A 144,179-nucleotide genomic window follows, 5' to 3' on the forward strand; every position below is an offset into this window, starting at 1 on the left:
TAATAAAAACTCATACTAATAAAGGGACCATACTAATAAAATCATGCTTGCACAACACATAAGTTGTGAAAGTATTCACTTTTCTTTCATAGACATCAATATGTCAAGCACATAGGCATGAGAACAATTTCCTAGTACTGAGATTACTAATATGGAAGGTCTGCACTGTCGTAATGTGGAATGCGATTGTTTTCCCCCTCCTCTCCCCAGGAATAAGGAAAGAGACATGTAACAATAATTTCTGACTTGCAAGAACACCTGAGATGCAGTAAAGACCAGTCAGCCACTAAATAATTGTTTTAAACTTATATCTGGGTTTTGGGAGTGATTCATTTATTTAATTTAAAGAGAGAGATGCTGGGAGGTCAGGATAAGGTAAAGTATACTGAGAATAGAGAGATCCTAAGTGCAGAGTGGGATTATGCAATTGTGTCTTCTGGGACAGGTGATAAGATATAAAGGAACACACAATTTCCAAAGAGAAGTCTTTGTGCATCATAGCAATGTAACAGTTTAACCAATGATTAACCAACAGCATGGAAAGTTTTTTATCCTACTAACCTGAACCTTTTCTGTTTTTAAACAGATTTCCAATAGCTGATCATTAAACTAGGGTTATATAAACCTTGCAAACACAGAAGTGCACTGCTCTGAATTCTTCCACTGCTTCAGAGAAACAAACAAACAAAACATGTCAGCTGTCAAAGGAGAAAAAGGTGGCATCTCTACCTGTCAGCTGCTTACCAAAAAAGAAGTAAGACCTTAACAAGGTCACATTTAAAAGAAATAAGAGGCAGAATGGGCGCAGCGTGTTTTCATGATATCCAGCTTTGAAAACAGGATCTTCACTTTACCAAGTAACAGTATCTGTTTGAAGATCCTGAAGGAGTAGCAGATTTGATATAACTTCAAGGTTAACCCACTGTCAAGCAAAGATTTGGACTAGATGATCTCCTGACATCACAGAATCATAGAGTATCTAAAATTAGAAGGGACCCATAAGGATCATCAAGTCCAACTCCCTGCTCCTCACACGACTACCTAAAACTAAACCATATGACTAAGAGCATTGTTCAGATGCTCCTTGAACTCGGTGTTGTGACCATTTCCCTGGGGAGCCTGTTCCAGAGACCAATCACACTCTCAGTTAAGAACCTTTTCCTATGTCCAATTGGTCCTTTCTAACCTCAGAAGTATGATCCTACAAAACCAGCAGTGCTATGAATATACTGATAGGACACACCACGCAAAGCCAGGATGAAAACAGTTGCCTAGGACAAAGAAGAAACTACAGGAGGGCACTTGCTAGAGGTGACTTCCTTGTATCTACACTCTCAAAGAAACTCTTCAACAAAGGTGACTGGAACAAGAGAAATCAATGTATATTGAATGTACAGTGCCTTTTCAAACATGTAAGTATCAACAAAACAGATTTTTGGAAAATCCTCAAATTTTCCACTCCAGTGGGAGAAAATCTGCATCCACACACCTACTCTAATTCTTGTACACATATGCTTATCTAAAGGAATATGTTCTTTGATTTAACAAGGACCGAAAATATTTTACTCAGAATCTTGTTGGCATAATTTTATTGTATTTTGTAGCATTCTTTTTATGACATGCCTAATACACTTGTCACCACTACTAGAAGGATTGTATGAGGGCATTCACTGAACTTACAGCCAAATTTGATGACCAATAAGCAAACAGGCAGCTACAGTTCTTACTGTCTTTTTTTTTTTTTAAGTGAAAATTTAAGGTCCAAAATAGCAGCCCAGGATCAGAACAATTTTACTGTCCTTAACATTATTATGTTCTAGTTAAATATGAACATACTCTAAATGAAAGATGGCCAAGTCAAAGTCCACAAGCGACTTCATGGAACATTCATACATGCCTAACCAGTGCACATTTTTGTAGAAACACTTGTCCTAGCTTAATATGGATATAGTTGTGCTTATAGTTGCTGTAGTTTCGTAGTTTATATGTGAAGCATATAACCCAGAAAACTGAGACTTGTGGGATTTTTCTGAAGTGTATGCCAAGAGTCTTGTAAGGTTCTGGGGCCAGCTTTACCTTTTCCTTGATTTCTGTAGGTCAAATGCAAGTGTTAGCCCTAGAACCGGAATAAGGTATCTGACAGCATGACAGCCATTTTAGTGTGGGCTTTTCCCAGCAGGTATTCAAAACCTTCTTTGAATGCAAGTCCAGTAACGCTAGATTACCAAATTACACATCCTGAGTCATTTTGACTTCGTACAAAGAAAATCATCTCCACCTCTCCCTCCCAAACCCAAACAAATACCAGACGCAGATTAAATTTGCTGAACTTCTACAGATAACTGGCAATACTGGGACACTGGTGTTTGCTATGCTTTTGAATGACTGAACTCGCATAGCTGTTTCTTGTGTTTTTCCCCTATTCGTGTATTTGTTTGCTGTATCTGACTGGATGAGGACTAAAAGAAATAAAACCTTGTGCATTATATTTGAAAAAAAAAACTACACATACAATCTTAGATACGAAGAAATTTCCATATAATTTCTCTTCTGACACTCAAAACTTCTATTGTCATAGTGCCTCATCTTATAAAAAGTTACACTTCTTTTTCTGAGACAAAATACACCAGGACTGAGATAGGAGAACAGAAGAGTGGAAAAGATTTGCTGTTTACTAGTCTGGCATGTCTATTTCAGAGCTGGCCCTCTCAATGAGAGGGTCACTACAAGGTAGTTTAGCCATCTGAATGTGCTTTGCAAATTCAAAACAAAATCCAGTTTATAACTGTTGAGAAATATGAGAAGATACTTAAAACATAGTAAAAAGTAAACATTTACTGGATTATTTTAAAGTATATTACTAGAACCAACAAGACATTACTTTAAACACGTATAAAGTATTATACATAAAAATGCATAGATGTACAGTAAATATGTTCATTTATATGTAGACAGAGTAATATGTACACATTGAGTCTGTTGTGCTTCTGTAAGTCTAAGCAGTAATTCCCACGTTATGTTGTCTTAAAGCAGTTTTATTATACAACTGTTTCAATGTAGCAGGTGCTGAGAACAGTGTACATTAACACTAAGTAGGTAAGTCATATCTATTTACTCTTGAAACGTTCAAATATAGGAAACAAGAGCCATAAATGCAATAGTACCTACACCTTCAAGACTTCCTTCTTTTTTTATTTAAATATGCACAAGTCCGCCTAATGGTGATACATAGATTTCTTTCCTGCTTCTGTTCCATGTCAACATGTTGACAAGGAACCCAGGACAAAATCTCTGATGCCCTTCAGCACCACTTCCACTGACTGAACTCAGTTAGCTCCTGACCTTGAAGTCTTCAGGACAAAAATGACAAGAAAAAATAAAATAAAAAAATATATAAATAAAACAAAGAAGCTTGTGGACTTTTTTTACTTTTTCACAAGGTATTTGCCACCAACACTGTCAAAGCAGCTGAATCATAGTGCATCCATGGGCAGGAGCATATAGCAGCTTTTGTGCACTTTGCAAAAAAAAAAAAAAATATTAAAGGAAATCAAGTCTTTACTGGCTTGTTTTATCTGTTGCTAAAAAGATGCTGTGCTGCTTCTGAGCTCTTTCCATTAAGTTCTTTTTCTTCTTTTTCTTGTCCTTTGTTTTTGTTGGCCTTCTCCCTAAAAAAAGGAAAAGCAAATAGTATCAATGAGACAACTAAGTAAAGAATACAGAAGTGACATTAGGCTGTAGCTGAAAAACTCAGTGGCATAGATATTATCGATGGAGACTGTAAAGGTAATCCTGGCTAATGAGCTTTGATCATCTGTGAAAACAGAAGTTTTCAATGTGATACAAGAGGAAGCAGGATCCCCAACTGTCATCACTTTTCTACAGGCACATTTCACTGGTATGAGTAACCATGTTGATGTAGGTCTCACTTTCGGCAGAGTAACTCACGCAAGCAACGTTATGCAAGTGCCTCGGGCCCACAGCCAAGCAAGTACATAGACTCCTAACTCACTGAAAGCTGGATACATGCCTTAGACCCTTGCGTAAGCTTGCTTGAGTGAGTAATCCTATTTAAGTCAAGTCCAATACATCTATGATTTCAATGAGAAATCAAGCATTACAGACCACGTATTTGGTTGGATGTCATCCTACATGCTTTGGCTGAAACAGTGCTGCCTTTGTGAATAACTGTTGTTACTGCTTCTTAGTGCGTTCTGCCTAATTCTCACAGCATATTACTGTGCAGAAACAAAAATTTCCTTGCACACTTCTTACTATCGGAAGTTCACTGAAAAATAACCAAAATCGGGAAATCAGCATCAATGCATCGAAAAAAATTCTCAGGCTCCTGGGATGGAAAATGTTTTCTTTCTGTTCAGTTTGAACAATAAATCTTCATCTTTTGCAAGTCTCAGCAAAGATATCATGGACTGAAGAAATGTTAAGTACAAAGGCCCTTATTCAGTAATGCAAGACCTTTTAAGTACATGCTTAAATACTAGCAAGTCTTGTAGGATTTAAAGAGATGACTGAATGCTGTCTGGAGTGAGAACAGCATGCGTTTTCTTGGCAGTATCATATACTGAAATATGTGATCAATGGTAAAAAAATAAGATTATTAATCTCTAAAGCTGCTAACTTCATAAGCTTTCAGGAGAACTAAATGAACATAAGAAGACAGTGAAAGGAAATTGAAGCAGCAGACATAAAAATGTGAAAAAGAATTTTTCATCTACATTTTCAGTACATTATTAATTGGGGGAAATGTTTGCCAGATTGGCTTCTCTTACTTCCATATTGCTCTTTAATTAAAAAGCCCAAACCAGCATGAAGCATTTATCTCTATTTGATAATAGTACTGAATAAACCAGATTCTAAAAGTATCGAAAATTATCATTAATTAAAAATGTCGGGTAATATATTTCAGATTATATATCTGTAATATGCCATTCAGAGTACAATTTGCTAGGAATTAATGGAATACTTGTATATAGAATAGGACAGGACATTAAGGTAAAGAGCACGAGTTTAGTTCGTATTAAAATCATAAGGGTCCTTGGAGTTTACTTCTGCTTCTCATTAAAGTCTGGAATTAACGCTACTATGGCATTTTGCCATTTTTAAATCTAGTTAATCCTACACAGTAAAACCTCAGTCTAACCAATCATTAATCAAAGCAGCTTTTAAGTTAAAACTCTTTAGTAACACTGTATCTAATGACTAGGCACAGGTAATGAGGTCAGAAGGAAGGAATACTTGACACAAAATAGCTTTACAACAAGATGGTTTGAATTATAGAGATTTCCATTATTTTCTCTCTTTTTTTTTTTTTTTTTCTTACATGATTCTACTATTTGGGACATTGTAAGGCAGAGAACTGGGATGAATGCATAATTCAACGCTAAATTCTAACTTGCACTTTAAAGATCCTATTTTTTAAACCAAAACTTCAAAATACTTACTGAGAAAGGAGTAGATGAGGAGAAACAATTTGAAATGAGTGACCAATGCTGTTGGTCAATTGATTGTCAGAAGACCAGCAGAATCAGTCAGAGCTTTACTGGAGGTTTGCTCAAAGATCTTACTTTCCGAGGTTTTTCACTGTACAAACTCCACTCACTGCCCCATTTAGTTTTCTCTACAACCTCCTCCAGACAACTATAGTAAAGAGTAACTTCTTTACTGTAAGTTTGAGGTAGTGAAAGACCCTATTATTTTTCCTTAAAAACTTTGAGATGCACAAATAAAATGGCCCACAACCCACTTGGTATCTTTGTCCAGGCTTTACAAAACAGCTTCTGTAACACAAGCATCAAATCAAACAGCCAAAACCCCCATACAGTATCTTTAAAATAGACATGAACTGGACTCAGAGATTTGACATGCCATTGTGCTATGAACACATTATGGTGCTTCTGCTGCTCTACAGCAATTGTCCCTGTACCTGCTTTTGCCCCAAGGCACACCAAAGACAAATACCTTCTTTTACACATGCCATGGAGTAGTAACCTGAGGCAGCACCACCAAGCTGTTAATATCTGGTAATTTGTTCTCTTGTGAGTATTTTGGCTGCTCACTATACTTCCAAGTCCCCTGTTGTATAGAAAAAGTTTCATTATTTTCAGGACAATGCTAAATCACACAGAGAAAATCCAGATGGCTGGCAATGCTGAGTCCTAAATTCCAACTGTTATTTTAACCAGAAAACTGAATATAAAAGGTATTCTTGGCTAACCATTGGTTCCTATATTGTTACTAGAATGCATCAGAGATTAGAGATTAGCAAGAAAAAAGTGACTGTAAAGATTAGAGAGTTCAAAGTATGCTCCTGAAGTACACACTCCTGAGAATTTTAATTAAATACATATTTCAATTACAGTGCTTATTTTTTCATCAGAAGCACAGTGAACAGAAGTAACTTCTGAATATCTTGCTACAGATGTCATTTGAAGAACAAGATGTTTATGACACAGAAAGTAGATCCTCAGAGAGGATCTGGGAGCCAAACTCTTCCAGTTCCCCAGCTGGAGGACAGTGGGGTGAGAATAGGCAATGGAGGAGATGCTGCCCTGGCGATGAGATGGCAGCGGCTTCCTCTGCTCTGTGACATGGGCTGGATGTGGAGAACCTCATCTGCAGAGAGCCTTGCATGGCCTCCCCCATACCTCAACACGTGCAATGCTCCAGAGAGCAAGAGCCCTAACCCCAAGCCCTTCTCTCCCTAGGAAGCACCAGGACTCTGACACGCTATAAAGTTGTGTTCATACATTGTAATGTATAAGGCCTAAGAAAGACCGGAAACTTAGCTGGGTTCAGTGTTCAATTATCCAGCAGATAAAAACCTTAAAAGCTTATTTATCATTCTGTACCTCATATTTTTGCACAGGCTACTTTACATAAGCAAGACTGGCAAAGCCATTCATTTGAACCCTTTATTGCAATATTATAAAATTCAGTTTTCCTATTTGTTTCAAAAATTACCAATGAGTTAGTCCTAATTTTCTAAGTAACTTATCACAATTTTTGGTATCCTTACAGTGTTATTCATTAAACTTTTGTTTGGATCACCTGGTTCTGATAGATGGGTGGGCAAGTAATACAGTATGCTATGAAATCTTCTCATTATTGAACAATGTACCACAACTTCTGAGGGTATGATTACATATAAGTAATGGTATGGTATCATATAGGTAATAAAGCAGTTTCAACATGAACTCCTGAAGAAACATCATGATAATATACACAGCAATTGTCTGTAGACAAGAGTGACAGCTACAGAAATAATTATTTAACTTGGCTCTTGCTGGATCTTTTTTCTTGTTTTTGTACCATTTGACCAGTGTTGCTCCTATAGCTGCTGTGTGCTGGTATATTAGACACTTGGGCTCAGTTTGATGGTTGTCTCGTACCCTGAGTATGAATGTGTTTGTAAATACTGCATGCTCCTTCTGGGTGGATCCACGTGGTCCCTTCAGGATATGTACTACCTGGTTCAGAAGGAGCCTTCATCATGTTCGGTCAGATGCAAAGGCAGCTTTCTCCAGACAGAATTTGGGCAGCAGATTCCTAACACCCAAGACCCTCCTGGTTATCCAGAACTAAAATGCAGCAAATGTATTCACAGGGACTCCCAGCTACATTGCTTGAGAACGTTGGCTCAGACTGAGAGCATCAGTTCAGAATCTGAAATGTCCTTCACCTGCTGTATAAACACTGCTGTATGTACTGCTCTTCTAACAAAATCTATCCATTGCAAATTTCAGCAGATGGAGAAAACACAGTATACATCCACACGAGGGCAGCAAGGATTTAAACTTAAAACATTTCATTCAGGAAAAAAAGGCAAAAACTATTTGCATCCTTATTTCATAGTGCAATCACCTCAGAAATTTTAGGTGTTCTTACACACAAATTATTACCTTAGAGACATCAGAATGTTTAATACCCCCTTCTTTATTTAAAGCATTTTTCTCTTCTAGTGATGATTACTGAATAATGGGGTTTAGATGTCCTGCCCCTTCTGTGGATTTTCACATGCAGAACTTTCACTGCATGCAGTGAAGGCACCATGGTTCCTTCTTAAATACACCTTTTAATATTTTCTTCCCTTTCATTTGTCCTTTTAGGAGCTAAGTGTTGTACACTTGTACATCAGTCTGTGGCTGCAGTTCTACCATAGGCCCCACGTGTGGCAGAATCCCATCTGCATGTAAAATAAAAAGGTTATTACACTCAAGTCACATCACTGAAGGATGGGAGACACCAGGGAACTAATGACAGCACTAGAAAGATGACAGAGATACTCAATGATTAACTAGCTACATCAACTCAGGCGAAAGATAGCAGATGTAAGCTGCTGTAGGTGCCCTCTCTGGCAGGACAGCTTCTATACTACTCAGACCCACGAATGCCTCATCATTCACTCCTCATTTACACCACACATCAAACTACACATAAACAGTGACCGCAAAAAATTCCAACAACCAACCAAACAAAAGATTCAGTCCAGAAATTACTCCCCAGAGGTAATTTGTTTCCTGGGGCTTTCAGTCAGGTTTAAAATTTTGGATACTGAAACTTCCAGAGAAATGTACAAATTGCTCAGAAATCTTAGGAACACACACTCAATGAAAGAAAAAGTTCCCCAGTTCTACAAAGTCAACTTCTTCCTAAAGCATGATTTATGAACCAGCACTGACAAGTGGCCCACAGGAAGAGGATGCAAAGAGCTTTAATAACTTAGAAAATATCATGCTGTGGGTATCTCTACCAATGTTACCACAGCTTTCCTGAGTTAGTTTGCATGGAATTTTTTAACACCATTAAATTAAGGCTGAAATTGGCTATGCTCAATGTTAGCTACAGGAAGAATGTGACTTGGGGGAAATTGGCCATAGTAAAAGAACATTTTGGAGGACAGAAAGACATTGGGACTTGGATGGTGATGCTGGCAAAGTAATAAGGTTGAGGAGATGTGACAGAAAGGGCCAAGTGTCAGAAACCATTTCCTTGTTTTCCTGGGTAAATTTCTGATGTCATTTGAAGAAGTTCTGCAAACACATTTTTGCCTCTGAAGACAGCAGAAGTGATGGCATAATCACACAGAGTACATCAGCTGCCCGCAGTACCATTTCAACTTACAAAATACCAGAAGTTGTAAAGGTGGGTCAATTAATGTTTGCAAAGCACTGAAACACAGTAACAGCAGAGATCATAGAAAAGTAATGAATTATTTTATCATTCCATCTTCATTTGCAAAGGTTGAATAATGTTGAGCAAATGAGGTCTTAGAACAATTACTGAATAAAAACAAGGAAAAAAACGTGCCATAATTATAGACTTTCTCACAACTGATACGAAGAAGAAGCAAATGAAAGCACTTCTTCAGCTTTGAAGTGCTGGAGTTTGCAAGTTTTCTGGTCTTCTTTTGTACTTTTTGGTGCAATACTAACAGCTAATGGTATAAATTATATGTATTCTCAGCCTACTGAAATTAATAATAGAAAATGAGTTCCCTTATGTAAATGCATCTGATGTTTTTCACACATTCTTGTCTATTTGATGTCAGCTTTCCTGATGAAAATCAGGGAGATTTCTGTCTTGAGTAAAACTTTCTAATTTCTATACAGGTCATTGCAAAGGAACTGGTAGTGCAAAACTAACCTGCATGATACCATATTCAGTTCCTGAGGCCCAGAATCCTGATACTTTATTTTCAACTTAATAATTTCACATTTCTGAGTAAATTATATGTCAAACAACCAGTAACACTGTGTTTTCTTGGTGTTTTTATACACCAGACAACAGCTACTGAGATGAAAGCTGAGTTAAAAGAATCAAAGAATGCTCCCTCAACTAACAGAAATATCAAATCATCTCAAGTTTCTGAATCTTAATGCCACTGGCTTTTTTTGCTTTGACATATCCACTCAGAAATAAAAGGCTTTACTATTTGGGGCAAGAATAAGCAAAGTGAGGTACTCTTTTTCTCTCAAAGTACACACCTACTTTTCACCTGGCCTGAATACAAACTAACTAAGCAATACTAAAATCTGATATTCTTTCCTTCTGGAAAATATGAAGTATCATCAGACACTGTAATTTGTTTAAGAAATTCTGATTACTCCACCAAGAATAGAATTTACATGTCATAGCCTACTGAGAGTTCAGTGGATTTTTTCATCAACTTCAGGGCAAATTCACTGGGAAAAGTCATCTTACATTGCTGAAATGCAATGCATTTCCCACAGTGCAGTTTTCCAACGTATACAGTAGGTGGCAGTGAGATATTAACTCAAAACTGGTTTCCATTTCCATCATTTCAAAGAATATGTAGTACCCATTATTCTGCTAGAACATAAGCTATTCTATTAATTCATGAATACAATAAGTACAAAAAATAGTCATACATATGAATGCAGAGAAGAAAGAGGGAGAAAGGACACTAAAAGAAGAAAACTAGCAAATTCAAGTTGACATGGAAACACTCAGAAAACTCTGATAGAAGACCTACCTAGAATCAGAATAGTTAGGGTTGGAAAGGACCTTAAGATCATCTAGTTCCAAACGGACACCTCACACTAAACCATATCATCCAAGGCTTCGTCCAGCCTGGCCTTGAACACTGCCAGGGATGGAGCATTCACAACCTCCCTGGGCAACCTATGCCAGTGCCTCACCACCCTAACAGGAAAGAATTTCCTCCTTATAGCCAATCTAAACTTCCCCTGCTTAAGTTTTAACCCGTTACCCTTGTCCTGTCACCACCTACATTTACCTGTATAGTATAGATTTTAAAATGTGGGGTCCCATTATACTTTCAGTCATAGTGGTGTAAAAACAGGTGGGTCTCCATTGCAGTCAAAATGTTTATCATCTAATGTAGATCTAGCTCAGAATTCAAAAGATGTGAATATCAGTTGCATGCAGGATACTCACCCTTCTTAATCAACACCGTGTCAGATCAGATGCTTTGCAAGCAGAGCCAAACAAAATATTTCCAATGAAAAGTCTGGGTTTGTTTATTTTCCTCTTTCACAGTGCAATGTAAAGCAAATTTCAAAAAAACACAAAATTATTTATAGCCAAAAGCTCACATACACATGTAAATGCATTTTAACTTCATGGGCAACAATAACAGCTAAAAACTAATTGGCTTTGAACTTCTTTAGGTTTGACTGGCCATTAATCTGACTTAAAACTCCCTCTGTCCAGTTTTCAAACCGTATTCTTTATTTTTCTTTCATTTCTCCTTTTTCTAACCAATTTAATTAATTTTATTTTTATCTCATCGTATAGGGAATAGAAAATAAATTCTATTGAGACAGTATTTACCTGTAGCACCCGCAAGGTTTAATTTCATGCTAGAAATTGCATTTTGTTCACGGGTGTTTTACAGAGAGAGACGTATTACTCTGTAGTTTATTTATTTATTGAGATTTTTTTCTTCTGTAAAACACTATTTATTCCTGTTATAAAGGATTTTTCTTTTTAAATTCCCCTTATGGATTCTGGTTAAGAATGGAGGAACAATTTTGTTCTAGGCCCTTCTTCTTTTTTCTTTTTTTCCTTTTAACTGAAATAGCTTAAAATGCAGTTTCAGTTATCACTTCTGCCTCTCTTCAAGTGTTGCATAGGTAATGTTACTGAAGTTCAGTATGAAAAGAGGCAAAAGTGAACACCTGACAAAGTAATAAAGTACAATCGAGCAGGAACACTCCTACTGAATAACAACTGAAAGGGAAGATGAATGTATTATTTCTAATAATATGATGTAAGTTGATTACCCTCAGCATGTGCATCAGGAATGGTGCAGCAGAATAACAGCTGCACCTGCGTTACTCACTGTTATTCATTTGGTTTATACCCAAGAAGGTGCTGAAACAGAAGGTATTCACACTGCCTACCTAAATTTGGTCAGGTTAGTCTCTGTTTATTCATAACTACATTGGTGTATACTGTGTACACTTTTCCCTTCTCCTCCAACATTTTTCTCATACAGTGTGATGCATGCACACTTGTTCTCTTCACCAAACCCGCAATCAGAACTGCACTCTATCCATTATAGCTTCTATTATCTGTTCTTTGGTCATGACGGAATTACTGTCTTGGGTCTTCTAGTTAGGATATTATCTTTTCTGACATTTCCCCTCTGCTGATGGATTGCAGCACAGTCTTTATACCTAATGATCTAAACTTAGCTTTCCGGACTTCCCTCTACCTGTACATCCCACCTACACACTATGGCCACAGACTTCTCCAGGGTCCCTGCATTACTAAATTAAACAGTATTAAAGAATATCCCTCAATCATCGGTCATATTTTCACCTGGGGCAACCCCTGCCTTTTGAGGGAAACACAACAGGCCATTGCTGCTCCTGCAGGTATGTCCCTGGCATGGGAGCTCCGAGGAGAGCAATTAACAGTGCCAGACGTTTAGTTAGCAGCTATGAAGACAGTCACTGTCTTTGTGCTGTGGCCAGTCAGGATTTAAAAGATGTCCCGAGTTACATGGCTTTATCCATAAATGTATTACAGTAGCTTTCTTGCTCGCTTAAAGAGAACCACTTTCCCAAGACTGCCTATGAGGACCTAATATTTATATGCATGCCAGGCTGTAACCACTCAGTGCCACTTCATATAGTAGCTACAGGAAGCTTATTCACTGTCAGAAGCTGGAGAGAGGGCATTTCGCATACTAAATCTTATTTGTTTCCTAATAGTCACACAACAGTTTTTCACTGATATTAATACCGCACAGCCATTCATGAAAAATGGAGACATACAGTACCCAATATGGCACTTTACCTTGCTAAAGCTTCTGTTTGTGCACTAGTATCATCAAACCACTGTCAAAACTGTAGAAACACCTTTATGGCCCATGGAACTTTTTTGGAAGTCTGTTGTTTATACTGTCTACTTTAAGATGAAATAAGGAACATAAAACCACCCAACTGGCTTCTGCTAACTCTGATCTAGACCAGCTTTTGAAGCTCTGCTGTTATCTTTGGAAAAGGAGTGCACAAGGAGTTCTGCAAGGAAGCTAAAAGATATCAGGATGATGGTCCTCCTGCTGCACCTGAGCCTGCCCACTGCCTCTGCAGGAACTGACAGCACAGCTCTCCCAGGATGTTAAAGCTGTTTTTTCTCCACTGCAAACATGCCATGGAGAGAGCAGCAGAAAGGAACAGCTGGACTAAAAGGTGAGTTTCTACTCTTCAGGGGAAAACACAATACCCTCCCTACCCCAAAGCTGGTATTCAAACAGGTACACAACTACCATGTGTTCATCAGCACAGCGTGTAACTTTGGTTTTAAAGGAGACCTATTCAGACTAAAATATCAGATACCAACTGTTTCATGCTGCCTGTCAGACTTGGCCTGGAACATGACAGAAAAGCAAGTTGTATGACCATCAGCTCTTTGTAGTTTTGTCTATTTTATTTCAAAAAGAAGTACCATTAACCCTATTTTCATTTTCATGTACCATGCACCTAGAGCTTTGCTGTACTCTAACTCCAAGCCTGGCCGTGATTCTGGCACACACACATCTTGAACTCTGGACCATGACACTGTAAAACCAGTCACCATTAATTTAAAACTACCAAATGAATTTTCTTCAGACTTCATCATGGACTTTTTTTCTGAGCGTTTTAGCAATGTTTCATTCAACTCTCTGCATAATGCTTGACACAGGAAAAACTTTGCACCCCCATCTCCACAACACCCCTTAGAGGCAGCTCCTTAAATGTCCCGGTGTTGCTCTGAAGTGTTGACTAAACTTTTCTGACCAACAGGCAATTAAGGCTTAAACATGAGCTGGTGGAGGACAGGAGGAAATATCAATAAATTGGGATCAAGGACCTAAGATAAACTGAGTTTAAAGTATTATTTTTTGGCTTTCTCCAAAGCAACTCATAACTAGACCATGGGGCCACCTAACTTCCCCCCTCACTCTTGCCCTCAGTGACTAAATGGGTGCATACCACTCATCATTTTCTTGTTCCATGGAAAAATTATTTTGCTTTAAAAATATGACAGTTCACAGGTTTCAGTGAATGTGTTGCAAAATGCTTAATTTATTTGCTTTTGGTATTTCAGATATTGAGTTATTGATTGGCAAATTTTTCTTTAATATTAATCAGAATATAGCCTTTAACAGCCAAAAGCAGAAAATTCAGCCTGGCACGCTTGGAGATTTTCAAAGTAAAAAAAGTCACATTTGAAGACAACAAATGAGGTGGTTTCAAAGTTATGATTATTTAAAATGGAAATTCATGTAGAAACAAGCAATTTACGCTGTACTTTCTTTAGGTTACGCTCTACAATGTTTCCTAATAAATTCAAGTCTGCATCAGATATAATGTATCCTATATTAAATTTTGCTGCAGATGCACATGGGATCATAGTAATGACAAACCAGAAGGCAAACAATCTGATTTCTCAAAGCTTATTATTAGACTTAATAACATAAAGTGTCTTGTTTGCCTTGAAGCCAGCTGAAGCAGTTATACAAAATTAACTATATCAAGATTTTCTCAAACTGGTATTCTTTTTCAAAGTTTATGGATTAAATAATAAATCCAAGATAGTAAAATTAGATAATGCATGTCTCTAAGAATATTTACACTTTATATTAATAGCATTGAAATATGTTTTATTCCTTAAAATTGAAGATGATACAGTGATTACAAGTGAGAAGTGGGTGTCAATAGAACCTCCAGTGAGATCTCTTACATACATATCAGAAATAAAACATTATTCTCTGTTGCTGAGGCTACTAGCTTGCTGCAGAAACAAATCTGGTCTAGATCTGAAGGCAGGAGGAGATAGAGGATCCACCACTTCCTCTGGTAATTTTCCCAGCAGTTAATCATTCCACCACCAGAAATCTCTGCCCAATTCCTAACTTATATTTTAATACCCCGTTAGTACTTCTCATTGAGCCTTTCTGTCCTAAATCAGACAATTCTCTTCATGCATTGTAGATAAATCTTTGCTTGTCCATCTTTCTGAGAAATTAAACATATGGAACTCTTTGTGTAGTCTTCAAATATAGTTTTTGACTCTTATCTGCAGTTTCCATCTGAACTGTCTGATCCAATATCTTCTATAAAATACAGGTCTCAGACTGGATAGATGCCAGAGTTCTTCTCATACATAGGATAACGTTGATTTATTGTGCTTTTTGCTTATTACCAAAGTTATATAGCCAATAATTACATTTGAAAATTTTCTTTCTACATTGTAGTGGACTCGTGTGACTTGCTCTGAGAAATTCTGATTTTTAGATGCCATTCCTCATCCTGCAGGTACACATTCCCTGTTCTGTAACTCTTCGATCCTCCAGGATAACTTTACATTTAATGAAAATTAATTGGTTTTGAGTGGGATCACTTTACAAAGCAGCCTGAATTTTTCTTTTGGTCTAGAATATTGTTTACCTTTATCCTCAGATTATTTATTTGGAAAAAAAATTAAAAAAAAATATATGTATAATTGGCTGAAACAAACAACAATGCTTACAGGACTACACTAAGACCATCACCACTTTTTCCTAGACATTCAGCCCCTTTGTGCTTTGAATTTATATATGGTGAAGATAAAACTTTATAGATCTGTAAAAGTCCCAAGTCTGAACATTTTTGAGTCTGATAGTTAGTCCTCGCTATGACTTCGGTGACGGTTCTTTTAGCTTCATCTCTACAGCTGTAAATACTAATCCAAAAGGAAATGACTTTTTCACATATGACCTGAAGAACAACAACAAACATATTTTTTCCCCTCCCAGAGGTGACACTGATTTGCTAGGGAATGAATGCTCTGCAGCATCTCTCTTATACCAGCCTGTTCCTGCAGATGGTCTTAGCCCATGAGGGCTGTCCTTCCCCCTCATCTATGCAGCAGCTGGAAACAGCCTTGGCATCACATAATGTAAGAAGCAGTATAACATGATATCTAATAATACATGCGTAGTGGACAAATTAGGTTGTCTTCTTATCCTGATACACATCTGCAAGAAAGAAATCACTAAAATCTCCACCATCAGTTTAAACAATCAGTATAAATTATCTTGAAAACTGAAGTTTCTTCCTGCATAAAAGTTTTAAAGTATGCATTCACTGATAAAGTTCAAGAAAAATGTGTGGGTGCTTTCATAAAGAGAAAAGGAAAAAGAATATGCAAAACAAACACAGCATGTAGCTTAAAGACTACTTGCCATAAAAGGCTTTTCCTGACTGGAAGTTACAGTTGTACTTAAAAAACAGATGTACATCAAAGACTGTTGATTAGAAGCACAGAGAGAAGTAATTATCAGGTTTTTTGTTGGGTTGGGTTTTTTTCTTTCAAAAAAGAAATTCTTTATTCTAATACCAATAAAAGCTTAGTATGTACAGAATGATTCTATGGGTTTAATTAACCATATGAAAAATATAAATGTATGTGCTATTCCTGCTCCACATCATCACATTCTTATGGCTACTTTGGGTGAGCTTCTGATGGGTATGAGATCTTGTCTTTGTTATTTTGTAATAGTATTAAAGTCATTGCATAACTGAAATTGTTCGAGATCTATTTATTTTTTTTGCTTAGAAGTGCCTGATGTTAACAATTCTTTGTGGAACAGAGGTATTTCCACCAGTAGATACAGAGGCTGGCAGTCATAGTCCGTCCGACTGTATGCCACTGTGGGTACAGTAGCACAGACCACAGACCTTGCTAAACTGGTGGTCAGCTGCAAGGGCAGCTTCTCATTAATAAAATACAAGAGCCAGAGCACAGGTTTGAATAGTACCTTGAAACACTAGCAGGATTCCTGGCATACTTCTGACTTGTGCCAACTATTACTTCTCCCAGAATGGCACACTCCTGTCTGCACATTCTTTGCAGAAGATGAAAAGATGATAAAAGACCCAGACCCTTTGGACCTCACTGATTTCAAATTAGCAGCTGTTTTTCAAACTGAATATTTTTTACAATCCTAATTTTAGATATTTATGTGATAAGCCCCTGGGCTGGAATAGATGGTCCTAAAACTCATTCAAGTTGCTGTGGTTTCACTTGGTAGGCAGCTGAACACCACACAGCCCTGGCTTGCTCCTAAGGGATGGGGGAGAGAAGTGGGGAAAAAAAGGTAAAACTCATGGACACAAATGTATAAACCTTGGCAACATACTTGAACTGGCTGATACTTTTTTGAATGTTGAAAGGAACTATTTATTTGAACCAAGCTAAGCTAAGTGATTATCAGCTTCTCACGTTGAAGTATAGTTGATCTCTACTGAATGTTAATTATTTCATTATGTTAGCAAGTACTCATTTCTTGGCCAGTGCCTTCATCACAATCTATTCCATGTGTTGATTTAAACTGTCCTTTAAGATTAATAGGGGGTGACAACTGGATCATTTAGGGTGTGACATACTGGTCAAATTAGTTACCAGTATCCACTCAATCGTTTATTTTCTCTACTGAGACAATTAATCCACTATTACAGCCACTTCGCTTCTAACTCAGATTGGAAGGTAGCATTTTCTTCTTGACATTTTATGGCTTTAACAGATTCCTTTCAAAATCCTTTTTGAATTTATTCTCCTTCCAGTTATGCTTAACATCTTCGTTTCCTTCTGTGTACCCAAATAATTACTTTCTCCCTAACACTATCCAGTTACTCTTCTTTAACCTTCTTTCCATGCATACAGGCTTTGAATGTGTGATTTCTGTTATTTTCTGTGTAAATAAACTTCAAGTAATAGTTCTTTTCCCAAACCTGATTCCAAAAAGAAACACAAATTACTAATATGCAGTCAAGAATAAATGTTTGTAATACAGAATAAACCTTTCTCCTTTGTTTACCTTATTTTAATTAATAATACATTATTATATTAATTAATAATAATATTAATTATGCAGATAATTAAAATCTGCACAATTACATAGATTATTTGTTAGAACTCAACAGTGTTATAGTTTGTCTCTATCACAACTACGGAAACGTCCTAGGTAAGAGCCACAAAATATATAAACTCATTTCTCTGTGATGAACATTCACAATGTGCATTAATAGTTATTTATTCTTCATTAACTAAATGGAAAAATACCGCCAACTATAAAATATGGGGAAAAAAAAAGTTTTAAAATGTACATAGAATGTAATATTGATATCATAAGTTAGAGTTTATAGAGTTAAATTTTCATTGAATTTTCATTGATACACAGCTTTTCAAAGAAAAACAGCTTAGCTATTTGAATATTTGTAGAACACCAAAAATAATGTGACCAGTTTAAACTACTGTAGTTTCAGCATGGATCTACCCAACAGGAAAAACACACAGAAGCATTTAGAGTGATTTGTGAGGTAACAGCAATAAAGCAATTATTCATTGTCAGGAAATGTGTCTATTTAGATTAAGTGATCATAATATTATTTGTTTCCAACAAATACAATTCTACGATCTTGAAACAATACATTATCTTGAAATACCTCCAACTTAATAAATTAGATGACTGATTTATTTTTGAAAATATGGATAAATATACGAGTGAAATCATTGTGAATCAAGACTTCCCATGCCAAGTCTCAACTGTGAGGGATTTTTTAATGCTTAAGTATGAATTCCTGGAAAACACGGTTTATCACAGAAAAACTGGCAAAACTTTCACAGCATTTGCTCTAACAGGCACCACTGTAATGGGCTGCACATGTGTGAATAGGCCAAGAACAGAAGCTAAAGCTAACGCTGAACAATACAGTATGTTACAAACTGGGAAGATAGTTTTTTTTCTTGTCTGAATTATAATAGATGGGATTGATTTCAATCCATAACTTACACAGTGAAGAACTTCACTGGCCCAATCTCATAATTTCTCAAATCACTGTTCAGAAATATCATTTGGAAATGAAAATATGGTCATCTTTGAAGATATGATTTATTCCCTTCTTACATGCAAGAATTAATGCTTGGGAACATAACAGAGCTTTCAAACAACAGATCAGATATAAGTTACTATTGCTAGTAGAATTTTGTTCATTCCACGCTGGCTGTAAGTCGTGCACAACACGCCGACCATCAAATTTCACAGATCCTTAAAAGCCTATGTGCATAATGTTACAGGCTGAGATAGTCAGCTGGTAGCATGAGAATACAGAAACATGAAAGTGGCTGCTCTGGGTCAACCAAGGATCCACCAACACCACTACTGTAACTGTAACCCAAAATTAACATGCCTGTAACGGTTCAAGAGTAGGACAAAACTCTATGCTTCCCGTAGCAAGAAACTTCACCACCACACATCAGCCCTGGCATGTACATGGCCATAAGGAGGCACTGAATGTGGTGGAAGGCCTTGCAAAGAAGGTTTTTGCTGGGGAATGTATTTTCTGGTAGAAGCAAAATCCCCACTGCCCTCCTGCCACTCAGTAACTTCTTCACCACCTTATGTTCCTAACCACAGAATCGTAGAATGGTTTGGTTTAAATTTAAACCCATTACCGTTGTCCTATCACTACAATCCCTGATGAAGAGTCCCTAGGTTTACTACTATAGAAAAAGTGATGAGTATTTCTGCACATAGCTTCAAATTATTCAGTTTCAAAAGACTGGTCCAGAATGGTAGTTACAAAAGATGTGGAGAAACTAATTTCTGATAAAATCACTGATTAAAACTCCCTCTCTCTTATAACTACATCAGACAACACTCTAAAGTAAAAGATATATCATCTTTGGGAAACGAAACAGAAAATTGTTTTCCTGTGCTTATATGGGGCCAGGAAAGAGAAAGGTGCCTGTTAATAAACTGTGTTGAAGAAAGCTTGTTCAGCCAACTATTGCCTTAATGCAAATCCTAATAGCTGCAGATTTGTAGCTGAATATAATGCAGCCAAATCATCTGACTTTTTGAAGTCAGAAACTACACACAGAAGATGGTGTTGAGTTCAATAAGCATTTGAAAGAATACTTTAAGCACGATGCCTTCCTGTCAATGCTCCCGCGTCAACCACCAAAACTGCAAACTTTCAGTTGTTAATTTTATTTTGAGAAGGTTAAGATGCAGGGTGACTCAGAAATGAAAGAACAAGTGGCTAATGGATTTCAGACTTTAATATTGACATTTCAAGGCAGAAGGAAACTTTTTAGTTTCTACAGTCACATATATTGACGATTATTATTAGTGTAGGAGAGACCGATCAAAATAGTGACGGGAGATTAGGGGAGGTATTTTACAATAGTACAAGAGACAAAAATGGTGCTAGTAGTGTCTCAGCTTTAAGGAAAGAACATGTACAGTGAAACAAAGAATTATGTTCTACCTTCAAATACATCAAATAAGCTGCAGATATTTTGCTGGCATTACTATATCTTAGGTAAGTTGTCATTCATTTTTTATTTCCATAGCACTCCAAGGGTTCAGAAATTTTCTCCACAATCACCCTCAGTGTTCCGGTGAGGTGTACAGTTTCCCATCATTCATCTATCCACAGAAATTGCCCTTCCCAGTATGGCAATGCCCATACCTGGACTAAAACATATGGTGTTGTAAGGTACATAGCACAAAGGCACATGCTGCTGGCATCATTCTTGCTTTTAAAGATAAATAGTATAATTATTTATGGTTACTTCAAATCCCATTCTGAAATCAAACTATGCATATCGGAGAATGATTGAAGTTGGAAAGAACCTCTGGAGGTCATCTGGTTTAAGCTCTCCTGCTTGAGCAGGACCATGTAGACTATGTCCCAGGGGCTTTTGACTATGTCACCAAGGCAGGAGGCTCCATAGCCTCTCTGGGCAAGATGTGCCAATGTTTGGTGTGATTTTCAATATACACAATGTAAGCACATGTACAAGAGTGGATCTACTTCTGTACAAACATCCCTAGTGCAGTCACTCCACCAAAGAAGAATATCAAATCTCATCTCAATACAGGACTGACAAGCATAAGATTTGAATGGAACATTGTCATGGTTTAAGCCCAGCCAGCAACCCAGAACCACACAAACGTTTGCTCACTCGCCCTTGTTCCTCCCCCCACTCCCGGAGGGATGGGAAGGAGAATCAAAAGAATGTAACTCCAACACGTTGAAATAAGAACAGTCCAGGTATAACACAAACCACTTCTGCTGCCACCAATAATAATAATGATAAGGGAAATAACAAGGGAAGAGAATACAACCGCTCACCACCCGCTGACTGATACCCAGCCTGACCTGAGCCCTTTTGGGTAATTGTCCCCAATTTATACACCGGGAATGACATGCTGTGGTATGGAATACTTCTTTGGCTAGTTTGGGTCAGGTATCCCGTCTCTGCTTCCTCCCAGCTTCCCCTCCTCCCTGGCAGAGCATGAGACTCAGAAAGTCCTTGGTCAGGGTAAACATTACTGAGCAACAACTAAAAACATCAGTGTTACCAGCACTGTTCCCAGGCTGAAGGTCAAAACCACAGCACTGCACCAGCTACTAAGAAGGAGAAAAACGACTGCTATTGCTGAAACCAGGACAAATATGAAATATTACCAGACTCCTTTTATTCCCCAAGTGACTTAAAAAAAGAAAAAAAAAATCTTTTTTGGATCTATGTTAGAGAACAAAAAACAAAAAAAAAAAAAACAGAAGTAGAAATGTCACAACAAAAAATGCAGTGTGTGCATCAACTATGTCTCCTCACCAAACCCCATTACATCATTGAAAATCATTTAATGTATTATGCAGTAAGCATGAAAAGGAGTTTTAAGTTTATTTACTAGCCACAATTTGACATTTAGAAAAAGAAATGTATATCAAGTAACACAATTATACACAGTACAATAGCAATATAATCATACAAAACAAAACACAATCCATTAATCACAATTTGAATGTTTTCATATGCTTCTGCAATTCCTACTTTTAGCCAGTACTGGAAACAACAAAATCTGTTCCTATGGCATGGTTTCAAGAAGAGATTTTAAATTCCTTTTTAAGGGTAAAATAAATTAAATAAAGGTCAAGAATTTCTGCAATGATATAGAAAGCTAAATATTCTTGAGGTCATGGGTAGGATTCTAGGGATGAGGGTTAGTATCCAGACTGTATTCAAAGACACACTGTGCTACCATTATTCCAAACTAATAATTAATTCACAGGTAGCTACATTGAAGAAATCCCTGACCCTCATTCTTTATTTCATTATTGCACCCCTTGATTTAGATCTTGTAAACATAAAGTTTTAAATACTTGAAAATAAATTTAGTATATTTTTATTGATGCCAGACAATTCCAAGAATAGTGCAAAATATTTAAAAAAAAATTTAGAAAAAAGTTTTATGGCTAAAGTGTTTCAAACTCAATTTCTAAACCGAAGTTGGGGGTAGGGTGTCCCTGAGGAGTGTTCAGCAAATATGACCACTAGATTATTTTGTCCCATTTGGGATGAGATGTGTAACTGCAACGTAGCCAAATATTTCATAGATTAGGTCACTGCTTCTGACCATTTATAATCTAGCATTTTACAGTCTTCAATTTTAGTATAGAGAAATATAAGATGACGAAAAACCTATAGCATGCTCTATTACTTTGGGCAGAAAAGACTAACTTTATGATGGACATTTTCACGATGAGGGATCCACACTAGCAAGTGCAGCTACAAGTCAGTAAGGCATTTTGAAAAAAGATGAAAGAATCTCTTGAAACACATTCATCATTCTGAAAGAACACTTCAGCAAATGTTCAAAAGTGCTCAGTACTCAGCAGGACCTGCAATTCTCATTGAACAAAGTTTTGAAAAAACTAGTAATTACATTTGTGTATTAAAAGAAGTACCAATAACTAAAGACCCAAATTATGCTAGATGCAAGTATCTTCTGCATTTAGCAAATACTAGTGAGTCTGGAAGCCTACAAGCAATTTATTTCTATGTGTATATGCAAACATGTTAATATCTGTATTATATATAAACAAACAACTATTATCCCAATCTCTCTAATGTGGAGCATTAGCTTTTTGGGATAACATGGTAACCTTTAGGCATAAATGAAAGGCATGAGAGATGTCAAGCCTATTTGGAAAAAAATAAAGCACATGCAAAACCTAGGTTGAGAGTTATAAAAATCAAAACAGAATAATAAATGCTGGCTCTTGAGCTACAGTAACTCAAAAATGTTTCCAAATTTTAGCATAATATACATGATTAAATACATAATTTCCTCCTATTTTTCCACTGAAATAAAGCTAGGCTGTAGTAAACACTGTATGAAGCTTCAGGTAAGGAAGATTTTGACCTAGTTATTAATTTTTTTTTTAAGTTTTGCAAAAAAACAATCCAAAACTTACAAATTAGAAAAGTACCTCTTACACTTAACCTTCAGAACTGTAAGAACACCATAGTACATTTTAGCTCCTTTTTATTTGGAAAATATGTTTGTTAGCAAAAATGATATTATGGAACTTGTTTAGTATTAACTTCAGCTAAGCATAAACAATTTTTTCTCTGAGTTCTCTGAGCCATGTGGCTAATGGCAGTAACTATTAGCACTTCATTTAATATAAAATGGCTTAGGCTTGAAATCTCCCATACTTTCCCAGTGCAACTCCTCTGGACTGTTAAACAATCAGAAAACGCTTGCTTTCAAAATTTAATGCATGTGGTAGCATGGTGGCATCACTATCAGTCAATGGCCTTTCAAAATGTGCTTTTTTACTTTAAATTGGGCTCAGCTAAACACCATATTCACATGAACATTAATGTAAATAGGAAACCTTCAGTCAACTCAACTTTGAGGATCACAAGTGACACATTTTCAAAAGAAAGCTACTTTTTACCAGCAGAATGTAAATAAAACCAAAGTATTTTTATCTGCAGCAGGAAACTGCTGAGCTTAAAAAAGGATTTGGAATGTCTGCCTATACCATAACCGGGTTTAGTGCAATCTCTTTGAGGACACACAATTATACCTATTCAACACAAATGAAACTGATGACAGGAACCAAGGAAGTAAATTACAAGCAATTATTTTGCTAGGTCACAATGCTTTGCATTAGTTCATTTTTCAGAGCCTAAACTAGAATATTATTTCTATCTTCTCAAATTAGCATGTTAGATCATTGCATTGAAATGCTCCTTCACTAATAATACTTGATTTTTTGCTGCTGACTAGGTTTTATGCAAATGCTATGAAAGTAAGCTTTTTGGAAATACAGCAAATGTATAGCCCTACACAACAACATTCTCTTCTTCAGAAGTTATATGCCAAATGTTTTCATACTAAAATACATCAGTTTTCACATGAATAACTGAGACACAGCATTTCAGCAAACACTGAAAACTAAATCAGAACCTTTAAATATGTTCCTTTTGGGGTTGGATGCTGGGTACAAGTTTGACAACCAAGTTAATCATGAGCCAGTCACAAGTAAAATTCGAAACCACTAGATTTTAAAGCAATAATTAAATTCCAGTGCTTTTTATTTAATTTATGGTGTTGAATCATTCAGGGTGTACATGTTTTCAAATTCTTGCCTGCAGCTAACAAAGTCTTGAAAAACAGCTAAAACATGAAAACTGGTATGTGGTGGTTCCAGCAGCTTAGCTTTAAGAAATCAGAAAACTAGTGACAAAAATCTTGTGAGAAAACAATACAAGGATCTCTCAGTGCCCTAATTACAACACTACTCTCTTCACTGAATCATTTTAGTAAGTAATAGGTAAAGCCCTTTTGTAAGAGTTCCTGCAAGTGACACATAGTAACTTCACAGTTAAAGGAGTTCTGCTGAAGGAGGAACCTGAACATTTTCCAAGTGTCCACAGGAGATGAATACTCTTACAGATTTCAGGTATCTGTACCTTTCCTTCTTTTTGCAGATAAAGCACTGCCATGCTGAAAGTATCAGAGTGTCACTTCCTGAAAATGTGTCTTTCCAAAATGTGCCATTTTTGATTCAGAAAGAAGCCCAAAGTTTCCACATCACTCTCTTCTCAGTAGAAAGACCTTTCCCTGTTCTCTTCTTTACTATTGTCTTAAAATAAAACCAGTACAAAAATTAGTGTAAGTGGCAAAAAGATAGACAAAAAAATCAATTGCTAGTGATCTGACATGATGTCTTAACCACATTCTGAACAGTTAAAAAGAGTTTACACAGTTGACTGTGTAATTAGATTACATTTTGGTTCACAGAGAAAAATAAATCATACCCCTATCAATAGATCCACACCCTATTTTAATAGCCCTGAAAGATGGTATGGAGATCTTGGACAACTTGTTAAAAAATAAATAAATAAATAAAAAATAAGTGGTTCTTTTGCAACATGCACCTCCCAGCTTTGAAGTGTATGCACTGATGCAACCAGTTACAACCCCAAGTCCAGCAACACCACTTGAATTCTCATTCTACACTCAGCTGGTTGGGGAAAGAGCATCTTTCTCCCCAACACCACTCCACCTCCCCCCCTTTTTTTTTTTCCTCTTTTTAACCATTTCTTTTTCTTTTTTTTTTTTTTTCATTGGGACAACCTTCCCTCAATTAGAGAGAGGTTCCAACACTGTCCCATGAAGTGAGCAGGACTGTAGTTATATTCTGGCTCCTATTTTCAGTTCACTTTAAAGTTCTGAAATCCTAATATTTTGTGGAATAAGTAACAACTACAAAAGAGTCAGATTTGCTTCTCATTTAAACCAATGAATCAATGAAACTTTACTGGCTTCGGCAGCAATTCTGACTTTCGGCAATAACCATCAAGAAGCTCATGCTCATCAATGCTATAAAAGACCAATAGGAACAAATCTATAGAACACTGACCTACTCCAGATAAGTATCACACCCAAAGAACTTGGATGCAAATGCTTTATAAGCTTGAGTCACAGTCTGAGATACCGTAAGACTATGACACTTTAATAAAAAGGGGCATGAGGAGAAGTTCCCCTCCCAAAAAATGGAATTTTTTTTAACATCCTGAACAAATAATTCAGATGATTGGAAGAAAAGTAAGAGAAAGTCTTTCACAACATACTCCACCCAGAAAACATTATTCTGGAAAAGACATATGAATCAATTTTTTTTAAAGCCTGAAACTTTAAGGACGATTACTTCTTTAATAAAAACACTCCAGTTGAAAGAAATATTCAGCATGTTATAAAACTTCTTACGAAACCCTTTACTGGTTTTTGGGCCACCTCTATTACTGAGTTCTGCAGAAATGATAAATCCCTCTTTTTTTTCCTTGCCACAGCTGCAAGAATAAAATTAACTTTATCTCCCAGGATGTTTCCATTTCTGTGTTTAGGACTCATGTTCCACTGGCTTCCTCTGCTCTCAAGAGGTATTACTGCAGCCTACGCTCAAGCTGGCATTGGGCTGCAGAGCCAATTAAGAAAGTCTGGTGGCAGAATAATCACGTACTGAGTGCTGTGAATTACAGCTGATAGCATATATACATAAGTCCTGCAGAGAATGTATGTTTAATCACCTTCAATGATTATGAAAAATTGATTCTGACCATTACATCAGAATGTCAGTATTACAGCTTATAAAACTGACAGAGTCTGAAATGATCTTAAACCCAACTTTCTTTTTCTTCCAGACTTATCTCCCTGTGTTCTGTTACGGTACTTTCTTTAAGCTAGAAATCTTCCATCAGCTATTCTAGTTTCCTAACCAGAGTAATGATTTGAAGCCTGCCACAGGACTTGCTCAGTAGATATTTTTTATCTGTGGAGCTTTTACAGTCCAGAAATTTCTTCAGCCATCAGTTATCAAATACAATCTCTTTTCTTCTGTTGTAAATATACCCAAATAATCCAACTCGTATATTACTCCTAGTGCTATCTAGCAGAGTTGTGCACTGATTTTTAGTGCATCTCTCCTGTACAATCTTTTGCAATGCTTAAAATTTATTCTCTACATTCAGCCAAATTGTGGGTTTTCTTTACTAGGCCTCACAAAAGTTGTTTCTTCTAGTTTAGATGTTATAAGGAACAGACAGTAAATCAGGAGGTAACAAAGTAATCTGGTCCATAAATTCAGAGCAAAAGCACAAAGCTGGAGTTTAACCATCTTTGTAGTAGCTTTTACCTATCTTCGTTTTAGGAATCATTTAGGCATTTGTCATTTCAACTAGCAGATAAATGTGGCACTTTTTTCAGTATTGAAGATACTGTAGCATTAAAGCTAAATGCAATCTAGCTTCAAGACAGCTACGATCCATCTGATCAAAGCTGCTTCGCACTTGCATTTAGTCAACATCTAAGGTTTCACTGTGCAACTTTAAAAGTAATGAATTGAGAAAAAACATTTGACAGTTTTTACAGTACTCTTTCTACTATGCTGAACTCTTTGTATAGGAAGAGTTGGCAATCCATTGGTATCTGACAGAGAAACAGCATGATTTAACAGCTGGCTATCATTTTCACCAGGAGCTCACTCTAATCTGTGCCATGGTGTCATGATGGGATATTAATGCCATTCAAAATACCTGTGATTTTTACGAAACATTACAGTGCAATTCAAACATGGGTGCTTGAAAGCCATGCCCCTTTTTTGAACTTCCTAAACAAAGTTCTTAACAAATCTGACAGGCTGTAAAGCACCTGCTGTCATTGGTGTCCTACTGCAGTGGCTCTTTGCAACTAGGTATCTGCATGATTCCCTGCTCTCCAGCAGTTTGACTTGGTACGAGGTTCACAGAAATCATCAGACTTAAGTGTCTGATTAGCTAAGAATGCCAAGGAATGCTCATGGGAAACCAATAAATCAGAATTTGAGTAAAAAGGCTTAAAAGGCACAAATATATGAACAGCCAAGCTAATTAGGTTCTACAAGAAATATCTCAAAAGAAGCGCCTTAAAAGATGAGCTAACAATTTGCTACTGTGCCTGCAGTATTTATATGCACTAAATAGATGTGCATGACAAGATTAAAGTGTCAAACTTGGAGGTAATATGCAAAGCTGTATAAACTCAGCCTTTATTTGAACTCAAATAGCTTTCTTCCTTATTGACACTCTATGAAGAAACATAAACTGATAAACTCAGTGGCAAAGACGATAGAGGATTCTAATTCAGTGGAAGACACTTAGATTTTTGGGGCCTCTTTAGAATTATGCTGTGCCAATTTAGAAACACAAAATAAATACTCTTAAGGATGAAGGTCTATTGCATAAAAGGAGCCTATTTGGGAACCAAACATTAGTGCAGTACTGTGTCTATCCTAATTAATACTGCTTTTATCTTGATCATTTGGTGCAGAATGTCATACTGACACAGGTACTTGATTATGGTATTGCATTGCTATTTTACATGTTACTACTCATTTTAGGCTAATTCATTCTTAAGACAGTGCCCAGAAAATTATCAAATCTACCCATTTTTAATGTGAGGCAATAACACCATATAAAAATCAGTGCACAGAAAGACTGCCCTGTTCAACATGAGCAGTTCTTGCTTTCTATTGGTCTTATTCTCTGCTCATGTTCTCACTCCTTTTCCAAACATTATCTGCAGTCATGTCTGAATTTCTTCAAAATGAACTTGAGATTCAAACTGTTCAAGAGTAAGTACCTTTCATTAACCTCTGAGGTGCAAAGCAAAAAAGAACAATGGGAATCAGACCAAGCTTTCCAATCTGAGGTAAAATTATCTCAAATTATTTCAGAAAGCTCTAATAAAATACCACACAAACAATCAAAACCAAGCAACAATAACAAAAAGAAGCAGATCTTCTCCCCCATTTCTCTCTTTCTGTGCTGCTTATGACATGTAAAGGTACAGACATGTTGAGAAACTCTCTATGAAGGATTTCCACAGCACATCCTTAAAAACAGTGCAGTTGACTCCAGCCTAGTTCTAACACTGGCAGCAACTCGAAGTGAGAGCAGCTGGGGGGATTGCTCCTTCACCTACTCCCTGTTGGCATCCCCCCTTGACTCCTGTAGCCATCTGGTGAAAGCTAATTAAATTAAATCTGGTCTACGGCAGAGTACTGGAAACTGTGGCATTTATGAATTGAGCAGTGTCCCTGACAGAATTTCTTTGAGCCTTGTGGTAGTTATTTCACAGGAATAAACCCCACAAGAGAATAAGTCCCTCAAGTTAGCACTCATGAGCTATGCATCCATACAGCAAACCACAGTTCTTTATCACAAACATAGTACCTCATGGCCTGCACAGGACTGAGCCAGATCTAATAAATCCTGTCTCTCAGCAGGGGTAACTAACTTGTGCACAACATTATGCTGACAGTGAGCTACCTTGAGCAGCACCAGCTTGGGAACCTCTCACTGCATCACTGCTGACATGTCTGTTGGGTGTCAGATTTTAAAAGGCACTAGAAACCAGTCAGTGAAGCAGCTTTACCTTCTGCAGTCTGCTAACAAAGCCATTAATTGGGCCAAATATCCCTATATAGGTTTCTTCTGTCTAAAGAGCCGAACAACAGGAAGAAGCCATAATTGTCTATTTTTCAGATTCTTTCCTCTCTCCTCCTCTTCACTGGATTCTTTACTCTCCAGATTTGCACCCTCTGGCTGTGGGATAGAGGCAAACTATTTCTGCTGAATTCAGCCCAAAGCCATGAGGCTCCTTTCTTAGGCTACCCTTAGGTTGCCAGTACATATCTAGCAAGCAGGCTGCAAAGCATTCGAAATGATGCTCCAGCAGAAAGCTATTATAGAGGGTTTGGACAGTTCATCACAATCAATCAAGTTACAGCAGTCTAATGAGTTCCTAGCTTAACAACTAAGCAGCTGTATTTAAAGGGTGATGCAGACTTAGATAATTTACTTTCATTGGTACTGTGCAAGGAGTATGCACCCAGATATGTCTGAAAAACTTTATCTACTTAAACTGATAATTTAACTGTTGGCAATCACATGTGCATCCAAAGAATCTAATTTCTGTCATGGTTGGTTAGAAATCACCAAGGCAGTCTGGCAGAGCAAGGCCCAACATTCAGTGTCATACACGTTTTCAGTATCCTTAAGGGTGATGAGGGGGACAGAATCTAAGTATTGCATACAAATATTGCATATTTTGTCATATTACAGCACGGTGAAGTCTTTCTACTTCAGTCACAGTCGCCATTATTTATAGAGTAACTTCCAAAATCCAAACACTGCCATTGTTGGTTCATGTTCTGCTGGAAACATGAACAGTACAAAAGCTGAGGAGTATCAGAAGAGCCCAATGAAAAATTCTTCTGGGAGTATGTCAGGATGTGGCCCTTGTATTAACGTTGTAGAAACAAATAATGTCTGTATAGACTAATAGGTTTATTACTTTAAAAAGAGATTTCTGTGCAAAGAAAGCCGCAGTGAATCCTTAAAAATGAGCAAGGATGATTTCTTTCTAGTCATGCCATACCTGCAGCAGATAGGACTCCAGACCTGCCATCACTTAGGCCTGTGGTATGGGAGAGGATATCTGTAGGAATGTGCCTTACTGATTGATCTTCAGGGAAGAAAACATAATCTCAGGTAGGAAAGTGTTTGCTGGTTTCTCTGCTGTGACTGAAATGGCTGACTATAATGTAGCAAAAATAACTCTCCAGCTGAGAAGTAGAAATGAGTAAATATGTGGCTTTTCCTCTTTCAGGTGAATTGTAGTTACAGAATGAACAAAAGACAAAAACCAATAGGAGTCACTTCATAAAGGTATCACAATAAAATTTGTCAAGCACCTTTTATGGACAAATTCAATTTATGCACTTGGATCAGCTACAGCACTCTCCGGTATTTGTATGTCCTTGTGGATTGCAGCTGGCTCTCCTTCAGCATTTTTAAACAACCCTGAACTGTATAATTGCCATGGGATGGTTATAATTCACACTAGTCATTTATGAGGATTTACATGCTGGTACACTTGGTTATTCATTAAAAAAGATTACTCCCATAGGAGATACTGCCTCACATGATACTCATGCTACTTCTCAAATACAATATACTTAAGAAAAAACACATGTTGAAAGTACTTATCTGGTCTAAGATATAATAATGGCAATAAATATATTGTGCATACAACCCTTTAATGCTTGGAAAAACTGTGTGAAAGACTTCCCAAGAAAATATTTCCTATTACTTTAACTAAAAAGGAGCATTGAAGGATAATTTATATTCAGAAGGAAGGGAAAAACGTGCTTCAGCTGGCTCTTTTGCACTGCAGCAATTCCCTGATAATATTTTTAAATAAGTTGAAAATGTATCATGCTACAATATGATAAAACAATACATAAAATTCTACAGACTAAATTGTCCTGATAAGATAGGCAGTGCTAAACCCTTGCACTCGGGAATATATAGTCCATGACAAGATGTGCTTTGGGCAGTTGTCCTGAAGAAGGAAAACTAAGACAAATCAGATGACAACAACTCTTTTCCACTAAAGTATTTTGCTCATGTCATAAAAGGTACATTCTAAAGGTCATTTTAGAGAGATTTTATTTCTAGTTTTAAAAAGAACATGCATTTTCAAATTCTCCTGAAGTCAAAGAGAACTAAGCCTCTTAAAATCCTTCGAAAACCTGACCTATCAGTTAAATAAACAAACCAAAACCACACTTCACTACAACAGCACTCCAAGGAAATTTAGACTACTTATATCTACCCAAGCTAAGTTACAGGTTTCAATATAAGTAATGTATTATTTGACCATATTCACACACCCCACAAATGTTAATAAGCACAATTATAACCCACAGTAATATTTATCTGGAATGAAACAGCAAAAAAGCTTTGTAGCAGTATTGTGACTTAATATCAAGGAGCCTCAAGTCCCATGCATGATCCACCATACCAGTCTCAAGGAAAATACGAACCCAAATATTGAACAGTTACCTAAAGAACCAAAATATTGAAAAGATTATTTTCAATAAGTGTTGATATTTTTCAGAGCACTTAATTGCTTATCTGCTTAATATAACCTACTTACTTCAAACACATAGAAAATGCAAGAGTATGAGTCAACAGCCATACTTTGCTCACAGAGCTTTGAGAGACACCTAAACCATCAAGCAGTTTATTAACAGAGCAATCATTCCTGTAAAATCTGCAAAGGAAACCTGAGTGTTGGTCCTTGACAGATAGCACTTGGCTTTAAATTTACTGCTACTCAAGCTGATGCACAAGTTTATATGGTTTATAAAAACTATTTCTAAATACTTTTCAGATAAGAGTCTACTTGGATTGCATTTTCCCTTTAGAAAATGACTAAAGAATGGATCACTTCCAATAATGTCATATAAAATATCCAGCATTTTTTTTAAAGTCACACTAAGTTTACAGTTGAACTAATTTTAATGAATATGAAGCAAATACATGCATAATACAGCTATTTCATCTCTTAGCTCATATATGTAGGCATTTTCTTTTCTGAGTTTATTCAGGGGTATTTCTTGCTCTCACTTTAAAAAAAAAAAAAAAAACCACAAAAAAATGAAACCAAACCAAACAAACAAACAAAAAAAAAAAACAAAACAAAACCCCAAAATCCCACTAAAATAAAATAGAATAAAAACCAAAAAAAACCCAAGTGCTGCAACACTAATTCAGTTGAAACATTAGTGTGCAAGGGAAGTTTCAGAACAGGATTTCATAGATTCATTCAATCCAGTATTTCCTCATTCACATGACCAAATAACACACAAAATACATGAAAAATAATATATGAATCATGCTGTAACTCTGTCGTATGTGTGTGAACATCAACATTTAATACTTGGTTGTGAGGACCTAATAGATTTGTTATTCATCACCCTTAAGTAAAGAACATACCTGTTCACATTTCATCATTAACACACCTTAATTTTCTTTACTGCTTTGATATGAAAAAAAATATGGAGAAAAACGCTCCTCCATCAATAGATTCCTAATTTGCCTATCCCTTCCACAGGAAGGAAAAAGAAGATATATACACGTGAATTATCAGTACGTGGGTTTTTGCTTCTAAGAAAAAAAAAAGGTAAAATACTGTATTTTTATGCACAAATAAGTATATGAAGAGGAACAGAGCTATGTCCAAAAAAGGGAAAATATTTAATCTCTGCGAATTGTTAGAGTAATTGCTAATCCTGTTTTTCTCACAGCTGACCTGATTTGAGCAGGAGGCTGGACTAAAGGACCTTCTGCAGTACTTTCCAACCTGAGCTACTTATGATTCAGTTTTTCTTTTTTTATTATTATTATTACTATTATTATTACCAAACAGAGATTACAACCTTTGTGCTTTTTTAAGGATCTGGCACAAATGGATTTTATATTGATAATATAGCTACATTTCTTGCCTATACCTCCTAATTTAGACCTAGATACTTAAACTTAAAGTCTAGTTGCAGGCACTCTTACTGAAATGAGCAGGATTAGGAATTTCATTTTCCATAGGGTTAGATTTCCTTTACTATTAGTTTTCTCCTGCAGCCGTCCTTTCTAAATGCAATCAGTTAAACAAAACCCCAAACATTTTAACACTCTCAGCACAACATTCCCTGTACAAAAGCAGATGTTGACAATCCAGACAAGCAGATTCTGCAGCTGACAAAAGCTTGTTTCCTGAGCAAACATACTAATAAGCATGCCAGGCTCTAAGTGCTAAGCCATACTCCAAGCTACATTCATCTTGCACCTTCCTGCTTCCAACTGCTAACTCCTTCACTAAATGTGCAAAATGGCCATCAACTAAAATACTCACAGAAATACTTGCTCTATTACTATTGCTATTACTATTACTTTCCCAATCTGCACTGTGCAAAGGGTCTTTGGTGGAGCTTACTTCTTGTCAGCTCTCTGCTGATGCTGAAAGGGTTTTTCCTTTTTTCCTGCAGAAGCTTTGAGCTACGCTTTGTAACTGAAAATTACCAGTTGTTTTTTCAGACATGCTAAAGCCAAGCCTTCTTGGTCTGAGGTTAATTGGTGGTCACAAAATACAGCAAAAGAGGAAAGTCTGCTTATTGATACCAATATTCTAGCACAGCCAGAACTCACTGGAGCTACACTTAATGCAGTTTCGACCTGTCTGATGAATATGAAAAAAGGGCAGATTTGGTCCAATGCCACTGCAAAATCAACAGAAAGATGCAGTAGGTAAACGACAGTATATTGTAAATTCTATGTACTACAGTCTGCATATTCATTAGCTTTCTGTATTTAATTATAAATTCTTTTATCTTTTAGTCTTTTAGTCATAATTTCCAAATATTAATAATGAAAATCTGATTGGGTCATTTTACTGTTAGATAAAAGATTACTGCACAAAAACCCAGTCAGCCAGCATGACGTCCAATTACATGCCAGAGTCAAGGTGAGCAGTCCTTCTCACTATAGCCTTATGACCTGTCCTGCTGCCTTCCCCCTTTTGAGCTCAGGAAATTAATGCATACATATGTGACATTTTCATCTCTCTTGATTCATGTCTTAAATAAACATTCACAAATAGCATCATGATTTGTACTAGAATTAATGAGTTTGGCATAGAGTAATATTAATGTATTACTTAATACAAAATGAGAACAATTTGCAAGTTTCTCAAAGATAAAAATAAAAGAGGAGTAACTACTGAGGTGAACGTGGGGACCACGTAAAAATAAGAAGTAAAAAGAGAATACTTGTAGTAAATCTATGGGAAAACCACAAGATTCATCAGTCCACAGAACACTGCTGCTGCTAATTTCCCCATTGCTTTTAACACAACAACTCTTTTTCAAAAACTCTTTTCCTTTTTTTTTTTTTTTTTTTTTTTTTGAGATAAAGAGGAGAAAAATTCTTATCAGGAAGAGACCAGCACGGGCAGGAGGTGGCCTGAACAATCAAACTAATCTTTTTCTAAGTCCACCCTCTCATAGTATGAGTCATGTTACACCCAAGCCACAGGGTAACATACATAACAGGAACAGATACACAGATGTCACATTCCCACATGGCAATAACAGTTAAATCAATTAGTACTGACACTAAGAAAATATCACACAGTAATATATTTGACATCAAGTAGAGTATCCTCTTAATGTTGCTGGCTTAAGTAGGAAGGAAGTGAAATCATCTTTCACTTGCATTCCAGGTTGTATCTCTACAACTCTGCAAATACTGGGAAAGTGATAAGGAATTCTTCTTCATCACTAGATTTGTACCACAGACCCATTCCCAGATGGGTAACATCTCAATCGCTGACAAATATGTAAGTAAAGTACTTAGGAAAACTGAATTTAACTCCAATTCTGCAAATCTGTAAAAATCTGTTTCAGAAGTTTTTCTGTGGTGTAGACCATAAATAGCAACAGTAAACTGTACAGAAGTAGAAAAGCATGTAACAAAAGTACTGTTTGACCCTGTTCTGCCAAAAATAACCTTACTGCCTGTGCTCAGTTTAATCCATCACAATCTACAACTCTTTTAGATTTATAATCCAATACTTATCCTACACATTTGCGTGAGTTTATATACTGAGAACATTAGGAAGAAAGCATTTATTAACAGCCTCTCAACTGGCATTTACAGGGATTACAGTTCCTCAGTCCTGCAGTAGTGTTAATCTTACATTTTCCTCTTATTTCCTCAGTTTAAAAGTTCAATTACAAAATTTCTGACATTAAAAAAACACCGTATTTTAGGAGGTAGGATCTGCTTGATTTGAGTTTCCCTGTAACCAGTGTCTCTGCCTCCTGCTGCTTCACAGTGATTAAATAAGCAACAAAACACTTTTGAGTGTCTAATGCAGCAACTTGCTATCTAAATTAAATATGATAAAGGAGCTGGATCTTAGACCAGCCATGTGTATAACCATAATTAAAACATATTATGAAGTGGGCATTACAAACAGGACAATGCCTATCCTATGGCTTCCTCACCTGCAGAGATAACCAGACCAGGGGATGACTTAGTGTAGGTACTTAAAATACCACTAACACACTCTCTTACAGCAGCTTCTAAGGAGAGAGAAGAGAGTTTATACTCTGGCCAGTGTTTTATATGATGGCACAGAAGCTTTATGAAGCATCAGCATTCAGTGTGGGGAGTTCAAACCTGCAGTTTCATACTAATCTGCTTTTATCTCCAAAAACACAGGCAGGGAATCCACACTATAGATGGACAGGAGAGGACTGCAATATTTAGGATTTACCAGAGACAGTAGTTTTGAGAGAGTACTTCAAACCTTTCACACTGAATTTTTATTCAATGTCTTTCCTGATACTTAGTGAAAAATTGCAGAGATTTGATCAATGATCTTGATATAGTCTAAGCAACAAATTTTCTAACTGTTAGTAAATTTACCTCTGGTAACTATCATAAGCTGGTCTTCTGATGAAAAGCTTCATATATATCACTGTTCTGCAAATATCACATCTATAAAAGTTTAGCCCTGATCTACAATATTCAGAACAAGTAACATTCCAGCTAACAATGCCATGTGTAACTAACTTCACTGAATTTAAATCCCCATCACGCCAGCATTGGGTGTGCTGCTTGCAGAAAGGTTTAGAATCATAATCTCTCCTGCCATGTGCAAAGCAATCAGTTATTCCATCATCACTATTGTTTTCATGCTGAAGCTCAAACTGCAACCTATTACAGTTCTTCCATGGGACACCTCTTTGAAAAAGCCTCAATACCACATCAGGAAAAATAGTTTCACAGTATACTAAGAGACTAATCATGTTGAACCTTTCCCTTGAGCCTTGCTGCACAAATTAGGACTGCCGCAGTACTGCCTTTCAGCCTTAGCTGGCAGAGTAGGGACAGGATTTCCCCTTTGGCTGGGATGAAATACATCTTTTCAAGTTAGAAATAGGATTTCAGTTAAAAGAAAGCTCATACAGATTTTTGTGGCATGGATTACACTTGCACGTACCTCCTGGACAATGCCTCAAGGCCATTTTACACCGTCTGGATTCTGCAATGGTTGGGCATGGTATCGTGTCTTTTGCTGGCTTCTTCACAATTTGTCTTGTTCTTGTTTCCAGGCCCCACTTAAATCCACATGTTTTGTTATTTCTGCTGCAAGCTCCCCACTCACTCCACTGACCTACTTCACAGCCTTCTGATAAAGCAAAAGAAAACATGAGTAAGCAATTATTTTGGTTTTAATTTGTTGTTGGCTTTTTTTTTTTATTGGAATACAGTATTATAAAGCATCACTTGAAAGTTTTACTGTTAACAGGCAAAAACTTCCAAACAAAATTAAAATCTTTTAAAGAAAATCTCTGAAAATCATTTCAGCCAGCATCAACTTGAGCATAAAACCATCTGACTATCAATCTGGATGTAGAGACATCATGTTAGTCCCAAACATTTAAAAAGCCTTGTAAAATCACAGTTTATTAATTTTTTTTAATAAGTAAATCTTATTTGGTTGTCACCAGGATTTGCAAAGTTTAACAGGTCACATTTCCAGGTCTTAGCCATCACGAAATTCAAAGAATACTCTTGAAAGACAATCTGTTCTGGCACAACTCCAAGGCTTCAAGTTACAACACCAAATTGTGGGACTTGAGAAATATTGTGAGAACTGCCGATGCTGGTCGGAGTTATATAGTAAGTTCTAGGAAAAAAAAAAAAAAAACAAAAAACCCAAACAAACAAACAAACAAAAAAAAAGCGCCAAACACCCTTATTTGGTGGTTTATATTTCTTACTTCCCTTGGAAAAGGGAGGGGCTGCAGAGAAACCGAAAGTGAATATGAAACCCAGATGTTACAGGAATGCAATGTGCCCTGTCCCTGGGTTCTGGTCTTGGTAAAAGGCCAAATGAGCAGGTAGTTTTATGAGGACAAGAATCCAACAAGTACATCACTGATTTACAGTTCTAATGCAAAAAACTGGCCTTCCTAAAATCTTGTAAGTACTGAACTGTAAATCCTCGTACGAGGTGATTTACAATTGACAGGACAGAACTTTCTCATGCAGAACAGAGTGCCGCCCCATTAATGCAGTATTTCAAAGTCTGAGGAAAAAAAAAAAAAAATCATTATTATTGATAAAAAAATGCAGACCCAATTCAGTAGTCAGTATTTCTTCATAGGAAATGCTGAGCATCAGCCCAAAAACAGTGCCATATTTGAACTTGCCAACTGGAAAAAGAGCTGCTTTAGCAGCACTGCTGTGCTAGAAGACTCACCCACACATTCCATAAGCTCTTCCAAAGCTGCAAATCCAGGGGGGCATCCTCGGAAGCAGCGACCTCTGTGCGAGTAAAAGCCAGTTTTGCATTTGGTACAAAAGTCTCTGCTAAAGCAGGAGTCGCAGTTTTCTATTCTGCATCCTGAATTGAAAGGATCATAAGGAACAGTGAAACAGGTAAGTTAGGGTCAGACTAAAAATGGAAGGACTTTCATAAAGCAGTAAACCAGCAAAACTAGAAGTACTCTAATGAGAAATACTGTCATCCTGAAATTCATCTGCTCTGTAACAGAAATTAACTGTAAATACCACATTTCCCCTACATCTTTTTAATCAGATTTTTTAAATCAAACCTATAGCTAAAACCTCTATAGTTAGGTAATATTTGATTTAATTACATCTTTTTGGAGGAAAAATGTTCCCTGTACATTATTTTTGTGTTTAACTAATTTTGAGCCAATGATGCAAAAGTTTGGGGAAGTATGCATGTATTGTATGCACTGTCTTCAGTTTACCATTTGTCATCAAAAGCAGGATTTTTTTTTTCATGAGTTGACCCTGTAAATAGTTGAATTAATGCTTTCATGTATTATATCTGATGTCCATATCTACCAGGTATGTGCTACCATGCAAAAAGCCTCATTTTTTCTGGATGTAACTCCTCTGTTATTAAGGCAGTTAACCCATAAAAACCCAAAACCCAACATTAAGTGATTAAAAAACATAAATCTATAAACACTAGCAAAAAATCCGCTGACATTAAATATAGGATTGTCTTTTGAAATACTGGATTTCTCTGAAAATTTAAGAGGCTAGGTAGACTACATCCATGATAGACTACAGACTCAAAGGCAGACTGTTCAGAAACATCCTATGCCATACTAAAACATGGCAACTTGGAAATGAACTAGATATCAACATTCAGATGCACACCTGAGAAGCTGAAATACTTACATGGAGGCTTATGAAAGTCAGTCACACATACCTAAGAAAAAAATGCCAGGGAAAAACATTCCCAAGATTAAAAAGTAAAAGCCATTTTACTTGGAAAAGTAATAGACACTTCAAAATTATTTTAAAAGAATCTAATCCTTCAGCTAACATAGTTAATTTATAGTTAACTATCCTGTCTTCAGGTATCTGAAGTCACAGAAGGAAATATTTGTCACTCAGGTCATGCAACAATATGCTAATATTTTTGGTCACTTAATTAATTTATTCTTCATTCTTTTCTAAAGAAAAAAATACAAACCATAAAGACTTCTGAAATAGCTATTGGTAAATATGCCCTTCCCTTAACAGCATTTCAAATTTAGGCAATCCTTGTAAAACAGATTTTAGTATTTATTCCTGAACTTCAACATGCCTAAGTAGGCACACATCACCCAACAAATTTGGGAAGGGCATTTACCCACCACACAACCCAACAAAACCAAAACAAACCCACAACCAAACCACCCCCCCCCACACCACCCAAAACACCACCACCCCAAGGCACAACATAACACTTAAACTGGGTGGTGGTGGAAAATTATTCTTTGTTAGCAATTAGGGCAATATGAGGCTTTTTAGATCAGGTTTCTTGTAGCACTGGACAACAAATCAGGCACATTGCATGAAAAAAAAAAAAATTATGCCGGTGCTCCTTTCTTTGGTTAGAAGGAATGTGAACATCAGTTTGAAGTCTTGCACTGCCAAAGATAAGCTCTGCAGGCTCTGTTTAGACACAACCACACATAACCTGTGTGCTACCGACTCCTGTGTCCAGCATCGATCAAAGGGGCTTTAAGAACTTGTGTTCACACAAGCAATACAAGCTGGGCTTCTTATCCACAGTTTACTTTACGGAAAATTCCCAAGAACAAGGGTTGAACCATTCTCCAAAGAAGACATGATCACTCTCCAAACAATAACCCTGCAACATCACTTCCCTAGATTAATCTGACTGCACAAATGATACGGTGACTTGCTCTGGAGATTTACTGCAATAGTTAATTTCAAGTTATTTTATTATGTTTGAGATTTGTTATCTACTCGAGATGTACTATGCAAGTACTTTATTACTTGCAATGCTTGAATCAAACATCCAGTGTGTGTAAATATTCAGAAAAGAACGTTTGCATCTTGCCCACCCACACAAGACAGCTTGAAAAGACATCAAGGTTTTTCCAGATCTTGTAGTTCAATGATGAGGTGCAGTACAGAACATTAAAAGAAAAATTAGTATCATTTAACCCTCCCTCACATCCAAGTGACGCAAGTATATTTTCTGAAATAAACATCTTTTTAACTATTGCTTTCAAAACATGTTGGGGAGTTACAAGTTTAAAGTTAATCCATTTGAACTTTTTTGGGTGGAAGAGGGATTAAATGAGAAACTTTTTGACAAAAGTTAACATATAAACGTGCTTAGCAGGCAAAAGTCTGCCTCACCTTTGCTTGGGATACCCTTCATAAAACTACTGCTATTTAAACTGCTATTGTGTATTGCTAGTATACCTGTGAATATCTCATATTTAAAATTAAATTAGTGAATGAATAAATCTTTAAAATATGTAGAAAATGGTGCCCACTAGAGGCTTTCAGATAGACAAGGGTGCCCGGGAGATTTGAGAAGCAGTAAGAAGCCTAGAAGTCTGGGAGGCACAGGGAAGATAAGATTGGCTTAAAGAAGAGAAAGAGTTGACAAATTCAGTCCTGCAGAAGAACCCCAAAGAACAATCACCTACTTTTGGCAGGCCTATCATATTTGTAGGGCAACAATGACAGAAACCTAATCTTCAAAACGTGACAGTAAAGAAGTAAAGGGTGCTTCATTGGTGCTGCTCCCATTTAGCTAGCAGTAAGAGGTCTGTAGGTCAGAGTCAGATGTTCGAGTCCCTACTCCTTCCTTCACTTGTATTCAGTTTGCAGCATCTCACCAAGGGTCTGCTTCCAACTAGACCTCAAATCCCTTCTGTTCCTGATCAGCAACGTATCTCCTTATATTCCCCTGGCCCTACTGCCCTCTATTCATAACCAGGACCTCTCAGACATCATAACACTTACTGCAACTCTTCTAGCACAATCTCATATATTCTTTCCAGTGATTCTATTTTGAGAGAGCCAGAAAGTGAAATACTCACTTCCATCCTTTCACTTGAAAGGTATAAAGCACCACTGAAAGCCACTCCCATGGGAAGACCACACATCTTTTTTCCTACCATTCACATATAACTGGACTTCAAAAAGCACTCAGGGAGGCCCATAGAAATCTGCTGGTATGCTTGATTAGCCACACTATTCCTAAACAGATGACACTTTTTAAATGTCACACCATACTTCCCACAAGAGTTGTATGTAAATGCTAAAAGAAAAACATTCTGACCTCACCAAAATCCATGGCAAAGGTCCTAATTGCTTCAGCAAAGGCAGTCATAAACTAGTAACCTTCTTATCCCATCAAACTGACCACACCCCACTGGAATTAATGGGAAAAAGTAATATTAGAAAAAATAAAGAGTATAATGCTTCATGATAAAAACATACTTACAAAGTGAAAAGTCAGAACTGGAGAAGAGCAGTACATCAAAAGTTAGAAAAACTTCCTAGTGGATTACTTTCAATCACAAGCTGACCCAGGAGTGCTTATAAATTCAGAGCTCCATGACTTCACCCCCCAAGGGGAAAGGGTGGAAGAGAAGTCACTACTCTGTCTGGCAAAGCTGAGCTGGGCTGAAATCAGAAGTGCTTTGTTCAACTGTCTTTAGTGGTCAAACAAAACAAAGCGAAACAGAAACTTACCTCTTCAAGAGCTTTAAAATGCTGATTTATGGGACAAGATAAATAACTTTTCCATTGGAAAAATCTATTGATACTGTGCAATCTCTTAATTTAGGCTGACAGAAGAGTAAGATTGTGTATGACTGACATTTCAGTAGAGCCCAAGGGTAGATTATAGCATATAAAAGTGCTCCCATGCCTGAGAGTAGTTACAGAATATGCTCAAGAAAGAAACTTAACTCCATAAGCTAATATTGCAGTGCTCAGTCAATAGGCAGGAAATCTACCAAACTGAAAGACTTCTTTGATTCTAGAGAGAAGAAAAAGGAGAAAAAGAAGGATAATATCATCTCCCTTAAAATAGGCCATTGTCAGAAAAGAATTCAAGGACAGAAATTTAAACTATATTTGACTTTGACTGAAACTGAGTGGCAAAAAAGAAGTTATGTACAGGACTTAGGAGTCCAAGTTCCCTTTTCCTTGATTTTCAGTGAGCTCTAGCACCCCCATGACACTTAGAATCGTAGAATAGTTAGGGTTGGAAAGGACCTTAAGATCATCTAGTTCCAACTCCCCTGCAACGGGCAGGGACACCTCACACTAAACCATGCCACCCAAGGCTCTGTTCAACCTGGCCTTGAACACCTCCAGCAATGGAGCATTCACAACATCCCTGGGCAAACCATTCCAGTGTCTCACCACCCTCACAGTAAAGAACTTCCTCCTTATATCCAATCTAAACTTAAGTTTTAACCCGTTAACCCTTGTCCTCGTGGCCCTCCTCTGGATTTGTTCCAACAGACCCATGTCCTTTTTATGTTGAGGACACCAGAACTGCACACAATACTCCAGGTGAGGTCTCACGAGAGCAGAATAAAGGGGCAGGATCACCTCCTTCGACCTGCTGGTCACGCTCCTTTTGATGCAGCCCAGGATACAGTTGGCTTTCTGGGCTTCAAGCTCACACTGCCGGCTCATGTTCATTTTCTCATCGACCAGCACCCCCAAGTCCTTCTCCACAGGGCTGATCTGAATCTCTTCTCTGCCCAGCCTGTAGCTGTGCCTGGGATTGCTCCGACCCAGGTGTAGGACCTTGCACTTGTCATAGTTAAACTTCATGAGATTGGCATCAGCCCACCTCACAAGTGTGTCAAAGTCCATCTGGATGGCATTCCTTCCCTCCAAAAAAAATACCTTTTTTCTGAAGTATTTTGCACATGCACAAGATATTTTGAAAAAGTAATAGCTGTGAGCCATTTTTCAGTCAAGGTGAGGGCAACAATTAGATGTGTAAGAAGTCTATGTAGCTGGCCAGGAATACTAAGTTTGTATTTAGGCTTTATGATTTCATTTATGTTGACCCACATATATTTATGTAAATATCATGAAAAAAAAAAAAAACAAAAACAAATCTGATTGATGTGGATGAAACTTAATATTTATAGAAAACTATATAAATAGTGCATTAAAAAACTCTGGAAGGAGAAAGCCCAGATTATAAATCATGTCTAAGTTAGAGATACTGTGGTTTATCTGCTTAAAATGTGACATTAAAAGATTTTTGTGACCTGTTTTTGCTTCCTGACAGTCATGATAAGCCAGTCCTACTCATTCTTTTTTTAAATGAGTATTAAAGAACTGACAGTCTTACGTTTTAGAGATTGAAGCAAAAGCGCAGGAGTTCAAAATGCAAATTCAGATATTGAATTAAATATAGACTCAGGTACATATGCCTTTATTGTAAAAAAAATAGTATATGCTCCGGTAAACATCATCTCTTTGTATTAAAATTACAGAGAGAATAACGTTACCAAAACAAATAACATACTTCCATAGTAAATTTATCACCAGCTTATAAGGTGATGCAGAATGAGATGAATTGTAGGGAAAGATATGCCTTTGAATATATACCTCAAAATATCAAGATGCATGTGCTTCAAATTTTAACATGCCTTAACAAGGTTTATTATATCATTTTCTTATTTGAAGCACAATATGATGAATTTTAAGGTCTACCTCAACTATAAAAAGTAGTGATCCATTTGTACTTTTACTGATATGATTAATCTTGAAAATTTTACACAGGCTTTTTTTTGTCTTTGTGAAAGATCAGATTCTGTAGCATTACCATTGCAATATTGTCCTTTCCTAAACTTAATGTGACTGACTATCCACCCATAATCCCCTTCGTAACAAAGATATTTTGAGGTACACTTAGTGGAAAAGATTGCTGGTCAATTCCTAGTAATGTTAATAACAACAACAATTCACAGCAAGTTCTGCCCCACATGAATCTTGGACATGAGTGACGAGAGGTTGACTATGGGAAAGGGAAGTAAGAATATGCGAGGGGATCTGCATCAGTGGAAACCAGCAACCACCAGCATAAGGAAGAGAACTGCACTGGACACCTTCAAGGTGGAGGGATAATGATCATATGTTGCAAAGAGAAGCTGCTGACTGAAGCTGTGGAAGGAAACTTGGCAGTCCTCAATTGAAGGGCTTGGTAATCTGCTTGAGGCATTCTTTCGTAAGAAGTCAAAGTAACAGATGATGATTCACTACAGCTAGTGTTTTACTTTTGGAGGTCAAACTCAGTCTTTAAGGCAACATTCCAAAGGAGCCTCTGGGCCCATAACTTGCAAGGTTGGTTATCCTGGAGAGTGACAATTGTTGCTTGTTCCAAAGCATTAAATACTTGAGTCTTTCACATGGACTCTGACCCACAGCCCCCCACTCCTCTTTCCTCAGATCGCTGCCTCTTCTGCCTTAGAACCTCCCAATTTCACCTGTCCCCAGACTGTCCTCATGCCCATCACACTCATTCCTTCCAACTCCTGCTCCCATCCCTCTGCACAGCATTGGTGCAACAGACTTAATGCCTCCATCCTGATGTGTGCATTGGCACTCCACACCAATCTGTCATAATCAAGCACCACCTTCCAGAATTTCTTGAGCTGAGAGATACTTCAAAAATCCAGACAGACTACAGGTTTTGTAGCTAATCTTGAGGACACAAAGGCACATGAGGAGCAAAGATTGTGCTAGTGCTAACAAAAGAAGGAGACAGATGGAAGATGCTGAAGAAAGTTATGATGTGAAAAGTTCTTAAAGTGGATTTGTACAACCAATGGAAATAGAAGAGAGACCAAAACTTTCAGGAAAGTCCCTGAGGAAACAGTAAGAACAGAAGGAAAACCATAAGTAAAAGAGCTTTAGCCTACAATGGAGTATCTATATTAGATATTTAACCTCCTAAGCAGCTATGGCACAGGTAGTTACAGGTTTATTGTTATTATTATTATACAAATAAAGATTTTTAAGCTACAGGGCTGGGGGCAAACATAACTTCCAGAGAATCACACACACAGTCACTTGACCACAAGAAGTCCTGAAGTTTATCACAGGTTTACCATTTCATAGAAAGCAATGCTTGGAATACAACATCCTCATTATAAAATACTATAGTGAGGATATTTTTTAAATTAAATTCACTTAATAAAGACTTAGTGATACATTTCCAGTAAGTTCTAATCTCAATTCATTATGAGATATATTAAATAAATGCCAAACCACAGTGTTTTCAATTATTACTTTACAAATATACAATTGCCTTATTAAATCTAAATTGACTACAGATTTAATAAATCTTAATTCAAAGCACTGTCATGATTTTTGTTGCCAGACAGATGGAATAAAACTTTTCCATCAAAACACAAAGGCCAAAACTAAAAATAAATAGATAAATAAATAATTAATTCCAAATTAAAAAGAAAAAAAAAACCACAGAACTCTTTGAAGGAAGAAAAGACAATGAAAGAGAGAAGGAAAATATAAAAGCCTATAAAATACTGACAGCTAGTCCTCAATTTCTGGCTATTCAACTTAATTTTCAAAATCCCAAATGCTATATTAAGTTTGTTTTAAAGAGATAAGGCCATATTGGAAGAAAACAAAAAAAAAGTAATGAAAACTATTTCTAAAAAGTCAGAAAAAAATATTTAAAGCAAACAGTGCTGTCCCTGTGGTAATTGAACCCCTCAGCAGACCCTTACAATTGCATTGAATACAATAGTCTCAGAGTCATATGCTCAGCTATACTACATTAGAAATAGTCAAGCCATGATATATTAATGATGTCTTACTATTTTGTAACAGAGTTTAAAAAAAAAAATAGCTTTCTTAATACAGTGAATTTACTACAGGTACTTAATAAATGCTCAATTTATTTAAAAGCTTCTCTTTATCTTGATTTTACTGAAGGCACATGGAAGGGGAAATTACACGTTTAGCAATGTCGAGCCCTCCTGTGAAGAAAGAAGGTGAACCTAAACAAATGGAATAGCCAACCAAAGCTGAAGGGAGCTGTAATTTCTCAACACTGAGTGCTTCCTCCCCCTAAAATTGTAGAAGTTACTATGGATACAGACTAAGTTGAAAGGTTCAAGACAGGCTTGATCCATTAATCAGGCCAATGTTAAACCAACCACCCAGGTGACAGATTTCATCTTACTCTTTAATTCAGTTTTGGCTTTTTTCTCATGAGATTATTTCTTTTCAGAGCAGTTCAGTTCAAAGTCAGTAATTATTAAAATTTCTTGGAAAACTAACAAAGTGTAGCTTTTCTCTTGGGTATTCTTCCACAGAAGAGACTCAACACTTTCCAATTTCATGTCCAAATGTACTGCATTCTCATACTGCAGTGCTCGGGATGAAAAATATCTCCAGCAGGACCTCTACATTGATTTCTAGAGACAAGCAGTCTCACATTACATGAGTCACTGTTACTAGAAAAACAGTCTAGAACCTCTTAGCAAATTCAAGACACACACATACAGCTTACATGTAGAAAAGAAAGCTAATCTTGAAATTCAAAATTTCCATTATTTTAGAGTTGCTGCACTTGGCTGTTGCATTTATTGTGTTACATTTAGCACTGAATATGTTTGGATTTTAAAATCATATCAACATTTTCCACAAATATGTGTTCTATCGCTTGTCTAATAAAAATGGGCAATTTTAACTTATGCAATTCAAGCCCTGTAACTCCCAGAAGGATTTTTAAACAGCCAGAATTTTTCTTATTTTTAGCTGAGAGAGTATTATCTGAGCAATGGAGTCTGTAACTAAGCATACGTAAAAGTATCTAACATCAAGCAGGAAGAAACTTATTCTACTTCTTAAAAATGTTTATTTTAAGTCAACTTCAATCCACATTCAAAATGTCTGTGTGTCCACAATGCAATGTATGTGCCATGCAAGATCACCAAACCAAATAAAAAAAAAAAAAAAGATGTGATTTATAAACACACGAGTTGGCAGTTACACTAAAATAAAAATATACAATACAAAAATCATTGGAGGAGAACCAAAACTGGTCGGTAAATCCAACTGCATCATTGTTCTCACAGGGGGAGACTGTCAAAGGCATGAGGGTGAATTAAGTATCCAGTGCTCAACACATGTCAGCATGGGTTGGACACAATTCACATTTATGCTTTAAAAACTAAACCTGTAATTCAGGGAAAAAGCCACTTTCAGTAAGTGGTAAAAATGAAAAAAGTTATATTGAATTCACCATCCACCTTCTGTAAATAATCTTTTGGTTTGGGGTTTTTTTTTAAAGTAAAGAAAGACTTGTGAGTACAGACTACTTTTTCTATTTCCTAAGCACAGTACAGGCTAATACAGATAAACTAATCTATTTCCCAAAGTTGTGACTATATTTAAAAACATTTTTACATAGGCAAGTTTTTACAGCACGGTTTTGAAAGGTTTAAAGTGGGCAAGTTGCTGAATTCATGAACATGTTATGAAAATGAAGGCCAAAATCCTAAACTAATTTACAGAAGGGATACATAAACCGTATACTGGTCTCATTTAATTTTTCATCAAAATCTAGCCACCTGGTATAGATTAGGCAGCACTTGGCAATATTACACAGCAGCTGGGGACACAACCTGAAGAATACCATATCTATGGAGCCTGCACAGGGAATGGGGAAAGAGAGTCAGGACGTCATTCCATGGGCTGGGACAGGTCCAAGCATGGCTATGAGTGCTCATCATCCAGCTCAGATTGCCACGGACTGACCTCACACAGGTCTGAAGATCATATGTGATGCAAAAGCCAGCACCCACTTTCTCACAGTGTGGTGCATCCCAGTGACATGTCACAGTACTGAGGGGTAGAATGCCGCTCATGGAACAGACACTTGTTTATTCCAGGAAGCAAAGTAAAGCTATTTCTCACTTCAGGTTCCTAGGTTCAGTGATCTAATTCTGGTTAGACTGTCACAGACACACACACACAAAAAAAAACGCCTTAAGTATGAATTAGAGGTAATAACAACGATTAATAATCCATATGGGTAATACTGCACATATGAGCATATGGAAAACTCAATATGAATCAGCACAACTGCCAGACAGCAATGAAATAATGTGCAGAGATACCAGAGCACTTGTTGATTTTAACAGTTGTGTTTCTAGGCACAAACATGCAAACAGGGAATCTTGTTGCACATTAGCAGGTTGTAAATTTGCAAATAAAATGCAGTACTAAAAGTGAAAGGTTGGTTGTTTGGTTTTAATAGTACATCTGTTTTATTAAAATAGCAACACTTATATATTAAAGTATGTCTGGTGCGAGGTGTCTGGTCACATGAAATTTGTATGGGAATAAAAAGCATGACAAGAAGCCCACCCATACTTTAGTGTATGTACTGACTAGTACCTACATGAGGTGCTGTTAAATTAATGCTTAATCCTTTTTATTTTCATATAGTGGGAATTTGTTTGTTAAAATTAGGAATATCTGCTTAGGTCACCATTCTTTCCTCAACTTCCCTTTTAACTAAAGCAATAAAATCAACAAAAATAATCATAACAATAAAAACTAGGCTAATGCATCAACTATTTAATCTGCTGAATGTTACATATCTTGGAATGAGTTGGGATGTTCTTTAGCAAAGAAGTTTTATGATGATCTTGAGACATCTGTGGAAATATCACTATGTTCCACAACATATCATTTTAAAAACTGAGCATGAGTTATGGCCTTCCTACAACAGTGAATGTAAGGGTTCAAAAAAAAAAAAAAACAACAACTCACTTGAACATCTGTTCATATCTGGCGTTCGAAGTCCGTAGTACCCCGATGGGCAGGAATGCAAGCATTCACCATACTGTCTCATTCCTTCTCTTCGTAGGAAGAAGAATAACTTGTGTTGGCATCTGATGCATCCATTATCCTTTGAACAAGATAAACAACCTTTGCAAATTGGATTTGGTCCATAGCTAGCTGCAAAATAAGAAGATAAATTGTATTTTGAGATCATTTGGAAATTATTTTGGCTAGAGGTTCTCTTCTCTCTGAAGTGTTACTTATCTACCACATGGTTACAAATAGTTTTGAGAGGAAGTTTCTGAAAGTGCACTTCACTCTCATACATCTGCACTGGCAAGTGAATAAAGAGAACTGCAATCTCTAAATTTTTTATTGTACATAGGGCAATTTAATGAATTTACACACATTGAAAATAAAAGTATCAGCAAGCAGAGACCAAGCTATATAAAGTTCACTAGTGTAACTCAAGTAAAACCCAGGTGCTGAATTCTAGTTTGAAGCTAGGAACATAAGTACACAACAAGAAAATATATGAACAAGAGCACACTGATACATGCACTTGGAATGACATGTTCATGGAAATCCAGCAACCACACTGCTGTAGTTTCTGACTTGTGAATATTTAGAGAATTCTCTGCAGAACAGGTACAGCACTAGCAATGCTGTCCCATAGCTCTCAGGGTCCAGTCCTAGGGCAACTCTCTTCTTGCAGCCTTTTCTTATCTTTCTAAGAAGAACATCAAGACAATTATTTCCAAGAAAAGAGTAGCAGTTTTAACTTCCAGGAGCCTTTTTCTACAAGTTTCTACCAAAATGGGCTGAAAACAATCTGCGCAGACATTATTGAAGGAGATTACCATTTTAGGTCACCAGTTGCTGTGACTTCAATTCTATTCTCAAGTTCTGGTTTTCTTTCCCCCCTTTTGTTTTTTTATAATTACTTGGCTGACAACTGCAACACAAACCTCAGCTGCATTACTTTTGCCCTTATGAGCTTTTATTATCCCACCTTTCCACAGAGTCACCAAACACTGCCTTGTCCCCATAGGCCGTCAACTCCTCAAGCCCTGAGTCAGCACAGCAGGTTAGCAGAGAGAGGATGGCTCATGACATTCTTGGAAACAGCATAACTTAACAGGTCTGGTTTAAATATTAAATTGGTTACAGGACTTCACAGAAATTTGCCAGTTCAAACTCTGTTTATTGGAAAGAAAACAAAAAAATACCATACAACAGAAGGAAAGTGTCTTTGGGGTCTCAAGAGCTTTTTAACAGAGCAGCTAGCTAAAAGAACAAGGACTATGTCTAATGGTTATATTTTTAAAAGCTTAGAAGTATTCACGCCCTAACACAGTACTCTGGTACTTTTATCTTGTATGGATGGATAATTGAGGCTGTTCAATGGAAGACTTTGCCAGCAGAGCCAGGAAAAGAAAAAGCCCATCACCCTCTGGAACCGGTAGCTGATAAGCTTTACTCTCACCTTCACACATCTGCACACCACATTCCCACTCCCTCTCTGTTCCCGTCCCCCACACATGCCACACCAAATTCAGCCCAACAGCATTCAACTCTGATCTTGTACAAAATAATCCTAGTGGGTGGCAGGCAGGACAAAAAGGCAAGCAATCATTGTGAAACAGCTCAGCCAGTGGGACACTTTGAGTCCTGAAGTCCTCTGGCACCAGGCTCACACAATGAGAACCATTTAATGGGAATAGCATCCTTACCCTCTAGGGTATGATTCTTTGCCTCTCTGATAACCCTTATGTAACAAGGCTTCCTATCAGATCAACAACTGCCTTATACTACTAAACCAGTTCCCATCTCCTGTTGCCCACAAGACTTCAGATATAACTTTTCCCTACATTCCATGTCGCTACTCTTCTCATTCACAATCCACATCTTCAAAGACATATAAGATGAGAAACAAACAGATGATGAGCTAGGAGTGGATACATCCTTCATGTCACTGTCAGCAGGGAATTGCCTATCTGTAACCACATCAAATAATGTGACCACGTACTCCGAAACAATTGTTGCTTAACACATGGTGGGCAATCCTGTAGTCTTCTGAATCTCTTTTTAGTCCCCTTGGATCTCACTCTTAGTAAATCTGTACCTCCAGCTTGTTCAAGATTCCTCAGAGAAGCCTGTACTATACAAAAGAATTAAATAGAACAAAGCAGTGAAGATGCAAGATGCCTGATTTGTCATTCAAACACTTTTCTTTGGAGTTTCAATCAGCTGAAGTAGATCTCATATACAGCATGTGCACAATTACAACTCTAGGGCCAGGCCAACCACTGAACAGCATGGTTACAGCTAAAGGTGACTATATATATGAATATATATATACACAGATATAACTAAAAGCTATACAACAGCAGGCCTGCTGGCAACAGACAAGGTACCAGGGTACACCTGTCTCAAAGGGTAAAAAGATCTTTGCACAGGAGTTAGCAGGGCTCCCTGAAAGAGCTTTAAACTGTATTTGAATGGGGAAAAGCATAAAACCAGGCTCACTAGATAAGTCTGGGGGCAGCACACCAATGTTTATGTGCTAGCTGAGGTCCTTCAGTGTACCACAATCTCAGTGGAGGTAGGGGATTGAGATCCATGAGGCAGCAGAGAAGCAAGACTTAATGATGTGTTAGAAATCACAAAAGCGTCTGAGAATGGTCACATAGCAATTAAGGCTTTTCCCCCCAGAACAGCGGCAGAATCAATGGCCCAACTGAAGTGCATCCATACCAATGCACATGGCATGGTAAGCAAACAGGAGAAGCTGGAAGCCACTGTGCAGCAGGAAAACCATGACATAGTTGCCATCATGGAAACATGGTGAGATGACTCAAACAACTGGAGTGCTGTGATGGATGGCTATAAACTCTGCAGAAAGGATAGGCAAGGAAAGAGAGGCTGTGGTGGAGCTCTGTGTGTTAAGGAGTGTTTTGATAGTCTGGAGCTTGACAGTATGGTTGAGCGTTTCTGGGTAAGAATCAGGGGAAGGCCAGCAAGGCACATATCATTTTGGGAGTCTGTTATAGAACACCCAACCAGGATGAAGAGGCAGACAAAATATTCTGTAAGCAGCTGGGAGAGATCTCTCAATCGCTAGCCCTTGTTCTCATGGGGGACTTCAACTTGCCAGATGTGTGCTAGAAATACAATACAGTAGAGGGAAAACAAACTAAGAGGTTCCTAGAGTGTGTGGAAGATAACTTCCTGACACAGCTGGTGAGTGAGCCAACTATGGAAGGCATCCCACTGGACCTGTTGTTTATGAACAAAGAAGGACTTCTGGGTAATGTGATGGATAGAGGCCATCTTGGGCATGGCAATCACAAAATGACAGACTTTTCAACTCTTGGAAAAGTAAGGAGGGGGGCCAGTAGAACTGCTACTTTGGGTTTTCAGAGGGCAGATTCTGGCCTGTTCAGAAGCCTGGTTAACAGAGTCCCTTGGGAGGTACTCCTGAAGGGCAAAGGGGTCCAGGAAGGATGAACATTCCTCAAGAAGGAAATCTTAAAGGTGGAAGAGCAGGTTGTCCTCATGTGCCAAAAGAGAAGTCAGCAGGGAAGACAACCAACTCGCCAGGTCCTGACCTTGGGTCGCAACAACCCTGTGCAATGCTACAGGCCTGGGGAAGAATGGCTGGAAAGCTGCTCAGTGGAAAAGGACCTGGGGGTGTTGCAGACATTTAATTATGCTGATTACTCTGAGCTTCAGCTATAGCTTTGTCCTAACATACTCTCACATGAAAAGGAGCTAACAGAAAAAATGATGCTCCATTATCCTGTGTTATCCTTTTTTTGGCGATGGATGGCACATCTTTCACAGCTTAAGGTCAACACAAGATATATGAAGGAGTTGAATAATACAGTAATTTTGTAAGTTGCATACATTTATTCCAAAATTTTCATGTGTGTGGAGGTTCCCCAAACCATGACATCTAGCCTCTCTTATCTCCTGACCAGCCTTAAAAAATTATGTGCAATTTCTATGCTTGCATTTTTTTTCCCCTGTTACAGAAACACTGGGAGATTCAGTTCATCAGAACTGTAACTCACTCATTGACTTTGGATAACAGAGTTCAAGATGGTCACACAGTTAATGGTCACATAGTGATGACTTGTTCTTCTAGTTGATTAGGTTATAACAAAAAAAATAAAAATGCATCAGATATTTTTATTTTTTTTAATCACACTAAGGAAAAAAACCCACTAAAGGATTATACAACGATAGGGACGTAAGGGGAAATAAAACGATTTATATGATGCAATACAGCCAGTGAACTTTATGAAATAATCTGAAAAGTTTCCACTGTGCTGCTCAAGCATGACATTGAAAAATTTCCAAGTATTTTGCATACAGTAAGTTACCATGAAGTATATCACAGAACTGGTGGTCTTCCACATTGTTGTTCCCTGTATTCTTTTCAGAGCTTCATGGGAAGCATACTGACTTCTGTGACAGTTCAACATGACCCAGTGCAGGGAAAATCTTGGTACAGTCTACTACTACATTACCTAGATACTGAACAAATACTTCAACAAATCAAGTACCACAGCACTGGTTTCAGCGTCATCAGCAAGCCATGTTGAAGATACCAACTTAACTTTCTCTCTTTGCCCCTACATACACAGGCTATCATTAAATCCTACTGAATCTCCCCTGCCCCAAAGTCTTCCCTTTCTATCTTGGCTTCTTAACATAGCAAATACAACACATTCTTATCACATACAGCTTCTTCAATTCTCATGTAATTCCTCTTTGAAGGAGGAAGCCAGTGCGTGTGTTCAACATAAACACCTATACACTTCCTTTCAAATTTCTTCATAATTTTCTTTTTTTTCTGTATTAGTCTGTAAGAAAAAATAGCAAATTTACAAAACATGGTCAATCACATTCCAGGTATCCAGCTGCAACGCATGCAATGCAGAACATCACACGACTCATCCCTGTTTTGACCCTGCCTGTAACACCCTCCTCCCTCAACCGTGTGTGCCAGGCAGACAGGTTTCCTCCAACTAAATCCCTCATGGAAACTCGCTCCTTCCACAGGGCCTACAAATGTTAACCAGCATCAGAGCGCTGCTGTCGTCACATCATAAAACTGAAAATGCACACATGCTCCAAGTCAGCACCATCCTCTGGGTCTCACAGTACAGGACTGCCCTGGCTGTCTGTTAAGATTGTAAGGTCTTTGCAGAAGGACTAATGTTTTGCACAGCCATGTAAGCATGTGCATGGGTGTGAACACCGCGCACACTCCTTTATACAGATAACACATTTTTCCGTTCCTTGTGCCTGCTGCTTCTACAACTAAATATCTGGAGTATAAAGAATAACCATTTACAGGCTAGATTAGCTATGGTGCTTTTTTATTTTAGATCTAGGATTAAAGCTGCCAAGATTGAAAAGGTTACTTGAGAACACAGACTAGTACCCAAACACTGAATGAGCTCTAGGGTGTTCAAAGTTTCATGGTTTGGATTTGTACCAAGTAAAAGCAAATGCCAGCTAATTACTTTAACTCGTCTGGATCAAAAGTATTTAAGCTATATTGCTGAAGCAGTTTTAACTGAATTGTTATGACTGTTTGAAATCACAAGAGAATCAATAGTACAAAATGAGTCTATCCTGCTCCCCACAAGAATACAACTTGTTCTGTAAGCAAGAGATCTAACAGCATTTGATTTTCTGTGATCTTACTGTCTTGCAGTCCATATCACAACAACTGCTACTAATTTGTGTCTCTTGTATACTCACTCTTTAGGTGTCACAAACATCTTTTGAACCTGGTGCTTCAGTTCACCACAAGATCTGGTATTTTTACACTTTCATAAAATCCCAACTGAAATAGACAAATGAATCCAAAACCAGCTAGAGAAAGAGGAGGGCCTGGCAGAGAAACAAGCAATAGAAAACATCATTACCTAAACATAATTTCTTTAGAGGGACAGGCTAATGTGCTCTTTAAGTGCCTAATATCCCTCATTGCCTGGTCTCTGTGTCACTTTGGCAACCTTTGGTCTTTCGAACTCTCTGAAGTCAGAAACTGGGTTTACTGGTACAATGGCCAGCTTAATGGCACACTTGCCCTAACTGGAACTGCAGCTACATAAATGCTGGTACCTGGATTTTAGTTCAGATCTAGCAGTAATGTCTCTAAGACATTCATCACTGTAAACATTAGGTGTGCAGAGGAGGGAAGCAACTAAAAGACTACTGCAAGCTGCACTTTTTGCAGAAAGAATTCACTTAGTGTTATAAAGATATCCCACGCATCTCAATAAAACCAAATAAAATATGCTTAGCATATATCTTCAGGGTACCAAAGAATGGAACAAAGAATATAGCCTTACAGGTACACCGATATTACACCGTGTACCAATGTACTAACACTGTAAGACTGCAAGGTCGTTATAGATAAAAAACATCTGACAGGCTATGAATGGATGCTGTCCAAGAAAAACACCTATTTATCATTAGAGCTGTGTAAAAGCAAAAAGTAAGTTTTGGACAGAAAACTTCAATAACAACAAAAAAAGAAGGGGGGCGGACGGGGTGGAATTACTAGCTTGACTCTAGTCATTGCCTTCAAGAGAATTAAGAGAATCAAGGTGAAAGGGTATTCTCATAACAATTAGCCCAATGTCGTATATAAAGAAGCCACAGAACTTGCGCTTTACTAAAACATATAATTTAAGACACCATTCAATCTTGATTTTTAAACTGTCAGTGGTAGGAAACCACCATAACCTTTGTTAAGATATCACAGGGCTAATCACTCTCACTGTTGAAAATCTGTTCTGGAATTTTGAACTTCAAATAGCAACCACGGGACCTTTCTATATCTTCGCCTGCCAAATTGTTAACAGTTTTTCAATGTTTTTTTTCCCCCAATGCAGACACTCTGATCAGGTCAAGTCTTAGCCTTCTCATGGGTAAGATAAACAGAGCAAGATTCCAGAATGTCTCACCGCAAGGCAAAGTATCCAGTCCTTTGATCAATCCCTTCCCATTTTATGAATAGGCTTATGGGCACCAAAAAAAAACTGCTCAGCATGGGAAAAGCTATTGTACCAGTGCCAAAGACAGAATACAACTTCTCCACTTTTCCTAGATACTACTCTCAAAAACATTCATGTGTTATGTAAGTCTTTTTGACCACAAAGACACCATTTCCCAAGTTCCATGCTGGTCTGGGTATGAAGCTGTCATTTTTTTGAGTTACAAAGACAGCTCAGTGCTATCTTTATCAAGATGCTGGGTCTTAACCGCTCAGAATAATTTTCTCTGAAGCTCCCCACATGTCAGAAAATCCACGTTTCCCACCCTTCTTCTGGAGGCAGACTAACTGTAGAGTGGCATTTCACTTCAATGAGTTTGGTATAAATCTTACTAAATTTATGCTCGTAAATGAACAATTTTGCCTGCTTATTATGAAACCATTTATTCACTTCCTTTAGAAGTCTGAATTGTATTCTCAGTGTCATAATTTTATGCTTAAACTACTCCCATTTTTCATCTCATTTCATTCACTATTGATATATGTCCTTCTGATTATTCAAATCTAGGCCTCAGATGACTTATCATCATTCCATCTATATTCAAAAGACAGTGAACTTTTTGGACTTTTATTCCATTCCTAAATCAAAACATTCTACTTTTCCTATGTGAGTATCCCATTTAATACTTTCAGAATTTTCTGAAAGTAGGGAGACTCACTGTGAAGATCAGTTAGATGTTATTCTCCGTCAGCACCCTGGCAAGTCTCAAGAAATCACCTACATGTTGAGATATTTTGCAATATTTAGTAAGTACATGTATTAACAGTGCTGCATACTGACTACCAAATTCAGAAGCCTACTTTATCAATAAAATGACATGCATGCTGGTTTCAGGATGTCTTGGTTGCTCAGATATTTTAAGAACATTACTGATGTTCTTTCCAGCCAGGCTGAAGTGCCAGAGAGGTAGTTCAAAGATCTCAGGCATCCTTCTTCATTCAACTGTCTGGAGCTTTTAAAGGCATCTCTCAGTCACTTTCTGGATACCTGCTATCAACTGGAAATATTTAACTCCCCTTGTCCTCTTCTGTCTGCTGTTCACGGCCTACCAGTCCTCACTTGCCCTCAACTCGGCTCAATGCTGCTTCCTCCTGATGTGAAACTTTCTCCACATTTTCCCTCTGTTCAGTTCCTTGGGGGACACTTTCTCTGTCCCTGAAAATGGAGCAGCACTGTTTCTTCAGTCTGGTTGCTCTTTTCCCCAGTGACAGTACTCATCCTTTCAGTCCAGAAATCCAGTGCTGTCAACAATATGCATGTTACTCACAAGAAGCGTTTTCTGGCTACCAGAATGGAACATTTGTTGCAGGTTACAAACACCACTCTGTCACCTGCCAGCCTAAAACTCAAGTACAGAAATAGACATAGAGAGGAAAGTGTCCTACTCCCTGCTCAAATATCCTAGGAAACGTTAGCTTTCACTGCTGTTCACTGTTCATACATTCACCAGTTTTACGCTGGGTCTTCCTGCTTCCCCTGACAGAATTCAACACCAATGCTTGAAACAAGGGAGAAAAGGTCCAAGCATCACAAGCAGAGACAAACAAAAAGGTAAAATAAAATATACTATTAAAAAGTCCCCTTCCCTCTTGCTCATGCATACAGGTCAGCTACATAACCTGTTCATAAAAAAAACCAACAAATCCAATCAAGTCTTACCAACCAACTGATTCACAGGTCATCTACCTTGAAGCCTAGCTCCCAAGAAAACATGTTTTACCTTTGATGGTCACAAGTCTTGGGCACATGATGCACGTTCATATGTACATTGCTAATCCCACTTCTGAGCTTTTATTTATAAGCCAATCCATTTCAGCTATAATAAGAAATCGCATTACACCAACAAATGGACCAGACATTTCCTTTAATCCATTCAAAAGTTGATTTGTGAAAGTGGCTGCTTCAGTTGTTATCACGCTGAAAAGAGTCCCTCCAAGGTGACCCCTGTTTCATCTGCTTATGAAATGCTAGAATGATTCTTTTTTAAGAACCCTTTATTCTAGCAGTACCAAAACATGGCCAATACATAGCTGCACTGTTTGAACAGCTGTGAGCAGTTTTGTCTACTCCAAATCTCAAAATTCTTTATCTTTTCTGGCATCTTCAGTCTCTGTGAAATTATCCATGATGTAAGCTTTCAAGAAACTTGCATCAGGTAGCTTTATTATTTAGGGTACTTTATGTGCCCCAGAGAATTTGATTAAATGATGTTAGTTTCATGTATAACAACCTCAAGAAACTCCAAACACAAAACCCAAGAGGATTTTTGACAAGTACTAGTTTTGAAGAATAAACTATCTTCCCATTTCTCTTATTATATGCTATATTAATTAGATTTTCAGCTTTTTGCAGGTCCATAGAGTAAAATGCAGAAAATCCCCAAAGCCACTACCTACAAAAACAAAACAATCACATCTGAGATTCTGGATTGTTCCACAAACTCCAGCAATTCAGACATGAAGGCAAACACCACAAGTCAGTATCTTTGGCAAGAGCACATTCATTACATCTGACAAAAACTGCATAAATCAGTTGATGGGACAGAAAACAGACCCCCAGTCTGCTCTACCCCTAGGATCAAACCCAATGTCCATCTCTCTCCGGCATGCTTTTCATGCAGTGGAGGGGCTCTTTTGCCTTAGAGGCGCAGTAGGCTGGTTTCAAAGAAGGGACATCTACAGCTCCCTCCCACCAGGCCACCTCTCTGTCACTCAGCAGTCACAGCTCTCCAGCAGACACTCAAGTTCAAAAGAGTGCGAGCATGCTGCAGCCTCTGCGCCTGCACAAAGCCAACTTTAAACCATCTACAGCAGGAACAGGGAATTTTCAATTTTCTGACACACCAATCGCTGTGTCCTCTGAAACACGCTATTGAAAAATCTCCTCAGCTAAAGTTTTATCTCTTCTTCACTTACATCTCCTTTACCTCATCTACGTACGAGACATCAGAGCACCTTCTAGAATTTGTGTGTAGGAAGAAGTAAGCAGGGAAGACAGTTCATGACAACCCTCACATTTCCCAGCTCATTTCAAGTGGGAAGTTCATTTGTCTTCCATTAAAAATAAATTCCACTGGGAAGCATGAGCAGATGCTGAACCAGAGCCTGGTAGTTCCAGAAATAGTTGTGGCACTTCCAGATACTCACTGTACCTGGGACCAACTCTTTATATATGGTGTTAATGTGGAAGCTGCAAAGAGAAACAAAAATTAAAGAAAAATAATCCTTTTCTTTCCTCGTAACACCATACAGGTGGAGAGGCCTGGTCAGTGGAGTCCACAAGGCAGTGTACTTCCACTTCTCATGTGGTTAAAAATCTCTTGACCACCAGCAGTCTCAGACCTTTCTTTTTCATGCTATAGTCTTCCAGAAGTGCACAGGCTGTTGCAGCCTATTTCTTAATTACAAAACAGAACAGAAATACACAGAAATTCATTTTCCTCATGTACATATTCTGTGTGCCCTATCTGATAGCACATTCAACAGCTAACTTTATCTAGTATTTTGCTGCTGCAAATCAACATCTGGGGCACAAATCCTATTGGAACAAAGGCCCAGGGTTTAAACAAATTCATTTTTTTCCAAGCCTTTTAATATCTAGACTATTTCAGCTAGCTGCTGTAAGATTCTTCTCTAGCATGCAGGTGAATAAACACAGATTTAACTTTTTTCCCTTTTGACGGTGTGTTTACTTTGCCTTCTATTGTAAGTTATAACTTTTCCAAGCATTGAAAACTGTAGGAATCCAACCTACTGGCTTTTCAAACCAAAACACAGTTTCAAACCAGATCCACCCAAACCACTGAAGACAAAACGTTATTGGAAGCACCAAAGCTAAAGAGATGAAGATCCAGGGACACTATTTAAGTCACAAAGTACAATGACATACAAGAAGACTTTATGCATAATGCACAATATTTCACGTTGCCTTTTCACACTTTTAATAAACAATTCCTAAAAAGGTAAAAAGATTGAGGAACAGAGAAAAACTGGTTAGAGAAGGAGCTCAAGTATTTATTTTCAGTTCCTGGATTAAATTCAATACATGATAAAGTGATAGGTAGCAAATCTGGACTCTGAAGCTAGATAACTTATAACAGCAATTCCAACAGAAATAAAGGCAAAGACTATATAGTTATTTTCATTATTATATTAGGCACCACTAAACTAATGGCTACACACTTAACTATTGCTTACTATCACGTTTTATAGTATAACAGGAGCTGGTATGCAAAGGAAATGCCAAACAAATAAATATTTGACTGTGATTGTAAATCTGTAACAGTGTGAAGAACATGCCTTATTTCTCCAGTTTGTAAAGCAGTGAACACACTGGTTCGGTGTTTCATAAATACCAAACTTCTGAAAATACAGAACAGCATAAAAATACATCTTTTTGCCTTTAAAAAAAGAAATTTAAAAAAAAAATCTTAAATTGAAAGGTAGAGAAAGTCGAACCTCATAAGAATGAGGAAATGCAAGGTTTTAGACAATTGGGAAGAGTCTGGAAGATTTAATTGCCTTGAATACAAGGAGCTGAGTAGGAAACTTTAAAATGCATGTAAGGCTATATTCACCGTACCGTGTTTTGCACAAGAAATGTTGTACAAGTCTGTCATACATTAAGCAAAAGCTAGTTCTGAACAAAGCTTCAGTGGGGGTCTGTACAAGTAGATCTGCCATATGTCCAAGCCTGACAGGCAACCTGAGTTTCAGGTGAAGCATTAGGTTACGAATGAAGCTTAGACAATACAGAAGTAAAACTGCTCCCCACAGCCTTGCAGAGGAATAGGCTGGTATCAGGTACATGCAACAAGCCTATAGAGAAGCTCATTTGGGTAGTGTGTAGACACAGCTCAGCATTCCCCCAGCAACAGCAGCTGACAGAATAGTGAATGATTATGTTTGCGCTAGAATACCAGCAGCACTTACAAGGTCCCAGATGGCGTACTTGAGATGAATCCATTTCAATGCTGTCGAAGCACTAGGCAGAGAGAAGACAATGTTTTCTCCTTGCCCAGGAGGAAAATTCAAAGCAAGATGGACAGTGTGATTACTCCAACAGCTATCCATTTCCAGTAAGCCCAGGACTCCAAGTGGTACCACAAAACTCCTGAACAGGTAAAGCCATTTCAAGCTCTGACTAACCTGGTCTGGCCTCACACCTGACTCTTCTTTGAGCAGCAGATTGCAAAGAGATGTTCAGTCTCCTGCTTGGGAGGTCTCTTCCAGACTGACTTACCCTGTGGTCCTATGACCTACATCTGAAGTACTACTTCCTGCTTGAAGGAAGCAGCAGCTTGAGCTACATACATGATGTGCAGTGCACTTCTGATGGAGAAGGAACAGGTAACAAAGCACACAGGGATACAGAAAGTTTTCCGGATGTCCAGATACATTCCTTTTCACAGGAGATCCCATGGAGGGAGGCAACAAGTATCAATGAATGAAATGGAAACAATGCATTTTGGAAACATGCCGTAATTGCAAATAAGGGATCCTAAAGGATAACTTTACAGCTGGAAGTATCCTTTCCCAAGCAAAGTGAGGAAATTTTTTTATAATTTTTTAGAATAATTTTCTCTTATTTCTTAAGAGAAAATAGCTCACCAGAGGAAAAGACCTATAGGAAGCAATGCAGGTCAACTCAAATGAGATAATTCAGGAAAGCACAAGATGATATCCACCACTGGCCTAAACCCCATGAAAGTGCTCCCCAGTGATACTCTTGATTTGAAAAGAGTAGAGATGTTCCACAAGGACAGGAATTTGGATATGCCTAGCCACTTTGCTTTACCAAGACTGAGGAAAGGCTGTATGTCCAAATGCTGAAAATCCAACCCGCGCCCCTCATTCTGGGAGGTGAGACTCTGGTAAGCTGTGACAGGGGCAGTATTCGGCATCAGACAAACAACTACCCCTTAGTGTCACACACACAGAAGTATAGAAACTCCATGGCCTATAAACCTCACTCACAAGACTAAAATGTTAGTACTGGTGTACCTGCAGCCTTCCAAAATCACCTGGATAAATTCTTCCTTAGCCATCAGCTATCATTAAAGAAAAATGGCGTCCCAGAAACTTTGACACTGGAAAAATAAAATATATGCCAGATATTAGCATTTAAAGAACATTATCTAAAGTTTCTTCAACAAAGTGGGGTCTTTCTGTATTTATAAAGGGCACTACCTCAGTGGGTTTATTATGGTGCAATTCAAAGTTAGATTAAATTTTAAGACAAAAAACAGGTAAATGCTGATAAAAAATTAGCAGTTGACAATGTACCTGTGGGTTTTAGACTGGCTTTATTTCCGCCGTACAAGCAGCACATTGCATGAGTCAGAAATGTGATTATTTGAAACTTCACAAGCTCCAAATTTGCCATGCCTAAATTACTTGTTAGTGTAATTGATTGGAAACAGAAATTAGATGCTGGAAAGAGCTAAAATTTGTAATTGCTTAATGATATTCTATTGGATGAAGAAAATCACCATTCTGACTAAAAGCAAAAATAAATTTAAAAAATATGTAAGTGGTATTAAAGCAGAGCTTCAAAGAATGGAAAACCAAGATGGAAGTAGCAAACAATGACCATTAAAAAAAATGAGATAATTGACAGATAACCTAAAGGGAAAAACAAAACAAAACAAAACAAAAACAAACAAAAAAAACCAACACACAGGAAAAAACCCGCAACCCCACCCCTCTAAACCTTCAAATCCCAAAACTCAACAGTGAATAGAGACCAGAATAACAAACCCTATTTCTAAGCCTTAAAATAACAGACAAAGCAAAAGAGCTCATCAGTTACATCTTGTGCTTGGATTTCTCCACCCAATGTGATAACAGCTGTAATCAAAACTTTGCCATCCATACAAGAGGAAGCTACGCAATACCATTTGCCAAAGAGAATAAGGATTAAGCAACTACCACTCCCAGCCAATTGCTAAATGCATTAACTTAATGTTTCCCTCTAGAATATTTTTTTTAATAAATGCTTGAAGATTGAAGAAATCCAACAGCTTTAAGAAAGTGTTTCAGCATGGAGAATTAGAGCCTAATATACACACGTATCTATGTAACAGACTAAGCAGGGGTTTAGATCAAAATTAACTGTTATTCACTATGAGCATGAAAGAAAATTGTTGGTGAGTTATACTTAAATTTCTTCAACTCATTTGTCTTACTACATGCCATTTTGATTTTAAAGCCCAGATCACAGACTAATCTCTAAATGTATACTGTATTCAGAAAGAATCAATGCTTACCAAAAAAGCTCCAAAGAATAACCAAAATCTTTCCTGGCACAATCTCCAATGACAAAAGCTGAAGAGGTAACAAGTCATCAGTAGAAACTACTGCTGTCATAGTCACCTCAAGTCTCAACTAACCATTTACAACCTAAGAAATGCAGTTGAACAAAGGTAAAAAACAACTACCCAGGAAAAGAGAAGGAAGGAGGAGGTCCATCTTGCTGATGATGACTGGAAACTGAAGTTAGGCTTGAACTTAGGTTTACCAGGTTAGGTTTTACCAGGGTATGTCCACCCTGTAATCAGATACTGAAACATGCTATCTATAAGATGGAAACAGGGACAGATGGGAATTAGAAGAGGTCTGGACAGGCTGGAAGACCTTGCTAGGGAGACTGTCTCTCTCTCTCTTCCAAAGTTATATGCTTTAATGGCATTTGTGATATAAAGTATTTGGCTCTTGTCCCTGGAGGCATCATGCAAGAACTTCAGAATACATGACTCATGTCTGCCACAGTTTGGGTCATCAGTGTGCATGTATATCAGGAATCCAAACCATCACCTAAAGACTGAGCTTTGCTCTACAAGCTGGAGCAACCTTGAAGCTTCATTTCCTTCAAATTAACCTCAACTGGAAAACATGCTCCAAGTGTTCACCTAACATTCTTCAGGAAGTAATATTTACCCACTTCACAGGACCAAATTAGAGCTAGCCCAAATTAAAACCCTGAAATATGTAAAGCACAGGCATCAGGTCCTCCAGTACTAGTTGCTTAGTTCTACAACTGCACCGCACTAGACCTTATTTCCTGCTCTTGTAGACATGGTCAGTGAGTCTCTCCCAATCCCAGGTAGAACACAAAGGCCCATATTGCTCTCAGCAGTCTCATGCCTGTTAAGGCATCAGTTACAGATCACATACAGTGTTACAGTTCAGGGCCCAGCCAGTAACCTGAAAAATTTCCCAACTTCAGTATGCAGATGGAAGATCTAGTTTCCCCAGAAAGACGGAAAATTGTTTTTCTTCCTTGGAACGATCAGAGACTGGCCATATCTAGGTGCGAGTAACACGCTAGATCAAAACTAGCATCTAGTTTGTATATGCCCCCATATACTCAGAGTCAACCTAGTTACTATATTCCATTCAGAAAGGAATTTTCTCCCATCAAAGCAGCATAGACTTGCAGCATGTGGCACAGTTGACTGCTGGGACTGTCTGGGCAATTTTCATTTAATGTCTCGCCTTTCCAAGGACCTGAAGTGTTTTGTGGCTGCTTGGTCACTGTTGTGGTCTATGAAACATAGTTGAGTAACCTGTGAATTGAACTGGTTTGTGCCCATTAGAGTCTTTAGACAACATACATCTGAGTATAAGGTAGTAAGACTCGGCAATATATTATAAAAACAGTCCTTCCTCATCTTAAAAAGTGAATGAGGATATGCTGAATAAAACAGTTTAATTTTTATTTCCTTTTATTAGAAAGGCTGTACCTCTGAGAGGAGGAATGAAGTTCTCAAGGGAGTCCTCAGGTTAGGGTAAGGCACACCTGGGTTCAAGGAATAAGTCAGCTACTGTTGATTTCATGACTTCAGCGAATACCTTAGCTTTTTGTACTCTGAATTCCTCATTCTTAAAATTGAAATTATTGCACTTCACTATCTCAGAATAAAAGGAGTGTCAATGCCTTAAAGTAAGAAGTTACATGGGCTTTTATCTCACTTTAAAAAGAGAGAGAAAAAAAGAGATCGATGCCATTGATACAATGCAAAACACCATTTCTGGAGTATTTCATAAAGTAGAAATGATTTTTTCCAAAGTTCTCCCCTCAGCTCTTAAAACACTTCATCCTAGAGACCACAGGAAGTAAAAATTGTGTAAGCCACTGAAAAAACAGCTACTGAAAAATACAGAACAGTATTTTCAAATGAATCACTTGAAACCTGGCCGCTAAATCAATACTCTGATATTGGAACAGGGCTTTGTCTTTTACACTGCTATACATTAACAGACTCTAATAATTTCAAGTAACTCACCAGGAGCCAGAACCATTCCAGTTATGGGTCTCCTGGTACGGTTTTCTGAATGATAAATATTTGTTGGTAGTTTCCCAGAAAGAAAGGACTGTAGAACAGCCTTGGTGCACCCATGGTTTTTAACTCAGCCTGCTAATTCACACCATGATTACAACTCTCACTACTGGATATCTGACTTGAAGAAATAGACTGAAAGAAACAAAATAATCTTTCCACTGGAAATAAAGAATATTAGTTTTCTGTAAAGATACGCAAAAGGTTTTTAAGAACTGGACTTTCAGGAAAGCCCATGGTGAGCCCAAAACCCATCATCTGAATAAAGAAAAACCTAGCCATACTGTCATTTAAACAAAAGCCACCTTAAAAGTTAGCAGCACTAAACATGCTGTCGCATATATTTATCCAGTCACATATTAGGACCTCAAAAATTAAAAAAGTAAAACCCTTAATTCACGCAAATATCTGTAAATAAAGTATTGGTGTGGACAGGTCTGGGCTCTAAAATGAGAGGTGAAAATGACCGAGAACAAATTTACTTCATTGTATACACTCATGCAAGCTCGTGCACTGAGGAGAGAGTACTGAAATGATGCACTAGTACATCTGCTTTCTTCACACAGCTTTTTCACATGAAGAAAGTAAATTATTTAAATTCACATCTCACTTTGTATCTCAGATTTACTTGAGTTTGTAATTTCTTAAGATTTTGAGGAGGTGTTTGTGACACAAAGCTGCAGCTGAGAATCATGAGCACGTTTTCATGTCTACCACCAGAAGCAAATTTTTAGGAGGTTATGACAATTACTTTCGCCTCTGAAAAAAAATACCATTAAACACATTGATATTTAAATTTATGTTTAGATATTCAACTACTTAAACTGAAACCTCAAGTTACTCACATAATCTCTATGGTGCTGTTTTTTTTGTTTATTTATTATTTTCTGGCATTGTAAAGCATACAGAAAACGTGCTATCCTGAACTGAAATAGTTTTTTAAAACTGAATAAATTATGCAGTTTTAATATTCTTCCAAGCACCTCTCCTCTCCAAAACATGACTTTTAAAACCCGCACTGTGATGTTCCACAGTTGTACCTTAAGGACTTACAGAACAGTGTGCCCAAGTTATGAGCTGCACGTGTAAATGTGTACATGCACACATATACACAGGCTTACATATTCCATGCCAAAACCAAGCCTAGATAAAACCTAATTAAATTCTGTCATTGAAGGTGCTTGTATCACCCTCAAAGATTTTGTACTCATTATGCTTTCTATCAAACCACATAAAAAACATGGCCTTCATACTTTAAAAGGATAAATAAATAAAGGCCAGTGTAATTTTATTTCATTATTCTAAGAGTACAAGCTGGAATCGAAAGCATTTTTTGTCACAGCACTGGCTTTGCAAAGCCAAGACAAACAAGAAGTGTTTAACCCTATGAAGCAAGAATGATAGAGAATGCATGCAAGATAGTCCCAGAGAAAACACTTTATTTTATAAAAGATTTTTTAATGTTTTCAAGACTATTTTATTTTTTAATTCAAAATATAATCATGCCTCAATCTAGTCCTATTAACTGTTGCTTAACAACTCATTTTCAGTTGCTAATATTTCAATCATCCAGACATAGGAGCTTCAAATTTTAGTGTCCTCTTATACCTATTAAGCAACAGCAGGGTCTCCTTACTTTTGGGGTCATTGGACAACACGCACTAAGATGAAGGACCTAGCATCACCTCCATGAAGGGAGAAGGATGGGAGCAGCAAGCCCTGTACCTACAGCAACTCCTCTGTATGGAGCTGTAAACTCCTGGCTTACCACAGCTGCCTACATGCTGGCTGCCACAGGCAGCGTGTGATGGTAAGTTTGTGACTGCAGTCAACCCTTCATAGTACACCTGCCTCTAGTTATTGCCTCTTCCCACCTGAGCAGGAGCAGTGGCCTGTGTGACTGAGCCTGAACTCAGGCCACCACCAAAAAAACAAGGTGATCTTAACTTTGTGGCTGTCTTCCTTTAAAAATCTTGTCTTACATCTGTCTGAATGTAAACTAAAACAGGTAAGTAGCCAATCAAGCCAAAAGTTAAATAGATGATTAAGAATTGCCATGGAAAATGCAGGATAGATAATCACAAGTGATTATCAGACTTATGTATTTCACTGCAGCCAGAGTGGAAGACTGGATCTTGGGAACAGCTTCCCCTCTTTGCAGGCTTTCTGCAGGGACTGTTTGATGATGCAGTGGCAAAAAGATATAAAATAGCCTGCAAAGAGGGAATGAAAGGGGAGGGGGAAAAGGGATATATATATATTTATATAATGGCACCTTCCTATGCTCATTCTCTCCTCCTGCACTCCTCATATATCACCAATCTCACCAATCCCCATGGAGCTATTAAACTCAACATATAGCCCCTTACAATTACTATAACCATCTGATTTTTATAACTTCCCACTCCAGGCTTTCATTAACCCCAGACTCACTCAATGCCAAGTCTTCCTTCCTGGAGCACCAAGGCTATGTGTGGAGTCCAGCTGGCGAGTCAGGGAGACGTCGTAAATTGGAAGAGTGTGCTGGAGCTACTTAAAGTTGTGGTGAACCAGAGGAAAAGGACCAATTGCACAAAAGACTTAGGAAATGGATAGAAGGTGTGAAAATACCCATCAAGAGCATAATTTGTGAAACAACATTGAAAGCATAACAGCCTAACACTAAAGACATCTACACAAACCAAAATCATCCATGCAGACCTGACACTGCACAGAGTGACCTGTAAAAGCAGACTCCAAACAGCCACCACGCACCTATTGTCATACGTTTCCTGACTTCTAGGAGTGCAGCACAGTCAGAAAGCAGCAGATTTCCCAGCCTTGTTGATGTGTCTGTAATTTCAAAGCTGCCAGACTTTAATTGCTTTTCAGCAACGACCTCACATGGCATGCTTTGGCTGGGAACATATTTTTATAGACAGTTACAGCTCTCTCTCTCCAAACGGAAACACTGACAGGTTTGCAACTCCAAAAATATTAGCAGGAACCATAACAACACAAGACTGATTTAAAACACAACCTGTGACCTGAGAAGTAATTTTTAACACTTTGTGGTTTAACATTTTGTGTGCCTTTTTACAGCTGGTTAAATGTGAAAATTAGAAACTGAAAAAGAATCCTAAGTGCCAAAAAATGCACAGATTTCCTCACAGATTTCCACAACCCTCCACTATGGTTCTTGTTGAACAGCTGTCTCCATCTCCAAAGATGGAAAGAAAAACATAATTGTGCCACAACCTACATTAAGACATTATGCTATGCTTCGCTCTGCTTTACTCCAAACACTGTAAAACATATTCATTTTATTTTAGCTTTTAAAAATTAGCTAATTTGTATTTGGAGAAACAGACAGAAGGATGCATGAACACATTCAGAGAACCATATGATCATTTGGGTTGGAAGGGATCTTTAAGTCATCTAGTGAAATCCCTCTGCAATGAGCAGGGACACAGTCAACTAGATCAAGTTGCTCAGAGCCCCATCCACCCTGACCTCGAATATTTGCAGGGATGGGACATCTACCACTTCTCTAGGAAACCTGTTCTATCTTCCTTACATCTAGTCTGAATCTACCCTCTTTTAGTTTCAAAACCATTAACCTTTGTCCTGTTGCCACAGGCCCTGTTAAATAGGCCCCATCTTTCCTATAAGCCCCCTTTAGGTCTTGGAAGGCACCAATAAGGCCTCCCTGAACCCTTCTTTCTCTTCTCCAGGCTGAACATCAACTCTCAGTTTGTCTTCATAGGAGAGGTGTTTCAGCCAGTATCGCAAAGTCCTTCTCAGCAGTACTCTCAATCCCTTCATCCTGTCCTGGACTGGTATCAGGTCCCAGCAAGGACCACTGAAGGATCACTTGTCACTGATCTCCATCTAGACACTGAGCCGCTGAACTCACATTCTCTTCATAGCATTGCAGCAACTCATTTATCTGCAGACAGCTCTTCTAACAGGGGACGACCAGTTTCCAGTGAAGTTGACTCACAGATAAAAAACATCTACTACACAAACTCACTCACTTGCAAAACAAACTGGGTATATATTAGAGCCATAAAATCTGCCTCATCAAAAGTGAAATAAAATCACCCCAAATGCTGGACTAGTTCAAACAACAACTAACCTGAATTAAACCACAATTGTGAAGATGTTTATAAGATAACTTATATAAGTTACATAACTTCTATAAAATAAAAGGAATTTTATATGCCACACTATACTTTCACAGCATTCATTCTGTGATGACGTTCTGAATACAGGTTAAGGTACTCTGTTCTCTAACTACATAAGTTTCTATCTAAATCTATGTAATAATTCAAAACCCTGTAGTACAGGATTTGGTCCTTCTCATTTGCAGGAATGTACAGAAAAATATAATCCCACTTTACAGTCAATCTTCCTGTTTCAAAAATCAGTCTTAATTCCAGTCCAGAATAAATTACAAACAAATAATTCAAAGGTAAACCAAGTTCTAGTGCTGCCCAACTAATAAGAGCATTTCCCTGAGCTGGAAGCAGGAAAACAGGCACTGGGGAACCAGCATTCCCAAGGCTTACCAAGTACTCATGTGCCTCCATATTATTATACATAGCATACACATCTATGGAGATATAATAGGCATCACAGAAACATGGTGGGATGACTCCTGTGACTGGAGTATTGGAATGGAAGGTTACAGACTCTTTAGAAAAGACAGGCCTGGCAGGCGGGGAGGGGGAGTTGCTCTTTATGTTAGGGATAGGCTGGAGAGTATGGAACTCTGTCTGGGGACAGGTGAGTAGTCAATAGAGTCTGTGGGTCAGGGTTAAAGGGAAAACTGCGATGGGGGAGGCATTACTGTGGGATCTGTTACAGACCGCTTGATCAAGGAGAACCTGCGGATGAAGCACTCTATAGACAGATAGGAAAAGTGTCACACTCACAGGCCCTCGTTCTCATGGGTGACTTAACCACCCTGAAACCTGTTGGAATGACGGTACGGCCCAACACAAGCAATCCAGAAGGTTCCTCAATTGTGTGGAAGACAACTTCCTTCTGCAGGTAATAGAGGAACTGACAAGGAGAGGTGCCATGCTTGCCCTTGTGCTCACCAACAGGGAAGGGCTGGTTGGAAATGTGGCACTCCAGGGCAGCCTTGGATGCAGCGACCACGAGATGGTTGAATTTGAGATCCTTAGGACAGTGAGAAGAGCATGCAGCAAGCTCACTGCCCTGGACTTCAAGAGAGCAGACTTTGGCCTCTTCAGAAACCTGCTTAGTAAGGTTCCATGGGATATAGCCCTAGAGGGCAGGGGGCCCCAAGACTCTTGGTTGATATTCAAGGATCAGCTGCTACAAGCTCAGGAGTGTTGCATCCCAACCAGAAGGAAGTGCAGCAGGACGGCCAGGAGACCTCCTTGGATAGATAAGGAGCTGCTGAGGAAACTTAGGGGGGCAAAAAGGCATATAAAAGGTGGAAGCAAGGAAGCAAGGACACGCAGCCTGGGAAGAATACAGGGATGTTGTCCAGGAAGCTAGGGACCAGCTTAGGAAAGCTAAGGCCCAGTTAGAATTAAACTTGGCTAGGGATGTTAACAGGAAGGGTTTCTACAGGTAAATTGCAAATAAAAGACAGACTAGGGACAACGTGGGCCCTCTCCTGAAGTTATTGGGAGAACTGGATACCCTGCATTTGGAGAAAGCTGAGGTTCTTAATGACTTCTTTGCCCCACTCTTCACTGGCAGAGGCTCTGACCACACCACCCAAGCCTTGAAAGGCAGATGCAGGGACTGTGAGAATGAAGACCTTCGGACCACTGTAGGAAAGGTCTGGTTCGAGACCATCTTAAAAACCTGAACATGCACAAGTCCATGGGACCCGACGAAATCCATCTGCGGGTCCTGAAGTAGCTGGCAAATGAAGTTCCTAAGCCACAGGCCATCATATTTCAAAAATCATAGCAGTCACGTGAAGTTCCCGACAACTAGAAAAAGGGAAATATAACCCCCATTTTCAAGAAGGGGAAAATGGATGACCCGGGCAATTACAGACCAGTCAGTCTCACCTCTGTGCCTGGCAAAATCTTGGAGCAGATTCTCCTGGAAGGCATGCTAAGCTACATGAAAAACAGCAAGGTGCTTGGTGACAGCCAGCATGGCTTCACTAAGGGGAAATCCTGCCTGACCAATCTGGTGGCCTTCTGTGATGGGGCTACAGAACTGATGGACAGGGGTAGAGCAGTTGATGTCATCTACCTGGATTTGTGTAAAGCGTTCAACACTGTCCCACATGACATTCATGTCTCTAAATCGGAGAGACATCAGTTTGATAGGTGGATCACTCAGTGGATAAAGAACTGGCTGGGTGGCAGCACACAGAGTTGTGGTCAATGGCTCACTGTCCAGCTAGAGACCAGTAACGAGTGGTGTCCCTCAGGGACCGGTGTTGGGACCAGTCCTGTTCAACATCTTTGTCACTGACATGGACAGTGGGATTGAGTGCGCCCTCAGCAAGTTTGCCGATGACACCAAGCTGTGTGGTTCGGTTGATACAATGGAGGGAAGGAATGCCATCCAGAGGGACCTTGACTTGCTTGTGAGGTGGGCTGATGCCAACCTCATGAAGTTTAGCCATGCTAAGTGCAAGGTCCTACACCTGGGTGGGAGCAATCCCAGGCACAGATACAGGCTGGGCAGAGAAGAGATTCAGAGCAGCCCTGTGGAGAAGGACTTGGGGGTGTTGGTGGATGAGAAAATGAACATGAGCCGGCAGTGTGCGCTTGCAGCCCAGAAAGCCAACCGTATCCTGGGCTGCATCAAAAGGAGTGTGACCAGCAGGTCGAAGGAAGTGATCCTGCCCCTCTACTCTGCTCTCATGAGTCCTCACCTGGAGTGCTGTGTGCAGTTCTGGTGTCCTCAACATGAAAAGGACATGGAACTGTTGGAACAAATCCAGAGGAGGGCCACAAGGATGATCAGGGTACTGGAGCACCTCCCATATGAAGATAGGCTGAGAAAGTTGGGGCTGTTCAGCCTGGAGAAGAGAAGGCTGCGTGGAGATCTCATAGCAGCCTTGAAGTATCTGAAGGGGCTGGGGATGGACTCTTCATTAGGGACTGTAGTGACAGGACAATGGTAATGTGTAATGGGTTCAAACTTAGATAGGGGAAATTTAGATTGGATATAAGGAGGAAGCTCTTTACTGTAAGGGTGGTGAGGCACTGGAAGAGGTTGCCCAAGGAAGTTCTGAATGCTCCATCCCTTGCCGTGTGCAATGCCAGGTTTGACAGCCTGTGTGACATGATTTAGCGTGAGGTGTCCCTGCCCATGGCAGAGAGGTCGGAACTTGATGATCTGAAGGTCCTTTCCAACTCTTAACTATTCTATGATTTAGTGGTCTAAAAGGAAGCCCCCCATAAGCAGCACTGATGCACACCTGTCTGATCTCCCCACAGTGTGTGGGAAGCTACTGTGGCAGCCAAGGTCCTGGCAGCTCTGGAACTTTGTGGTAAAGTGAGAGCTCTAGAGCTCATACTACAGCAAACACCACTCCCAGCTTCAGCCTCCACAGCATCTTTCCTGGCTACAAAATACTGCCCCAGGGAAGCCCACCAGACTAAGAGAGATTTATATGCCAGTGGCTTCTTCAGTTATTCCAAGGTGGTCTAGACTTGGTTGCATATAATGACCTGCTGACTGGCAACACTAATGTGCACCCACATTTATTTTATGACCAACAGTCTTCCTGCTATTGTATTCAGCAGTGTCTCCCTCGTTCCCTGTAAGCAAATAGGCTACAACAGAATGCATGCAAATACATACACAGTGCAGTAACTGAGAATCAGCTTACTTTTTAACCATATCCAGTAAATTTTACTTTGCTCTACACTTTTCTCTCTCAGCACAAGATATAAGATACATGATTGAAGAATCCCGATTTACGAAACTATAACTATGACTAGATAAATCATTTTAGAGATGAAACAGTACACTGGGAAACACAAGAAATTACTTAGGATATATACTGCTTAACTTATTGGTTGAAGACTAGACGACATGCATTTATCAATACATATAAATTCAATAGGAAAAAAAAAATTACCACTTCCTTTTAAGAGCTGCCTGAACTCTGTTTCCTTAAGGAAACAGAGTCTTGCCAGCCTTAATTATAGTTTCCTCCAACTGTAACATTCATAGCTCTTAAATCCTTAGTTTTATAGCCAGTAATTAGAGAGTGTATGGTTTCCATCCAAAAGATTGAAATGTTTTAAAATATTAAGAAATTTGTCAAGAAAATTAAGCACTTTGGTATTGCCAAATGACCATTTCACTCTCCCCCCTTTACTTCCACGCACTCTATTTTGCTGAATTAACTTTGGAATATAACACATATCATGCTTGGATTTGTCCCAGGCAAATGAACTTGAAATCATTATTTATCATTTACAATGCCTTTTCTAAACACATTTGGCAATCGAATCCCAGCCATATCCCTTTTTTCCAGCGAGTTTGTTTGAGCAAGCAGGGCTTCAGAAAACAATTTGTACCAAGAGTCAGAGTATTTAACCCAAACTTTCAGTCCTGAATATTTTCTGCAGAAATAAGTGCACTTTCAGAATATAAGTGATAAAATAGATGACTAAAATGTGTGATCAATATTTTGATAATTAGAGGCTAGAAAGAACATATAGGTTAAACAGCCTTGTAAAGTAGTGGAGTGGGCACACATACCACAAAACATATGCTGTAGCAATCTTCTGCTATATGAGCCAACTAATGACACATGCTTTGCATCCAAGTATCATTAAAGGAACACGAACAAACAGCACACAGCAAAGCAAGGATGTAAAACTGGACGCAGACCCTGCGATGTTATATCACTTATAAAACAAAATCTTTGAACTAGAAACTGTACTACAGCCACTGCTAGCTTAGGAAGCTGCGGTTTGCTGCTTGGAACACTTCACTCACGTATTATTTTTAGGAACATGGACATCTAAATAAAATCTTGTAGGCACACAGGGTTATCTCAGGGTAAAACAGTTTATCATATTCAAAAAAACAAGAGAAAAGGAACACAGAACTATATGTGTTTCCTGGGGCAGTCTTTTTTGAAGAATGGGATGATTAGGAGAGAAAGAAAAGAGTTAGCATAACTCTTTCAGTCCAAGGTGTGCTTTTAGAAATCTGCACCACCACAAAGCTCGGGAGGCATCTCAGATAAAAAGATGGTACTTTTGATACCACTTCTTTTCAAGAATGGATTTCTCTCCCATAAATAGCTGCTGGGGAAGCAAGGACTGCCTTGGTAATGAGTTAGCTAAAGTCTGAGTTCATCCAGCTGACTGTGAACAAGCTGATATCTCCTTTTCCTCTCTGTTTAAAGAAAAATGTGGTCTTTCTCATAGCTTTGTTGCTACTGATGACAGAGGTATCACTAGAGTTTGCTGCAGGGACAAAGACCTCTAAGGCCCTCAACCAGTCCATCATAAAACACTTTGCTGTACCACCATCAGCTTGTGCTTTTCATTTCCTCATACAGGGAAGTTCCAGACAAATGCTGTTTTCTACCAGAACCTCCTGCAGCACCTGAACAGCCACCTAGCATGGCATGGATCCCCATGGAAAGGCCTAGATTCTCTTATTAGGTGCAGAGAGGATTAGGAACACCTCAGTTACTAATCCAGATGATCAAGTATTTATATGCCCAAGTATCTAATTACATGTGTTCTGTTACTGGACAGATCACACATCAAATTTTTATCCCAGAGGGCCATCAGCTTGGCTGCTCTGAGGGCATGTAGGAAGATTAAAGATATACAGAAGCAATTTCTATAAGCTTGCAAGGAGATTTGTGTGCAACACAATTTTACAGGGGAAGAACACATGTGGGGGAAGAATAGACAAGAAAAAGTTCAAAAGGGAAAAATCAGTCCATTACATTCACAGCGTTTTCACGTTATTCCACCTCTTACCAGGGGAAGAAGTACCACAATAAACCTTACTCCAGGACAGCATGCATTTGACTTCAGCTCTTTACTGTATACATTTTATGAGATGCATGTTAACAACCAGAAGCAGAGATACAGCAACAAGGAAGCCTAGGTTACATTCCAATACAGAAATTCTGTATGCTCATCCAGGTTCTTCATCCTTATTTATAGTTGACAGCAAAATGGCAATTAGTTTTGAGTAGCAAGATGATTAAAACATTCCTACTATCTTCTTTTACCACCCACCCTCCGTTCTTTTCGCTTGCCTCCACAGCCCAAGCTTGGTTGTCAGGCTGCAGGTTTCACATTTAGCCTGTACTGAACCATTGGAACATTTAGCAGCATTCAGCTGATTTAGTCATTTGAACTATAGGAATTTTATATACTTTGGGGATTGTCTTTCTGCTGTTTGTGTTTTAGCAACTGTGCCATTCCCACCCTCATCAATCCCGCTGTGTGCAGGAAGTCACGCTCCATTTCTAACAATGGGATGTTACACTTGTGTATGTCTGCATGCATGTGTCTGTATCCAGTGCTAAACCACTTCCTTGGCCTTCAAGGAAAGGTTCTTGGAGAAGGTAGTGTGCAGAGGACTGGATGTAGAACAAAGCTCTTGTGGGAAAAGGAAGGGAAAATAAACACCAAGGTAAAGCTAGCAAAGAAATTTGTCTTGATTTCAAGTCCTACGTATCCCAGCTTAAAACTGACAACGGATTATTGGATGAATTCTGCATCCTATGAAAGTCCAGTCAATACTTTAGGAGATGCTTCAAATTTCTTATATCTCTAACAGTTTGCAGTTCCATGCTTATCTCCTAGATGTCTGCTGCCAGTTCTGCATGCTGCTGGGATAGACTAGCTAGTAAGATCCAGCTGGAAGTTAACAAGCAGAGTCTGGCCCACTGCCTTTTCCCAGGAGGAGGCAAACCAGCCAGCATAGCACAGCCAGCTGCTGCTCACACAGCTGGGCTGGGAGCATCTGCCGCCCCACAACGTCATGGCCTTGGAGAAACCTGAGTGCTGCAGCTTTCTTGAAGTGTGGAAGAAAGAAAAGTCAGCAGAACTGCAAGCCTCTGTTGACCAGAAGGGGAAAGGAGACGGGAGCAGAAGAGGATGGCTTCCAGCACAGCTCAGGGCTGCCCTGAGCTTCTGCTGCTGCCGTCTCCCAAGAAGAATCCCAAAATGGACTTCTAGTTCACATGCCCAATGGTTAAGACCAGACTACCTTAGGCTAAATAAGAGCCTACCCACCAGATCTCCTGTGGTATGTTACCTTTAAAGTCTTCAAAATAGAATACAAAAAAAAAAAAAAAAAAAATCATGAAAAACCCAAACACAAACCCTGTTTTGGAACCAGATCAGAAAAGGCTAAAACTGTTAACTGTAAATGCGCTAATCCCAAACCTTTCCTCTTGCTTGGCAGTAGGAATCATCAGTTTGATGTACATGAAAGGGACATATCACAGGTAGGGCTTGGAGAAATCTTGGAGGTTTTTCATCCCTGTAAAGAAGATTCCTGTGGAAGCACTCAGCTGGAAAGGCAGGGAATTGCCAGGCTCCTTTGGGGGCAGAAATGTTAACTGGCATCCTGCTGGGAAGCTGTAACAGCTCTGCCCATTCATCAGCTTTTCCTCAAAGGTTCCTGCAGTGCAGGAAATCTCCCTTCAAATGCCCTTTTCTGCATACATTGTCCAGGCAACAGAAACTAATGGATATGCTGAAGTGGATTTACAACAGGAAAAAAGAAGTTAGATATTCTGAAAGCCTCTGAGAAGGTCACCTTTCATAAAGAGGAGTTATCATCGGGTCAAATTGCCTTTTTTTAATCATTCTCCACCTACTGGTAGGAACGTTTAGACACTGCAATTCAACAGAGCATGAGAAAAAGTACCTGTCCTTAGAAGCAGGAATTAATACAGATTTCAGAAAACAATGCCCAGAAAGGAAAGTTTACGCAAACACACGTGCAATCTCTGTAGCTGGGTGGCTCCACCATTTGCTGTCAGAGGAGTGCTCTTCTAAGAAAAGAAGCGACCATGACTCAGTGAGACTAAAGACAAAAAAAGAAAACAAACAAAAAAAACAAACAATCAAAAGAAGCCAGACTGACATTGACTCCCACTGCAATCCCCAAAAACACTTCTCCAATTTCCCTCTCTCAAACAGAGATGCTGATTAAATAAAAAAACACATCTATTAAAATAAGGAGAAAGGTGACTATATGATTTTAGTAAAAGCAGTTTGGATATTCTAAGAACAAGTACCGTATCAGTTTCTCTGAACTGCTTAAACTGAGATTAGTCTCATCTCCTTCTGCTGCTGCTCTTGCAGACAGATGTGATCTCAAAATATCATGTGTCAAAACAAACAAATAAAAATGCATCCAAAACTGGAAAAGCTCATCCAAGTGTATCTAAGCATCTTTGGCAACACTAGGCACAAATACATGAGAGAACAGACTGGGGTTTGCTCAACTGATACATGAGTTGTATTCTGCATCCAGAAAGTGCGCAAATGTAAGATTCTGGCATACAGCTGGAGGAAAAAAAATAAGTTAATCTTCATAAACCGCAAAATAACATCTGCTTACAAATGTGGTGCAGTTTCAAGTATGTTCTTGTGAGATCTCCCTGGTGCAGTTTCAAGTATGTTCTTGTGAGATGTCACATCTTTGCATACTTACTGTGCAGAGCATTTTCATAGACTTAAACAGAACCTTTCTGAAGGTGACACCACCATGAAGAGATGAGGCTGAATTCTGCTCAGCTCCACTTGAAGCGATAGGAATCCATTACCAGCTTAATCAACTTCATTAAGCAATTGTATAAAAACAGCTGCACCATTGTCAAAATAGAAAGTATACTGATACTCCTTCCAGTGGTCTTGACACCAGCCAATTTGACTAGATAGTTAAAATCAGTTACATCTGTTCAAATTTGAATTTAGAAACATGAGCATGGAAAGTAACTTTCAAACTGAAATGATATGGGAGTCTAGACAATATATGGTACTAAACAAACACACTTGGGACAATAAATCAGTCAATCAAGCCATGTCCATGAGATCCAGAGATCAAGTGTTATTCTTCCACTTGACATTAAATAACAAGTACCTGTTCTCTCCTTGCCAACTGAAGCGGCACAGCAGAATACCTTAACCTGTCCCTAGCTGCAGCGAGTCTGGTCTAACAGTGATAAGTGTTTGTGGAACTGGAGTAAAAGAGACTTAGAGGGGAAAAAAAGGGAACAACATGAACAAAATAATCATAGAATCATAGAATAGTTAGGGTTGGAAAGGACCTTAAGATCATCAAGTTCCAACCCCCCTGCCATGGGCAGGGACACCTCACTCTAAACCATATTACCCAAGGCCTCGTCCAACCTGGCCTTGCAGCCCAGAAAGCCAACCGTGTCCTGGGCTGCATAAAAAGGAGCATGACCAGCAGGCCGAAGGAGGTGATCCTGCCCCTTTATTCTGCTCTCGTGAGACCTCACTTGGAGTATTGTGTACAGTTCTGGTGTCCTCAACATAAAAAGGACATGGGTCTGTTGGAACAAGTCCAGAGGAGGGCCACAAGAATGATCAGGGGACTGGAGCACCTCTTGTATGAAGATCGGCTGAGAAAGCTGGGGACTCTAATGAGGTGTTAGACATTGCAAGACCATGCCTACCATGCTAAAAATCCTACCTTAAAGTACAGGTGCATACAAGTATTTTCACCTGCATGTAGCCAGTAACTTTACCATGAGAAAACTTACATACTTACTTATAAGGCATCAGAGCATAAAATTGGAATTCTGTTTCCTATTAGATAAGACATAAATATGATAGGAAACCCCTATTTTTTTGTAGTAGGGAGGGAAAAATAAAATCTAACAGTCAAGAAACTAAATTCAGATTCCTTGTAGAAATAAGAATTTGCTGACCATATTTTCAATAAATCTCTCAAACCCATGAAACATGAGTCAGACCAACTCTTAAAGCACTTTTTAAAAGCACTTTACAAACTCCCTTTGATCGGACCGGAGACATAAAACCCACCTACAAGGTCAGCTGTAGTGAATATCGAGAAAAGCAGGGCCACACAGAAGCACTTGCCTACACAGACAAAACAAATACAATACATATAAGATTTCAACACATTTTCAAGTCTTTTTAGAGTTGGCAGAAAATGCATGTTCCCTTGAGCCTCATTGAAACCATAAACTTCACCCAGGTCTCAGCTTCAAGAGTCTGTTGAAACAACTGTGTTTTCCACAGTGTATTTTGTGTTGACTACAAATGTTGGGGAAAAAAGTACATATACTTTCTCCTTTCTAGTTTTTTTTCTTTCTTCTCTTTGCTCTCCAAGTCAGTAAGTGAGCATATGAGATGATACAAAGAACAAATGGTAGCACGCTGTGGAAACTCTAAAACAAACACATCACCACAAACATAAATATTAGAGATAAAGATCAGTAACTACAATAAAAAGACAAAAATATTTAGGAACTAAACAGAAGGCAGAAGCCAGTCAAGCACCAGTGCCAAAAGGCAAAACAATTTAAGAGGCAAACCACTGCTCCACCACCCCACTGAACAAAAAGCCCAGGATGGCAACTATGCAGAGCCAGACAGGAACCAGAGGAAAACAATAACCCATTTACACATACAGAATACTACAGAGAGTTTAATATTGCTATTCAAGTGAACATACAAAGATTAGGAGCTTGGCAGAACATCCTAGCATGCTTTCTAGGCAATCCCAAGACTCAAAGTACCATGGCAAGACTCTTCACAAACACTACTGCAGAAAAGGTTTGACCTTTTAAGCTGCTTTAACAGAATTAGAGACAAGCAGATTTCTTTATCTGGTATTTCCATCAGCTCATTGACACTTGTGAGCAAAAGGATGTCCCCATAAGAACTGTGTTAGCTTTGTGTACATGAAGGTTTGCTGGATGTGTTGACACCAATCTCCTTTTATAAAGTCAAGGTTCTGAAAATATAGGAATAAGAAATAGGAAAGGACCTATGCAGGTTGTAAAATGTGAAATACTTGTCATAATTCTTTTAAGTTTCATCTAAAAAGCATTTTTCTACTATGATCCACCCCACTATCATTCCATAATGGAATGATGTTTCAAAAAAAATTCACTGAAACTTCAGTCTTCAGGCTCCACCAGAATTTCCCAGACTGAAGCCCACCTGCAAGGATTCCGAGTCCTGACAAAGGTATTCCTTTTCACAATTTCACAATTCAAAATGTGGTTTTACTCAACTACATTAAAGCAAATGCTCTGCTTTACTAAGTACATAACAAGCGTGTTTTAATTTCCACCACAGACATCCTGGATCATTCTCAAGTCATAAACAAATACAGTCCAGTAACAAGCTACAGTATTTAGCAAGCTAGGGCTGAAATTCACCTCAACTAACTTCACCAGCAAAAACATTAAGGATTCACTCTTAGGTTAGCCCCTTGAGATAAGATAAATTACTCTCTGGAGATGTTCATCCTCTTCCACTGACTACAGAAGAACCTAAAACCTAAGTGGGCTGAGCATCCCTGCCGAGATGCTCAATCCCTTTTCACTAACAACTAGGTCAGACTGAATCTAACCTTCAGACAGCTAAAGCTGTTGGAAATGGGTCCCTTTGTAAACTTTAATCTAGGGCATTCTTGTACGCTATTTGCTGTAACAATCAGCATGAGGCAACAGTCCTACACTTCTGGGGTAGGCAGACAGATACTTGTCAGTAGTACCTGTTTAGTAGGCAGCAGCTCCAAAAAATATATCATTTACATAAATAGGTAACAGAAAGAATTAAGAAGCTTTAGTAAAATGAGGGTTATTTTACCTATCACTTCACAAGAAGCTTGAAAATATCTTTTTTTCTGTACATTTGGCTGGGAACTACAGTCACTCAATGCACATAAATTCATACCATCTCCTTGAAATTGCCTCTGAAAGACCCTTTCTATTGCAGTTTATTGATTCCATTTAAAACTCCTTAACCATGCAAGAAAATGACTTGTGGCTTGAATTTCAGTACAATTACCTTTCAGTGGCTGAATTTCCAGCTCTGAGATTTAAGGGGATTTTCTGGGTTGGCCTGTTGTTTTTTTTTTTACATATCTGCATTTAGCATTACTGTACTGTTATGTTATAGGAAATGAGGCACTCGTACTTACAGAACACCAGCTTCTTGTTAAATTCAATCAGCACACAAACAACTGTGTCTTTGTCACAGAAGCCCAAGTTCAAATGCATAAGGATCAGATAATGAAGAAAAAAATATCTTGTATGACACAATATGCTTTCACTTTATTTAAGAAGTGAATGCACAAGTATGTAACTCAGATGCTCTGGAACCAAAGCAGTTTAAATGAATGCATTTTGAAGCCTAAAATATGTTTAAGCAGTTGGACATTATAGCAGCATATACCACATTGAAATTAAGTTAAAATCAGACATTCTGGTAGTCTTCAATGTAAAAGAGAAAACAAAATAAAACAAAACAAAAACACAAATAAATGGCCTTAAGCTTCAGAAATACTTTTACAATTTGGGGTTAAAAGAATCAGACTTCATTTTCAGAAACAAATTACCATCTCAACATCCTTGTCTTTTAAGTTCTGAAAATACAACAGGAAGTGGAAATTGTCAGAGGTATGTATAACTATGCCTAAATTATAGCTATAAAGCCAGCTAGCCTAATTCTTAGAGAACTTCTAGTTAGAACCTACTCAGATTACATGCAGATAATAAAAAGAATTAAGCTAGGAAGCTGAAGGGTTTTTTTGCCCACACACTATTTAAACATGAATCCAATTACTGAAGTTTCATGGAACTGCTGTCTCACTCCATTCAGTTTCCCCTAAAACAAAGATGGTATAGCTATATCGCAGTGTTGAAAAATCCTGAATTAATTTGGGCAAATGAAAACCCTTCTACAATATTATTCTGCTGTGGGAGGGGTATGGAGGAATCCCTTTTAGCATAGTAAAAATGATAGTGATATAATGAATAATTATTATGGTATTTTATAGCTGGAAGGCATAGTAGTTATTTCAAAGCTATTTGTAACCAACAGCCTTATAAAAAGCTAGAATATATTACATATGTACAGAAGGTAACTGCAAGCATGTATTAAAACCCAGCACCTGAAATAACGAACAAATGTTTGTTTCTACAGTAACTACCTCTTTATCAAAAAATGTGAGCTGACAAGCAACTAAATTAATTCATTATCAGCCCTTTAAGAAAGCAGAAATGAGGATTTAAAAACCAGCTTCCATGAGTTGAAAGCTCTCCTTTCCTTCTCTGACAGCTGTATGATTCCTTCCAGCAGCAATTTGGTTTCCTGTTGAAATACAGAGCCTCCAAAAGGTGGCATTGCCAATACTGAAGATGTGCGAGAATGGGATCCCAAATACCCAGGTCCTAGATTCCTGTAATAACTTTTAAAAAGGCAGACAATGGGATTTCTTTCTGCTCTTCTTAAGGTAAAAAACAAAAAAAAACCAAACAAACTGTAAAGGACTGACAGAAGCAGTGGAGTCTGTCCAAGTTTGCAGTCAAGTTTGTATATAACCTTGAAATCCCTGAACTACTTTACAGATCATGAAGATCTTAATTTTGTGCTTTATCTCCCTTGCTATATAGAAATATCAGTAATTCCAGTAAGTTTTGAGGAAACTGTTTTACTCCATTATCATAAGGTGATGCTGCGATACCGTTCAAGATGATGCTCCATATGCCTTCTGTCTCTCTAGGAGTTAAAAATGGATCCCACTGCTGTTACTCTCATACAGCAAAAGACCATTTAGGTTGGTAAGGGATATCCCTGTCTTTATCTCAACCCATGAGATTTCTCATCTTATTTCTCCCCATCTTGTTGGGGAGGGGGAGTAAGAGAGTGGCTAGGTGGGTATCTATCTGGCAGCCAACCAAGGTCAGCCCACCCCACTTAGACACTTGGAACAATCCTGACATGAAGCGTCAATATCCACGTGGAGTATGGATATAAGAGATCTACCTGAATGTGGGCCTGTTCCTTTGAGCAGACAGACTAACTGCTCTGCATGTGACTTTGCGGGAATCACCTACAAGTAATGAAACAGTTCTTTCCAAAGTCAGTCTGAATTTTTAATTCAGCAAATCTAAACAGCTCATTCAACTACTAATTCAGTATTTTAAAAAAAAAAGTAATAGGTTGAAATTTATTAGGTTTTGAAAAAGCCTTGGAAAAGACCGTTTTAATATGCTTTTTAAATTATTTTTTATTTTTGACACCTAGATAGAACATAGGGAGAACTTCAGCAGTATGCAGTAATTTCCCTATATGTGTTCACATGCTTAAACACTCACACATACACACACACGCACACACACACTTTTTTGAACAGCACAAGTGATTTTAAGACATCTAATGAAAAAATAGATTAGATTCCTACCCGTGCCCTTTTAACAGAACCATGGCTTTTGTGTTTTACCAAAACATGCTTGTCTCATTAGTGCACTGTTACACAAATGTCCAGAATTCCCATTTCAGGGTCCATCAAGAGCTTCTGTCCCCCTTTGCAGTGTCATGCAACACCCTATGGCTTTGATCCCTGCAGCAGCATACCCAGGTTGGTCTGAATGATGAAGCAGCACATCCCCTGACACAGTGAAGGTATGCACATTCCTCACCAGCCAATGCCTAAGGGGCAGAAGCAAAGGAGGGATTGCTAAGGACTTTAACATGCTTTCCACAGGACTGATGATACAGAATCCAGTGATCTGATCCTCACTACGAAAGGAGTGGCTAGGCCAGGCAGAACACTTGCAGGGTCATGGGCCGGGAACTACTCCCAAGTGTAAGTGCTGTTTTGGGGTGGGCAGGCGAAGGATGAGGTCCTGATCAGACCGCTAACATAATGTGGCCCTAAGCTGGCTAACTACCCATTAGTACCCAAGCTCTGTAGATTCTTAAAAATTATACATAGAGCTGCTTTATTTAAATGTTTAGCCATAAAACAAGTTTTAAGGACTAGTTATTAACATAAAAATATCCCTGATGCAGGAAGACTGCATCCCATATTCATGTTTTCCTATATACATCTACCCTTTTAGTCTTTATTCTGAAAGGGCATAAGCTAAAGTATACATTAAAACAATTGTTCTAAAATCCAAGTGATGTACTTGAAAAGCTGCTGCTTGTTCAAAATCAGTTTTTCCTCAAAAGCAGGGATAGTGCATTTCAGTTTTCAGGAATTTAAAGGGACAATGCAACCAACACTGATGCCTGATTATTGCAACAGTATAAACCATAACACTGTTGGCTTGAATCCATTAATGAATTAATCTTTCTCGGAAGAGTGTCTATAAAGAAGGTTCTTAAAAGACCCCAAGGACATTATAGCACTGATGGTTTACCATTATGTGGTATAGCAAAGTTTTACTCAACCAGTTCTAAAAGCAGACATATGGAGTCCATTAAACCCCTCTCTTTTTTGTGGTGCAATTCTGAATGGATGTATTATGCTACTTATTTAAAATACGGATTGTAACTTCCACCACCAATTAATAAGAGTTCTATACATTGCATGCTATTTATAAGATGCACAAACTTTGTCATCGGCACCTAAAACTGAAACAATGTCAAGGACTATATTCCAGCAAACTGTAACAAATAGAAGGTTAGTATGATGAGAGATGAATAACTTTGACACTAATTAAGTCAGGGAGACACAGTTTAGATGCTGGTAAAGTCAATGAAAAGGTGCTTCTCCCGTTAATCTCCTGATATTTTGAACAGATTGTTTTTTAATGTATACATTGCTATCCTCTGTCACACGTGCATAACCATACACAACCACAATAGTCTCAAGTAAGGAATTTATATTTAATTCTATAAACAAATGTTTTAAGAAAGACTCCCACACATGAAACTAATCAACTCAGCTGATCTCCGTTCCACAATAAAACTGCCTTCACTGTACTTTCCTCTTGCTGCTACATTTTGCACTGTTACATCAGCATCATTTTTCCCCACCTTACTTTATTTATGTTCTTTTGGACTTCCTGATCAAAGCAGTTTGGCCTTAGTCTTACAAGTGGTTCCTGAATTCAGTGGAATTTATTACAAACCTACAAAATCCCTTGCATATACCTTACTTCAAGATCAGAGCTGCAATAAAAGATCCCAAGAGGCTTGGACTGGGGTACACACTCAAGGTTCAAAGGACTACCTTCTTGCAAAGCATTCTACCCAAATAGCAAACAGCAAGGAAGTAAAGCTTAAGGGGTATTTAGAAAAACATAGGTGCACTGCTTTTGCCCAAATACTTATGCATATATGGATTGTCACTTCACAGCAAAGACTTAATAATGAAAGAAAACAACACAGGAAAGCTCATTTATCTTTACTCATCCTTCTTTTGCTGGGAAATGCAGTTAAAATGCAAAAAAAATCTACCACATTTAGTGAAGTTCAAGCAGTTAAGCAGAAAGATCTTCAAAGACCCAAATTTGAGTAAAGGAACTTCATTCTCTTACTGAAAACTTCAACCTTTCAAGTCCATATAACCACCGCATTCAGAATAGTATAACAACATCTAGTACATAAATAAATGTGAGCTTTTGCCACAAGTTCTAAGGGAGCCTGGGAGTCTACAAATACAATATATCACACTGACGCTGGCCATTAGAACTAAATAGAGTGAAGAAAAACAAAAGGAAGAAAGTACCATTCACTTGAGACTTCTCCCATGCCAGCCTTTAGCCTGTGAAGTGTTACACAGCCATGAAATTAAGGAAGTACAAGGTTCTTTGTTGAGCAGACCTGTGTCTTACTAAGCCCATCAGAGACTTGGTTCAGCTCAGGAGACCGAGAGGAGATGATCATGTACTGGAAGATGTCGGCAGTTAATACTTATCAGCACCTGTTGTATATTACAAAGCTGAAGCTGGACTAAGGTGAATGTAAGGTTCCCAGTTAAATGCTTTAATCAAGAATCTACTATCACCTGCAACATCACAGTAACACCATTGCAGCTTTTTCATTCCTTTTTTGGCCTCCTGGGCTTTATTCTGAATGGAAAAAAGAAACATCATCTCTGTGTGAACTCAAAAAAAGACTTCCTTTGAAACCTAGCTCTTACACATATTTCCTTTCTGTAGTTATAAACCCCTAAATAATTCAAACAGCAATCATATAACCAAAAATTAACAAGCAAATATAACACAGCAAATGTTCACAGATGAGTCATTGTACTCTTCATATTCTTGATTTGTTGGCTTTTTTGCCAAGCAATCATCAGCTAATTACTGGACTAACTATAGCAGACCAAAATCATTTCATCTGCTTAGACATGGCTGTTATGGAAAAAAAAAAAAAAAAAAAAGATTTCTCATTTCGTATTAGAGTTAAAATGAATGTGTACATAATGATAGTTTTCAAGGGATCTCATTACAGCTTTGCTTCAGCTATTCACCATTTTTCACATCAGTATGTCCTTTATGTTTTTGAGAGGGCTGCACAGCTATATTATCTAGAACCACAACCCTACCATCAGGGTACTTTCCCAGGTCTTGTAATACATTTGAGCAGATATGGGTTCAATAGCTGTAGAATTCCATTAGATCAGGTAACATTACAAAAACAGAAAATCTTTCTACAGAACACAGGGTGTATTTTTTTTTCCCATTGCTTTTGCATCACAGTGAACAAGAATCATGTCAAATACTACTGCAAAAGGGTTTACTGGTCTTTTAATCAATGTGAAAGCCAACACAGTAGACCAGAGTTGCCCACTGTACAGTACTTTGGGATTCACAACACACAGTTCATGGCAAGGGCCTCTGTATCCAGGAATGTTTCTGTAATGTCCTCCACTGCATCAGTGACCTGTTAAAATCATCACTGTATCCACACAGAAATGCATCTCTCCCTACCAACAGTTGTGTTCTAATGGCAAAGTACTTGCCGAAAGGGGACTGGCTTCTGTTCAAAGAAAACAATGCAACTAGACAACAGGCAGCTAAGCTGTAACAGCAGCTTCTTAAAGTAGCAGGAAAGAAAAATAAAGAAAACCAAACAATTTTTTTGTAAAGGGTCTCTTTTTAAGGAACTGTTAAGAAGAATGGCTACTACTGTTACAGATACAGGTACCACTGCTTGGTAGATATTAACTTTCCAATTATTTGTTATAACACAGCTGAGAGTGATTAGACAGTTTACATATGACTGCTAGTAGCCCAGTGCACATTATGTGGGCCATCAGGTCCTGCAGCCTAAACATAATTCTTGATTTAACGGATAAATGAATTTTGCTAAACCACTTCAAATACAGGAATGTTTTCTGAATCTGTGCACAGGCTGTTAGTCTATTTCCATGAAGTCTCATTCCAAACAGATCAAAACCCGCTTTGTCAGACCCAATAAAAACTGTACCCCAAAAAATCCCATATCAGTGAATTCGGTACTGTTTTCTATGGCTGCTTGAAAGCTTCTACACTGATTATTTTGTTTAGCTTTTTTTTTTTATTTTTGCTTTTTACTAAGTGACGCTTTCTTTGAAAGTTGTCTGCTTTCCACGAAAAAGGGTTTTGCTCCCTATTTCTCTGCCTAACTTCTGCCACCAGTTTCCACCAACTACAGTGGTTCCTTTGCTTTTTTTTCCACATTAGCACCTCTGTGCTGTGGGAGCAATGATCTCAGTCCTAAAGGAAAGGTCTGAAACACACGAAAAAGACAAAGTAAGGCTATAAAATTGTCTTTCACTGCATCTTCTAATGCTCAGTTGCCAGTGCTGTGGAACTTGACCTGTTCTTACAAATGCCATTATTGAAGAACTGAAATTTCTTCTATGCTGTCATTAAGAAGGAAATGGAAGTAGTATTGCAGCACACTAATGCAATACCAGAATTTTGCAGCATTATTAGATAATTAAGTAAGCATTAATTAGGTGGTCTCAAACGAACATCTCTTTATTTATAAAGGGACTGTCCTTTTGCTACACAAATGTATTTGAAGTCTGTCTAACTGGGAAGCCAACACACTAAAATATCTTCAGGACAAGTTCCATGGGGAAGAAAGTTAAACTTTATAGAAAACAAAACAAAATATGCTGACTTTCAATATAAACACTGTAATACTCTACAGTACACAGTGGGTCCATTTCTGGAATTACAAACCTCAAAAACATTTGAAATATCACAGAGAGTGAAGGCCCTAATCAATATTCTGCTCTTCACAAATTTCAAGCAGAAGTCTGATATCTTGACAATCCAAGAGGAAAATACTTCATGAGAAAAATAAAACTGCATTCAAAGATTTCAAGTTTCCTTTCCACATGCATGCTCCCACAGAGCTACAGGTAAGATACACAGGCTGTTCGCTAGAGCATAATTTCCAGTTTGGAGGTCAATTTTACCCTACTGAGCATATGGCCAATGAGAACATTATGATCCTCAGTTCTAAGATTCTTGTAGTACATGCTATGGTATCAATAGGAATTCATTCTTTTCCACTTCTTAAGAGATCTGAGTAACTCTTAGATCACATTTAGGAATAAAAACCGGTGCCAAATTAAAAAATAATAAATATGGTAAAATAGAAGAGCTTGGATTTACTGCTTCATTAACTTGATTATTAATATCATTATTATTCCCAAAGTAAAAATTTAACCACTTAGGTAATTGAAGAGCCTTCTTATTCCATAAAACTTCTTGAAGAACACTTCATGTATTCTTTGTCTTGTTTCTGGATTCAATGAAAAGTGCTGAGCTGAAGGTAATAAAGCCACTAGCCCAAACTGTTTAACCTATGTTCAGCAAGATGTGATAGACATCAAAGTATAATGTCAAACAGTTAAAATTTCTGAAGTCTTTTTGCTCTTAACCCCAAAAATAAAACAACAGCAGATGAACCTTGTCAATAATTTGATAGTTGCGTATTAGATCCTGACTACCATGTTCTAGAATGCATATTATATATCTGGTTGGCATTAAAGTGCATATGAAGAACATATTTACATCCTGTATTTTTCCAAACTTATTCACTATATAACAGGATTAATGGACCTAAAGTTCATGTCAGGAGCCAAATTGTTCTAATAAATTATAAAGCATTTATCTAGTAAGAGGCTGGAAATGGCACTGGCTATTTATTGCAAACTCTGAAACAAACCAAAAAGGAATACATTACTTAATCTCATCCATGCCCATAAGATTTTACATTCTAATACTATGCTGAGTAAATAAAATTCACAAGTCTAAAGGAAATCCTATTCTCTTATTTTTATTGGGCATTAGTAGCAAGCTTGGCCCTCTATTGGAAACATCCTACTTTCCAGCTCACCTCAACTACTTCTAAGGTACCTAAGCCCCCATTATGATCTACGTAAAACATGTACTGGGCAAATAAACAAAGAAACACACTCCTACTAGATCCCAGGAAAAGCACTGGATAAGAAAAGTTAATTCACAGACATATCCAACTGTCACAACATTTCCTTGGCACTGGTGAACCAATAGCAATATTCTCATTCCACACGAATCAATGAATTATGAATCATTCATTTCACAGGGACAGAATTCTCCCTTTATCTTTGCTCTGAAAAACTTACAGAGCAGTTTAAGTGAATAGAAGTACACTACTCTAAACTCCAGACATGAGGTTTTGACCATCACGGTGTTGGTTAAGGAGAAAGCTTCCAAGGAGCATGTGGGATAAAGGCAATAAAAACTGAAGATACAGGATGCCAAGGAACAGGTCTTCCCGATTAGAAACATCAACAAAAAATGTTTGTAGTAGAATGAAAGCAGAAATAGACAACTAGATCACAAAATCATACAACGGTCTGTGCTGGTAGGGACCTTACAGATCATCTTCCTCCAACCTTTAGCCACAGGCAGGGACACCTTCCACTAGATCAGGTTGCTCAAAGACCTGTCCAACCTGGCCTTGAACACTGCCAGGGATGGGACAGCCACAACTTCTCTGGGCAACCTGTGCCAGTGCCTCAGCACCCTCACAGTGAAGAATTTCTTCCTAATATCTAATCTAAATCTCCCCTCCCTTGCCCTATCCCTTCATGCCCTTGTAAAAAGTCCCTCTCCAGATTTCTTGTAGTTACTGGAAGGCTTCCATCAGGCCTCCCCAAAGCCTTCTCTCCTTCAGGCTGAACAACCCTAACTCTCATTTTTCTACATAGCAGAGGTGCTCCAGCCCCATGACCATATTTGCAGCCTCCTCTGAACTCACTCCAACAGATGCACCTCCCTGTTCTGTTGGGGGCCCCAAAGCTGAATGCAGTACTGCAGGTGGGGTCTCACAAGAGCAGAGTAGAGGGGCAGGATCACCATCCCTTGAGCAGCTGGTCACGTTTTCTTTTGATGCAGCCCAGCATATGATTGGCTTCCTGGGCTTCAAGCACACACTGAAGCCAGCTCATGTTGAGCTTCTCACCAACTAACACCTCCAAGCCCTTCTCCTCGGGACTGCTCTCAATCCATTCTCCACACAGCCTGTACTTTTGCTTGGCACTTGGCCTTGTTGAACTTCATGAGGTTCACACTGACCCACTCCTCCAGCATCCAAGGTCCTTCTGGATGGCATCCCTTCCCTCCAGCATGTCAATCACACCACATAGCTTCGTGTCATCAGCAAACTTGCTGAGGGTGCACTCAATACCACTGCCCATGTCACTGACAAAGATGCTGAACAGCGCTAGTTCCAATACCAACCCCTGAGGAACACCACTCTATGACCTACACTTGGATATCAAGCTGTTGACCATAATTCCGAGTGCAGCTACCCAACCAATTTCTTACCCATCGAGTGGTCCATTTGTCAAATCCATGCCTCTCCAGTTTAGAGACAAGAATGTCAGTTTAGAAAAAAGTATAGTGTCAAATGCTTTGCACAAGACCAGGTAGATGATGTAACTTGCTTTTCTCTATCCACTGATGCTGTAACCCCATTGTAGAATGTTACCGTATTTGACCTTTAGTGAAGCCACGCTGGTTGTCAACAATCACCTCTGTATTTTCTATGGGCTTTAGCACAGTTTCCAGGAGGATGTGTTCCATGATCTTGCCACATCCAGAGGCGAGACTGACTGGAGTGCAGTTCCCCAGGTTGTCCTTTTTCCCTTTCTAATAATGGGGTTATTTTTCTCCTCTACCAGCCATTGGGAACTTCACCAGACTATCACAATTCTCTAATATGATAGACAGTGGCTTAGCCATTTCATCTGCCAGTTTCCTCAGGGCCCATGGATGCATCTCATCAGCTCCCATGGACTTGTGCACCTTCAGTTCCTTAGATGTTCTTGAACCTCATCTTCCCCTACAGCAGACGGTTCTTCAGTGGCATAGTTCCTGCTTTTGCCCTCTGTGAGGGCAACCTTCAGTTCACTTGATGTTCTTGATGTTCTTGAACCTGATCTTCCCCTGCAGCAGACAGTTCTTCAGTGTCCCATTTCCTGTTTTTGCCCTCTGTGACTTAGGCATTCGCTGCTGAAGATCAAGGCAAATAAGTCATTGAGTACCTCAGTCTTCTCCATATCCAGGTAATTAGGTCTCCCGTTTCCTTCTGGAGAGGGACCATATTCCCCAGTAGCCCCTCCTTGTTGGTGAGAAGAACATCTAGCACAGCACCTCTCCTCAGTGGCTCCTCTATTACTTGGAGAAAGCACACATCAATGTATTCACACCTTCTCACCCTTCTCTCTTCTGCCTGTCCTTCCTGAAGAGCCTTTATCTTTCCATTCCAAGGCTCCAATTATAGGAGCCATCCCACCACATCTCTGTGATGGCAACAAGATGATAGCCCTGCAGGCACACACACATCTCTAACACTTCTTGTTTACTACCCATACTACATGTGTTTACATAGAGGTGTTTAAGTTAGGCCCCTGATGAAGCCAATGCATTGGTTGGAGCATCAGGAATTCCTTTATGCTGCTCTTCAAGTGCTTCTCTGCTGATCCACAATCCCTCTCCAGGCTCTGGGCATCTCTTTCTGGCACTGGTATCAAGCTGGTAGGAGTGGGTCAGACTGAGGTCCCCCTCTCCCGGCAACTTTCATTTAAAGCCCTCTTCACCAGCTTGGCATCCTGTTTGTGATGATGACAGCTGTCACCTTAGTAACTCCTTCCAATTTACATTGCTGCTGCAAGCAATTTTCTGTTGTGCATAATGCAGAACACTTTTACATCCTGTATTTTTCCAAATCTTATATATTACAGGATTAATAGGCCCACCCAGATATGAGAATTGAATTTATATCTTCTAAGAGATGCACAGTCTTCACCATTGTAGTGCTGTTACAAGTATACGCCAGGAGCAAATGTGTAGTCCCATTTTCCCGATGAAGAAAGATGGAGACAGGAGGTCGACAGAACAAATTCACCACAGTCACATAGGCTGAGAGTCAAGAAGTGGATATGTATCATCTGTACCCTGAGACAACTCCTTATCATTGCAGTCATCCTATTATAAATCTTTAGAACAGCTTTACATCCTGCATGTACTTACAATATTCAAAACATCCACCAAATCTTCTATCATCTTCCCTGTTGTCAGCCCAAGGCATCAGTTTGAGACATCAGACAATGACAGTGGACCAGACTTAGAAACCCTAAACTAGAACAGATAGAGCATATTTGCTGTTCAAATATATGTAAACATTATCTCCTCATCTTGCAGGAATACCATTAAAATGGAATTAAAATAAGGTAGCTTTATATTTCAGATCCTTTCAAATCACAGCAGGCTGGGTCTCACCCTGAAAGAATGACACTTAATGGCTGAATGCTTTTTTGAATCCAAACCAGAATTCCCTCATAAAGATAATAAAAATGCATTATATTTACCTGCACTCTGGGGGCTTAGCATTCAGCACATTCTAAGAAGGAATTAAAATCAGTATTTGGCAAAGGGCTATTGATTTCTTTACACTGTGGGAATGAAATACAGTTGTAAAAAAAAAAAAGTCATATGCTTATAAAAACCTAAAAAACCTAAAAGCTGCTTGGTACACATTACATAGATTAAACTTGTAATGTGAATAATAACAGACTAAAATTAAAGGAAAGATACTGGCAACTGTGAGGAGGTAAAGACAAAGATAATATATACTTTAATATTCTTAATATAAGAAATTTACATTTCTTAATTTTGAGAATGCTTTAAATTTTTAAAGCTGTTTTCCATTTTCAGATAAGTTCAAGTCAGGAAGGTGTTCAGCTAAGTAACTCTAAATGCAGACCTCTTTGAAGCATCTTAATTTTACAATCCAAGTCCAAGTTGCCTCAAGCCTCATCATTTTCAAAATCTTATAATTATGTTATTTTGGTGTGCAATAAACCATAATTTGTTTTTTTTATGAATATATAAGCTGTCCTTACAGCAGTGAAGTCAGCCTGCTGAAGAGCTCCATCCCTTGTATCTGAAAATTAATAAAATATGTAAAGATAAAACCACATTTAAATACTTTTTCAGACATGTGTTGTAATAAAAAAACAGCAGTAATTTCTGCACAATACAGAGCAGTGATGCAGTAACACAGGTTTTGCTGTCTCATCTCTGACAGACATGAGAATGCAGAAAACTTCCCCATCAAAGAGTGCCAATATCTTTTAAGTCTCTTAGATCGCTGCCATGGATGTGATGTTCTGCATGCAGGTGTGTGCCCAGTCAATAAACTCAGAGGCAGGAAGCTTACTGATGTGCTTATCCTTCATAATAACAATATACATGCCTAGAGATCAACACACTAGGACCTCTTAAGCATGCAAGTCACCGATACAATTAGAACTGCACTGTCATAATGCAGAAGCAAAAGGAAGACTTACAGTGACTTCTTAAGCTGTGAGTGCTCAAGATTTATTAGAAAGAGAGAGGAAAACCTACTTTGCAGCCACAAATGCAGGAATCCATTATGGGGCTGGTGGGGTAGAGGAATCTGGTTTTAAGCATACTGACCAGCTCTGCTGGTAAGAGAACAAGGCACCTTGGATTCAAATTTCATGCTCTCACCACAAAACCACAATCCCTGCAGAGCATTTAAGTAAAGCAGTAAAATGAAACATCAAACAGCAAATGCAAAGCTCTAGGATGTACTTGAATACTATCAAGAACATTCAGCTAATCATGTTCCCTCCTTAGCTCAACATATGTAAACAAAAGAGAAATTATTACATCCAGTAGAATATCATGGGGATCTCTAAATGGTTACTACATGGAGAGAGGAGATGGTGTTTCTATTACAAACTAAGCATGAATGACAAAAATCAAGAAATGAATTAACACGGTAATGAGCAATGATGACAAACAAGTAAACTATGCTTGTGACCAAACAAGACTGCTAGTGCTCAGTCACAATTCCATAAATTAGCGGTGTGAGATGTAAATGCAAAAGAAGGATAATACCAAGTAGTTCCGACACTAAATCATTCAAAATAAGTCTCTTGAGAGACATGCTATTCCTCCATAGCATGGTATTTCTTTGTGTGCTTTTTCTCATATCTGCCAGGCTCAACTCTGGGTATTTTTAAGATTAATCAAGCCCAGAAACACAAGTGCTAGGCTGAGCCTCACAAAGCTCTAGAATCAATTACCATTCTCTGTAGAAACAGAAAATTTGTAATGAAAATTTCACATGGAAATAGATATACTGAGTAAAAGCATTGCTCACTCCAGCAGCAGCCAATAATGCTTTCAAGAAAGGTCCAAGAAACCTCTTGGTAATAAAGGCAAATTCATCTCCCCATTAAGAGTACTCTCAGTCTAAGATACTCAAGTCTAAACCTAGAAGCATGAGATAAAGCAGTTCGCCTGTGTCATGGTTTTGGCTGGGATAGAGTCCATTTTTTTCCCTAGTAGCTGGTGCAGTGCCGTGTTTCAGCTTTAGTCTGAGAACAGTACTGATAACACACCAATGTTTTAGTTGTTGCTAAGCAATGTTTACTCCAATCAGGGACTTTTTCACAGTCTCATGCTCTGCCAGTGAGGAGGGACACAAGAAGCCAGGAAGGAGCAGAGACAGGACACCTGACCCAAAGTAGCCAAAGGGATATTCCATACCACAGCACATCATGCCCAATATATAAGGTGGGAGGAGTTACCCAAAAGGAACAGATTGCTGCCTGGAAGGGGCTGGGAATTGGTCAGCAGGTGGTGAGCAATCTTTTGCCTTGTGGAAGAACTCAGGACTTTATAACCCCAGAGACTAGACTTCTACGCTTGTAAGAGATATCTCTCACTTCAGAGAGGTGCACGGGGAAGTATCCTGAGCCCTCCAAAACTCAATCACAAACAGAAGAAAAAAATTACTTTCAAAGACATCATCACAGTAGGCAGGTTAGTAAGGATATGAGACTGTTGGGTTTGCTAACCCCACACAATCAGAAAACAAAGACCATGGTGGAGGAAGTACCATTGCTGCTAACCATTCCATTGACTCTTCTCCTGGATTTTGAAGTGTCAATGCATGCTGCACGCACTTTTTGAAGCTGTCCACATCTAAGGATACGAACTACACGTGTAGCTGTTTATCAGCTAGAGTACATACACTGAGCTCCCAGCAAGGATAAAAGTAACAAGATGTAGATGAAAAAAAAATGTTAAGTCTTCGGTAATTAACAAAAGCCAGCTGCAGCTAATAAGGAGAAGGAATGTTAAACTGGGATTTGAGGGTTTTTTTTCTTTTTAAAGAAAAAACACCACTTTACTGCAGCTGAGACACAGAAGCCAAGTAAATCACTGGACTCTTTCACTATACAACTGCTAGGAGAAAACTGTGCATGGAAAAACTACTGCAGCTGAGCTGGTAGGAACACAAGCCCTAAATGGAGGTCTTCATTCAGGTCAAGCTTTGGCAAATTCTAATCCTTCTCAGGTGACATTACTTGAATTCGACCACATCCAGTTGATCTCCTCAAATATTTTCCTTCCTCTCCTCCTTAAGCCTTCCAGAGTGTGTGTTTAAGTAGCACAGACTAATGTTATTTTACCCAATGAGCCTCATATTACACCAGGCTCAGTATGCAGTAGTTTCACTTAGTGGCTGCTTGGAAAGCTATTAAGAGAAAACAATATGAAACCAAGTCTGTCTTCAGATTCAGGTTTAACAGAGTCACATTTCAACTCTTTTCCAAAAGCTGAAAAAAACCCCTACACATTGATGCCATTGCTAATGTTACAATAACTAAAATAAAAGTTGGAAGCACCACGATTTTTTTCCAGGAGTCTGGTGGAAAGAACTAAAAGTAATATAAAAGAGTTCTCAATACAGCATTAGCAAAGTGAACTACAGCTCTTAAAAACTAGAGAAGTGCCTAACTTTGAGACTTTCTGTATGATCTGATAGTAATATTAAATGAGACAATGATGTACCAGAGCAAGCATCAATTCAGAAATATACACTATACCTGAGACAGATTGACAGTGGCCCCAGATTTACAGCAAAATGAGTGAGACCAGACTTGTATCCAGTATCTTAATCATGACATTCACAAAGCACTCCTTGGTATTTGAAAATATTTTGAAATTAAAAAAAAAAAAAAAGAAAAAGAAATGGGGGAGCAAGGAACTCATATGATGAAAAATTAGTGCAATGCAGAACCCTATTTTTACAGTAACTTTAAACGGCTCAGGTGACTCACACAAACATATTTTTTTGTCTTCCCTTTGATTTCACCTTTAATTTCTGCTGTGCATCATTAGCAGTTTTTGTATGGAAGTATAAAGGAGAGAAAGGAAGTAAGAGGTGGAACAGGTGCAAATGCAAGACTTCTGCTAGACTGGGAGTCTTGTTGAAGGGAAGTGTCAGAGCTGGGCAGTCCTGTGTCACTATTAAATACCAGAAAGCTTCTCTGGGTTGATCTCAGTACCCCAACAAATTTAAGGTGATGGCAACAGCACATGATTCAGCCACGTATTCCAAGGATTCCTAAAGGGAATGGAATCTCCATGTTTCCTCTTCACAGCTGACTATTACTAAAAGCCAAGCAAGGCACAAGCTAGGCACCTGACACATTCCTAACCACCTCTTATAGCATGGTTGAGGTTGGAAGGGACCTCTGGAGGTCATTTGGTCAAATCACCTTGTTCAAGCACAGACACATAGATGCAACTGCCCAGGACCAAGTCTGGACGGCTTTTAAGTATCTCCAAGGAGAGGGACTCTACAAACTCCATGGCAACCTGTGCCAATGCTTGATCACCCTCACAGTAAAAACGTGTTTCCTGATGTTCAGAAGGAACCTCCTTATATCCACCACTTCTTTTTCTGTCACTGCGCACCACTGAAAAAAGCCTGGCTTTGTCTTCTTTGCAGCCTTTCTTCAGCTACATTGATGAGATCCTCCTTGAGCCTTCTCCATGCTGAACAGTCCCATCTTTCCACCTTCTCTGACAGGAGAGATGCTCTTCTCCCCCAGTATGTCCATGTGTCTGTACTGTGGAGCCCAGAGATGGACACATTACTCTAGGTGTGGCCTCCCCAGTGCTGACTAGAGGGGAAGTATCACCTGCTGGCAACACTCCTCCTAATGCAACCCACCATTAGCCTTCACTGCAGCAAGGGCACATTGCTGGCTCATGTCCATCATAGCAACACCATGACTCTGCAGGCCCTTCCCAGATGGGTGGTCCCCAGCAGACACTGATGCATGGGGTTGTTCTCTTCGTGGGTGCAAGACTTTGCATGTCTTTTTGAACTTCATGAGGCTCCTTTCAATTTCTTCAGCTTGTTGAGGTCCCCCTGCATGGGGCGGGGGGTACTTTCCAGAATACTGCTGGTACAAGATGCAAATAACAAGCCATTTTTAGCAGAACAGACAACATCCTCCTCTTCCTGTACCCAAAGTAGAGAAAAACTAGATACCCTTTTTGTGTGTGTGCTAGTACATGACCTCAACACAGAGGTCATAACCCAGTTAACATGGACAACTGAGAATCAAAACTGGAGATCAAATACCCAACTTTATCCCAAACTCTTAATCACCAGATTATTCTGTGCCTCCTCTTCCTCTTCTACCCTGAGACTGTTTTGCTCACCTGAAATCTTCAGAAGTATTTTTACAACTACACATCTGTAAGCAGTAGAGATACACACTGTGTAGCACTAGGTGGCCTGCAGGCTCTGTTCACCTAAATATAAGTGTTTGAAGAAGATTTGCTTCTCAGTTTCACAGCACACATACTGCTGCGTTGAAACGGTTCTTAGTTTCTACAACAACCTATAGAAAAAAAAAAAAACACCTCACAAACATAACACTGTAAACTTGAATCAAAGTTTGCTTTATAGAAATATATTATTACTTCAATCACTACAAGGATGCTGGGGGTATTTCTCATTTTACTTCCCAACTACAATTGCAAGTGTTTCCTTAAACTCAATTCTCCCCTCTCCCCTCCAAAAAAAAAACCCCAAACAACTCTGAAGGCCAAAGACAAAAGATCAAGTTCAGTAAAATCTGGGATTGAATAAAAGTTATGGTAAGCACTTGTAATTCTGCAGTTTCATTAGCTAAAGTGCAGCCGCTGAACTCCAGTATACTGCAGTAGTGCTGTGAGAAACACAGCTGGCTCTTTGAGGCAGGTGCTTTGGCTTCCATTTCAATTACATGCTTCCATTATTAACTCCCATACAACCATAATATTAACATTTGACACTGAAATTTCAAACACACACCACTTAGCATTTACACAAAAAGAAGGAATTATTCTCTACTACCATTGCCATTGGCACAGATATGTATTAAGCAAAAGTTTTACATGTGGAAAGACTAGTAATGCAAGCAATTCCTCTGACTTCTTGAAGGTACCCTCTCACCAGGAGGGCAGACTTCCCTGCACTCAACCATGACAGGCAGACAACACCACAAAACAGGTGACCAGCACATGTGCAATGAATATTTACAGAACATCATAAATTCACCAAGGACTCATACAGGCCAGCTATATTTTTGATGGCCCAAGCAAGGACTATATGTTGAAGAAATGCCCTGTGATCAGCTGTAGCTACAGCAGTAGACCACAACAGCAAAGGAACAAAAATGTCCTACTCTGATGCTCCTCAGAAAAACAGCTTTCCTCACAAGTGACCATTCAACAAAGCAGGGAAGAGAAGACTGACCATTTTGGAGAGGAGGAGACACTAAATTTAGAAGTAAAACCACCTCCTCAGAATCCTCCTAATGAAAGTATTAAAGCATATAATTCAATAAGGACGAAGTTCTTTCGGTTTAGGTCCCTTGCAAGAGTGAAGCATCGCATATTTGTAAGTATTCTGCAGTATTTAGCAATAGCTCTGAGCAAGCTAAAAGCAAGTTGCTGCTGTGGTGGTGTTCTGTGAACACAACCTAGCACACCTGGGCTGCGCTGCAGTGATCCTGTCAAGACACAATTACTCTTGCAGAGTCAAAAATTAATCCATGCCATAGGATCATAGCACCAGCTAGGTTGGAAAAACCCTTTAAGATCATCAAGTTCAACCATTACCCCAGGACTGCCACGTCCACCACTAAACCATGCCACTGAGGGCATCAGCACTGTAATCCTTGAAAACCAACCAGCTTCCTCAGGTGCCTCTTCTCTCCAGAGCTGTAACCCATGGAATTCTTAAGGCAGATCCCTAAACAAATTCTTCTTTTCTGAAGAGTGAGGTGCTTTTTACATTCCTGCTTCCCCTCAGGAAGTTGCATCAGGTTGTCCTCTCTTCCAGACTTCCCTTTGACAGTGATGGCTGATGATACAAGTTAATTTTATTCAGAAATAAAATACGTAAGGCTTACTCTCTCACCCCTTGATAGGCTACATCATGTTATTGGCACACACTGTGTAAAGTGAGACCTAAACCAGCCCTGAACCAGCTGTAATGAAAGGCCAAAGAACATTTCTGATAGTGGAGGGTAATCTGGGACAGATTCTGCTCTGGCAACCTTAATTCAAAGGTTATTGTCTAAGCAGGGCCAGCATTACTGGGCCTCACCTCAGTCTGGATTCTTAAGTACCACCTCAACATAGATAAGGTGAAAGATGATGAAGCTTTAATTCCCATTCTAAAGAGCTGTAGCTACATGCTTGAAGTGGAATCTCTTGGGAAGTTGGTAGGTTTAAAATCAAAACATATCATACCCACTTCAATTTTTTTTAATTAAGTAATCCAAAAAAGAAGCAAGAGCAAATCACTAACACCCATCTTTGCCAGGCACAGTTGCTGTTTCAGTGGTTCCCAAGTTGCCCAGCAAGTTTCAGTGTGGATGCACTGGGTGTTGTCAGCGCTGCTATACATGTGCAGATTAATCTGTGCATGCACAACAGCCATCTGTCTGATATGGCTTGATGTGGCTAGGGGGGCTTTGGGGTTTTTTGGTATTTCAAAGGTGGCGACCATACGGCTGAAGAGACCATACATTAATGCAGAGTATTTGTGTGTAACATACTTCAGCCAGCATTTCAACCTGAAAAAGAAAGTAGTATCTCTTCAGGAAGCTTATATTTTGTTGCACCACTGTAACACCCTAACAGAAATACTGCTGTCTCTTTGCAGTTTAAAGCAGTACAAGTTTCTCCCAATATATAAGGCCGCACAAAAATTGTCTTCATTGCAGCTACTCAGGAGTTAGTGTTCATGTAACTGCCCACTGATTAAAAAAGCACCAATTTAGGCTCTACCTAAAAGCCAGTATCACAAACACTATTTATCTTTTAGGCCCCTTCCTCTGCCTCACTACATTTATGTTTGGGTCTGGTTTTCATCAAGATGGAGAAAATCTTGACAATTCTCAAAAAAAATACAAAAGTTCTGTGAGGTAAATTTGAGACTCATACTCCCTAAACCATATGTTCTGGATTATTTTCAGATTTACATTTCTTAAATCCTAGAGAGCAAAAACTATTTTTTTTTTAACAGAAAATCATACTAGAAGGATTTTCATAATGTTCTGGATCTATGTTAACCATACATGAGATTTGCTATTACCCTCTTCAAATAACAGTCATAATTCAATTAGAAGTGTTTATTTTGAAACATAATTACAGAGCTGCATGCCTCTTCTAAGTATTACCTGTAATTACTTACACTTCCCTTGTTACAGTCATGCAAACATCCCATAAAAAACAAAACAAAAGAAAGGAATGAAAGCAGATAGCATAAATTCTATTCCCTCATACAAGGACAAAGCCTTACAGAATCATCAAGTAGTTGGCTCTACTGAAATTTGCATTTCAAAAGGAAATACATAACTGCTTAATTACTGGATGCCAAGATTTGCAAACTGCCTGCTATCAAAAGATATTTCTCCTATTACAATGAAACAAAGACCATGAACATTTTCTGCACTGCTCACCAGATCTTAACAGGTGGAATCTTGAAAACCTCCCCTAGATCACACAATCAAGGTACCTCAAACACTAGATAGTTTTCTGCTTTCCCTGAAAGAATAAAGAAAATAGTCTCTTTCCGCCCCCACATTACAACTTTAAACCTTTTTTCCCTAAACCTTTTTGCTCTTCACAGTTGTACATTCAATTCCATAAACAAGCACATCAGAAAATTTAAACACCAATATTCTGCACGCTACTACCTAAAAATGAATTTTAAGTGACAAGTTTCCATTTAAGCAAGAAGCGGTTGCATCAAAATAGGATAATCATAGAATCATAGAATAGTTAGGGTTGGAAAGGACCTTAAGATCATCAAGTTTCGACCCCCCTGCCATGGGCAGGGACAACCACACACTAAACCATATCACCCAAGGCCTCATCCAACCTGCCCTTGAACACTGCCAGGGATGAAGCATTCACAACCTCCCGGGGCAACCTATTCCAGTGCAACACCACCCTAACAGGAAAGAATTTCCTCCTTATATCCAATCTAAACTTCCTCTGTCTAAGTTTTAACCCGTTACTCCTTGTCCTGTCACTACAGTCCCTAATGAAGAGTCCCTCCCTAGCCCCCTTCAGATACTGGAAGACTGCTATGAGGTCTCCACGCAGCCTTCTCTTCTCCAGGCTGAACAGCCCCAACTTTCTCAGCCTATCTTCATACGGGAGGTGCTCCAGTCCCCTGATCATCCTCATGGCCCTTCTCTGGACTTATTCCAACAGTTCCATGTCCTTTTCATGTTGAGGACACCAGAACTGCACACAATACTCCAGGTGAGGTCTCACAAGAGCAGAGTAGAGGGGCAGGATCACCTCCTTCGACCTGCTGGTCACACTCCTTTTGATGCAGCCCAGGATACGGTTGGCTTTCTGGGCTGCAAGCGCACACTGTTGGCTCATGTTCATTTTCTCATCAGCCAACACCCCCAAGTTCTTCTCCGCAGGGCTGCTCTGAATCTCTTCTCTGCCCAGCCTGTAGCTGTGTCTGGGATTGCTCCTACCCAGGTGTAGGAACTTGCACTTGGCATGGTTAAACTTCATAAGGCTGGCATCAGCCCACCTCACAAGCATGTCAAGGTCCCTCTGGATGGCATTCCTTCCCTCCAGCAAATCAACCGAACCACACAGCTTGGTGTCATCGGCAAACTTCCCGAGGGCACACTCAATCCCACTGTTCATGTTACTGACAAAGATGTTAAACAAGACTGGTCCCAACACCGATCCCTGAGGGACACCACTCATTACTGGTCTCCAGCTGGACATTGAGCCATTGACCACAACTCTTTGTGTGCAGCCATCCAGCCAGTTCTTTATCCACCAAGTGGTCCATTCATCACATTGATGTCTCTCCAATTTAGAGACAAGAATGTCGTGTGGGACAGTGTCGAACGCTTCACACAATTCCAGGTAGATGACATCAACTGCTCTACCCCTGTCCATCAGTTCTGTAGCCCCATCTTAGAAGGCCACCAAATTGGTCAGGCAGGATTTCCCCTTAGTGAAGCCATGCTGGCTGTCACCAAGCACCTTGTTGATTTTCATGTGCCTTAGCATGCCTTCCATTGGAATATGCTCCAACATTTTGCCAGGCACAGAGGTGAGACTGTTCTGTAATTCCCTGCGTCATCCATTTTCCCCTTCTTGAAAGTGGGGGTTATATTTCCCTTTTTCCAGTTGTCGGGAACTTCACCTGACTGCCATGATTTTTTAAATATGATGGCCAGCGGCTTAGCAACTTCATTCGCCAGCTCCTTCAGGACCCACAGATGGATTTCATCAGGACCCATGGACTTGTGCACATTCAGATTTTTAAGATGGTCTCAAACCAATTCCTCTCCTACAGTGGGCCCAAGGTCTTCATTCTCACAGTCCCTGCGTCTGCCTTCCAAGACTTGGGTGGTGCGGTCAGAGCCTTTGCCAGAGAAGACCGAGGCAAAGAAGTCATTCAGAACCTCAGCCTTCTCCAAATCCTGTGTAGCTAGTTCTCCTGAGAGCTTCCTGAGGGGGCCTATGTTCTCCCTAGTCTGTTTTTTATTTGCTATGTACCTGTAGAATCCCTTCCTGTTATCCTTAATATCCCTAGCCAAGTTTAATTATAACTGGGCCTTCCTTAGGTTTCCTAACCTGGTCCCTAGCTTCCTGGACAACATCCCTGTATTCTTCCCAGGCCACCTGTCCTTGCTTCCACTTTCTATAAAACTCTTTTTTCACTTGAATTTTCCTCAGCAGCTCCTTATCCATCCAAGGAGGTCTCCTGGCCCTCCTGCTGCACTTCCTTCTGGTTGGGATGCAACACTCCTGAGCTTGTAGCAGGTGATCCTTTAATATCAACCAAGAGTCTTGGGCCCCCCTGCCCTCTAGGGCTATATCCCATGGAACCTTACTAAGCAGGTTCCTGAAGAGGCCAAAGTCTGCTCTTTTGAAGTCCAGGGCAGTGAGCACCATCTTCTCACTGTCCTAAGGATCTCAAATTCACCATCTCGTGGTCGCTGCATCCAAGGCTGCCCTGCAGTGCCACATTTCCAACCAGCCCTTCCCCGTTGGTGAGCACAAGGTCAAGCATGGCACCTCTCCTTGTCGGTTCCTCTATTATCTGCAGAAGGAAGTTGTCTTACACACAATCGAGGAACCTCCTGGATTGCTCGTGCCGGGCTGTACCGTCATTCCAACAGATGTCAGGATGGTTGAAGTTACCCATGAGAACAAGGGCCTGTGAGTGTGACACTTTTCCTATCTGCCTATAGAGTGCTCCATCCGCAGGTTCTCCTTGATCAGGCGGTTTGTAACAGATCCCCACAGTAATGCCTCCCATTGCTGTTTTCCCTTTAACCCTGACCCACAAGCTCTCTGTCAACTGCTCACCTGTACCCAGACAGAGTTCCATACTCTCCAGCCTATCCCTAACATAAAGAGCAACTCCCCCTCCCCGCCTGCCAGGCCTGTCTTTTCTAAAGAGTCTGTAACCTTCCATTCCAACACTCCAGTCATAGGAGCCATCCCACCATGATTCTGCGATGTCTATAATATCATACCCCCGTAGACGAGCACACATCTCTAATTCCTCTTGTTTGTTCCCCATGCTACAGGCATTTGTATAGAGGCATCTGAGCCGAGCTCCAAATGAAGTGGCTCATTGGCTGGAGGAGCCGGAATATCTCTGCATTGCTCTGAGCATTTATTATAGGTGCTGGCAACTGACTCGGTGTGTTGGGATGGAATGATGCCCCCCTCCCCCAACACATCTAGTTCAAAGCCTCCTTGACCAGTCTGGCAAGCCTCCTACCAAAACTGCTCTTCCCCTTCTTTATCAGACCAGCTCCACCAGCCCCCAGCAGACCTGGCCTACAAACTTGAGTCCCGTGTTCAAGACACCCAAACCCTTCACTGTGACACCACCCTTTCAACCATTTATTAACTTGGCCAATCCTCCTGGCTTCTTTCAGGTCCTCCCCTGTATCCTGGAGAATTGATGAAAAGACTATCTGAGCTCCAGAGCCCCTAACCACCTCTCACAGGGCTCTGGGAGATTAAAGCAAAGCTACATAAATTCATTGGAGCGTTGCATTCAAGAGTATTTAGGTACGAACAAAAGGATGAGACAGGGTGAGCTGCACACATCCAGAAAATGCTAGCACCTGCTACCTGATCCACAGTTTAATAGATAAAGGTCAGAGATGTGCTAATCAGGGTGCTCAAATGGAGCAAAGCCAGAGTAAAGACATACAGTTATGGTCTTAAACCCTTGAAGTCTCAGAGGATTATATACAGAGTAAAGTATTCTGATATGCCACCATTTTAGGTGAGTTACAGTTGTCATCTCCAGCCCATGCTCAGAACATCGATTTTCACATCAATTAAGTATTTTGAAATAGGATTATGTACAAACAAACACCAACTCCATGGAATTTCTCCTCCTGCCACCTCAATGCAGAAACTGCACTGCAAGGGTGACATTAGAGTGTCTGACAGACTCATTCTTTCACTCTTGCTTCTCCTGTGTTTGACATCATGTTACACGATTTTCTGCTTTTGGGGGCACACACCAGAGGGGTAATCCATTTTCACTTCATTTCTCCTCGGAGTTTTGAGAAGGCATTAGTGAAGACAGACAGAACAGTCCATCTCATGTTAAACCCTGTGAGAGCCGGAAGAACCAGAGAATGAAGTGATGCAGACAGGTTTCAAGTCAGGTTTACAAGCTACACTATTGACCACAAATACACACACTTCAACAAGTGTAATGGTAAACCCTGGTCAGCAAGTGGCCTTTATGTATGGAGCCAGCTGGACAAATCCATCATGTAGATAGGAGAAACAGCTGTATGACCCAAACTCTTCAGCTGCCTGACAGAGCTCGGAGACAAGGTCCCCTTGCAACTTCACTTCCCAAAATGTTTTAGTCAGAATCCAGATATCCAAAAGTCACACTAGAAGTCTATTCAATGCTCTACACCTAAAATTACCTGGGAATAGGCTTTAAACTCAACACTACTGTCCAAAAAGGTGACAAGACTTACTCTGCATGCACCAAGTGGCTTTGCAGCATGTGACTGATGCTTTCCAAAGCACGGCATCTACTAAACAAGTACTACAATGAGTATGAAAACCATGGCAGCACCTCATTTTGGTGTCTAAAGCAGCCCACAATGAAAGGATCAAGCTGTTACATTTGTGCATTATCAACAGCCAACACATATGAACTCATGCTTTTCACCAAGAAAAGGATTAGCAAACACTTGGAGCCTAGACAAATACAGAAAGCTCTCCAACTGTGACTAAACAAAACTTTAAGGTGAAAAGAAAATGAGAAGGCATGTCTCAGGAATCTAATTTAGTCCTTACAAAATACCTGAAACTAAATGTACCTCTAATACAAGAGAAAGTATCACTTTCAGGGACCTTATCTGTTAAACAGCTGCACCAACACACAATTTTAAGATAGGTGGTAAGATTGGATGTGGTGATTCCCTTCTCATTTGGGTCTCATTTCAGCTTATTACAAGGGCTAACAGTAAAGTGTAGTTCAGGTGTACACATCTTCAATTATAGATAGAGGTAGTCAAGTCATCTTACGCTTACCATGTTTGGGGTATGCTTTATCTTATCAAAAGCAAGCACCTACTGTAGGATGAGTTTAAATGTACCAACAGCTCCATGGACTGTACCAACTAGCACTATATCAATTATTAAAGAAAATGTAGATACTCGTATTACAAATAATTAAATGAATCCCACCCCTGGAGTTTATAATCAAGGATTCATTTTTGGAAAGGGATTTTATGGTCAGCTGTATGCTTCAGAGTTTGATGTAAAGCACTGGGAGAAAAGTTTGCAGCCTGTGATGGTCTGCAGGTTTAACTAGACAGTCCCCTCTAAGGTATGGTTAGCTAAGGGTTTTTGGTATTGAAAAATAGCTAAGTGATCAGAAATGAAATACAGACCTCCATGGGATAGTCAGACTCTTGGCAGAAATAGCAAGAGAAATTAAAGAAAAAACAAGCAACAAAACACAGCTTACAGAAAGACCGCTTATTTCTTTATGCCTTGAGTTTTGATAATCAACACCTCTTTCACTTTCTAGCTTTTAAATAACATCACATTTTTCATTAAAAGCAGCTTATCTAAACACTACCATGCAAACACACTTTGTCATAGTAATTATGCTGTATGTTGGCCTGTGTATTGTAAATGACACACTGAAGTGAGAAACTGCATTCTTGCTGTTAGCATCTTAGCTTCCCTATATTAGCGTACAAACTCACTTTTGGTATTTGTCATCCATTTTGAGCTGCTCTAGTAACAGATTTCAGCCAAATTCTTCATTACAATGTAAATCATGCTGCAGTTTTTAAAACAAAAAGCATATAAGCATGTGGCAGGGGGTTGGAATTAGATGATCTGAAGGTCCTTTCCAACCCAAACCATTCTATGATTCCATAAGCATAGACTTCAAGGTCTACAGCCACTGAGTCCAGCATCTGGACCCTAAGTGGCCCAGAATGGAGGCTATGGGGATGGATACAGGTGAGGGAAAGCATACACACAGCAACACTGTGCCAGCACACGCTCCTAACTTATAGTTTCCACTATAACAGGCCTCCTTGAGACACCTGACAGGTGCACACAAGTTGTTCCAGGGTACCCTGCCTGACCTCCGCTTGCTCAAGATCACATACATGCCAAGCCCAGGTTGTCCAATTTTAAATATTACAAGCAGCACTAGAAACATACTTCAGGAAACTGAACCAAGGCCCTAAACTTAGGTGCCTGATTTCATGGTGAATCTTGCTCTTGGTGTTTTGATCATCTCTCCTACAAACACACTTGAGCATCAACTATCCTCAGTAACTGCACCATTACTTAGGTTGGTACTCAGTCACTAACACAGAAGTTCTGACTTCTGCTGGTATTTTATGTAAGAAACTTTCTCAGACTTAACAGATCATAGGGTGTTGCCAAAAAGTTTAAAAGCTTTTACTTTTCAGTGGTTACAGTGTTAGCATATTCTTGCTGCTGTAGTAATGATGTGTATATAAAGAATGCTTAATAACTGACTATCCTAAGTAGTAAGGGGCTGAGGCACAGAAGCTACCCTCCAAAGCTTTACTACTGATCACAACTACCTGGGAAATTGCTCCAGGAAGTGTTAACATCTCAGCTCTTTTACAAATTCTGTTAAAAGTATTTAATGTAACACCTGAGAAAAACAGGTATCTCAAAGTACAGCTTCCTCCTAAGATTTTAAGGCTTAACCCACAGACAAAGTTAACTGTCCTCCAAACGTAAAACATGTTTCCAGTTCAAAGGGAAAAAGATAGAATAGGTAAAATATTTGGACACTGTTGGACAATTCGAAGATATTCTTTGTCTTATGATGTTAGGTTTGGGGTTTTTGAGATTGCAAATTACTCTTTCGGAGGTAGTACAGTTGCTATAAAAGCAGATGTGATGCTTACTTCAGTTGAGTACCTCCAACATAGATTGCTTTTTCCTAGTGCTCAAATCATCAGTATTTCCAAAAGCCTGACTGCACAGTTCAACTGAGATAGTTTCCAAGGGTCTCACCATCTCATAGTATCTAGTCAGGAAAGGTAAATCAGCCCCCAATATCTGAACAGGCTTTTTTTCTAGCTGAAAATCCATGTAACAGCCTATATACAATTATAATATTAGTAACTTGTTTGTGGTCAAGATTCCCATCTTACATAAAGGTAATACAGATTTCATTTACATAATTTTGATTCCAGCTACCATGTTCCTCCATACATACACATACTGCTACAATTGCCATACACAGAGCTATAGTGAGCTCCAAAAAAACACCTGGGTAAATCTTTCCCAGGCATTCCTGCTATTTCCACCTATGGATATTTTGCCATGGCCACTGTCACATACTATTCACCCATTGCCACAGATAGTACCCCTTTCTTTAAGTACATCTAATACTGAGTGAGAGCATAGTATCATAGAATAACGTCCAGGAGACAAGTACGCACCTTAGCCCTTACGACACTCCTTGAGCATGAGCTAAACAGAAAGACAAGTATTCAACACCCATAGTTTCTCTTTGAGTTCTTGGATATAGGTAACTTCCAATTTCCCAGTGTTAATGTGTCCCATTCACATCACTCATTATTCCAGAGCTGGTTTCACCAACCTCAAAGAGCCTCACTGGAGGTACTACAGTTGGATCTTCCCATCAATGCAGGCACTGCTGTCACATTGACCTTTTTATGCTGAGGGAATTCTGTTAACATCTAGATTTTGACAGCTATTTACAGTGAACACTATGTACTTTTCCATGTTATACTGACTGCTAAAGAGAAATCTGAAGGAAATTTTAATTGAAATGAAAAAGTGAGTACTACAAGAAATTAAAAAATGAAGTTGTACAATTAGACTACAAAGAGAAAGGATTTGCTTTGACATCAGGTGTGAGATTACACCACTGACCTTCAAGCTATGTAAGTAACCCTTAGATCCATTTTAGAATAGGTTCTGCACAAAAAGCAAGTAATCATAATTACCTCCTCAGGACAGAGACTTGCAGAGTGAGAATTTGCTGGCCTGTTTCAAGGAAATCAAGGTTCTGAGCCAGCTAGGCACAGAAATACTCTAATGAGTTGCAAAAGTAACTAAAAGCAGCAGTGGAGTTAGAATCTGTTGATTATAATGCATTTACCAAATAATGTTTAATGAAATAACATTGACTAACAAAACACAAATCAATGCCAGGTAGAAACCACACTCAACCTCAATTTTTCATTCCGCTTCTACTGCAAAGTTGCATGCCTTGGTTTGGGAAAGGGTTGAAGATGACTGGGAACATCGCCTCGCATTTACTAAATTCTTTTTCACTAGAATATCTTACATCAGATACAAATCCACTCAAACTCCAATATAGGCATATATACTTGAAGTCTACTGTACATTTAGCTGCTTAAAGAAGTCAGCTACACATGGTAGTTGCCCACAGTTCCACTGAATGCAATTGATTTCTACCTCACAGGAGACTTGATCTATGCCAAAAATTTTATTTCATTACGTAAATGATATTATGGAGCATCTGAGATCATGTAACAGACAAAAACAGAATGCCAGAGAAATTTTAACTGCCAGTACCCCACAGTGAATGCCTTATTATTTGCAGATGGGATATGGAAAAATTGTGAAATTATTGGAATTTTGGGTCCTGTACGAAAGCATTACTTCAGACTGCATGTGTCATAGCAAATGTCTATTATAATTTGAATACATTCTTAGGGTTTGCTTTCAGTGCTCAGAACTGGCTATGCTTACTACTTTAGACTTATTAGCTGAAAAAGACTGCATTCTTCAAAGCGCAAAACAGAACCCTTAGGTGACAGCATGAAACAGCGCCAGTAAGTCAACTGTCAATACTGATGGTATTTACCCAATAACTAAACTAAAACCTAATTTAAATCAATCTCTTTTGGAAAAGCCAACTGTTCAACAAGCGCAACAATCGGTCTAAGATCAATCAGTGAACATGAGATCAATTAAAACCAGCTTAAGTTTTTGTTGGAGGACAATTCACACAACTCGAGTTGGATGTCTATTCATTTCAGTACTCCCACAATGCAATCCTTAAGCTCTGTTGTAAAGCAGAAATACCACTATCACCCTCCGAAGTCTAGCCAGCACTCTAAGTAGTTCCACATTTAATTAAAGACACAGTATACCCTTTGTTAGCACAGATAGTCTGGTCACTTTAAAGGACTCCTAGAGTTCTAGCCACACACACAAAAATTAAATTCCGGAAACCATCTGTTGAAAAAACACCAAAATTAAACTGCTTCACAATTTTATTTGTATGTACTCTGAAGGTAACATCTTCATAAAAGTGCAGACTATTGCCCTTTCACACTTTCAGTGCTATATGCACTGGCTTAACACAGGAGATATTAGCTCCTTCCCCTTCCAAATAACTTCACCAAAAGTCCAGTTCTTTCAAAAATACGAATTTCGCAGCAGCTGAGACACCTGATAACCTCAGCTAACTTTAGGAATGGGAAGGAAAGACATGGCCAAGAAAATAATACGCAAGGGGTTAGCGAAATATTTGTATTATAAAAGTATTTATACTGATGGTTTAAGCCCAAAAACAGGAGGAAAAAAAAAAAAAAGAAAGAAAAGAAAAGAAAGAAAGAAGATAAAAGAAAAAGAAAGGAAAGAAGCAGAAAAGCCCACCAGACTGCGCTGACAGCTGGGAGAGCTGCAGTAACCTTTTCGTCCACATGGGTGCTGTACTGGCACATCTCACCGCTCCGACTTCTGAACTCCAGTAATCCCGACACCAGCATTTTAGGAAAAACAAATTAAACTCTAACGCACCGTTTCCCTTTCTAACTCAGAGGGATCTGCCTGCTTTAGCCAAAGTTGGCGGCACAGGCATCCCTTGGTGCTGGGAGAGGCGCGGTTCGCTCCGCCTTACCGGCAATCCCGAGCTGAGCCGCCGAGAACCGCGGGAGCGGCGGGAACGGGACTGGGACCGTGCGGGCAGGGGAGAGCCCTGCCTCGGAAACACGGTCACCCCAAGGATGCTGGACAGGATGCTCTTCAAAGCCCGCCGCACGGGCACACGAGCCTGAGCGGCGCGGCAAACACCGAACCTCGAGCCGCCGTGAGCTACGACGGCGGGACCGGCCGCTTCCATGGGTGACGGCAGCAGAGGGGCCGGCAGCTCCATTCCCGCGTTGGGCAGTTCCCGGCGAGACCTCGGCTCGGCCGACCCCGCGGGGAGAAGGACGACACGTCCGAAGGGGCTGGAGTGGCGGGGGACTGCACCTATCGCTCGACGGCCCCGGCAGCGCCCCGCGGAGCAGACTCCCATCGGGAAAGGGGCCACGCCGCTCCGCCCGCTCCGGCCTCCCAGCAGGAGGACGGGAAGCAGCCCCGCACCCCTGCTCGCCGTGCCTGCACGGAGCAGACACAGCTCACCTGCCCGTGCTGCCCCGGAGCGGAAGAAGGGGACGGGCACACGCAGTCCTGGTGCCCCGCTGGCACCACTGACCCAGGCGGGCGTCCCGGGCGAGCGGCAGCGCTACTCACCTCTCTTGCTGCGTCTCCAGCGGCCGGCTTGGCAGTGGCCGTAATCCATACAGTTCAGTATGATCAGGGCAAAAGAGAAGAGGCGAAACTGCATCCTGGGCTGCGGGGTGGGCAGCCTGCTCCGGCGGCAGAAAGGGGCGGCGGGGGCCGGCTGCGTACGGGACTACGAGCGGCTGCCAGCAGCGGGGACCGGCAGGAGCTCACACGGCTCTCGCCGCACTTCTCGGGCGCTGCAAACTCGCAGCAGCTTCCAGCATCTCCCGTGCGCCGCAGGGAGGGAGAAGGGGAAAGAGCCTGGCTCCGGCTCGCCCGGTCCGCCCCCTGCTCCGGCTCTCCCCGAGAAACAAAACGAGAAGCAGCACGGCCGTGGGGCGCGCACAGACGGCGGAGCGCAGCTTTCCCCACCTCGGCGGCCAGCGGTGCCGCTCGGGCCGGGCTGTCAGTCGCGGCACAGCGCTATTTATCGCGGCGCAGGGCGCACCCCGCCCACACGCGCTCAGGTCGCGGGCACGGCGGGGCGCAGCCGCTTCCCCCCACCCGACCTTCTGCGGCGCTGCTCCGCCGCCGGACCCGGACACCGGCTCCGCGCCACGGGGCAGCCCCCCGCGGGCTCGGCGGGGCGGGCGGCGGCCGCATGCAGGCGGTGTCCGTGCCGTGTTGTTCCCCCCCGCCCGGGGCTCCAGTTCCTGCGGGGCCGCGGTCCATTGGTAGCGCTGCCGCCGCCGGGGGACCAACCCCCCCGCTCGGCCCTAGCACCGCCCGCCGCCGCCGCGCCCGCGACCCTGCCTCCGCCGGGCCCTAACGCCCGCCCGCCCCGCGCCCCCCGCCCCGGCAGCTGCTGAGGTTTTTGCCTCGCTCGGCGCTCTTCTCCGCTCCCGCAAAGCCTCCTCGCCGCTTCCCTGCACTGCTCACAGCCTCGGGAAAGCTGGTCCTCAGCACTGCTATCCCGCTTTTTTTATTCCTTTTTTATTTTTCTTCCCGCAGTGTTTGCTAATTAACTCTGTTTCCTTCTTTCACCCCTGGCTTTAAAACCTTTATCCATTTATTTTCCCCTCCTTTTCTTCTGGCTTCTTAAAATCTGAGCTCGTACTTTCCAAATAAAGTGCCACTTTCATTGTCCTGGGAGCATGGCTCTTGAATTCCTAAAGTACAACTTTGTTTAGCTGTTTCTAGCCACATCTCTACTTGGCAAAGGTACTGTGGAGCTGGTAAAGCAGGAACCCCAATAGTGCAGGTAAGAGAGGATGAAACAAGTGACCACCCAAGAGGTTCCAGGTGAACTTAGCTCTGATGAAGGAGGGCCTGTTAATTCTCATAGCATCTATTACACTGACCCCACAGAGCTATCTGATTTCTCTGCTCTTTACTCATAGCCTGTACCCCAGCACTGCAGGTATCAACAAAGCATGGCTTCTTGTTTGCGGTGCTGGACATAATGAGCCCCAGAAGACCTGGGACACCACAGAGAAGGTGTGGAAGCTGGGGAGGCAGCTTGGGTCTGACACAGCTGGCAGGTCTCAATAAACCCAGCTGGATCCAGATTGGCTCTGAGCTGGGTGTTTCTGCTCCTTTACACCCACTGACAGTTCTGGTTGTGAGCTTGTGGTGGCAAAGAACCTGAGCTGCCTCGGGATGGAGCCAGCTAGGTTCTCACCAGAGCAGATGTATGCTTTCCAGAACAGAGCTGACTCTAGAAGGAGCGTAACTGTGTTCACATGGCGCTGTGCCTGAGCTAATAAATCATGTTAGACCCCAGCTGACTTTTGTATATGGCCCAGACAATCTGACCACAGATAAATGATGCCTGACTGTATGGTGCTTACCATCCCATCCTGAGACCCCAGAAATTTTGACTGTATTTATTAGTATAATATCCCTCTGAAGCACAGAAGCATCAGTACCCTCAGTTTCCAGACAGAAGACTGAGTTACAGAGAAGCTAAATAACTCCCCTGAAATCAAAAAAGGATGTATAAGACAGCATCAAAACTTAGTCCTGAGTTTCACAAGTTCTCAGACACTACTATAAATAACCCCTGGGCTGCCCTGTTTTACACTTACTTACTGTACAATAGTAGTGATGTACAGGTTTAATCACTAGTATGAAATGTAAACGTTTTGTAAAGTCAAATTATAGCATCTTCCGATGTCAAGTCTTTATTTATTGTAACTGTCATTATGGGGTTACAGTGTACAAGATCCCACTGAGCTACACAGAGCACCTGTACCTCTCAGTGTTGTCATAACCTAAGAATTTCAGAGATGTGACCCGTCAAATAATTAACACAGACCTAAGAACTAGGTCAGCCAAGGTCAGCCTAGCTCCGTGTCAGTGGTCTCTGAGTGGATTTGGAGTGGATGCTATGGGAAAGAGCGCAAAAATGAAGGCATGTCTAAATGTGGTTTGTGGTCTTTACTTCCCATGTCTACTTACACAGTGAAACTTTACAATATATCTTGTTGCAACAGAGGCCATAATTTATTTTAGTGGATGATGTTTACTGGCAACCAGAGTTCTCCAAGATGTGTAGTCCCATATCCACTCTAACTTCACATGACAGGTTGTGTGCCACAGGTACCTGTGACTGACAGTTTTTTGCACTGGCACTATCTTTAGAGCACATGGTTACAGTTTTCTGATGCAGAAATAAAAAGCATACGACCACCCTAGAGATCCCCCCCGAAGTTGTACTGCAAGGGAGAGAGACATCAGACTACAAGAAGAAGGGGAAATCAGAGGGATTAACCACAGCTTTGTAAGCACTCCAGGAAGTTACCTCCTTTACTCTTTTCAGGTCTACAAATCCATACTCACAGGGCTTTTACAACAGTTACCTGGAGATGTGTCTTAGAGTCCTTTGTTTAAACAGTGATAACAAGACCTCACCATGAACACAACTCTGTTTCTGGATGTGTCTGAAATGCATAAAAATATAAATGGACTCTCAGAAAGGTGCCCTGCTGACACTGATGTTAAGTCCCTCAACATGTAGTACTGGGTTTCAGGGGAAACAGGTCTCAGACTTTGCCCCATTTCTTAAGGAGGGAGCCTGTCACCCTTCTCCCCCCTGGGCTCCAAGATGTGGAAAAGTAAATATGAGGAAGGTATCTCCAAGTGAAAGTCTTAGATTCTAAGAGCAGGAGTAAGCCTCAGCACTGAGATTTGCCTATCTGCAATGGGGGAGGCAGTAGCCCAGGTAGAAGCCAGCTCTGCAGAGGAAGCCTGCAGTCAGTGCCTCAGGAGCTGCTGGGATTTCAGCATCCAGGCTAGACCACCCACAGGCAGCCCCTGTTACACCTGGCACAGCTAGCCATGGGCTAGCATACTATCATGCCGTGTAAGTACAGGACATAACTACTTCCTTGTAGTTTTCATGTGATTTAAACCAAGGGACAGAAGGCAGGGAACATCTGCAGGCAGTGAGGTCTGCAGACAGTTGGTCTGTAACAGGCAGGCATCTGAGCTGGAGTGGCATTTTCAATACTTTGGTAGGAAACATTTAAAGGAATATAATTATTTATTTATTTTAAAACTATTTATCAAGAGATGTTTCTAGGCATGTTGGACTGTTAAAGGGACAGTATGAAAGCACTTGTATGAAAGATCCAGAGTCTGAGTGGTGGACACCTGCATCCTGGATCAAATGGTGATTGGAGGTAAACTCTCAGTACTGCATGAGGTATGATAGGCAAGAAGTGCTTTCAAAAAGAAGACAAGCCACTTACGCTTCCTATTATGAGGAAGAATCAGTGGAAGTGTGCAACGAAATTTATTACAATCAAACTTAATGGCTAAGAACACAAAGCTGGACAGACAGCAAGCTAAACTGGATTTAAATTCAGAGAATATAATGTTGCAAAAAGCAAGATATTTGGCAGTAAGTATCTGGATCACAGTGTTGACAGTACAGTGGATGGCAAATTCGTGTTTTAAAATAGGTTGCATGGAAAGAATCTTCTTTCTAGATACAGATTAGACATAGTTTGGTTCTTAAATCTGCAGGTAGGTCTCAGATGATTAGTCGCTGTTACAGAAATAATATCTGAACCTGTGTTTTCAGAGAAGACTGCCCAGATGTAGAGGGTAGAAGGAGGAGATAAAATAGAACATTGAAGTACTAGTCATCCCCTGTCAGGCAGCCGGAAAGTGGGTGAGGATCACCAGAGCATCCCTTTTTGGGTGAGCTTCTGAAAGAATGGTAAGAGTAAACAAACACTGAAGAGAACAAGAACTAATGTAGAAAAAAATCGAGCATATAGGTAGCTGTTTCGGATGGTCAGTAAATCAAGAAGAATGAAACTAATTTTGAGATATAATTAAGAAACGGTCCTTAAAAATCTTGGGAAGAATGGTGCCAGTGGCTCAGAAGCCAAATCAGAGTCTATGGAGTGCAGAATATGTTTACAGTCACAAGGGAAAGACTAAGTGGGCTTGAGCAGACAAGGAAAAAAAACTGGGACGGGTTCCATAGGATGTGGTAGGCCTTTGTGCCTGTAGTCCCCCTGAAATCAACAGAGAGGAATTCACTGTAGGCATGGCACAGCATGTGTACCGTCATGCAGCACTGGGGCACTAATGAACACTGCCTGCATTCTAAGGGGGAATTCATCAAAGTGAGGAACTGGGAAAACTGCCTGAGCAATAGTGTGTTCATTGAACATGGTCATAGAAAGAAAGCATTAGTCCAGGCCCAAGAAGATGATGTGGCAATGATTGAAATACCAGATGATGAGAGTCTGGGCAACAGCTTTAGCTGTGGGGATAGCTCAGAAGAGGTGCATTTTACATACTTTATTCAAAAGTCTCAGCAACCAAATTAATGTACTTGAGCAGTGCTGAGATGATTCATTACAGTGTTCAAAAATCTTAATATTTTATAGAACCAGAGTTCTGTTCATTGAAAATTCAGTTTTATGTGTTGTGCTCCACAGATGTTTCACTGACTGTAAAAGACCTTACCTTCTACACTTTGGCTGTATTAAAGCCAAAGTACTGCTGCTTTTGCAGTATAAAGTAATTGAACCTTTCCATTCTTTATTGGGCTCCATATGATGTGATCTGTAAGTATCCTAACTTCATCACATAGCAGAGAAAGATCTTAAAATGAACAATACCAAAGTTTATTTTAAAAGAGATTTATCCTTATTCCTGTAGCTGGGCAACTCATCTCCTTTACACTGAAGTCATGATCTTTCCTAAGGCTAGTTTCAGCAATAATATGTAAGTCTTTACACTGCAGTAGAAGAGATGTATCTTTATTTTCAGTGGAAGAAATGAGTGATCCTGGCAAGTTTTACATCTAAACTTAAAAAAGAAATAAATTTATACACAATCCAGCTTCCAACTCTTTATTTCCAAGATAATCTTTACCTCCTTTAAACTGTTTAAAAGCATGTTATCCGTTAATTCTTTGAAAAGTGATCTAAACTAATAAATAACAATAATGGAACAATGTGCCCAGTTTTGCATCTCCCAGAACTGGAGCAAGACCAATGAGGAGCCACCATGTTTGGTGGCTGGAGTACTAACCATGTGAGGGAAGGCTGAGGGACCTGGGTTTTTTCCCTCTGAGGAAGGGGAGTGTTGTAGTTTAACCTCAAACAGTAATTAAGTACCACACAGCTGTTTGCTCGCTTCCTCCCATCTGCAGTGGGATGAGGAAGAGAACTGGAAAGAAAGGTAAGAACCCCACAGGTTGAGATAAGAACAGTTTAATAATTGAAATAAATTAAAATATAATAATAATAGGAAATACATAGAGAGAGGAAAAAAAATAAGTAAACACCCTCAAGTGATGCACAGTACAAGTGTTCGCTAATCGCTGACCAATACCCAACTCAACCCAAGCAGTGATCGGCCCCTTCTGGGTGACTGTCCCCAGTTTATATACTGGGCATGATGTGCTGTGGTATGGAATACCCATTTGTCCAGTTTGGGTCAGGTGTCCTGGCTCTGCTCCTTTCTGGCTTCTTGTACCCCTCCCTCCTCAGTGGCAGAGCATGAGAGACTGAACAGTCCTTGATCAGGGTAAGTGCTACTGAGCAACAACTAAAACATTGGTGTGTTATCAGCATTGTTCTCAGACTGAAGCCAAAACACAGCACTGCACCAGCTAGTAGGGAATTAACTCTATCCTAGCAAAAACCAGGACAAGGGGATTTGAGAGAGGCCTAACAGCTCCTTCCCATACCTATGAGGTGGTTACTGAGCAGGTGGAGCTAAGATCCTTATGGAGGTTCTGGGCAGAAGAATGGAAGACAGTGCTCATGAACTGAAATAGGAGAAAGAGTTCGCACTGGCTATAGAAGACAGTAATTTTCCTTGTGAGGGTGAGTAATCACCGGTCCAAGTTGTGGACTTGCCTTCCTTGGACAAGGTCTTGAGCAACCTGGTCTGGACTCTTCTGATCCTGCTTTTAGCAAGAGGTTGCATGGGGGCCTTCCCCAGATCCCTGCCAACCTGGATGATTTGGCAATCCTATAAAAACCACGAGCTCCCAAAACAGATTGCCCCATGCACCTTTTAGGCACCCGTGTAGCTTCCCTTCAAACACTACCTAGCCACCTGGTATCTCTGCAACATCCACAGTGCACAAAAAAACCCTCAAACTCTCATAAAATCCTCCACAGTTTGAAGAAATAAAATGATTGAAGTAATCAGTCTGGTTTTAATGTTAAGCTACAATGTTCTTTAAAAGTTATCATCTGTGTAAGCCAGTGAATTCACTATCTTGAATTGTTCTGTCTACAGAGATTTCAAGCTAGGCTAATTTTAAAAAAGGTCTTGTCTCAGCAAAAATAACCAATGCTTTATGGAGGAAGACTGTAGTTATTAACAGACTGTGACTCGAAGCAAATCTAACTAAATTCTCTTACACAGAAAGACTGTCTTCCTTCTAACTCTCATGCCTCCCTGAAACACAATCCAACTCCTAGTTTTTCACAGGCTTGTGCAGGCTTTGCTCATGCAACACTTCTTGCAGTATCCATGAGCATTTTCCTGGAGAAGAAAAAACCCATTAAAGGTGAAGGTTTTAATTAAGAACTCAGAGAAGCAAATGGAAAGAAGGGGCAACATCTCTAAAATAACTTTTGTAGCTCTCTTGAGTTTAATTTCAAGTTTTTTCTGTAGGAAAAAAAAAAAAAAAGGGAACACAGAAAAAGTAATGAGAAAGATATGCCCGAAATGATGTGTATTCTCCTCTCCCCATTTGGACCAGCACAAGACAACCAGCTCCTGCCTGCCAGCGGTGGACACCGTATTTCTCTTGGAGTGTGCCAGAGCCAGTGTGCTCATTTGTGGATATCACATTCTGAAGGTGAAGTTCAAATTCCATCTTGTCAGCTGCAGATAATTCACTTCTTATGGAGAATGGTGATTTCAGTTTGTCATCACTTATATCAGAAAAGTACTGAAAAACTAATGTATACCAGGCCAGTTCAGGCTTTCTGGTTTGCAGCACTTTTCATTGCACCCTAACCATAGAGTACAGGTTTGCAACGTGTACATATGAGTTTAAATTTGCTCTAATATGGCCTCAGAAAAATGGCTTTACAAGGACACGTGGAATGCAAAGATGTAATGTGAATTGGTTTTTACATAAGTTTTTACATCCTTATACATAGATTTTACATCCTGTGCCCAAAGCTGCACACAATCACTGCTTTATCTCTGGTACACATATAAACCCACTAGCACAAGATCGTAGAGTAACTGAGCTTGGAAGGGACCTCAGAATCCTGTCTATTTAAATTCTTGCTCAAAGCAGAGCTAACTTCAGAGTAAGGTCAGATTGCTGAGGGCCTTCTCCAGTTGAGTTTTTGCACTTCCTCTGTTTATTTACCACCTGTAAATCAGATGATAAAGTATTTATGATATTTTTTAAAAAAAGACATCCTTAAGATCAAAGATGTCTCTTTTAAAGGATGTCTCTTTCAGGCATCTGTTTTAAAGATATCTCTTCAAGACATCTACCTTGTTTTCCCACTGTTTCTGTTGAATAGATATATGGAGGAAATTCTTCATTGTGAGGGTAGTGAGACACTGGCACAGGTTGCCCAGAAAAGCTGTGGCTGTCCCATCCCTGGCAGTGTTCACGGCCAGGTTGGACAGGGCTTTGAGCCACCTGGTCTAGTGGAAGGTGTCCTTGCCTGTGGCAGGGAGGGGGTTGGAACTGGATGATCTTTAACGACCCTTCCAGCCCAAACGATTCTATGATTCATTTTATGAATATCTTTTCTGAATAACCTTCTAATTTAGAAACTGGCTTTGGAGATGTGTCCCAAGTACAATTTAGAGACCTTTACTGGTTAATGTTAATAAAGGCTAAGTGTTAAATATTGTGAGGCTAAGCACATGCTTTCTTCAGCATATCTATACAGCAATAAAGTGATTGCAATATTTGTTGGATTATACAAGAAACATCTCTGCCAAATGATAATAAAGAAGTGAGTTTAAAAAGAATTTTGGACAGTTAAGAATCCCTAGATAAAATCCTACAATTTGTGTAGTTAATCTACAGTGAGTTTCAGAGGTAAAATTGCATCCATTAATATGATAGGATATGTTCAAGAAACTTTCATAATCTGGAGAATATTATACTTTTCCACTGTCACATCATTGATTACCCCTTCTCTTATATATCTAACAAACAAAGCTCACGAAAGCAAATTGAAAGGCAACACATGAGCATTCTCTCCAAAACACTGCAACCTTCTTTAGCTCAGCTCAGAAGAAAGCCTGGATCCGTAAATAATCCTACAGCAAAGGATCAGTAGATAGTGACACCAATAGGAAATGGGTGGATGATCTCATTGCGCTCAGGACGCCAGCCCTTCACATGTTGTTGTGACAAATACCTGAGCCCAGAAATGAAGATTTCCAGTGAAAGGGCAAGAAAAGAGCTTACATCCCGTTTTGTCAGAAGAACTGCACAGTTATACCCAAGGACATATTTTCAGAACTTGAGAGCCACAAAATACAGCTTTTAATTTTAAAAAGTGCATAAACCACATTAGAATCCTGCTTTGTCTGGGCTCTGTACCCTGCTAATCACCATGGGAGCTGAATGCCAGCTTTTGCTTCATTGCAGGTTTTGGGAAGGTGTACCATACCTTTATTCTGGAACAAAAATTTGACTCATATCTGTCCTTATAGTAAGATAGAGCTAAGCCATTAGCAGAAAAAAGTGCAAATTTAAGGTCACCATTCTTCAGAGTAAAATTGAATTAGAAAATAGGGCAGAGAAACTGTGATGTCTGCCATTTCAACAACACCCCAAGGGCTGAGAAGCACTTGCTGGAGCCAAAAGCATGAACCACAGTATGTGAGTAGCCATAGTCTTTAACCATGCCTATCTTCTGTTGATCAGCAGAAAAACCTATAAATCATGCTCCTTATGGACTGAAAGACTTAAATAAATATTAAAGAACTCAGTCATGCACTGGCAGAATGAAACATATGGCAATCTAGATGTTGTCTACCTTTAATTTCTGCTTTTGTTTGGAAGCTTCCTTTTTTCCTCCACTGAGCCCTTTAAAAGAGGAGAATAAGTGAGGCCATGCCAAATGCAGATATTTCACTTTGCTTTCCCTGAACTTAACACTGAAGTTTTTATCATCGCTTTAATGGATATTTTCAGCTCAGTTGGACCTCAGTGATGATTTTCATTATTTAATGTCAGCTTCTTTCCTTGGGGAAAATTAAAAGTTTGGGGTTTAAGCCAGCATGACAATTAACAAATGGAATATTACATATCACATGCCCCAGTCTAAAAACAGCTACTGATCATCTGCAGTGCCTTCATGACACTCCCAAACCTTCCTTCACCCCAGTCTTGGTTTGGCCCACAGCTGGCAGTTGAATACTTTCTGACTGATAGCTGGCTTGGTGAATACAACTAATAATAACACTGGGCCTGAGTCCACTCCTCACTGTTTAGTCCTTCTGGGGCACAGCCTCTTGCACAGTAACCAATTGTTCCAGTATCAAAATCCACATTTTAGCTGCTCAGCGTGAGGGACGCAGAGGGATGTGGCTGGGAAAGCTTCAGGCAAGGGATTTTTAAAAGTGAATTAATCTTATGCTATTGCTGTGTCCTCACCAAAGGGTCACCTTCAAAAATTAAGATGCTTTTTCAATATTAGGAAAAGATAAGATAATTGTATCTTATTCCATATATACATATATAGAATCATAGAATAGTTAGGGTTGGAAAGGACCTTAAGATCATCAAGTTCCAACACCCCTGCCATGGGCAGGAACACCTCGCTCTAAACCATATAACCCAAGGCCTCGTCCAGCCTGGCCTTTAACACTGCCAGGGATGGAGCATTCACAGCCTCCCTGGACAACCTATTCCACCACCCTAACAGGAAAGAATTTCCTCCTTATATCCAGTCTAAACTTCCCCTGTTTAAGTTTTAACCCGTTACCCCTTGTCCTATCACTACAGTCCCTAATGAAGAGTCCAACCCCATCATCCCTATAGGCCCCCTTCAGATGCTGGAAGACTGCTATGAGGTCTCCACGCAGCCTTCTCTTCTCCAGGCTGAACAGCCCTAACTTTCTCAGCCTGTCTTCATACGGGAGGTGCTCCAGTCCCCTGATCGTCCTCGTGGCCCTCCTCTGGACTTATTCCAACAGTTCCATTGCCTTTTTATGTTGAGGACACCAGAACTGCACACAATACTCCAGGTGAGGTCTCACGAGGGCAGAGTAGAGGGGCAGGATCACTTCATTTGACCTGCTGGTCACACTCCTCTTGATGCAGCCCAGGATACGGTTGGCTTTCTGGGCTGTGGGACAGAAACTAGGGCTAAATCATAGAATGGTTTGGGTTAGAAAAAACCTTAGGATGATCTAGTTCCAATCCCCCTGCCATGGCAGAGATGCCTCACCCTAGACCACATCACCCAAGGCTCTGTCCAGCCTGGCTTTTAACACTGCCATGAATGGAGCATTCACAACTACTTACGGATCAGTCAAGTGGAACATTTTTGAATGTCTGCAACTAAATGTCACCTGAGTCAATGCACCTACATCCAAAATGGAAATAACAATAATTTAAACCCCCCCTTTTTTAGCTTGCTTCTCATTTAGAGGCTTTGAACTCAGTGGCACCATTTAGCCCGATTTCAAAGATCCTGGAGGAACAAAGCTTTGCTTCTACCTCAAACCAGCAAATCTGGAAGGCTGAGGCCCTCACTGACACAAGCATTCTCAAAACTTGAATGCAAAATGTGTATCAAGGACTTTGGTCTATCTCTCTAACCATGACTGTGATTTATCAGACACATTCTGAGAAAATCACTCTGAATGGTTTCCTTGCAAAACCCAACTGTGGTGACTTCTTCGCAAAGACACAGACAGCAACAGTATGTTCATACCACACAATAACAATTTTCCCTCTTTTGCCGAATTATACGAAAACTTTCATCTCTGAATGTGTCCTAAGTAATTAGAACAGAAAGGCAGGGTGGGGAGGAGGCGATCTATACCATCCCTATGGCATCTGGGCCCCTACGCAGGAAGGAAATCAGGATTTTTTTAATTAGAGAGAAGCAGGAGAAAGGAACCCAAAGCCTAGGAAAGAGCCATGCTTCAATATCGGGTTTCTGGTCTCTGCCCCCCCAGAAGATGTGCATATATATTCATCAGTTACTGCATAAAATGTTACATGCGTCAAGCCACAAAAACATTTCAGGAGGCTGAGAGCCCACAGCTATATAGCTCATTTGGAGCAATCATCCCATGACACACTCTGTCCATGATCAGTCTTAGAGTCACAGAGTGGTTTGCATTGGAAGGGATCTTAAAGCTCATCTAATTCCAGCTGCCCTGCCACAGGGCCACCTGCCACAGGCAGGGACACCTTCCACTAGACCAAGGGCTCAAAGCCCTGTCCAGCCTGGCCTTGAATAATGATTAAGTTGCTGTGAGTGAAGGAAGAGGAGATTGAGGGGTGACCTTATTAGTGTATATAAATATATAAAGGGGGAGTGTCACGAGGATGGAGCCAGGCTCTTCTCAGTGGCAAACAATGAAAGGACAAGGGGAAATGGGTACAAATTGGAGCACAAGAGGTTCCACTTAAACCTGAGAAGAAACTTCTTCTCAGTGAGGGTGACGGAACACTGGAACAGGCTGCCCAGGGAGGTTGTGGAATCTCCTTCTTTGGAGACATTCAAAGCCCACCTGGACACGTTCCTGTGTAACCTTATCTAGGTGTTCCTGCTCCAGCAGGGGGATTGGACTAGATGATCTTTTGAGGTCCCTTCCAATCTCTAACATACTGTGATACTGTGATACTGTGAAGGAAGTAATGCGTCTCTTGCTGGTTTCCAGTTAGGAAAACACATGGCTTTGTCCAGGAAATGTGGATGTGACTTGACACAAAGGATAAAGATGGGTTTGAGTACTCTGGCTGAATGGCTAAGCCTGTAAATTACTGCACGGAATGATAGAATCGTGGAATCAACTGGATTAGAAAAGACCTGTAAGATCATTAAGTCCAGCTTTTCCCCAGAAGACAGACATGAAATTTCCAGGCCTTTTTTAAAAGAAAATGGTGAATGTTGGTCTTTTCTTTGACAGAGTGGCTGTAGGTAAGGGCACGTGGTGACCATACTTTTCCAAACCCTTTGCTGATGGGGGCAGTATCTGGCTTATGGTGGCTGTTTGGAGAGCAGCTGGGACACTGCACTGCCACCTCAATACCTTTGCTTAGGACGCTGTAACTGTAATCTGCAGTGGGACTCCTTCAACAGTTTCCTGAGCAGCTCCACAGAACAAACAAGGTCAGCTTTTGGGCATTTTGGGGGGAAGCAGAGGCCTCTGCATCACTGGCTTAGAGCTACCTGTTGTTTCATGGCTTTTAAAAAATGTCCTTCACAAGTCAATGGTGAGAAAATGGTCAAAAAGAGAACACTCACCAATGTGTTTGCTGAGCTTCACTCAGCCACTCACATGCATCTTAGGCAACCCTCAGTTTGCAGTGTAACACCCTGGGGCATGAAAATCACCCAGACTAAAGGAAGCCCAGACCAAGATGCTTTGTATTGGTATCTGCTTCATTTGAAACACTGATATGGTAAAGTGACTGCTTGTTGGGTGAGGTGGGAAGGCAGCAAATCATCTTTCTTACCAGTGGTAGTAATAGCAATAGAGTAGACGCATGGAACTGCTGACAAGACTTAAAGCAGACTTCTCCACACCACTGATGGTTTTCTCACTCATTCACTCTGCTCATATGTCATTCTTACATTATGCTTCCCTCCTGAGAGCTGCAAAACACAAACTATCTTTGAACGAAGATGACTCCTCCAGAACCCCTTCCATTCATGTTAGTGCCCAGGGTATGACTCAGATGTTCACAATAGAAGCAGGATTCTCCTCTGTTTCCAGAGGACACATCAAACCAAACTTGCTTCCAGACCTTCATCAGAGCTCATCATGTTGCTGTGCCATATGTTGGCCACATTCACGTTGCAGTTGCTGGGAGCAACTTATTTTGGCATTCCAAACTATTGTCCTTGTGCGCATGGTTTGTACTAGTGGAGATCTTGGACCTCCATCCACGGCAAGAAGCAGCGTATCATGCCAGTCTTGGAGAATACACTCCAAGCAAGTCCTGGGGCCTGACTTTAGCTCTGCCATAGCTGCATGGCCATGTCATACTTTTTATTAAATGTGGGCAAGTTGCACTGTTTGGTACTGACACGTTTCCATTCAGCAGTCTCATGTACAAGGGCCCTATGACAGAATCACAGTGTGGCTGAGGTTGGAAGGGACCTCTGGAGATCATCTACTCCAACTGCCCTGCTCAAGCAGGGACACCTGGAGCTGATTGCTCAGATGGCTTTTGAATATCTCCAAGGAGGGAGAACCCAAAAATTCTAGACAACCTGTGACAGTGTTTCATCATCCTCAGAGTAAAAACGAGGGGTTTTGTGTTCAGATTTAATTTAATGGTTTTTAACTTGTGACCATTGCCTCTCACCCTGTCACTGCACACCACTGAGAAGACTGGCTCCCTCTTCTTCATTAACTCCAATCAGGTACTTTTTTTTACACACGGATAAGATCTCCCTAAGGACTCTTTTCTCTGTGCTGATCCAGTCTCAGATCCCCCAGCCTCTCCTCATATGTGAGATGCTCCCCAGTCTCTGCATCATCTTTGTGGCGCTTCAGTGGACTCACACCAGTAAATCCACACCTCTGTAGAGCTGAAGAAATGAGTGGGGGTTCTTCTGAGCTGGCACAGAAAGGCCACGTGAGATAGACACAGGCCTAAAACTGCTTAAGAAGCCTGAGGACAGAAGATCTGGGCCTGGTTGTGGACTGTGTGATAAACTGTTGTGAACATACAATCCAAGATCCAGCAGAACAGATGCCATAACAAAATTACATGACAAGTGTTATTTTACTGTCTAACCTGGTAGAGTCTGTTTATACTGGGACAGCAATTTGACTGAGGTAGCTGCAGTGTGTTTAATTAAATCCCAAATTGCCTGAAACTGGTTTTGCATTTGACACTGCAATACATACAATACTGACTGAGAAATTTATTGATTTCTATGATTTGCTTTTTCAGTCTTCCAGCAAGACACTCTGGAAGCAGAAAGCTTTCACAAAATCAAGTAGTAGCTTAACAGATAAAACATTCCAGAGCAGCTAAAATAATTTAATATTTTAGGTAAATATATATATATATATATTTAAAGCCCACATGACATACATGTCCAGTATGAGACCTGGATATATAAGAAAAATTCTGCAATACTGTGTAAATTGTTCAAACAAATAGTAGAAGAAAGCCATTCTTTGAGCCAACCACCTGAGGTTAGCAATTAGCATAGCTATGCTAAGAATGATTCCCACTGCAGATATCTCATATGTCTCAGATATCACTAGCTGATACCTCAGTCAAAATAAATCCACTTTGTCACTCTGTTTATACTGGTGGAGAGTTCTAGTTAAACCAAAACCTTCCCATAAATTGCACTGTTTTGTATACAAGGTATAGAAAATATTTGTGTTTGGGTTTCTGGCTTCTCAGTCAACAGTCTGCTTCTTTTTCTTTGAGATAGCTGGTTTGCTTTGAACAAAGCACTTAAATGTTGATTATAAGGGAACGAATCTCAAGCTTGCTGGGGCAGACCTGCTCCAAAAATCATTCAAGAAGTGTAAAAACAGGAGAAGGAGAAGTCAGCCTGGTGCTTTCTTGAGAGGTAAGATGCTGAGGTTCGAATCCTTGCGCTAAGTCAGGAAACAGAGAGACATAACCCTGCCGCTGCATGTCTCAGGCATGGGCTCAGGCTATCTGCAGACATCCCTCTGTTGTTTTTGTTTGTTTTTCTGCTGTGCCAGGTCTCACAAATAAGTTCAGAGAGAGCCCACCATACAGGATGAACTCCAGGTGAAAGAACACAGTCAGCTCTTGCAAAGCTCAGCCTGCATACACAACACTGGGAATGTAGCCATGGGGGTATTCAGAAGTCTCAAGGATTAGATTGCAGCTTTGGAAGGCATCGCAGGTTTAAATTCATATGTAGGCACCTGCACATGAAAGGATTTTCTATTACTAATTCATCCTGTAGGGTGAAACAGGGACACTACTGGTGACAAATGGTCTAATGGTTACCAAAGTCATTCATTAGTTACTGTGATCCTACCACCCGGCTGGAGAAAGACGGTTGAATACTGGCTGTTCTTACACATTTCTGCCTGTTAAACTAACACAACCTCCTGTGCTAACTAACACATCTCCTGCTGGTTTCTTTCTTTATCAATAGAATAATGGTTGAAAACAAATTAAAAATGAACACTATACACTATGTCTTGATGATCTGAGTAAACACTGCAGCAAACCTCCCACAGACTTTGTGCCAGATGTAAAAGTACAGTTAGCTATGCTGCTCTGAAAGCCAGTTAGTTTTAGGAATGCAGTGTGGTGAGGACAATATTGCTGTAAGAGCAATAGTAATGTCCTTACTTCTTGATATTTACAGGGCAATCCTACCATTGCTATAGTTTCGGGGATTTTTAGCACCCAGATTAAAGCTGTGCTGCAAGTGAAACTGCAAGTGTAAGCCAGCAGAGATAGCTCGTTTGCTTTGAATAGAGCACTTAAATGTCGATTATAAGTGAAAGACTCTCAAACGTGGTTTGGGCTTCCCTGTGGGCTCAGACCTTCCTGAGATCCTTCATCTGCACTGAGTCCTGTAACACAGCATCCTCATCGCTACTAGTTTCTTTATCAGGTAACTTCAGGCTGGCATGTCTACACCCTCATATGCGGTGGTCACACCTCTGTTCTTTCGAGTACATACTTCGCTCCATGAATGCTTTAGATTGTCCAAGCCCTGTTCACACACAGCTATTTACTAAAATTTTTACGGGCAGATCAGGTGGATGTAAAGAAAAGGCTTAAGGCTCTAATTCTTCAGTGAACTTTGTCCCTTCTCCATCTGCCAGTTAGACAGATGCACCTGGAAGGTGGCTTGTGGAAGGATCTGAAAAGCAGGTCTGGGGTTGGAAACTCCTGACTTAACGCAACAGCTACCTTTCTGGTTCCATATTCCAGGCCATTTGACAGCACCAAGACAAAAAAGCTACCTACAGTGATTGGAACAACTATGCTCTGTGATTTTTTTATCCTCATTTTAGATCAATCTAGCAGTAATAAACTGATTCCTACGGTTCCTGGCAGCCTGCCCCAGAATGAGAAGTATTCTCTCCCTTGTTTAAATGAAGGATTGCTCAGCCAGACTTCTCTAGATCTGGGAAGTTTGGACTGTGGTGACTTCTTGCTCCTAGCCACCCCCCCATCGTGTTATTTATTTGTGGCATTTTGCATAAGAGTTCCTATGCAAATTATAGCTTGGAGCCTTTGCCCAACAGATAGCAAGAGCTGCACTGTGCCGTTCCCCCAGTGACAAGCCTGCTTCGGTGTCACTTAATAAATCACCGTTCCGAACACAGCAGAAAAAAATATAAGCATGCTGGAAATTTAAAATTGGATCTTTACTGTCATTCTTCTCTCATCACAAGTAAACCAAAAAGAAAAGAAAGACGCTTGTGGTACTAGAAGCTTTTGGATTGTTATAACTACTAACCAAAACCTCCGATCAGCTGCCAACCAGACTACTTTCCTCAAGTTTATAATTCCATTTCTGTTTCTGCCATTTAACTCCTCAGCTGTAATATTTCCATGCAAACAGCATGGTGTGCCCAAAATATCTTATCTTACATTAGAGAGAAAACAAAAGTTTTCAGAGAGGATACTCTATCTCTTTTCCCCCACATGGCTGCAAATATGCAAAACCGAAATGGTTTCTCTCTTGGCAGCAGGCGGGATTCCTAATGAGCCAACACACAGAAAACAGATAAAATTAAGAGACAAACACCAGTGCTTATTTTATCCTCTTTCTTTCCCCATTGTACTTTGTCCAGCTCTTCCATCCCCATTATTATCACTAACTACAGCTGACAGAAATCGCGTAATTGGCTGATGAGCCCCATACACTGAAGCAAATTTAACACTTCTTCCCCATATTCATGGCATGGAATATTTACTTTATCTGTATCTCTGCTCAAATTTCCTCCTAACTTTGCCTGGTGTTTTTGATTCTTTATTAAAATTCTTCTTATTAAAATTCTTCTTATTTAACAGATTCTTTTTTCTCTTTCTTCCATAACATGTTTCACCCTTTGAATACTTTCCTGAAGTTTTTCCTCTACTTGCTATGTCTTGTTTCTTTGCACATTCCTTTCAAGCCTTGAGCGGAGGCTTCCTTCCCATCCTTTACATTTAAGTAGGTGGACCCTGCCAGCTGATAGATACCCTTTTATATCATAGAATAGTTAGGGTTGGAAAGGACCTTAAGGTCATCAACTTCCAACCCCCTGCCATGGGCAGGGACAACTCACACTAAACCATGTCACACATGTACTTTTCTCACAGTGTAGAGAGTTAACACATAGAGAAGCTGAAAGAGAGGAAGGCCATCTCTACAGGACGTGGTGGGGTACTGGGATATGTGGGCTTAAACTAACACAAGTGATACGTTTTTATGGATCCCTGTGCCTACACATTTAACAGTTCACTGAGGCTGGCTCTATACATGAGATAGCCTATTAATAATGTTTAATACATAATTTTGCTTTTATCTTCCCCTCAGGAAAAAATGTCAGTATTTTATCACTTGCAGTTCTGCTGACTTCTAACAAGCCTTTTGGGGGATATTTTTTTCCTGAGCTGGTTTTGGTGGTGAGTGGGAGTGAAGAAATTCAGTAAGTCTGCAGGCAACTGCTGTACTGGCAATGTACATTGCTTTTCATTTTGGAATTGGCATGAAGGCCCTCCAAGTAACACAAGTTCTCCTTTTTGACGGAATTGACAGATAAATTATATAACATGATGCAGTTGGACAGTTTCTTTGGGGGGATGAGGACTGAGTGAAGTCAAAATGGAAAGCTCCTTTCACATCAGGGGTATTCCCTCACTGTACTGTTAAAACAAAGCACCTTTGAATGCAAAAGGCTTCTATGCCACTTTACAAAAATGTAGCCAAGATTTGAGATAAAACAGCTGTCTAAATCAGGTTCTTCAATCTATAGACAGGCATACAGTACTCGATAATCAGAAGTGTTTGACCTCTCACAAATTCTGTCTACTTGGCCAGGCAGGGACACTGCAAATTATTAGTGCCTTTAATCTGTGCAAGTAATTCACCTGAAACTGTATATTCTTTAAAAACACTGATTGAATTTGTACAAGAAACTAGTATCTAATTATGTTGAAATCCAAAATAGACAAGTGTCCTTGCTTCTTCTAACTTAATTTGAACCCCACAAATTCTCTGACATTTCCCATTCTTGGTAACGCTTACTTTGCATTCAAATCATACAGCATATTGGACTAGATTTTTCATATAATTTCCAATAAACGTTTTCAAAGCTTTGGAAGCTGACTGCCCTGAGTGAGTTTCAGATCCTTTGGGGAGATTTATGAGGCAGTATGAAGTGAAGGAATGGAGAGGAAAAGAAGTTTGCAATACAGCTTTTGCCACATACACAGAAAGAAAGGTATAAAATCATAGAACCATAGATTCTAAACAAATAGTCCTAGTTAGGTCAAAAAAAAAACCTGCAGGAAAAAAAATAACAAACAGATTGCTCTCTATATATTACTCAAACCTCTAAATTTCCTGTATTGCAAACAAGAATTCTTTGTTCTTTTCAAAAAATCATTAGGAAAAAGGTTTTTTTACACCAAGGAAATCATACAACACAAAGTTAAGTCAGATGGATAAACTGCAGTTTGGTGTAGGATAAACTTACTATCTAAATGTCATCATCTTTTTGCCCCTTCATATCAACCTGACATTATGGGAGGCAGAATGCTCCTAAAAGCAGTAGTAATAGGGGGAAAAACAAGTTAAGCATCATCTGAACAATTATTACCAAATAACACATTGCATTTCTGTGGCCCTCTTTGTACAAGGATATGAAAACATAGTGAAATAACTTAATTATTAACGTATCAACACTCCTAAAAGGTACTTTAACGTCTAATTCCTAAGTGCAGACACAAAGACGACGCTTCCTTTTTTGAGTTTAAACAAGAAAGCTGTGTCCAAGCCATGTGTAGAATCTTGATCCTTCCACAACCAGCCTCATGATTCCACCACAAGGTTGACAACTTGTGACACGACCAATAAATGCCTTTTTGGCACAGCCCGATTTTTTCCTTAAATACCATAACCTCTGACCTGAGGCACAACAATTAAGTGTTCTCAATGGGGATATAAAAGGATCCTTGTCTTAAATAGTTGCTCCCACATACCTTGCCCGGGGTCCTTGTTAGACAAATATAACCTGCATGTTCCCACCTCTTAAAAGCTCACTTAGTTGGACTAGATGATCTTTTGAGGTCCCTTCCAACCCTTGGGATTCTGTGATTCCAGGCCATGGCCATTTCAGCCAAGGCAGCTGTAGCTGAGCAGCACAGCCAGCACCTTTCTGCACTTACTATTGCAGTGTGTGAAGGCTCTCACGAGAATCCAGTATTTATGACAAATTCTTCCATGTACATTGGATGTTCACTGGAACAAGCCCAATCTACTGGAACAAGCTTAAACTTTCATGTTGTTTGCATTAAAAATTCTCTTTGTGGCTTACTTAGTAAACACTTTGTGTATTCAGGGCTGGTTCCTCCAGAAAGATAAGCTCCAGCATCATGATCAGCTAATTTATGAATGTTTTCAAACTCCTTACGCTATGGAATATATTTACACCACATTATGATTTTACCTGATACTAAAGTGCAAATTTGTCCAGTGGCTATAATGCATGTGTGAGTGTAAACCTTCACAAAGATACTTTGGGACACAATGGATGGAGAAATTCAGTTCATACCATCAGTGCAGCATGGATGGGTGAGGAGTGCTGTGCCTGGTCTAGGCTGCTAACATGTAGCCTACTCTTTTACAAGGGGAAGTAGGAATTGAATGTCCTCCTGCCACTGAGGATGCACTGAGCAAGAAACAAATATAGTACTTATAAAGATCTGTGTGGAGTGGCCGAGATGTGGCTTACTCCTTAGCTGAGGCTGCTGAGAAACCATAGCAATCCTCTACTTGAACAACTTAACAACTTTGGATAGCTATACAGCAATGACAGTTCTGCTCTTTGCAAAGCATTGCTCATTCGCATACAAAATGAGAACATTCATTTGGAGATTTGCAGTTTTGCATTTTCACATCTTTAAATTATAGTCTAATGAGGACTGCATTATACAAGTAAAGAAGGATGTTAGTTTACAGCCTGTCGGCTGGCTGGACAATCACAGTAATGAATGATTTTCACAACCCTGCTGCTTCTGGCAGCTGTCATCCCTTCTAAGGATACAGAATTAATGGCTCCAGCTGTGGGAGGTTATGCACAGCTCCTGCACAGTGCATTGGCACTCTGTCATCGGTACTAACCACGCAGCCATGCTGTCACATGAAGTCTTTCCTGCATTATTTACCTGTAAGGAGGCAGGTATCTGTTTGTTACCATCTTGTTTGTCAACAGTGAAGATAGTACATACACCTCATTCTCTGCCAAGAGGTACAAAAGGATCAAGGAAAGCCAGGTCCATGTCTCAGCGCTTTCTGCTGACCTCCTTCAGTCACTTATTCCTGGTCCTGACTCATCACCCTTACAGCAGCCAGCACTTTCTGTTGGCAGCACAGTCTTAGGCCATAAAACTTAGTGAGGACTTGGAGTAGAGAATCATGTGTCTTTCCAAGCTGCTGGTGGGATTCTGTTTAAACCTTTATTTTAATATACAGCTCACAGGCATCTGATTTTGTTTTTCTCCTGGATATTAAAGGTTATATAATTAATCATCAGCTAACTGCAGGGAAGATATTAATTCCTCACACTGTTCTTCCACTTGTACATGCTGTAAAAGGAACCCATTACCAGCAGCAGAACTGTTCCCGTACCACCACCCTGCTCTTTTAATTAAAAATCCTTGAATGGGGGTTGAGATTTCATTTCTGATGGCATTTCTACAATGAGAACCGAGAAGGCATTTACTGAAACCATTAAAAATTTTATTCCAAAATTACAAACATGACAACAAGTCTTCTCTAAGTAAGATCAGAAATGAAACATTTTAACCCCATGAGACTCATAGCTTTATGTGCTACACTTGTGTAAAGAGAAAAACACAATCGTTATTTTCTACACATGAAGGAAAACTTGCAATGTAACATTGAAACTGCTCAATGAATTCATTGGAAGAAAAAAACAAATGAAACTTTGCTTGAAAAGATTCCTTGCAGTAGGGGGAAATACAGGATTTCCCCATCTTCTGCTTTTCTTCTAGAGAAGGGAAGGGGAGGGAAATCTTACACTGGTCTTCCTCTCCTGCTTCCAAGGGCTTCTTTTAGCCGTTACAACAAATATTTTTGTGAAAGCCAAGCCAAAGCAAGCAGCACGAAGTGGACCTTACCTTCATGTCATTTAAAGAGGACAACTATTCTTAGATGTTTATAAAAATATTGCTACTAATGAGACTGCTGAATCTTAGTCAATGGAAAGTTATGACAGAATTTGCAATTGTCATGCTTCAAGTCTCATCTACTGCCAACCTACTGCAAACCCCTGCTCTGGGCAGCCGTGTCCCCTGGCTGAGAACATGCTTTCTACTGTCTTTTGCTCAGCCCCTGTGTAATTCAATCATACCTGAGTTATTCTGTGACCTCCTGACTCGCTCTGTGAGGAAGACAGCATGTTATCAATACCTATGTGACAAGCCCTGCTGAGTATGTATTTAGACATAAGGAGAAGCTGTATGTTTAAATACGGCTAATCCACATTTAGATATAGAGAGAAGCAGCAGCACAGAGCTCTACTGCAGTGATTTTGGTTCAGCAAAGCTTTCCTCTCCAAGTAGCAGGGCAGGCACACAGAAAAAAAAGCAAATTCCTACTAGGTCACTGGAAGCACCCAGTAGGTTTACTTCACCAAGATTTACCTAGAACTACAGCCCTTCACAGCCAACAGGACACCCTGAGTGAAGCCTTCCCCTTTCATTATCAAACCAAGGTGAAATCCATGCCATTTAAGAGAATCATTTTAGCAACATTACCCTGACTGCATAACAGAAGATATACTTCTAGAACACACCCCTCCATCACATAACTATCTTTATGCTTTGGTTTTTATTTCAGAGACCAACATGAACTTTCCACTTCTCCTAGGCAGACAGCAGGTCTTTCATAATTTCAAACTGAAGCTTTCCTTTAAGGTTTACACATGAAAAAAAATCTTAAGGTTCAAAACTGTTCATGTTAACCGCTGCTTCATTAAGTATCCACCAAGATTTGAAGCAGTGCTACTATTTGCAGGTACCTTTTGTATAAATGCACACCTGCTGGATGAAAGGCCAGAAAAAAACCCCAGTAAAAGCTATGACAACAGTTTTGTGCTCCTGAGATGATTTTAAAACTCAGATTATTTAAGTAAATTCTTCCTGTCAAAAGGAAAGCTGCATGTGGGCCATGTGGCTGCTGTTTACAAAAAACATTCCAATTTTATCTCATTTAAAAATTCTTCAATTATTACACAACAGCACTTTTGTGATTGTGTTATCAAACAGGGAACATGGCTATTACACAATCTGGATTGTTCTAAAGTGAGTGTTTTGGGGCTGTAATGATATAGAATGAAATTACAGCTTGCAATTTAGTCAATCTCTCAAGAAAAAACTTGAGGAGCAATAAGAAACTTGGCATAAAAAGCACGCTCAGCCTTAGGAAATGTTGCTGTCAAAAAGAAACTTGCTACCTTCAGCCCCAATTCAGACTCTTCATCCTCATCATAACAGCCAATCCTATTCATAAAGTGAATCCTTGCACTCCAGACCAGCTTTCTGCATTGGTGTATATAGTCCAGCAGAATTCTACCTTTAACTGCCAATTTTCACTTCTTAAAATTCCCCCCCTGCTAACCACCACAACTGTTATGACTGTCATAAGGCAAAATATGTTAACTAAGCACAATAAACAATGCTTATTACAGCTAGAGCAGTTCTTCTGATAACATTATGCTGTATTAAAATGTTTTAAAATAAGTTATTAGTATTCTAAAATAAGTTACTAGTATACGTATTAATAAATAGAAGACATTAAGTCATAAAATCATTTAGACCGTAAAGAACCTCTGGAGGTCAACTGAATCCAATTCCCTACTTAAAGCAGGTCTAAGTCTATCAGGATGGTGAGGTAATTCACTTGACCATCTCCAAGGGCTGAGATTCCATAAGATCTCTGGTTTCAGTGCTTGATCTTCTTCATAGTAAAACCCCCAAAAAATCTTTAACCCCTTAAAACTAACCGGAATTACCCTATTTGTGTCCACTGACACTCATCATGTTTCATGTACCTTCCCGACCAGTCTTGCAGTGAATCCTTCCTCTGAAGGGACCAAAAGCAACAATAAGATGTGGTTTTAGCCTTGCTAATGAAGCCCAGAAAGGACACTATGGCTCCCCTTTGGTCATGTCTCTTTCCACAGGGACACTTGTTGCTTGTGTTCACCTTGCTGTCCACCATGTCCCCAAGCCCTTTTCTGGAAAGCAGATTTCTGTTCAGTTCAGGACCCCTGCCTGCACTGCTACATGAGGTTATTCCATCCCAGATGCAGGACTTGACACTTGGCTTTGCTGAACTTCAAGATATTTCCATCACCCAATTCCTCCAGCCTTCTGCACTTCCCCTGAACTGCAACCCTGCCCTCCAGCATACAGACTGCTCCCCTCCTATACTGGTATAGTACAGGAATAGGCATGGAAGAGTGAAGATACTAGTTTGTCTTGAGAATACTTCTAAAGAAAGAAACCTGCCATTCTGATGGACAAATCAGTTCCTGTGACTGTTACCCAGCCAAAAGTGTAACTGCAGACAGTAAGCAGAAGGGTTGGCAAGTTACAGCAACTTTCCACATGAATAGATGTAGATGAATTCCAGAACTTTGGGAGCAAAGAGGGGAAAAAGGTACATGGATGGAATAAGGTGAAGGCAACTCATTAAATTTTCCCTCCAACCTTAAATGCAAAACTGTATAAAGAGATAAGTGTCTGTTTCTTTTCAATATTCACATTCACCTCACTCATCAGTCACTACACAGAACCCTGAAAAGGATCCTGAATTTTCTTAGAGGTACTATGATATATTCTGCAGTGCAAATGTGCTAAGGAAACAGAGGGAAGTGTGAAGCCCTAGCTGAAAACCCCAGAAACTTAAGAAACCCTTCAAATTACAACAGCTGAACACCACAGGGTTTTGTTGCTTCATGTTTGCATCATTAATCTCAAGAACTTCAAAATTTCAAAATGTAAGCTTTAAACCATATACAGCTCATTAGTTACACCTTTTGAAAGGCTTTTCCCCTCCTTGAATCAAAAAGCTCTACTCCAGAAAGTTTCAAACACTGGGCAAGATTAAAAAGGAGATTTAGGACAGAAAAAAATCTGAAGCATGAACACACAGGTCTACCCAAATTATTCTGCTTGTAGGTTTAGGTTTCATAAAAGGTGTAGGCTATGCATGCTTTCGCTCCACCAAGCTGCTTCTGTGACAAACAAACAAAAATCTGCAAGTGCAGAAAGATTCCTGTTTGGCCAAACATTCAGTGGGAATCCATTTGTTTGTACCATCCACTTTTTTTTAAATGCAACAATTGCAATAGTAACTGTAGTTTTCCACTTCCAAACTTAAACAGCTCTCAGAGCAACTGCATCCTTCAGGACAAATCAACAGAACGAATACTATAAATTTTGCAGACTGTGATCCTAAATGCCTCAGACCACCATTATGCTAAAAAGCTCCTATACAACATAATTATCTATTTAAGTTAGAGAGAGGCAGAGACTGTTAAAATTGGCCAATTTTATTCAAACAATGTTAGATGAAAACATGATTACCTTCTTAATTCAAAAAAGTTACATATTCATGTGCTTTTTATTGAAGTGAAAACTGATTCCCTCCCCTGCAGGAATATTTCAATAGAAGCCAGAATCTTGAGTAGCCCAGTTAGGTGCCTAAAAATAAATAAATAAAGATTAGCAAAAAATAAATTACTGTATTATCTATTGGCTATTGAAATTTATGAGAAATTATAAAAAAAATACTGACACATAGCTATGAAGTGGCAATACTGTTAATTAGGGAAGAATGCCCTACAAGTTTAAAGCAGATGTTGATACAGCAGAAATACATGATGCAATTAAGTTGTACAGCCTGAGCCCTCTAAGCTGGTACTTTCAAAAAGGAAAAATTCTAAATGAATCTAAAAGAAACACATAAAATAAGCAGATATATTTTTTTTAATGCAATAATATCACGTAAGTTTCACATGACTTATCTTCAACAGAATAAACTAATGCACCACTCCCTGTCCAACTCCTGTCAGTATTTCAGACAAGCAATGAGGAAGCCCAATAAAACTTTTAACACTTTCCAAGTTCTTTTAATGTGTGGTTTGGTTTTTGGGTGCTTTTGAATATATATGGCTGGGTCCTTAGTAGACCTCAGTTATTCACCTTACACTGCTGCTCTTCTTTACAACAAAGCTGCCTATGTTTCAAGGCAGACAGAGGCAAAACCAGATGACCTTGCCAACTTCTTCACTTTCACTAGTTCTACTTAAACCTCTGGCTGACCTAATTATAATCTCTAGTATTCCATGAAATGGGTTTAACAGTTAGGGTTTTGCACAACTCCTCCTTCATGTTCCAGTCTTAAGTCTTATATATACACCTACAGATATTTAAATACAACCCACTTGAAAAAAAGTAATACAACTACTTTCACAAAACAGCCTTCAAAATTAGCCCTTTTCAGGTGGTGAAGTAAACCATTTAAAGGAATTAGAGAATCAAATAGTGACAGAAATACACTTATTTATGCAACAATAAAAGGAATACTTGGTGATTAAGAGGCAGGCAAGAACAAGAATCACTGCCTAATGCTCACCATGAGGAAAAAAAAGTTTTCCAATTTTGACTCCTAGTGCCAGAACTAGAAGTGGGTATATTTGATTAATTAAAGAACAGGCTAAGAATTATACTTCAGTATATCTCACAGAAAAATAAAAAATAAAAAAAATCAGGAATTCAGAAAATCATAACTTATACTAACCTCAGATCTACCACTCTGATTCAATTTCTTCTCAATGTTCATAGCCAACATTTGACTACGGAAAGACAGGCTTTTGGTCTTTTCAATCACTTGTTGGTAAGGTGAGACTGCATTGTTGCCCATGACTACATGGCCCTAAAACACAGCAAAGATAGAACAATTAAAAAAATCACTCAGAATGCTAAGCCTTTAATAGGATGCTCTGCTTTCAAAGCTTTCACAATTCACCTTACACACAGGATCAAAACGGAATACATGAGTCACTTTACACTTTATGGGCAAAGAAAAACAGCAGAAATTAGAACTCTGTTCTTGAATACAGTAAAAGAAATCTAATGAAAAACTCAACAAATTCACTTGGATCCATGTGTACAGTCTTACCAGCTTTGAATCCAATTTGGCATCTAGTCGTGCATTTCGAATTAAATTGACAATCCATCTTTCTGCTTCTTCAGGAGTCATATTTAGTTTATCTGCCAACATACTAAAGATAACAGACTTATCAGATTGTGAAATAAGAGACTCCCTGATGTTGGTAAACACTACTAAGGACTGTGGAATACAAGTTAAGCTAACACAAAATTTGATACAGCCCTAGACTTGTATTCAATAAATACCACAAAACTGGGATGCGCACTGCCATTCGTCTGAAATGACTTTAAAGGTTACATAAATGCACTCTTGCCTCATCTCCCATCCCCACTGCTTTACACTGGGACAGTGTGAATAAGGAATTCACATCCTTAAGTAAATAATTACTCTGAACTACATCACCTTGTGGTTAAAATTTTAATCTGCACTATTTTTCTATATTCCTATTAAACCATGCCTATGCGAACATTCTTTGGGAAAAAGTCAATTAAGTAATTTAACCACAAGCTAGCAAACACCATTGTAACAAGAACAATTGAACTGATTTTCTTCTTACTTAAATCCAGCCAGCAGTCAAGAAAGTTTAGACCAATTAGTCCAGGAAAGTGTTTATCAATAAACTTCACATTGAAGCTTCAGGAGACAGAACCATGACACAGAGTATAGTATAGAAAATGTGACAGATAAAACTGCAAGAAGCTTGAGCATAGCATAAGGAGGGAAAGTGAAGGAAGACAGAGCAAGGAAAATTCTTAATGAAACACTCTTTTCCGGGAGTAATTCCTTCTGACGGCATTTCCCGTGGCTTTCCAGCCAACTCCTTCAGCTTCCTGCTGACAGTTGGCTCATACAGGACATTTATAATGCTCATTCTTCCATCAGCTTTTTGACTAAGGTAACAAACATGAGGTAAGGGCTACAGACATGACCAAAAAGCCTTCTGGCTACACTGAGTAATGACACATTCAGGTTTACAAATACACATTAACACCATTAGTGTTAAGGAATGGAAGCATGAAAAGTTGCACTCTGGATTACCATTATTCATAAAGACCCCAATTGTAGTGCAACAGAAATTACCAAATAACGATGCAGTAGTTTTATTGTTTCAAGAACATTGGTCTCTCATTTGAAGTTATAGGCAATTTCAAAGAGTACTTTCAAAAACAGTTCTTGAGATTATTTCTGTCCCTATGTCTTAAAAGAAGATTCACTTATTAGGGTCAGGATTTAAGTTCTCCTTTGCTCAGAGCACAAGTTTACTAAATTCCACGCATCTTTGTATATAAACAAGCCTATCTTGTACTGCACAAGAAAAAGAAGAATGAAACATATTCAGGTCTTCAATTAAATCCAGGCATATCAAACTAACCAAAATACATTCTGAATTATTTTCATCTATTACTGCTTGTTAAATATGGTAATTTCAAACAGTAAATTGCAGGATGATTTGGGATGTATAAATTCTACGTTACAACTGATAAAGCAACTACATCCTCTGAAAGCGTCAGCTGCTTAACAGATGTAAGTAGTAAAAAAAAAATTAACTCAGCCATCTATTTTGCACTGAACGTAAAGAATAGCAGATTTCCCACTAATTGTTTTCAAATTTGTTCTGAATAGTTAAACAGTACTTATCAAACACTGTGGTACAACCAACTAGTTTTCAACTCCAAGAATAGCAGTGAAAATCACTTGTAGACAAAGAAATGCAAGAACCATGCCTCAGTCATTTAATTGAAAGCATTCTCACTAGCAAATTTCTTCAAAACCAAGTCTGAAATGAACTAAGAAATACTTAAGCACCCCACTTAATAATCCACATCTAAAGATTGTTAAAGCTTGGTGAAATTTAAGGCTTATGTCCATTATTTGAAACACAATGACTTACTGAAAGGAATCTTACAGTAATTACCTGAAGTGATATATGGTAAGAATATCCATGTCAGTCTGAGATGTGTCTGCCTCAACTCAAAGTACATCATTCATCTCAGAGAACACTATAATGCTTATAAAATTATGACACTGCTGCCTGTATTTATGAATCACACATAACAAGGAGAGCCAAATACAACATTTTCTATCCTATTTGAAGTTGAAATAACACATAAAGCACAAAAAAATGCAAACCATAAGATAAGTGAACACTAAATAAATGACAACCATCTACCATAAACCTGGATTTGTTAAACAGAGCTTGCTTTTTCTGTTGTAACAAATCACTAGTATGTTATATACACTTTATCAGTATTTTTTGACAGACTGGAAGCATATTAAGGATACATCCTCCACACTCTTTGCTAATTGATTGGAGCCAGATCAGAGAAGCAGACTTCTTACAACAACATCTAGTCTTTAGTTAAAAAAGTTTAAGCACCTAATTTCCTTTAAAACTTGTGCTTAAATATGCAAAAGATTCACAGTACTAAAAAAATAAAATAAAATAAAAATAAATTATAGGAAATAGCAAGAAACGATCAAGAAGAACTATATTTGCATTTGTTCTTCCAAATACTTATTCAAAGACCCCTTATCCCTAAGCGTGTAGTACTCAATGTGATTTTAACTAAAGTATTAGCCTCCTTATAAAGTGAACATTAAAGTTAAGTACAAGAATTCAACTTTGAAATCTGACTGCTGTAATTTAAGTATATCACACTAGAGTTATAAAACTAGAAAGGCAACTTTCCAATTACACTTTATGATTTTACCTGATGACTGAGTAGTCTAGTACTTAAATTTACACTGTCAAACTGTCATCCAAGACTGATTTTTCTGAACTGCTGAATTAAAAAGTGATCTTACCCAATGCTGATACATTGATGGATGCGACAAAAAGTTTCAAATATAAAGAGACGGGCATTCTCAATGAAGTCCTCAAGGCATGCAACTAAGAAGAAATCATTCACAAGCACCTGCAGAGTAAGGAGAATGGGGACACTGAGGACAAACATGGAAGTAGCAATTTACTTGTACCATCAATATCAGTAAACAGTTGATCTAAGCACAGTTCTTGGTATATTCTAAGATGTGAAGGAAAAGCTACAGATTTAGAGGTTTTCATTGTTCTGCAGCTTGGTAAACTAAAATTGCATGCTAACATGATTACTGAGGTCTGACTCAACAAAATTTAGCACCCTGCTCATACTGTAGGATTCTTCTCCCACTCCACTTTGCAATTTTATCAGCATTCTCCTTACCAAGCAAACCAGCTCCTTAGCAGTGCAAGTGTGCCTATGAAGTTTAGATTACAGGACCAGCAGCCCTATGTAGTGAAGGCTATTACAAACCACCCGATTTCCAGTTAGGTGACTAATACTAATCAAAGAAAAGCCAAACCAGAGGCTGTAAGAAACAGTACTGATAGTCAGCTATTGGGAATACTGACTTCCACACGAGTGAACCCAAGTGTTAGATACCTTCTGCTGTTCACACTATATTAACTAGGAGTTTTCCAAGAATATGTACCTAGCCATCTTAATATTACTTCCATTACTTTCGACCACTACAATTCCAGGATACAGTATCCTTCACTACAAAAGGATAATCCAAGCTTTTCTCGAGCATTTCTAAAGCACTAACGGAAAAGCTGAAGCTCAGCCAAATGAACCTATCACTACTTCTAGAACTGATAAAATGTAATTTTAAAGCTATATCCTTACCATTAAGTCTTGTTTAAGTGTTACAAAATGAGTTGTGAAAAATCCACCTCCCAGCAAACCCAACTCCACACACTCATGAATTGAAGCTCATCAGAAAATATTGGCAAGGGAATCAAACACCACTTCAAACAAAATTAACTGGCCATTATGAATTTAAGAGATCTTTACATAAAGGAAAAACAGTCTTATGAATGTGACGATCCTTACTGTTTCGCACTCTCTCAGCTTCTTCTGTGCACCATCAAAATCAAAATTAACGTACAAGCATTCCACAAACTCTGTGATAGGGTCCCTGTATGTGTAGGACTCCTGTAAAAAAAATTGGGAATATTAGGAATCAATGCCACAAGGTAACTCAAATATTTCTTATATTCTTTAAAAACAATTTAATATTAGAAACAAGTCCATTATCATAGAATCAACCAGGTTGGAAATGACCTTTAAGATCATCAAGTCCAATCTTTACTCCAGCACTGCCAAGGCCACACCTAACCCATGGCATGGAGGGCCTCATCTACATAGTGTGCGAATGCTTCCAGGGACAGTGATTCCAGCACTGGCCAGGGCAGCCTGTTCCAATGCCTGAGCACCCTCTGAGGAAGGAATTATTCCTCATCTCCATCTAAACCTCCCCTGGTGCAGCTTGAGGCCATTTCCTCTTGTCCTGTCCCTTGTTCCTTGGGAGCAGAGACGAGCCCCCTCCTGGCTCCATCCTCCTGTCAGGCAGTTGTAGGGAGCGATAAGGTCCCCACTGAGCCTTCTCTTCTCCAGACTAAACGCCCAGGTCCCTCAGCAGTTCCCCATCACACTTGTGCTCCAGGCCCTGCACCAGCTACATTATCCTTCTCTAGCCTCACTCCAGCACCTCAATCTCTCCATAAACCACCTTGAAGAATAATAAGTTAAACTTCCCAATTCCTCTTTTAAAACCAGTATAACTGCACCCCCCCCACCCACAACAGCCTGGATAAACAACCACAAGTGTAGTTTCACATCCAGCTTTTAGTGCTGCAGTCTTCTGGTTTGAAAAATGTTACAGACTAGAGCTAGTTCTAGCTCAAGCCTCCAAATTTCTTAAAATACGGAAGAATAGACTGACAGACAGGCACTCTTCCTAAATTCTGGTTTCAAACAGTAGTCCAAGACTAGATATTTCATATT

General features: G+C 39.6%; 2 protein-coding genes across 4 annotated transcripts in view; both read right to left on the reverse strand.

Annotated features, from left to right (window-relative positions):
• Positions 1-1,578: 1,578 nt before the first annotated feature.
• RSPO2 (R-spondin 2) lies at positions 1,579-112,818 on the reverse strand. Of its 2 annotated transcripts, XM_061373401.1 has the most exons (6): positions 112,286-112,818; positions 48,943-49,131; positions 38,066-38,209; positions 36,800-36,988; positions 31,936-32,008; positions 3,545-3,668 (listed from the first exon to the last, which is right to left on the reverse strand). In XM_061373401.1, the coding sequence occupies exons 1-5, from the start codon at positions 112,377-112,379 to the stop codon at positions 31,962-31,964; spliced, it is 663 nt and encodes a 220-aa protein (XP_061229385.1). In that variant the 5' UTR covers positions 112,380-112,818; the 3' UTR covers positions 3,545-3,668; positions 31,936-31,961. The 2 variants fall into 2 exon arrangements, with proteins under 2 accessions (XP_061229384.1, XP_061229385.1); XM_061373400.1 differs by lacking the exon at positions 31,936-32,008 and having other exon boundaries at positions 1,579-3,668.
• A 24,900-nt stretch (positions 112,819-137,718) lies between these two features.
• The window catches only part of EIF3E (eukaryotic translation initiation factor 3 subunit E), a 23,182-nt gene continuing 16,721 nt past the window's right edge, over positions 137,719-144,179 (reverse strand). Inside the window, exons 9-13 of one of the 2 annotated variants that reach the window (XM_061373398.1) lie at positions 143,226-143,327; positions 142,162-142,271; positions 139,366-139,468; positions 138,985-139,119; positions 137,719-137,885 (exon numbers count right to left, since the gene is read on the reverse strand). In XM_061373398.1, the coding sequence (XP_061229382.1) occupies positions 137,847-137,885; positions 138,985-139,119; positions 139,366-139,468; positions 142,162-142,271; positions 143,226-143,327 (489 nt within the window). In that variant the 3' untranslated portion in view covers positions 137,719-137,846. The remainder of the gene's footprint in view (positions 137,886-138,984; positions 139,120-139,365; positions 139,469-142,161; positions 142,272-143,225; positions 143,328-144,179) is intronic. The other variant, XM_061373399.1, reaches the window with a different exon arrangement.

The sequence above is a fragment of the Neopsephotus bourkii genome, unplaced genomic scaffold (genome assembly GCF_033783945.1).
Source record: "Neopsephotus bourkii isolate Nb327-2 ecotype Australia unplaced genomic scaffold, CSIRO-AGI_Nbou_v1 NB_1630, whole genome shotgun sequence".
Taxonomy (NCBI): domain Eukaryota; kingdom Metazoa; phylum Chordata; class Aves; order Psittaciformes; family Psittacidae; genus Neopsephotus; species Neopsephotus bourkii.

What these genes read in the sequence shown, in the direction of transcription:
- RSPO2 (XM_061373400.1), bottom strand. Translation starts at nt 112,379, where the DNA reads ATGCAGTTTCGCCTCTTCTCTTTTGCCCTGATCATACTGAACTGTATG. An exon ending in CTGGAGACGCAGCAAGAGAG is followed by an intron (nt 49,132 to 112,285) that starts GTGAGTAGCGCT and finishes CTTATTTTGCAG; the next exon opens with CTAGCTATGGACCAAATCCA. An exon ending in AGAGCTTATGGAATGTGTGG is followed by an intron (nt 36,989 to 38,065) that starts GTGAGTCTTCTA and finishes TTGCTTTATCAG; the next exon opens with AAGGCTGTGAAGTAGGTCAG.